This window comes from Hermetia illucens, chromosome 6 (genome assembly GCF_905115235.1).
Source record: "Hermetia illucens chromosome 6, iHerIll2.2.curated.20191125, whole genome shotgun sequence".
NCBI classification, from domain to species: Eukaryota; Metazoa; Arthropoda; class Insecta; order Diptera; family Stratiomyidae; genus Hermetia; species Hermetia illucens.
Genome location: NC_051854.1, coordinates 72153797 through 72294468, shown reverse-complemented (window position 1 = coordinate 72294468; position 140672 = coordinate 72153797). Strand labels below are relative to the sequence as shown.

General features: G+C 43.4%; 1 protein-coding gene across 1 annotated transcript; it reads left to right on the top strand.

The window, feature by feature from the left end:
- Positions 1-19203: 19203 nt before the first annotated feature.
- LOC119660046 lies at positions 19204-90014 on the top strand. Its single transcript, XM_038068424.1, has 11 exons — positions 19204-19819; positions 59250-59444; positions 59539-59691; positions 69048-69236; positions 69331-69487; positions 79288-79419; positions 79664-79831; positions 80299-80488; positions 87576-87724; positions 87795-87910; positions 88153-90014. Exons 1-11 carry the CDS (start codon positions 19204-19206, stop codon positions 90012-90014), a joined length of 3927 nt encoding a protein of 1308 aa, XP_037924352.1.
- The last annotated feature ends 50658 nt before the right edge of the window (positions 90015-140672 follow it).

Below are 140672 nucleotides of genomic sequence, written 5' to 3'. Positions count from 1 at the left end.
ATACTCCAGAATACCTATTGTGGATATTGAGGTACTATTTAAAGGATCGTGCCCTACTCCACGAGACACGAGCGAAAAAAGAAAGTCGCATGGGGGGCGATTCAGGGATTTATCCTTGGCCCCCTCTAGATGCCTGATGAATCGCATTTGGTTGGATACGTTTATTATATTGCGGAACTGGTTGCCGCACGCAGGGTTGTGCAGCCTCAGCCTACACCCCGAATAGTGATGCTCTGGAGAAAATCGGAGCTGTTGTCCTGACCAAGGAGAGAGTTCCCACATGGGGGAACCATGGTCTTGTTGAAGCCGGCGTTGGAATACCTTGTCATCATGATAGACGCGAAGATGTGCTCCTTCGAGCGGATTCGCAACATTGCAGACAAGCGGCTAGGGTGCAGCTAGAATGCTTATGGTTTTCCTGCTTATGTCCAATGGCGGAGGTCCGTTATCAAATAGGCATCGGTGGTTGATGAGTGTGGATCAATCCGTCCGTGTTTACGTTTCCGAATTATAGATTGACTTCATCACTAGGAAGATGTACCGCAAGCGAATTATGTCCTCCTATCTTACCGCCTCGGAGCTAGCAGGAATCGTGAAAGCAAGTGTTACTCCGATAGTTCTCAATGCTGTCGAGCGGAGGTGTATATACCTCAGAGAAGGCGAGGCAAATAAGGAGGCCGTCGCTTGTGAAGTGAGAGCCTGTACTCTCCGCACAATCTTGGGAAAAAAAATCGTGGGGTAGATCGATCGCTCATCTCATAGAAGACGTGCGGCCGTGGTTCAATCGAGAGCACGGTAAATTTAACTATTACATAACCCAACTGCTCCGCAGAGGTCTTTTCAATCTTACCTACACACAATCGGGAAATTATGGTCGCCCGTTTGCATTTATTATGATGAATGATATTTGCCACACCTTTAGGTAGGTAGAAGGGCGTCATGTCAAGTGTCCTCGGATAGTATAATTGAGGACAAGCGTCATAGCAAGCAGTCGAGTGGCACGTTACACTTAAGGCGGAAAAGAAGTAGATGGATAGGAGAGGTGCGAAGTTTGCTGAAGCTGCCTGAACCACGAGGCTATGCTCCTACAATAAATAGGTCTGGGTTGAAGTAATGGGTCAAAAAGCTCCGGGTTTGAAATCTACACCCACCAAAGGTTCGGCACTCCCTATCCAAAAACAAAAATGAAGAAGAAAAAGAAACCAAGATTGTCGAAAATAAAGCCCCAGGCTTTCACAGTATTCTGAATAAAGCCTTGGTAATGGCCGTCAAAGCAGTTCCAAAGTGATTCACTGAAACATTTACGATGGATTTTATGGGTCTGGAGGCAATAGAAGCTTGTATTTATGCCATAGCTAAAAAAACCTTTTGGGCGATTCTTCGTCTTATATGGCATACGGCATCGGCAAACTTTTCACCGATCACAGATAGGTTGATAAGGTAGGCAGTTCTGATCCCGAAAGGGAATATTTACTATTAATACGATAAGTACTGTTAAGAAAACAATTCCCACTTTCTTACCAATTGCATTTCTAAGGGCGTTTGAGTGTAATTACGTGATATTTCTAGCGATTAAATTATTTGAAATAATAAAAACTTGTTTTTCCTATTCACTGATGTTGATTTATTGGTCTTGAAAATACCTTCATCAGTGCTAACAGGTCCGCTTGACTTGTTAGCACTGTTGAAGGGAGCAAGTCGGTATTTTCAAGACCAATAAATCAACCTTCGTGAATAGAAAAAGCATCTTCAATAAGCGCAGATTTTCGTACACAGAAATATCAAAACATATCAAAACTAACCCCGATCGAAAAGGTTAAGGCAACAATGTCAGTTAATTCCGAAAGACACAGAAGTGCGACCTCATTTTTGAGCGGAAAAATTCCAGCCCGTGCAAAACTGAGACTTTCACACACAAGTTAAGAACTTGGGGAGAATGTGCAGTAGCCGCCCGAAAACATGAAATCTACATACAATGCAAAGATTTCGACTAAGTGATAGTGTCCGGATAGCTGAGTGGTTAGAGCACAAGGCTGTCGTACGCAAGGTCGCGGTTCAAATCGTGCTGGTGACAGTGGCATTTGTATCGTGATTTGACGTTGGATGCCAGTCGACTCAACTGTGAATGAGTATCTGAGTCTAACCATCATTCATTGGCTCCTACAGTGTACTATAGTGTACCGTTACGGTCATGAATGAAGTGCTCTAACACAGTTCAAGACCATGGTAAAGCATATAGGCTCGGACGATCCTACCTACTTAAAAACTAAATGGTCGCTGGTGGTGGTGCCCGGTGATAGGTCAATGGAAGGATCCGTCGTACGTATCCAGAAGGGTGTACTTCTGCATGGTATGAACCAGAGTGTGAGAAAGTCTCGGGGCATCAAGAGGAGCCGCGAAGGATTTAGATACAATACCTGTATCTAATAATATTATGGGAACTACAAAAAGCCGCTCGAGACGGAAAATTTCTTTGATGCCAGCGAACCACACATTCTACATTGATTGCTTTCCACCCGTTTTTCCATGATAAGCCCGGGTGGCGAACACGCCGTCCATCTGTTCGACAAATGCAAATCTACAAATGATTGCCAAAGATAATTCACGTGTTTACCGTGCATTGCCTTCGACTTCCATAAATAGCGAAATCTGATTTCCGACAGAATGGGCATATTAGAGCGATGGTTGAGTGTTTTGATGAACTGCTCAACAACCGAAATATCGGCGAGTTGGAGCTCTGGCCAACCGAAGACGACGGACAAATGCTGCCACCACCAAGCATGGAAGAGATATTCCGTGCAATTCATCGGTTTAGAGCCCATAAGTAGCCAGGAGCCGATGGAATTATAGCCGAATTAGTTAAGTATGGAGGCGACCAATTACACTAAGCCGTTCATCAGCTAATGCTCAAGTTGTGGGATAGCGAATCAATGCCTGGCGATTGGCAATGAGGTATTATCTGTCCATACATAAAAAGGGGATATCACGCAGTGCAGCAATTATAGAGGCTTCACATTGCTAAATACCATCTATAAGATATTCTCTGCTATCTTCCTAGGTCGGATAGCCTCATACGCCCAGAACATCATTGGCCCATACCAAAGAGATTTGATTCCACGCAAATTAGGAATACATTAGATTTTGTCTCCGCGGCAACGATGGAAAACCCGTTGGAATGTGGACATCACTTGCATCGTCTATTCATCGACTTTAAAGCCGCCTATGACAACAAAGCCTGGGTATCAATGTACACGGCCATGAGAGAATTCGGTATCCCAACGAAATTAATAAGACTTACTAGGCTGACCCTGACCAATGTGTGAGGCCGGATAAAAGCAACAGGGCCAGGTCACTCTCGAAACCATTGAACATCAACAACGGTCTTTAAACTGGCCTTGGAGAAAGTGATTCGCGAAGTCAACGTAAATGCAAGAGGCACCATCCTCTTCAAGTCCACCCAACTACTGGCCTATGCTGACGGTTTTGACATTATGGGAGGCACAACCCGATGAACAGTCTACCTTCATCCAGATCGACCAGGCAGCGCGAGATCTTGGCAAGACGAAGTACGCGTTGAATCACATTGGTCAAACGAAAACAATAGGGATAGGAGACTACAACTTTGAGACCGTTGAAAATTTCTCCTATCAAGGGTGCAAAATTACAACCAATAACAGCTATAACGATGGAATCCGCGCATGGTTGTTGGCTTCCAACAGAGCCTATTTCAGCTTACAAGAACTTGTCCGCTCGAATCGTCTCACCATAGGGTCAAATGTCTTACTGTACAAGACTGTGATTTTGTCAGTCCTTATGACGAAATTTATGAGCGATACCATGACCGTCTGGCTGTGCTCAACAGGCTGCGGTGGGCAGATCACCTAACGGATGAGGAAGATCCAGGCCGGAAAATTTATAAGGACAATATCTATAGCAGAAAAATAAGACGAGGTAGACCCTGCCTGAGATGGAGCGATAGGGTAGGTCAGGACGCCAGACAGCTTGTAGGGATATCGAATTGGTGGACCTCGGGCCTAAACCGGGGTGTCTGGAATTCCTAGTTAAGGCAGGCCTAGACTGGATACCGTTTGTTGCGCCGTTGATGATGATGATAATAAGGACTGATGGCTTGTTCGATGAGTCGTTTCTAGTTTCGAAAGATGATGTGCCAAATATTGACAGAAATTTACTTGCAGTCACCCATGAAGTTAGTGAAAGGGTGGCATATTATGAGGAATGGTTGCATGTACGTAATATCCAATTTATTAATTTATTAAGTTAGACTGCAAGAGCTATGGATTGAGAAGATTAATGTATCGAAGACCAATTTCCTGAATATAATGACTAAAATTTAGCTGACGTTACTGCATTAGTGCTGCAGAACCGTATAAGGGGAATTGTTATCGCCCTTAATCGCTTAAAGGATGACTTATAAGATATGTTACATCAAAATCTTTCAGAACTGGCAAAAAATTTCTAACATATTCTTCCGGGGGTTATAAATGTCCATATGAAGATATACTCGTAGTCCCTCATATCTCTTTGCAGTGTACATTACCATTCACGAAATTCGTCAAAAGACGAGAAGAAAAGAAATCAGTATGACGGAAATGATTGAAATGTCGCCCCTTTCGCATTCTAATTGATAACATCGGCAGTACCAACTACTCCATCGCCATCGTGAAAACTTTTCTGATACTGTTGTGATTCACTGAACCCCCGATGACACACGTCTGCCAGATACAGCTCAAGAATAACTCGAACATGCTGGATGAGAATGCGATAAGTATGTTTCAGAACGAAAGTTATTTTTAGAATCAATTTCCTCTGGAATTCTGCGTTTGGCTGTAAATGGATACGACACTTCTGACATCATAGGTAAGCGAAGGGTCGTCGTTATTTTTAAAATTGCTCAAAAGAATTTAAAATGCTTTGTTGTTTGGATGCCTATTCAGATGCCTTTGCCAGTACAGACAATGATGCAACCATTGGAGACTGAAAAAAATATAGAGATGGAAACGACACTGGCTTTATGAACAGAAGCTACGAATGGCATACAGTTTGGAAAGATAATGGACAAGTATGTATGAGTGTTTGGGACTATTGGAAGCTTGTTTCGCCATATGAAACGATACTGCCGAACAATGTTATCATCGGAATTTTATCTGAGTGAACTATTTAAGTGAGCCAGTGTTCATGCCAATACGGTTACTCAGTATTACATGAGCTGGGCGACGTTCATCTTTAATAAAACAACCTCTGGTAACAGTAACCTTCCAGCCTTTCCCTTGTCGGCAGAACATTCCAACTTAGCAATTGTTTTACTATGATCCTCAATAAGAGTAGTTACGATCAGAACTCAGAAGTACTGTGTACTTTCACAAGTTTCACGACTGGAATGCACTGTCCTCGGGACGATAATAACTCTATCAATCTGAAATTCTACAAAGTAAATTCCATGTATATAAGGGGCTCATTGGAAGGAGGATGCTGGGAATTTAATTTACTTTTCAAAACTATGTACGAGGAAACTATGTGCGATGTCACGAAAAGTTACACATTCTAGTGCCAGCACATTCCAAAACGGCAAATTGAATTATAAGTCTATCTTTTCTCAGTGCACTTTTAAGATATCTTTGGTAAGGATACTGAAGGATAATGTCAATATTGGATATGAAAACCATATGCGACGAGAGTGGGATTCAAGAACTTTCGATGAACTTCAAAAAGGAGGGCGAGGCAATAAATTCAGGTTCACCCAGATCAGGTGTGTGGCAGTGACTTTCTTTTTGAATGATATGTACATATGTTGATATCCAGAGGTACATGTAGGGTTAACTTGCAGCGATTTAGACATTTAAAACAGTACTCTTAAAAATACAAAGGTTGACACGAACCTAAGAGCAGGACGAGGTAGTTAAGCAAGGAGTATAGTATAACACAAATTCTTGAGCCAAATGAGAAATTCCTTCGGACACGAAAGTGAACACAAGGCTAACAGGCCTGATATCACTATAGTTTGCAAGTACAAGGATTAACGCACTACGAAGGATAAGATTCGCGATGCTTTGAAAAAGGAGCTTATTGGACTTCAAGCGTAGTAAGGACGTTATGAAAAGACAACTCTGTGACACAGACCCTCATCATCAGCTTAGCGGAGGAGGCAGCGCTAAAACTGTTGGTAGCATGGATAGTAAGAATAGGCTGGGTTATTTGTCGGCTTAGGGAATAGTTAGCACTGAAACGGTATTTTAAAGACTTTCGCTTCACTAACATTTCGAAAACATGTGCCACTGCGGAGGACAGGTCGAAGCAATACAGATATGCAAAACAAAGACGCAAAGTGCATACTCTAGTACAAAATGAAGGGGGGAGCCCGGAGTACAAGACAGCCTTCGATATAAAGCGTAATTGCGAAGCGGCGCAAGATCTACTATCACAAACTATTAGTCAGAGGGATGTCGATGTGGCTATGATAGTGAGCCATATTGAAATTATGAACTAAATATCAAACCCGTAAAACAACGCTTTTGGCTTATGGAGTACAACAAATGCAGCGTTATACTTACTAAGTATGAGGAAATGCTGAGCCTCTACTTTTAGAATACGTGGCCTAAAATCAAAGTATTGGCTCTTGAATGAGGCAGCCGACCAAAGAGTGAGAAAGGATACACAATGAAACCTTTGTTTACAGGAGACCACCGGTGCATGCATTTTCCTCCGTTATTCAGAGGAGTCCGCAAAATCAGGTTCCACATATATAATATAACAAAAGGGGAGACGAAGAGGGAAACATATTCCCTACCTAGGTTTTCCTCTTCGCTTCACCAAGCCATAATAAAGTGCTATTTAAAAATTTATTTAAATTAAATATCTATTTATGATGAACAACTGAAAAGGTGGAAAGAACATTTCAGCATGGTTCTTAATCGTATAACATCCAGCGAGGTTATTCCTATTGTGAATGAAATGAATAGAACAGGGGGAAACGGACTGTTCATCCAACAGAAGAGAAACCACTTCGTGCACCCAATACACTCAAACGGAGTGAAGCCACTGGGCTTCATGGTCTCCCCGCAGGGTTATTTATCATTGCACTTGCAGTTATTGCAGATTTTCTGCTTACTCTCGTACGGAAATCTTAGGAATCCGAGACCCTTCCAAAAGAGTAGAAGAAGGTAATGATCGTGAAGATTTTAAAAAAGGGCACCAGTTTTGGAATCGCTGCTGCATTGACCACATCAACACTTTACGGATAATTTTGGAATAGTGCGCGGAATTTAGGTCTTCGTTGCCCCTGCTCTTCATCGATTTCGAAAAAACTTTCGATAACGTTAACGAGGAGTCTATCTGGAGTGCGCAGGACAAGAATTCGGAGAAAATAATAGCTATCATCAGAGCGACAAATGATGGCGCAAAATGTCACATGCTACACCGAGCAAAATCTCGGAGGATTTTGAGGTCCAAAGCAGAGTTCTCCAGGGTTGCATCCAATTACCGATATTATTTCTTCTTGTTATCGGTGACGTTCTTCATACTGCCTTGCCTGGAGGACGTTCAATGGATGATGACATTTTGCCTCAAACACCTCGATTATGCTAATGACATCTGTTTGTTCTCCGACCGGATCATGGACGTTGGCGAAATGGGTTAGAGTTTGGAAGGAGAAGCAAGTAAAGCTGAACAGAAGATAAACACCAACAAAACCAAGAGTCTCAGTCGGACGGGTCACCCCACTTTCCGATGGTCAAAGCATCGAAAGCGCCAATCAATTTTTATATCTAGGAATCGTGGTTTCTGACAATCAGGTGAGAGTGAATACTGAAGTCATTCACAACACAGCCCTCCGCAACACCTATAAGGGCGAAATGGATTCCGCAATAACCGCACTCAACAGAGATCCTGGAGATGAAGCACCAACAAATGGTCTTCACAACCACCTGAATAACGTTATTATAAATACGATCACAAACATACTCGGCCCTAGCTTCAAGAAAAGTCGGAACGGCTGGTTTGACGATGATTCTATACTAGCAACAGAACGGAAGAATCCCGCATACCAAGTAATGTTGCATTCTCAAAGAACACGAGCACGCTCAGAGGCTTATCACGCACTCTGTTGAACGGAGAAATGACTTCATAGATGGAAAGAAGGAAGCCTGGGATAACCAACAGGTCTGTGAACTAGAAAAGTACAGGGAGCAACCGCACCAGGCGCGCAAGTTTTAGCAACCAGTCAAAAGGGTGACGCCTTATACACCTTGATGCTCATCCTGTCGAGACAAAGAGGTAAATCTGATTTCCGATAGAATGGGCACATTTGAGCGATGGGTTGAGTATTTTAATGAACTGCTTAGCATCCAAAATATCGTCGAGTTGGAGGTGCTGCCAACTAAAGACGACGGACAAACGCTGCCATCACCAAGCATAGAAGAAACAGTCCATGCAATTCATCGGCTTTAAAACCATAAGTCGTCAGTAGCCGGTGCAATTACAGCCGAATTGGTTAAATATGGAGGCAACCAATTACACCAAGCGGATCATCAACTGATGCTCAAGGTGTGGGACAGCGAATCAATGCCTGACGACTGGCAAAGAGGCATTATCTGTCTCATACATAAAAAGGGGGATATCAGGCAGTGCAGCAATTATAAAGGTATTACGTTGCTGAGTACCATTTTTAAGACATTCTCCGCTATCCTGCAAGTCGTTAGCCCTATGCGCTCAGAGAATTATTGGTCCATCACAAACAGGCTTCACTCCAGCAAATCAGCAACAGATTAGACTTTCTCTCTGCGGTAAGCGATGGAAAAACTGTTGGAATATGGACGCCAGTTGCATCATCTTTTCATCGACTTTAAAGTCGATTATGACAGCATATCCAGCGTGAAACTGTACACGACCATGACAGAATTCGGTATCCCCACGAGATTGATAAGTCCGACTAGGCTGAAACTGACCAATGTGCAAGGCCAGATAAAGCAGCAGGATCACTCGGGACACCATTCAGCATAAACAACGGTCTAAGACAAGGGGATGCCCTATCATGCGTCCTCTTTAACCTGGCCCTGGAGAAAGTGATTCGTTATGCCAATATAAATTCGAGAGGCACCATCCTCTTCAAGTCCACCCAACTATTGGCCTATGCTGACGATATCGACACCATGGGAAGACTGATCCGAGACTTACAAACTGCCTTCATCCAGATCGAGCAGACGGTAGTCGGCGCGATATCTTGGGCTGCACATTAATGAAAGTAAGACGAAGTACGTGGTGGTAACGTCAGCGCCAAAACCGAAAGAACGAACAACATCGACTCGCACTGGTCAAACGAAAACAATAGGGAATAGGAGACTACAAGTTTGAGACCACAGAAAATGTCTATATCTAGGGTCGAAAATCGCAATCGATAACAGCTATGACGTTGAAATTCACACACGGTTGTTGCCAGCCAATAGAGTCTATTTCAGCTGACAAAAACTGTTCCGCTCGAAACGTTTCACCACAAGGTCAAAGCTCTTACTGTATAAGACTATGATTTTGCCAGTCCTTATGTATGCTTTGGAGACTTGGGTTCTTAGCAAGAAAAGCTCTTGGCCGCGTTCGAGAGAAGAATCCTTCGAAGAATTTTTGGCCCCTTACATGAGAATGGACGATTCCGTAGCCTACATAATGACGAACTCTATGAGCGATACCATGACCGTCCGGTTGTGGATAAAATCCGGCTCTATAGGTTACGCTGAACGGGTCACTTAATCCGTATGGATGAGGATGATGCCGCCCGTAAAGTCTATAAGGGCAATATCTATGGTAGAAAAAGAATACGACGCAGACCCTGCCTAAGATGGAGCGACGGCGTAGGTCAGAACGCCAAAATGCTTTTAGGGATTTCGAATTGGTGGACCCCGGCGCAAAACCGGGATGTCTGGAGTTCTTTATTAAGACAGGCCTAGACCGGATACCGGTTGTTGCGCGGTTGGTGATGATGAAAACCCTACGAAAGAAGTGTTAATACAAAATATTCGCTATGACTGGGCCAACCACTTATCTCTTAATGCATCGATTTTCGGGTTCACAGTATGCCACGCAGAATTGAAAGTATCATTGGAAACAAAGTTGGATATAAAAATCGATGGCACTGCACTGGTCCAACAAATTGCGCACTCTTCTTTTACGTGTATTGCCCGCAACCGCTTTTAAGTGAAATCGGAATCGGAAAGCGGAATCGAATTTTTTTTTTGGCTTAAATTATATCTAGATATATTCTAGAATATATTGAGTCTTTTAGAAATTATAATGTTAAACACGTGATGAGTAACATGCCAGTGAAGCCCATGGTGTTTTACGTAGGCACCTGTCGCGAGACTTAATCCTACGGTCCTCTTAAGACACGGATTGATTTTGTGACCACAATCAGAGCCCCGCTGAGACAAGCAACAACGGTACCAGTCTATACCAAGTGTATGGCTTAGCATTCATACTGGTGGATGCAAGAATTACCTAAATCTCTACCGAACTATGGAGTACAGCACCCGTGTTGATACGCAACACCACGTCCAGGCCCGAAGGTCTCTTCTCGCTTGAGCATAACCACAACCACCATGAAACTCCCACTGGCCTCACATACAACAGGAGTTCACCCGAAGTATGTGAGTCCAGGGGCTTTCCCGGTTCCCATGGTACCAGTATACCCCTGGTAAGGTTTCGTGACCAATGTGCCACTTCAGATGAGTCCCCGTGCAGACTCGGGTCTGATCGCCCTGATTAGGCCTTTGGAGCATTCGCCTACTGAATCACGGCCGGCAAACCAAAGTGATTACAGTGTCTCCCGGTGCCACCACTATGGAGGTTCTCCTCGGCCACTTGGTTTCGGTTTTGCCGATAGGGTTGCCGCCCCATCTCCCTCGCCGCCACCTCTGAGCACCAAGTAACATGCCAGATTTATGTCAATCGCCGCAATAAAGCTCGTATTTATCGATCCGAATGACGTTCGAATGACTTCGCTAAAAGGACAAAAATTGAAGCCAAGGCTGTTTATGTGTTTCTTCAAGAAACCAAAGGTTTATGGATTAGGTATAGCGGATTAAGGGTCAATTACGGTTTTATGGCTAAAAATCGCATTCTACTTTTTAAATGCGTTTTTCTCGAAACTGCATCTTGAAAATTGGCTGACACCATAGCCCAAAATCTATCCAACGAAATTCTTTGAAATTTTCACGGCTTATTCAGAACATATTTCTACGGTCCGCAAAGATAATTGCGATTCGTTCAGTAGTTTTTTTTTATTCATTGAAGAAGCCGTGAAAAAACACCAAAATTCACAAAAAAAAAATTTAACACGATATCAAAAATTTAGCTTTCAATATTTTTTAATAATTCTAGTTTGCGGACTGTAGTTAAGTCTGTATGTTAAAATGCCGTTCACTTTTTTCTTTAAGATGATCACAGCGTCCTCTAGCGTGGCAGCAGAAAAACACCTTTTTTTGGAGATGGGTGTATAAATTGCCTTGCATTTCAGTAACCAACTATGCGATCGGGGTGGAAATTACTATGCACACTCAAGGTATTAATAAATCTATGGTGAAAAATTCGTATTTGTATCTTCATCCAATTCTTCACAAAAAAAATCTAAAAAAAGTCCAAAAAAACGACCTTCACACGGGATGACCCCCTTAACTATCTTCCAATTTTAGTGTCAGCTGGCAAACGTTCATGGGACAGAAAGGCAGACAGACAGTCAACCGATTTTAATGAGGTTTTGTTTTCAACAAAACACGCGCACTGTTACATATGCTTCCATGTGCGAAATAGTTTTCTAACCGAGTTTACCCCAAACTCTTCAATGACAGAGTTTTGTTGAGACTTCATCATCATTGCATCAACATTCATTAGCCCGAAATTGTATGTCATAATCTGCTGAAAAGTAGAAAACAAAATAAATCTATGACATCTTTCATCTTTCCCAGTTTACTGAGAGATTCTTGAAAGGAAATAACATTTACTTTCTTAATTATGTTCCTAGTTCGCTCGTTCTGTTCTATTTTCCTGTCTTCCAAAGTATCGTTGCGGTCATTAATAAACCATCTTAAAATCAAAAAACTTTGGAAAACTTTAAAAACCCACTCAACTTTTGTTTTCTATTTCAAGAGGAACGGGGATGTCTTTAAAATGTGACGCGTTTCCCACCACTTTCGAAATTTCCCGGTCAGAGTAATGAATGTTTTTGAAAAAGATTTACGACCGAAAATTGATTTCCTCTTGTTAGTGAACAAAAGATTTATGAGCTTTCCGTGGATAAAATAGTGTTTAAAATCCGTACACTAATGCATTCCTACATTGATGCTGGCATATCCGTTTATGTGTTTCCTTTGAAAATCCAGTGCAACGAATTTTAATTTGGACCATTTGCAATTCGTATCTGAACATGAACTTAGCGCTCAGCAATTGCATGTGGTTTCCAGACCATGAGACTCATTGTATATTTCGCCCCCGTTCCAATGTTTAGAGGAAAGTCAATTAGTTCGAATACATTCTATTGATATCGAGGGATAGATTTAATTTGATAGAAGTAGCTACATCCTCGAAAACCTGTTCGTTTACACGAATTTAGTCCACTTGACGTGATTAATGTACTATATCCCTTAACAATGTAAAGATGATCCTTGTCCCCTCCTCTTGAAGTGGAAAGGTAAGCGGTCCCATATTTTTAGAGAATCTGTTCTACCTGCAGAAGCAAACTGATCTAAAAAAGCTGGCTTCCCCTAGGAGTATTTAATCTTCGTGGGTGCTCAAAAATTAAAAAAATTTCCAAGCTCTGAACTCGAAAGAACTCATTTTTACGAAGAATTCATTTCGTGCCAATCCGAACATGTGATACAATCTTTTTCTTGTAAAACTGACACTATGGAATCCAAAACACATTTTTGCATAGTAGAATTGCACCATGTGACTTTTGTCTTTTTTTCCGAATGGGATCCTCTGTTAATTTTTTCAATTATATTGTTAATGGCGCATTAAAACTGATGTCAGCTACGGTTAGATCTTAGAATTTACAGATTAGTAAAACTCTGTGAACTAGATGCCAAGTACCAGTGGCGCCAGTTCGGAGATATCTTTCGTCTAAATTTAGACAAGCAGAAGTGTCCCAATATGTTCTTTCCTACACCTACGACTAGATAGAGTTGACATTTTTCATTCATTAGTATTTTTCATCGAATTACGAGTCAAAAAGTGCTAGGGGAGGAACGGGGCCTTAAGATATAATGAGTTGATGGAGATATACTCATCAGGAAATTCCTCGATCAGATTATGAATTCGTGGTATTCTCGGAAGCGTATTATATATGTGGGTAAAGTAAATTTGCCTAGGATAAATTTGCTTCCAACGATGAATTTCTACTTATAAATTCCCGTTCTCCCAGTCGTCGAACATTTTCAGACAAATTAGACGGAAGCTAAACAAGTCGGAAACCGGAAGCTCGGCGCTTCGGGTATGAAAGGTTTTGTGGATTTTTTATGCAAGAATTTTTGGGTGTTCAATGATTCCTTTTGTATTAAGCTCGTCGTACATAGACTATTTATTTAATGTGCAACAGACATTCCATGTTTTAGGTTGTTGCATATGAAATGGCCGATTGGGCAATCAAGTGAAGTTATTTGCGACTTTGCAGTATCAAACCAGCACCAGTTGGTGCTGTTGGTGTCGGATAATAAAGTATAAATACTGGCACATTTAATCAAGGAGTCATTTCAGTTTTGACCATCGTTGTGATAACAGTGAATAAACAGGAAAAAAGGATGGAAAAGAGCCAAGAACATATGCGTCTAGCAGGCAACATCCCCTAATGAGTTCAACGCAGTCTGTCCTGCTCTACGCCGCAGAGCTATGGGCAAGTACAGACGCGGGAAGCTTTGCGGGTGACGTCTGCGTACCGCACTGTCTCTGAATCGGCCGTAATGGTGATTGCGGGGGTGATAACCGTTGCCCTTCTTTCTAAGGAGCGTCAAGCCATATCAATATCAGTTGTTGCTGATGAAGAACGCCAACGCACTCTAGACGAGTGGCAGCTCTCGTGGCCAAATGAAGCTCGGCTCATCGGCAATTTAGGTGCGTGGCTGAATCGGAAGCATGGTGAGACCGACTATTTCCTTACCCAATTTTTGGAAAAGTGCGATCTCCGGATTGCATGTTTTGCAATGGAGTTGTGGACGACGCCCACCACCCTTTCTTTTCTTGTGGAAGTGGGGCCGTGTTGTTCATTACGTTCTGGTCTTTCCCATTGCTAAGAAAATAGAGCTCGACCGGTGGAGGAGCCGGATGGCAGGGGGTTCCTTGAACTGACAGTTCTCTTCCTCCTATCCCCTCCCGCTGGTGAGAGGAATTCCCCGATTTGAAGGCTCCGCAAGGGGGGAGAGTTCGGGGACTAGCCCGAAATAATGTAACAAACGGTTCCAGGCTACCTCTCTGACGATGGGGAAGTGTTTAGTTGGTAGTCCGATGACGCACCGAACCGGGAGTCCAACGCCGTGTGCGCAATTCCATTCACCTACCTTACGCCAAAAAAAACCATTGCTATATCCCTTACACTTTGCCATTACATTAAAAGAGTCAAAGGGTAGTAGTCCCAGGGCGAAACGTGGATTGATATCCACGATGGAGCATAAATCCTGCGAAACGTGTGCCGAACCAACACCAACAGCTCTCCTGTTAAACCCTATCTCCACCTCCACGTGGTGACCGTTAGGAGCCCTTTTTTAACGAAAAGCTGCAGACAGAGAAGGATGAAGGCGAGTCTCCTGCTCCTAAAAACGGGACAAATTCTACCAACTGGTCCTCCAGGTTGCGGATTGGGTATGGCTGATAACCCTACACGGAAAACAACTTGTTACGAAGCCACAACAGGAGCGTCGGACGGATAATACAACGACGAACCCGGCAACGACAAGGAGTAACGATTAACGCATTTACTCATGTACCTGTACAGAGATGGAGCTGCCAAGCAGCTAGCCGATACCCTGTCGCAATATAAGGCTTATATAACAGCGTTACAAGAGATGCGATGGACAGGGACCGGTTTCCTGGAGAAGAGTCGCTACACCATATATTATAGTGCCCATCCAATAAACCATGTGCTCGGAGTAGGTTTGTTAGTCAGCCAAAAAATGAAACCTGCTATTATCGGTTTTCACAACATAAGCGAATGGCTATGCACTCTGCGCTTGCGCGGCAAATTTCGAAATTTAAGCCTCATTAACGTTCACGCCCTACAGAGGAGACTGCCGAGTCGGAGAAGAATACCTTCTACGAGGCAGTTGAGTGGACTCTAGAAGCCTGTCCCAAGTATAATATCAAAATCATACTTCGGGATTTTAACAGCCAAGTGAGGGAGGAGCCCCTATTCAGGCGATACGTTGGCTCCCACAGGTTACACCAAAACACAAATGATAACGGACTGCGGATCACTCAATTAGCAGTGTCACACGAAATGATTGTTAGAAGTACCTAGTTTGCGCTAAAAGCGTTCCACAAACATATGTGGGCTTCTCCAGACGGACCACTTTCAACCAAATTGACCAGGTGTTGATCGAACCCTGCCACCTCTCAGCCTTGATTAATGTTAGAAAATATAGCGGGGCCAATATAGACTCGGATCACTATCTCGTTGGCATGGTGCTCCGAGTGCGAATAACAACACCACCCAGAATTCCCTCTGACAATCAGGTGAGAGTTAACACTGAAGCTATTCACAACACAGCCCTCCGCATCACCTATAACAGGGAAATGGATGTCGCAATAACCGTAGTCTACAGAGGACCTGGAAGCATCAACAAATGATCTTCACAACCACCTGACGAACGTTATCATTGATACGGCCACAAACATACTTGGCCTCAGCCGCAAAAGGAGTCGAAACGGCTTGTTTGACGATGAATGTAAGTTAGCAACGGAACCGAAGAATGCTGCATACCGCTGCATTCTCAGAGGACGCAAGCATGCGCGGAGACTTATCATGAACTCCGGCGAGCGGAAAAGTGACTTCACAGACGGAAAAAGGAAGCCTGGGAGAACCAACAAATCTGTGAATTCGAAAAGCACAAGGAGCAACCGCACCAGACGCGGAAGTTTTACCAACAAGTCAGCTGGATGAAGTCTTACATACCTCGATGTTCATACTGCCGAGACAAAGAAGGAAGTCTGATTTGCAACAGAATTGGCATATTGGATCGATGGATTGAATGCTTTGGTGAACTACTAAACAATTAGAACATCGGTGAGTTTGAGGTCCCGCCAACTGAAGATGACGAATAAATACTGCTACCACCAAGTAGAGGAGAAACAGTCCGTGCAGTTCTTCGGCTAAAAAATCATAAGTCGCCAGGAGCCGATGGAATTACAGATGTATGGGTTAAATATGGAGGCGACCAATTACACCAAGTGGTTCATCAACTTGTGCTCAAGGTATGAGACAGTGAATGAATGCCTGACGACTGGCGAACAGGCATTATCTGTCTCATACATAAAAAGGGAGATATCAGACAGTACAGCAGTGCAGATAGCCCCATACGCTCAGAACATCATTGGCCCATACCAAAGAGGCTTTACTCCAGGCAAATCAGCAACAAATCAGAGTTTTCTGTGCGGCAAGCGATGGAAAAACTGTTGGAATATGGCCATCAGTTTCACCATCTTTTCATCGACTTTAAGGCCGCCTATGATAACATAACCAGGGTAAAATTGTACACGGCCATGAGAAAATTTGGTATCCCAACGAAGTTAATAAGACTAACTAAGCTGACCCTAACAAATGTGCGAGACCAGATAAAAGCAGCATGATCACTCTCGAGGCCATTCAACATCAACAACTGTCTAAGACGAGGGGATGCCCTGTCATGCATCCTCTTTAACCTGGCCCTCGAGAAAGTGATCCGTGATGTTGAGGTTAAATGCGTGGGGTACCATCCTCTGTAAGTCCACCCAACTACTGGCCTATGCTGACGATATCGACATCATGGGAGGAACCACTCGAGACGTACAAACTGCCTTCATCTAGATCGAGCATGCGGCGCGAGATTTTGGGCTGCACATCTATGAAGGCAAGACAAAATATATGGTGGTAACGTCAGCGCCAAAAACCGACCAACCAACAACATCAAACCGCACTGGTCAAATGAGAAGAATAAAGATAGGAGACTATAACTTTCAGACCGTTGAAAATTTCTCCTATCTGGGTTCGAAAATCACAACCGTGATCCCCTCGAAACGTCTCACCATAGGGTAAAAGCTTTTTCTGTACAAGATAATGATATGTGCCAGTCCTCATGTATTCCTCGGAGACTTGGGTTCTTAACAAGAAAAATTGGGAACTCTTGGCCGCGCTCGAGAGAAGAATCCTCTGAAGAATTTTTGGCCTCCTTCATGAGGGTGGACGATTCTGTGTAGGCTACAGAATCGCAGAATATAGCGTCCAAATATATGAGCGATACCATGACTGTTCGGTTGTGGATAAAATGCGGCGGGATAGGTTGCGGTGGGCGGGTCACTTAATCCGTATCGATGAGGATGATCCAACCCGGAAAGTTTATAAGGGCAGTATCTATGGTAGAAAAGGAAGACGAAGTAGACCCTGCCTAAGATGGAGTGATGGCGTAGGTCAGGACGCCACACAGCTTTTAGGGATATCGAATTGGTGGACCTCGGCGGGATGTCTGGAGTTCCTTATTAAGGCAGGCCTAGATCGGATACCAGTTGTTGCGTCATTGATGATGGTGATGATTACATTTAAATCCGAAATAAACTTTGAGAAGGGAGAATGGTTAACAGTGTAGTTTATTGCAAGGCTAGAATATCGAAGTTTTTGTTATTAGCATAATATTCTATGTTTGATTTATTTGCCTTTAGACTTGAAGTATTTTCTCCATTTCTACCAATGCAAGGGAAGGCACAAAGTTTATCTATAAGGTAGTCAAAACGGCGGTCATAAAAAACCCCCTAGACCTTCGAAAAAGAATTTACACGAAGTTGACACGTACTGGGAAGCTAGAGTACTTTAAAGTTGATGATATGTCATGCGTTGATATTTAAAATGTCTACCTCATATCTTCTCTGATTTTCAAAATTGATTTCACATCAATTCCTATAAGCTGGAGCAGAAACTGATACGATATCCTTCAATACAGTTACTACGTTTATCCTCTATTTCCAGATACTCAATTAACTTTGATGCCAACCTTATTTGTGGTGCAATTTGCCCTTCACATTAGCAGGGAAAGCAAGGTTCCCACATATTAACCACGAAATTCAATTCTGCCCACAACACATATACTGTCCATCATTATATCTAGTAATGGACTTGCTATTTGATTTCTGTGTATCTTTAAGTGAATGTGAACATACTATATGTATTGGAAATTTGCTGCAAAGTGTATGGAATGCATGGTATGTTGCAATTTGATTGCCAGGTTATAGAGTATTGCATGTGTCATTCCATGTCATGCATTTAGTACTCGGTTACCAGGTGAGGTATTCAACAAATTAAGCACGAAGTAGCCAATACGTGATTATCAAAAGTGCAATAATTATTTCAAAAAACAATTTCCCTATACACTCTGCGTTGTGGTGCTCTTCCATTAAGTCAAATGCTTATTGCTCAATTTGTAGCACCGTTTCTAAAATGGGGACCTTTTAAGTGTTTCTTTAGTTGACGAAACTTTATGAGTACATCTTGGCTCGACTCCTGAGATCCGTATCTTAGATTGAATAGCCCAAATGGATGCTTTCTCTGATCTCAGAAAAGACGTGTGCTGAGTGTCGCTATTTTTACATCAGTTTAACGGTATAATCTGCGGGGATAAGACAGCAGGTCTGGGATCCAAAGATTTTCGAAGCAAACTGCTTTTTTTCGGAAATTTGTGAAAGGTGATCGTGAGGTGATTTTTTCTAATAGAAGAAAGTCAAAATTTTAATAAAATGTGATCAATGCCATGAGATATTCTGCGTTTGTTGCAATGAAGTGAATTCCAATTATAATATATTGAGTTCAATAACCCCCTCTTGGCAGTGTAAGTGTTGAAAAAGTGAAAAGTAAATATTTATCTTCAATTCTTTTTCTGGGCAAACGGATAGAAGTTGTGCTAGTGCTGCAGTGCTTGTTCGGTGCTAAAAGACCAAAAAGTCAATCTTTGGTTCGGTTTGCCATAGTTCAGAATGAAAGTACACATTTATGTATTCTTCCTTATTTGTTTGCTGATTGCAACGAATGGATTATTTGCAGCGGCCATTCTCTACCAAGATGAAATTCCCACGAACTATTTCAAGAAAGATGTTTCCTCTGAAAGTGACTTGAACCCTAAGCATTCCAAGCAAGATCACCGAAATGCTTTTAGCGAAATTCTTGAGCCAGATGTTGGGAATGGCTTTTCATTTAACAAACTTGAGACATTTAGTACAGAAGACTTAAACTATCACAATGACGACCCGAGGTATCTCCACGAGGATGCAGATTCGACAGGGTTTGATTCGGATGGGGATGCTAATTATGTTGTGGACCAACCGGATCTTTCTCATTACGATCATGACGATGGAGAAAGAAATTATTATAATGACCCGCCAGCTGAGCATAATCACGATCAGTTTCTTGCTTACAACAGGCGGCAAATTCCCGATAAATTGATGGAGACAGAAGAGATCATTACGAGGCAGGGACGAATCAGAGGAATAGTTCGAAAGATGCATCCTCAGTCCGGATTAGATGACGTCGATCAGTTTTTGGGAATACCATATGCTGAAGCACCAGTGGGGAGTAATCGGTTCATGCCACCAGGTAAATGCGTAAAATATGTAGGAACAAAGGAAGGAAAGTAACATTTAATCACATTTAAACATTTAAACATTTAATATTGAGGAAATGGGGTTTTTATAGCTATCATCTTTTGATATGGGTCTAAGTAAGATGATATTATCAATCAAATTTAAAAGCAGTTTTATTGAGTCGGTACATACTACTTACTTACTTACTTACTTTTGCTACTTTTGTCATTTGCAAGAGGGGCAGGTACGTATTCGAAAGATCATTTTGTAGATGATATTAGATACATACCAAGAAATTACCTTTATTATTATTTTGTTAAGGGAAAGTCGCACCGCGTCCTTGGAAAACTATTGTGCCCCTTTTACTGGTTATAGTGTACCTGTTGATCATAGTATCTCAAGCAGGCCTGTAACCGTTAGGAACTTTAGTATGTTCCCCACTTCCTGATGTTTCAGCTTTGCATCTGGTATTAAGTGTTTTCCCAGATGTCTCCACCTACTTTGCACAAGTGCCGGACACTGTCCGAGGACGTGTATAGAGGTTTCTTCCTCCTCCTCACAAAACCTGCAGGCAGTGTCCGTAGATATCCCTAGCTTCCCTAGGTGATAGTTCAGCCGACAATCACCAGTGAGAATTCCCACTATGATTTGGAGGTTCTTTTTGGTGAGGTTTAAGCAATCCTTTGGGATGGGTTCGTATCCCCCAATAAGCACCCTGGACTGCTCCATCCCTGGTAAGCCCGCCCAATATAGTTCCCTCAACCGTTTCTCTTCGTTTCTTAGATTCATAGCCATGAAACCGTTTCCGATTCCACAGAAGGGCCCCGTGTAAAGGCGTCCCTGCTCCCGTCTTGGCTGGTTCGTCCGCTGCCTCGTTGCCTTCCAACCCAGCATTGCCTGGAACCCAAAGTATCCAGACCTTGTTGGACGAGCCGAGTGTATTCAGTCTCTCAAGGCATTCCCATACCAATTTAGAGTTCACCTGGTTGGACCTAAGTGTCTTGATCGCTGATTGGCTATCGGTGAGAATGTTCTGCCCCCTGTACCTGCCCATTGGCTCAAAGTACATTTTCCTTGGACCAATGACACCGGCACCCGCTCCCTCTGCTGTGAGGGATCCGTCAGTATACCAAGAAATTACCTTACCGGAAATGCTTTTTCAAAAACATGTACGCGTAAAGGGGGAATGTAAACATTTTTTTCTTCAAATTTGGTCATGTAGGATATCAAATAAAAGCCTTCAATTAGTGCTTTTCGACTCCGATACTATTATTATTCTGTTAAGGGAAAGTCGCACCGCGTCCTTGAAGAACTATTGTGTCCGTTTTACTGGTTATAGTGTACCTGTTGATCATAGTATCTCAAGCAGGCCTGTAACCGTTAGGAACTTTAGTATGTTCCCCACTTCCAGAAGTTTCAGCTTTGCATCTGGTATTAAGTGTTCTCCCAGATGTATCGACCTACATTGCACAAGTGCCGGACACTGTCCCAGGACGTGCATAGACTCCGATATTAGTTTTGCCGTGAATTGCAAAGTACCTGAGTAAGAAGTCAAAATGAACACACTTGAAGTGAGACATTCCTGTAGAATATATTTCTCCCCAGCTCTTTTTTTATAAAAATTGGTTTACTGTCTGTCTGCCTGTCTGTCTGCCCGTCACACGCATTTTTCTCGGAGACGGTTATAGCGATTAACACAAAATTTGGTAGAAAGGTCGGAACTGTGAACGCTCACGCATATAGTGAGTTACATCCTTTTACGACGAATTCAAAGGGGGTTCCCCAGACATGCAAAAGGGGGGTGTAAGTTTTCTTTTCATCAAATATAGTCATGTATCAAATTAAAGGTCTCGGTTAGTATTTTTCGAAACCGGTCTTAATTTTGACTTTTGTTGAAAAGGTGGGGAGTGCGGGGGGTTAAAAGTGGTCATTTTTTTTAACGAACCCATTCTCAGAAACTACCAAACCGAAAAATCTGAAAAAATCAGAGGGCTACCACTATCTGGTGCCTAGGCTCCAAAATACCCTCCACACCGATACCTGTTCAAATAAAGTTAATAATAGTACATTACTATAATTTTTAGTAATTGACAGGAAAACCCCCCTTAAGTTCACCGTAGAATCACCAAATTTTTGCAGCAATGTAGGCTATAGTATGGAGTATGATCCTACCAAATTTGGTACTAACGCACTATTACTAACAAAGTTATACTAGGTCAAAACTGCCGCTCCTCTGCAAATTCAAGACTATGCATGGCAATATTACTTGAAAGTGAATATTTTCACATAATAACATATATGCATATTTTACGTGCTAAATACTAATGGGACAAATGCACACTCAAATCTTTTTATAAAAGAAATACACAAAACCTTTCATATCTGAAGCGTCTAGCTTCCGGTTTCCCCACTTGTTTGATTTTGTTGTAGGGTAAATTCTTCGCATTTTCCAATAATATTAAACTCCGAGTGTAAAGCGTATAAGGATGTCTATTATCAATATAAGGCCATCCATCAAATGATTTATTAGAATCGCTTTCTAAAAAATTGAGGGCAAAGGAATTTTTAACTGTATGACAGGCAACTGTCATGCGCTCGTCGCTCTTCACATCTTTCTTCTACCTTTGTCCCATTCACAAGCGGGGTAGGCTCGTGATCGGTTCCACCATTTTATTTAATCAAATGCATGATCTGGATGTAATCACGAGGCTTTCAAATCCCAAGCAACGTATCAAGCCATCGTTGTTTCGGGCGGCCTTTTGGTCGTTTACCATCGACTTCGATGTTCAGATCAATCTTGGCAAGTGAATTCTCGACAGCGCGAAGTACGTGATAACACCATTGAAGACGCCTCTCTCGCAATTTTTCCTCGATCGGTGCAATTCCAGATCGATCACGGATATCCTTATTTCTGATGTGAAAACGTGTCACACCACTAGTCCAACGCAACATCTTCGTCCCCATTATCGCAAGATGCCGTTCATTGTCTTCTATAGCTGGCCAACACTCAGGACCATAGAGAGCGACAGGACGGACGAGATTGCGTAAACTTTAGATTTCAGAAGTTCGCCGATACATCGATCACAAAAACACCAGTTGTGGAACGCCACTTCATCCAGGTTGCGTTAATGCGTGGAGCAATTTCATTGCGCAGTTCTCCATTGGCTGATTTTGGACAGGTCACTGCCGTTAACAGAACCGATCGATTTAAATATTTTGAGTCAGTGCCACCACCCAATGGAGAACTGCGTTGTGCTCCTCAAATAGGGAAGCAAAAATCTTCTATACCTGAAGTGTCGACCTTCCTGTTTCCCAACTTTTCTTTACTTTGTTACTTCAGTAAGACTCTGATTGCTAGATTTGTTTTGTGTAGCGTCTCGGGACCCAGAGGCGTCACGTAGGGCTCCTCTGAGCACTCGGCACAAGTTTGGTTTGGATGCCCCGATAGGTTGGCTGCTCGCTCAGTTCGTCGCTTCGCTTTTTCTAACGTCTGCTTCAGCTTTGGCTTTCGAAATTTTTGCACGATCCTCTGTTTGACTTTTCGGTTCGCCGTGCTCTCTCCGAGCAGATGCAGCATGCGCCTCTCTAGCCGTTGCCGTACCTTTCGAACTCTCCTGAGTCACCACACCTTCTTTTAATTCACTAGTGTATTTTGCCCAAGCATGGAATGCCGGGCCCGGTACTGAGCTAAAGTTGTAGCTGTTCTTGGACGAGCTCCGGCCGTCCGTTGTCAGAACAACTTAGTTACAGTGTCTGTTTCCCGTTTGGGGACCACCCTAGATGGCTACCTGACAAGAGTTTTCTCTGCTGGGGTACCTGGTACTGTTCATCATCATCATCATCAATGGCGCAACAGCCGGTATCCGGTCTGGGCTTGCCTTAATTAGGAACTTCATCCCGGTTTTGCGCCAATGCCCACCAATTCGATATACCTTAAAGCTGTTTGGCGTCTTGACTTACACCATCGCTCGATCTCAGGCAGGGTCTGCCTCGTTTTCTTTTTCTACCATAGATATTGCACTTATAGACTTTCCGAGCGGGATCATCCTCATCCATACGGATTAAGTGACCCGCCCACCGCCGGATTCTATCCATAACCTGACGGTCATGATATCGCTCATAGATTTCGCCGTTATGTAGGCTACGGAATCGTCCATCCTCATATAGGGGGCCGAAAATTCTTCGCAGGATTCATCTCTCGAACGCGGCTAAGAGTTCGAAATTCTTCTTGCTAAGAACCCAAATCTCCGAGGAATACATAAGGACTGGCAAGATCAATGTCTTATACAGTAAGAGCTTTGACCCTATGGTGAAACGTTTCGAGCGGAACAGTTTTCGTAAGCTGAAATAGGCTCTCTTGACTGCTAACAGCGGAGCGTGGATTTCATCATCATAGCTGTTATTGGTTTGACACCAGATAGGAGAAATTATCAACGGTCTCAAAAATGTAGTTTCATATCTTTATTCTTCCCGTTTGGCCAGTGCGGTTTGATGTTGTTGGTTGGTTGGTTTTTGGTGCTGACATTGCCACCATATACTTTGTCTTGCCTTCATTGATGTGCATCCCAAGATCTCGCGCTAATGGCCGCCTGCTTGATCAGGATGAAGGCAGTTTGTACGTCTCGGGTCGTTCTTCCCATGATGTCGATATCGTCAGGATAGGCCAGTAATTGGGTGGACTTAAAGAGGATCGTAACCTTGCATTTACGTCAGCATCACGAATCGCTTTCTCCAGGGCCAGGTTAAAGAGGACGCATGATAGGGCATCCCCTTGTTGTAGACCGTTGTTGACGTCGAATGGTCTTGAGAGTGATACTGCTGCTTTATCTGGCCTCGGACATTGGTCAGTTTCAGCCTAGTCAGACTTATTAATTTCGTCAAGATACCGCATTCTCTCATGGCCTCTCATGGCTTTAAAGTCGATGAAAAAATGGTGAAACTGAGGTCCATATTCCAACAGTTTTTCCATCGCTTGCCGCAGAGAGAAAATCTGATCTGTTGCTGATTTGCCTGGAGTGAACTCTCTTTGGTATGGGCTAATGATGTTTTGAGCATATGGGGCTATTCGACCTAGCAAGAGAGAGGAGAATAGCTTATAGATGGTACTCACTGCACTGTGTGATATATCCCTTTTTATGTATGAGACGAATAATGCCTCTTGGCCATTCGTCAGGCATTGATTCGCTCTCTCATAACTTGAGCATAAGTTGATGAACCACTTGGTGTAATCGGCTCCTGGCGACTTATGATTTTTAACCCGATGAATTGCACGGACTGTGACTTCTATACTTGGTAGTGGCATTATTTTTCCGTCGTCTTCAGTTGGCGGGACCTCCAACTCGCCAATGTTCTGATCGGCAGCATTGTGATCATGATGGGTGACCTGAAAGCCAAGAAAGCACATTGCTCGGACATGTGATAGGAAAGCACGATATTGACGATCGTAACGATAGTGATGAGAGATTTCCGGAGTTCTTCATCTTTCACCACCTCGGCACATTGATAGCACATTTTTCGAGCACAGAACCTGCCATTACGTCAATTGTGTTTCAACTGGCCGAGAGTATACGGGCAATCAGATTGACCACTTTGCCATCAACAGTGATTTACGAGCTGCCTCCTGGGTGTGCGTAAGAAGAGAGGCCCTGACATCGGTCAAATCATTCTCAATATCGAACACTTGCATGATCCTGCTCTCGCTTGATAGTGAGAGAGTCATCTTGCTGATAGGATGGCAGATACATGAGTAATTTAAATGAGAATATCGCTAAACGCTGAGCCGCCGTATGAACGCAATGATTTCGGTAGTGTATACCGCATCACGAAAAATATGGAATGTGGTCGCAAATGTTTCGATGGTTCTGTGAAGAACGTCAACGGTCGACTTGTCATCCACGATGATGAACAATTGAAGAGGTGCAAAGAACACTTCACCACGGTTCTTAACTGTATTACATCCGGTGAAGATTCTCCTCGTGTGGATCAAATGGTTAGTCACCTTAACAGGCGGATACGGACTATTCTTCCATGCAGAACATAAATAATTTCGGCTATCAATGCACTCAAACGGAGTAAAGTAGCTGGGCTTGACGTTCTGCTCGCATAGGTATTTATCGCTGCCTGTGCAGCTACCGCTCATAGTTTAGATGAATCTGTACAAAAGTGACGGCTTTGACCTATTATAACTCTGATAATAATATTATGATTTCCACCAAACTTGCTAGTATGATTGCTCTTTAGTATAGCCTTTATTACTGAAAAACGTGATGACATCAATTTCAAAAAAATGTACTTCAAATGATTATGGATATCGAATTGGCGGACCTTGTCGCAAAGCCGGGAAGTCTAGAGTTCCTTATTAAGGCAGGCCTAGATCGGATACCCGTTGTTGCGCCGTTGATGATGATGATGATGGTAACACACTATTGTTAGTTTTATTTAAACAAGTATGGTTATGGAGAGTATTTTGGGGCCTTGATACCTACCATATGCGTGGGCCATGATATTTTTTCATATAATATATTTGGGTTGAATAGTTTCTGAAAACGAGTCCTTGATGTAACTGACCCTTTTCTTGCAGCCCAGTTATCCCATTGCAATCAATGTCAAGAGTAATGTAGGTTTCTGATATAATAAATGTGATAGATAGACAAACGGATAATAAACCGTTATTTTGTTTAACACAAAACCTTAACTGTAACTTCTCATTTGCCGTGTGAAGTTTATGGGGAACATGCTCCATCGCAACAAACGTGCGTGTGGGATAGTATGTTTTCCACTCCCTTGCGAATTTGGGCATCTCGTAATTCTGTTTGCGATATGTGGTCGAACGCTCCGTCGATGTCCCAAAATCGTTTACAGTGCTATTTCTTTAATTTCTATGATATCCAGTACACTCGCCAGCTGATAAAAAGTAATTGACCTTCTTGCCGAGGAAGCGTATTAACATGGATATAAGGAATTACATATTAGAACGTTAGTTTTGATTTAGGTGTCTATGACCTTGTCCATGGATTGGAGTGCAAACGATATCAGACAACTTAATCTAAAAGATTTGGCGTTAAAGAGATCCTTTTTTGACCGCTTTCTGAAAAAAGACCGCGTCTGTATGTCTCGATCCCCTTGGTTATGATGCTTGTTACTAATCTCAGGAAAGATGCTACAATGGTTTCCAAATCTCTCTGAGTATTGTATACTGTAAAAATACCATTTACTTCTGATTTTAGTGGTTCCTATCCTGCTCCTGCTTCCGAGCATAATTCTTTTGATAGTTTGCAATTATCCTTTTTTAAGATTTTGTGTGAAACAAAACCGTATTAAAATCGATTCAGGGGGGCTCCCTGTACATGGAAAGGGGGGACTTAAAATTTTTTCACCAGATACAGTCATTTAGGGTATCAAATGAAAGGTACCGATTAGTACTTTCTGAAACTGACATTCGTTTCGGCGTGAATTGCAAAGTGGGCGGGTAGGAGTCAAAATATACGCACTTAAAGTGAGACAGCACTCATTTTCGGAAACTCGGTCTTTAACGGACCCATTCTCAGAAACTACACAACCGAAAAACCTGAAAAAATCAATACAACGGCACTGTATGGTGCGAAGTACCCTTCATACCAATACCTGTTCAAATAAAATTAATAATAGTACATTACTATAATTTTTCGTAATTGGCAGGGAGATCCCCTTTAAGTTCACCCAAGAATCACTAAATTTTTCAGGAATATAGGCTACATCATAGAGCATAATTTTACCCAATTTGGTGAAAATCGCACCATTACTACCAAAGTTATAATAGGTCAAAGCTGTCGCTTCTGTGTAAATTCAAGACTTTGAACGTCAATATCACTAGAAAATGGGTATTTTTACATAATATATGCATATGTTACGTGCTACATACTGATGGGACAAATCCACACTCAAATTTCTTTATAAAAGAAATACACAAAACCTTTCATACCTGAAGCGTATAGCTTCCGGTTTCCCGACTTTTTTTATCTGGTGTGGATTAAATTCTTCGCATTTGCTAATAATATTAGACTCAGATTGTCGAGCGTATGAGATTGACCATTATCAATACAGAGCTTTCCACCAAATGATTTATTTAAATCCCTTTCTTCAAAATAAAGGGCAATGGAATTTTTAACTATATGACCCGGAACTGTCATGCACTTGTCGCTCCTCACATCTTCTTCTTTTCTTTAGCGTTTGTCCCGTTCACAAGCGGGGTTGGCCAGTCGTGATCGGTTTCACCATTTCATTTTATCAAACCCCCGATCTGGATGTAATCACGAGGCTTTGAAATCGCCATCCAGCTTATCAAGCCACCGTTATTTCGGCCGACCTTTTGGGTACTTGCTATTGACTTCGATGTTCAGACCAATCTTACTAAGTGATTTCTTTTTATCGCGAATCACGTGACCATACCATCGAAGACGCCTCTCTCGCAATTTTTCCCACGATCGGTGCAACCCCATATCAATCGCGGTTATCCTCACTTCGAATGTAATCAAAACGTGTCACGACACCAGTCCAACGCAATATTTTCGTCTCCATTACCGAAAGACGCCGTGGAACTAAAGACAGCGACAGGACGAACGACATTTCGGTAAATTTTAGATTGGAGACGTTCGTTGATACGTCGATCATAAAGAACACCAGTTGTGGAATTAAATATTAAATATCTCATTAATATGACCTGGATGAAGTTACAATCCGGGTCGCATTAATGAGATATTTAAGTCTCTCAATTCTGGCCAGGTTACTGAAGCTGAGCAATTTAAATATCCCGAGTTAATGCTATCAGCCAATGGAGAACTTCGTTATGCTCCTCAGATACGGAAACACAAAACCTTTTCTACCTGGTTCCCCGGCTTGTTTTTCTTTTTCTGCCCTCCTTACTTTCTGCAAATGTCCCATTCTCCTTGCTTTGATAGTTGGCCTCATATGCATCAATGACGACTTTGTTGAGATCCTTTAACGCTATTTTCAGATATATTTCGCTCATAATGACACTGTATAGGAGTGACAATCTGTTCTCTTGTGATTCCTTACATCTTTTTCTACTTCCAAGTTGCCCTCAATGCCGACCCTGATTATTTAGTGATTCGACATCGAGGACGAAACTCTTCAATTCTTAATCAGCCTTTTGATCAGAGTATTTGCTGGAGTGTCTAGTGTCTCCTGCCCGGTGTTGGACGCGAATGTTGGCAGGTTGTCTGAATTATATATCCTCAGATTGTGCTCACTTCTTCGAGTAGTAGCGCATTATTCTTGCAGAGCTTGGTCAGTCTAACGACTGATGATTCCGTTGGGATATGGATATCGTCTCCTAGGAAGTATCCTGATGTGCACGACTGCCTCTTGAGTTCTCCCCCAAGCTTCCAGTGAGAATTGGACGGCCACGAGCTCTGCAGTTAGAAACTCTGAAAGACATGTATGGAAGTATATTCAACTGGATTTAAGGATGATGCAAACTTTTGGTTTTTCGCAAGAGGAATCCTAAATTGTTATGCTTCCTCCTTGCAAGTCGATTCCGGTACACCCAGTCTAAGTTGTTCTGCTGTTGGCTACAGTTCCACTTCCCTGCCGTTGGGAATCTCGGTAGGGTCTCTACCCGATGTTTTCTCCGGAGTATCTTTGCTTGGTTTCTCCCTGTGCACATGCACAGGCATGCCGCCAAATACGTAATGGATGAGGCAGTTACGACGTTTAGTTATTTCCGAAGATTAGTTGTCTACCTCAATTGTGAGAAGTTTGCATTTGCCTTCATCCTTGATTAGGAGGGACAGAAGCTTCTTTGTCTCAATCGCTGCGGCTTTGGGAAGGTAGACTGTCACCTTGTGCACCTCTGGTAATAGCCTTCCAACCTGGTAATTTAGGGGTTATCATCCTAAGCCAGTTTGCCTAAGACTTGGTTAAAAGTGTATGCCGGTGAACACGAGCTTATTAATCCATCCCTTCAATATCTGGATGACGATGAGGTCTTCGATTTCTTCCCCCTTAGGGAAATTACAAGCATTTTCTTCACCGTTTGTCCTGTTCACAATCTGGGTCGGCTCGTCGTGATGGGTTTCGCCATCTGGCTCTATCAAATGAAATTTCAAGGCTTTTAAATCCCTATCCAGCGTATCAAGCCACCGTTGTTTCGGCAGGTCTCTTGGTCGTTTACCATCGACTTCGATGCTCAAACCATTTCACCGCTGTATTTGCAACAATATTTAGTTACATATGGCGATGGCACAATGGCGTCTGATGTCATTATTATTAGGAACGACTAATTTGATTTAAAATGATTTTTTTTAGGACGAAACTGTTTCCCATGGAAAATCTTTCTTGAAAGTAAATTCCTCAAAATACTAAAGTTTTTTGAAAAAAAAATTATCCTGGCTTTACGCTCCACGGAAAAAACGTCATCATATCATAGTAAAATATTTATAGAAAATGAAGAAAAAATCATGAGATAAAATTACTTTCAGGAAAATTTATGCGAACAGTTGAAACTACTTCCTCCTTTGCAAGAAAAAAATTCAAAATTGGCATTGAATCAACTCGTCACATGTACATATATTTTCAAATTAGCTGCTTGGGACATTGCGTCGCTTTCATATTCTTTGCAGCACACTCGCGGTTAGTTAAAAATAAATTCTAAAATAAAATAAATCGGACGTTAAGGAATTCTTGTAAATGTTTCTACTACGTCATTTACGTTGTAGGATTAGCTTGCGAGGAGGAAGCGCACGCGATAAAAATATTAGCTTCGGGTCATTTATTTTCGTAACGCAGGTTTGATTTTTTCCTCTTTTATTTATTTTCGCAATCAAAATAAGTGAATGCAACTTTCACTACACGAAAAGCTGCCAAAAGATTTTATTTGCTATTTGGATGAGTTTTATGTTGTGCAACTATTTGGCAGCTTATCAACAAGATCCCGGCGTGAAACCGAATCGAATTAATGCCCATACGAGTAGGTCAGATAAGAATAGATAATTTGAGTGCATTTACGCTAATTCGAAGTGGACATAAACATTGAGCAAATGCTGGTATCCTTTTAAAAATAAGTATACGCACCAGCGGCTTTATCTACATGTATTATTAGGTTTAAGTTAATTTCCGCGTTTTTTATGTTTTTTAACGACATAAAACTAGATAAATTTCAACAAGAATAATTTTCATCGTTAATAACATCCCAGAGACTACGCAATATTTGAATTCCATTGATCGATCCGTTTTCCTACGTCTTGGTATCGCTGTCAGTCAGCGCGTGGGCCATTGACCGGAAGAGATAGTAATCCGGCGGAGCGATGCCTGGAGAGTAGGTGATGTGATGTGATGTCATATTATATTATATATAATATTGCAATATTACAAAGTAATACCACTGACATGACTTTTCATTATTCTAGTCACATACAATATTTTCACACTTTGTTTAGAAGTTATCTTTGCTTTTTCACCACGAAGCTAGTTGAGAGAGTAGATTCTCAATCGACAGTCGGCATCAGCACTCGACTTTGGCCACTGAAGCTAGGAAATATTATGTAGATCAACGTAATATATCGACCAGCAGCCGAAATTCATTTCAGCCCATAACATTGCAAATCTATTATTTAAAGCCAAAAATCTGCATCTGCAAATTTATATGCATCCGACATCATTTCACCACCACCACCACCACCGATACCAGTTCAAAGTTAGACCGAAAGCAGGCCAAAGCCAGCCAAAGGAATAGGCAATCATAACAACAGCCGATAACCCACGTCGGCATCGGCTCGACACTTATCAACTTATCTATCACAGCAGTAATATCACCACTTTTGTCATGCAGTAATGTTAGGTTATGCGGTAACATTTGGTAATGCGATGATATCAGGTAAAACGTTGGTGTTGTAATGTTTGGTAATATTTAGAGCTCGTTCGGTGACGCCAACGTGATATTACGCTGTAAGGTGAGATGCCTTTTGTGATATTGTGGAAGAGCTGCAGTATCATCATCATCATCAACGGCGCAACGGTATCCGGTCTAGGCCTGCCTTAATAAGGAACACCAGGCATCCTGGTTTTGCGCCGAGGTCCACCAATTCGATATTCCTAAAAGCTGTCTGGCGTCCTGACCTATGCCATCGCTCCATCTTAGGCAGGGTCTGCCTCGTCTTCTTTTTCTACTATGGATATTGCCCTTATAGACTTTCCGGGCTGGATCATCCTCATCCATACGAATTAAGTTACTCGCCCACCGTAACCTATAGAGCCAGATTTTATCCACATACCGCTCATGGATTTCGTCGTTATGTAGGCTACGGAGTCATCCATCTTCATGTAGGGAGGCCAAAAACTCTCGAACGCGGCCAAGAGTTCGCAATTCTTCTTGCTAAGAACCCAAGTCTCCGAGGAATACATGAGGACTGGCAAGATCATTGTCTTGTATAGTAAGAGCTTTCACCCTATGGTGAGACGTTTCGAGCGGAACAGTCTTTGTAAGCTGAAATAGGCTCTGTTGGCTGACAACAACCGTGCGTGGATTTCCTCATCGTAGCTGTTATTGATTGTGACTTTCTACCCTAGATAGGAGAAATTATCAACAGTCTCAAAGTTGTAGTCTCCTATCCTTATTCTTCTTCGTGTTTGACCAGTGCGGTTTGATGTTGTTGGTTGGTTGGTTTTCGGTGCTCACGTTGCCACCATATATTTTGTCTTGCCTTCATTGATGCACAGACGAAGATCTCGCGCCCATTGCCGCCTGCTCGATCTGGATGAAGTCAGTTTGTACGTCTCGGGTGGTTCTTCACATTATGTCGATATCGCCAGCATAGGCCAGTAGTTGGGTAGACTTAAAGAGGATCGTACCTCTTGCATTTACCTCAGCATCACGCATCACTTTCTCGAGGGCCAGGTTAAAGAGGACGCATGACAGGGCATCCCCTTGTCGTAGGCCGTTGTTGATGACGAATGGTCTTCAGAGTGATCCTGCTGCTTTTATCTGACCTCACGCATTGGTCCGGGTCAGTCTAGTCAGTGTTATCAATTTCGTCGGGATACCGAATTCTCTCATGGCCGTGTACAGTTTTACCCTGGCTATACTATCATAAGCGCCTTTAAAGTCGATGAAGAGATGTTGCAACTGATGTCCATATTCTAACAGTTTTTCCATCGCTTGCCGCGCAGAGAAAATCTGATCTGTTGCTGACTTGCCTGGAGTAGAACCTCTTTGGCATGGGCTGGGCGTATGGGGCTATCCAGCCTTGCAAGATAGTGGAAAATGTCTTATTGATGGTACCCAGCAACGTGATACCTCTATAATTGCTGCACTGTGTGATATCCCCCTTTTTATGTACGAGACAGATAGTGCCGCTTTGCCAATCGTCAGGCATTGATTCACTGTCCCATACCTTGAGCACAAGTTGATGAACCACTTGGTGTAACTGGCCGCCTTAATATTTAACCAATTCGGCTGTAATTCCATCGGCTCCAGGCGACTTATGATTTCTAAGCCGATGACTGTATCTCCTATACGTGGTGGTAGCAGTATTTGTTCGTCGTCTTCAGTTGGCGGTGCCTCCGACTCGCCGATGTTCTGGTTGTTCAGTAGTTCATCGAAGTACACAATCCATCTCTCCAAAATGCCCATTCTGTTGGAAATCAGATTTCTCTCTTTGCCTTGGGAGGATGAGCATCGAGGGGCTTCATCTTGCTGACTTCTTGGAAAAACTTCAGCGTCTGGGGCGGTTGCTCCCTGTACTTTTCTAGTTCACAGACCTGTTGGTTTTCCCGGGCTTCCTTTTTCCGTCTATGAAGTCACTTCTCCGCTCGCCGGAGTTCGTGATAAGTTTGCGCGCGAACCCGCGTTCTTTGAGAATGCACCATTACTCGGCATGCAGCATCCTTCCAATCCGTTGCTAGCTTACATTCATCGTCAAACCAGCCGTTCCGGCTTTTTTCGCGGCTGGGCCCAAGTATGTTTGTGGCCGTATTTATGATAACGTTCTTGAGGTGATTGTGAAGATCATTTGTTGATGCTTCATCTCCAGAAATTCTGTTGACTGCGGTTATTGCGGTATCCATTTCCCTCTTATAGGTGTTGGGGAGGGCTGTGTTGTGGATGGCTTCAGTGTTAACTCTCACCTGATTGTTAGAGGGGATTCTGAGTGGTGTTGTTATTCGAGCGCGGAGCATCATGCCAGCGAGATAGTGATCCGAGTCTATATTGGCCCCCCTATATGTTCTAACATTAATCAAAGGTGAGAGGTGGCGGCGTTCGATGAACATGTGGTCAATTTGGTTGAAAGTGGTGCCGTCTGGAGAGGCCCACGCATGTTTGTGAACCGCTTTCCGCGCAAACCAGGTACTTTCAACAACCATTTCGTGTGGCACTGTTAATTGGATAATCCGTCCGGTATCATCTGTATTTCGATGTAAGCTATGGGAGCCCGAATAAGGGCTCCTTCCCTACTTGGCTTTTAAAATCCCCAAGTAGGATTTTAATATCATATCTGGGAGAGGTTTCGGGGGTTCGTTCTACTGCCTCGTAGAAGGTATCCTTCTCCGGTTCTGCAGTCTCCTCTGTATGGGCGTGAACGTTAATGAAGTTTATATTTCTAAACTTCCCTGGCAAGTGCAGAATGCACAGCTGTTCGCCTATGTTTTCATAGCCGATGACAGTAGGTTTCATATTTTGGCTGACTGAGAAACCTACTCCGAGTGCATGGTTTACTGGACGGCCACCATAATATATGGTGTAGCGACTCTTCTTCAGGAAAGCCGTCCCTGTCCATCGCATCTCCTGGAACGCTGTTACATCAGTCTTATATTGGGACAGGGTATCGGCTAGCTGTTCAGCAGCTTCACCTTTGTACAGGGAGTGCACATTCCATGAAAAAATGCGCAAATCGTTATTCCTATGTCGTTGCCGGGCTCATCGTTGTATTATCCCTCCAGTCCGCGGCTCATGTTGTGGCTTCTTAACAAGTTGTTTTCCGTGTAGGACTGTCAGCCCTACCCAACCACCAACCTGGAGGACCAGTTGGTACAATTTCTCCCGTTTTTAGGTACGGGAGACTCGCCTTCATCCTTCTCCATTTGCAGTTTTTCATGAAGGAAGAACTCCCAGCGATCACCACGTGGAGATAGGGTTTGGTAGTAGAGCGGTTGGTGTTTGTTAATGGTCTTTGAAAAATGGAGAACATGCTAAAGCGTCCATCTTCTAGTTTCCCGACTTTATAAATTCTAAGGTATTGTCAAGTGCATATTTTATAGAAAGCAAAACTAACTTATAACTAAGATGTGACTGTTGGTGATGTAGATAATTTGTTGATCTTCCTGTCTAGGCCTGCCATAATAAGGAACTCTACACATCCCGGTTTTGCGCCGAGGTCAACGAATTCGGGATCCCTAAAAACTGTCTGCCATCCTGACCTACACCATCGCTCTATCTCAAGCAGGGTCTGCCTCATGTTCTTTTTCTACCATAGATATCACTATGGCCCGTTTTATTTCTGCGACATTGTCTTTTGCCCCTCATCTCATCATCATATAAATGCAGAAATTGCTTCCAAAAAATAGCTTTTCTTTTGCAGTGAGTACAGTATTAGTTTTTTTCCTATATCCACAATAGTGCCTTTTCCATTTGGAATCAAGGAAATATCCATTCAAAGTCATTGCTTTAGACCCACAAACGTTACCTTGGTTAATTATTGATGACCGACATGACTCTATGATATACTTATTGCCTCAATGGAGATTATGTAATGACCAATCACTTCAACTATGTGGAATAAACGACCAAAAGGTACAGAAGCACACAGATTTGTCAACATTGTTGCTAGGGTTTAGTAACGCTAACTCTCCCGCTTACTTCAAGCCCGAACTAGATATTGTCATTCCGCGTATAAATACGAATATCCCATTACGATTCAAATTGCTGAAGGGAGAACACATTGCATAAATTTCATTGAACTCGTAATGAAAAGTCAGGATATGCTTTGATGATGTTATTGGTGCCCCTTAACCATTGATTGAAGTTTACTCCGCAGGATTACATTTTATCAGTTTCCAAAAGCCTGTGATGTAGGAGTCTTCATTCAAGCTGGATCAAACGAACATGGCTGGTAATCTGGTCGAGGACGATATGCATATTTCGAAAGCAAACGTCATCAATCAGTCGAAGTGAGCTGGAAACCATCTTTAGTAGATATGAATAGCAAGCGATAAGTAACGCATTCATAAAGGAGACAAAGGTTGTATGAAAATTACGCCTCAGGTAGAAGGGATTCAAAGCTCTCAAATTAAGCCATGGTGAACTGAAGTCGTATTAATGACGTATAACGCAGCGCAGAAAATCCGTTACCTCGATCCAGGAATTTGAGTGGCAGTCCGTATGCTCCTAATGACGGAAATGCGGTATTACCTGTGAAATCTTTTGGTCCACATGGATTTGCTATACGTAAAAATTCCATTCGTCTTACCTTCTATTTCGAAAATTGTGTATGCTCAATACGCATTTCTCTTCTTAGAAAAAAATTAGAAAATTGTGGCTTTAATTATACATTTAATTGGAATATAATAAATAAAGTAGGTTTTTTACTCTGGAACCTTACTTAATTTGTCTTCTAACATTTGCATCCTTGGAAACCAAAAAAGTCACCGCTTACGAATGGTTATATTGATAAAATGGATAAAAAGTAAATTATGGTTTCGTCCAAGGCAGAGGCAACTCACCAGATGCTGCCTCACCTCTGCCCTGGGAGCAGCGTGACAGAAGTGGTTACATTTTTTTTAACACTTAACCTATTGCTTAATTCTATGTTTAATTTAACGTGATACTAACTTATCTAGAGGTGAAACTCTCTAACTGTAGAGGTGAAAGTCTCAGGAAAAACCTCTCCTGACTTTAAAAACAAAAAAACAAATGATAACGGACTGCGGACTATTCAATTAGCAGGGTCACACGAAATGGTTGTTGGAAGTACCTGGTTTGCGCGGAAAGCGGTCCACAAACATACGTGGGCCTCTCCAGACGGGACCACTTTCAACCAAATTGTCTACGTGTTCATCGAAAGCCGCCACCTCTCAGCCTTGATGAATGTCAGAACATATAGGGGGCCAATATGGACTCGGATCACTATCTCGTTGGCATGGTGCTCCGAGCTCGAATAACAATACGGTTGTCCTCTGTCGTCTGTCACTTGTCATCTGTCGTCTGTCACTTGTCATCTGTCACTTGTCATCTGTCGTCTGTCGTCTGTCGTCTTTCGTCTTTCGTCTTTCGTCTTTCGTCTTTCGTCTTTCGTCTTTCGTCTTTCGTCTTTCGTCTTTCGTCTTTCGTCTGTCGCCTGTCGTCTGTCGTCTGTCGTCTGTCGTCTGTCGTCTGTCGTCTGTCGTCTGTCGTCTGTCGTCTGTCGTCTGTCGTCTGTCGTCTGTCGTCTGTCGTCTGTCGTCTGTCGTCTGTCGTCTGTCGTCTGTCGTCTGTCGTCTGTCGTCTGTCGTCTGTCGTCTGTCGTCTGTCGTCTGTCGTCTGTCGTCTGTCGTCTGTCGTCTGTCGTCTGTCGTCTGTCGTCTGTCGTCTGTCGTCTGTCGTCTGTCGTCTGTCGTCTGTCGTCTGTCGTCTGTCGTCTGTCGTCTGTCGTCTGTCGTCTGTCGTCTGTCGTCTGTCGTCTGTCGTCTGTCGTCTGTCGTCTGTCGTCTGTCGTCTGTCGTCTGTCGTCTGTCGTCTGTCGTCTGTCGTCTGTCGTCTGTCGTCTGTCGTCTGTCGTCTGTCGTCTGTCGTCTGTGGTCTGTCGTCTGTCGTCTGTCGTCTGTCGTCTGTCGTCTGTCGTCTGTCGTCTGTCGTCTGTCGTCTGTCGTCTGTCGTCTGTCGTCTGTCGTCTGTCGTCTGTCGTCTGTCGTCTGTCGTCTGTCGTCTGTCGTCTGTCGTCTGTCATCTGTCGTCTGTCGTCTGTCGTCTGTCATCTGTCGTCTGTCGTCTGTCGTCTGTCGTCTGTCGTCTGTCGTCTGTCGTCTGTCGTCTGTCGTCTGTCGTCTGTCGTCTGTCGTCTGTCGTCTGTCGTCTGTCGTCTGTCGTCTGTCGTCTGTCGTCTGTCGTCTGTCGTCTGTCGTCTGTCGTCTGTCGTCTGTCGTCTGTCGTCTGTCGTCTGTCGTCTGTCGTCTGTCGTCTGTCGTCTGTCGTCTGTCGTCTGTCGTCTGTCGTCTGTCGTCTGTCGTCTGTCGTCTGTCGTCTGTCGTCTGTCGTCTGTCGTCTGTCGTCTGTCGTCTGTCATCTGTCGTCTGTCGTTTGTCGTCTGTCGTCTGTCGTCTGTCGTCTGTCGTCTGTCGTCTGTCGAACTTATCACGAACTCCGGCGAGCGGAGAAGTGACTTCATAGATGGAAAAAGGAAGCCCGGGAAAACCAACAGGTCTGTGAACTAGAAAAGTACAGGGAGCAACCGCCCCAGACGCGGAAGTTTTAACAACAAGTCAGCAGGATGAAGCCTTATACACCTCGATGCTCATCCTGCCGAAACAAAGAGCGGGCATATTCGAGCGATGGATTGAGAACTTTGATGACCTACTGAACAACCAGAACATCGGCTAGTTGGAGGTCCCGCCAACTGAAGACGAAATACAAATACAGACAAATACTGCCACCACCAAGTTTAGGAGAAACAGTCCGTGCAATTCATCGGCTAAAAAATCATAAGTCGCCAGGAGCCGATGGAATTACAGCTGAAATGGTTAAATATGGAGGCGACCAGTTACACCAAGTGGTTCATCAACTTGTGCTCAAGGTATGGGACAGCGAATCAATGCCTGAAGATTGGCAACGGAGCATTATCTGTCTCAGACATAAAAAAGGAGACATCACACAGTGCAGCAATTATAGAGGTATCACGTTGCTGAATACCATCTATAAGATATTCTCCACTATCTTGTTAGGCCGGATAGCCCCATACGCCCAGAACGTTATTGGCCAAGAGGCTTCACTCTAGGCAAATCAGCAACAGATCAGAGTTTCTCTCTGCGGCAAGCGATGGAAAAACTGTTGGTATATGGACAACAGTTGCACCATCTGTTCATCGACTTTAAAGCCGCCTATGATAGCATAGCCAGGGTAAAACTGTACACGGCCATGAGAAAATTCGGTATCTCGACGAAATTAATAAGACTGACTAGGCTGACCCTGACCAATGTGCGAGGCCAGATAAAAGCAGAAGGATCACTCTCAAGACCATTCGAGATCAACAACGGTCTACGACAAGCGGATGCGCTATCATGCATCCTCTTTAACCTGGCCCTCGAGAAAGTGATGCGTGATGCTGAGGTAAATGCAAGAGGTACGATCCTCTTCAAGTCCACCCAACTACTGGCCTATGCTGACGATATCGACATCATGGGAAGAACCACCCGAGACCTACAAACTGCCTTCATCCAGATCGATCAGGCGGCGCGAGATCTTGGGCTGCAATCAATGAAGGCAAGAAAAAATATATGGTGGTAATGTCAGCACCGAAGACGAATCAACCAACAACATCAAGCCGCACTGGTCAAACACGAAGAAGTATAAGGATAGGAAAATACAACTTTGAGACCGTTGATAATTTCTCCTATCTAGGGTAGAAAATCACAACCGATAACAACTACGATGATGAAATCCGCGCACGGTTGTTGTCAGCCAACAGAGCCTATTTCAGCTTACAAAGACTGTTCCGCTCGAAACGTCTCACCATAGGGTCAAAGCTTTTACTGTACAATACTATGATCTTGCCAGTCCTCATGTATTCCTCGGAAACTTGGGTTCTTAGTAAGAAAAATTGCGGACTCTTGGCCGCGTTCGAGAGAAGAATCCTCTGAAGAATTTTTGGCCCCCTACATGAGGATGGACGATTCCGAAGCCTACACAATGACGAAATCTATGAGCGATACCATGACCGTCCGGTTGTGGATAAAATCCGGCTCAATAGGTTACGGTGGGCGGGTCACTTAATCCGTATGGATGAGGATGATCCCACCCGGAAAGTCTATAAGGACAATGGATCATAGAGCGATTAAACCAGTACGGGTGTTGGAGATTTTGGAGTTGAGTGGGGAATTGGTTGGTTATAAGCGGGGATTTAGGTGTACCGCAAGGAACTTGCTGGAATGGACAGAGGGGATTGATATTCACGGTCTACTGTTATCTTCCGGGTAAAGTGGGCTTTACCTCTAAAGACGATAGCTTCGCATGTGGTTGGGTTAAAATGGAGTTTCCAAGACTGAATGAATTTATAGAGTGATTCAGCTGGAATATTACGAGATGCGGTGTATAGGACCATGTGCTTTGCGGCCACAACCAGCGTTATATCGTCAGCGTAGGCTACCATCGTAGGTTCCTCTGGAAGGGGAAGATTAAGTACATCGGCGCACATGATATTCCACAGCAGTGGGCCCATTACGTAGCTCTGTGGGACACCCGCAGAGACAACGTAAACCTGGCGTTTGTCATCAATGTCATACCAAAGTCTCCGTTCTTGTAAATAGCTATTGACAATAGCTGCAAGACAACCAGGAATACCAAGCTTCGCAACAGATTCCCGTATTAGGTTCCAATTGGCCGAATTGAATGTATTTCTCACATGCAGGGTTACCACCACGCAATATTTGCTAGTGCTGCCCGTTCCGTGGATTGCATCTTCAGTCAAGCCAGTAACCAATTTCGTGACATCAATGGTTGATCTGGCTTCACGAAACCCATACTCTTGATCTGAGAGACCTCCCTCGGACATGCATGCTTCGAACAACTCAGCGGTCTGGATTTCACGGCAACCTTAAGGGCTCTATTTGGCATCCCATACAGATCTGGAGTTTTGTTATCTCCTGTCCTAGCGCAGATCTCCAGTAGGTCGTCACTGGTGACTGGCAGTATTGCCGTCACATTCAGAAGTAGCTGGAAGCTGCCTATGTCCTCCCCTTCCTGGGGGAATAATTTTTAACAACAGTGACGGGCACGTGATTTGCGGAGATGATCGGCCTCTGAATCGCGCCATTACGACTCTATAGGCTCCTCCACGGATTTACGTCTGCTTCCGAACAGAGCTCCTTAAGGTATTCCTACCTTTTGCTACGTTGAATGGCGGGCTTGAGGGTTTTGAAGACTTCTTTGTAGACGCGCTCTTTCTGGTTGATTCTGCCTATCACCCTCTGAGCCGCTCTTCTGGCTCGGTGACAGCCTGATCGAAAACTGGCCAGTTTGGTCTTCTACTGGGGAATAGGCATCTCCCAGGCATGGACGCGTCACACGGTTTGGCGATGCATTGGGCCACGTGGAAAAGTCTTTCCGTAGATGCGCCTGCTTTATTAGGTGGGTCTAATCATATCTCTGCTCATCCAGAGCTTTAGCAGACCAGCCTAACATCTCTCTTAGTTTCGGGAATGATGGTCTTCTGCCCGGTGACTCCACCCATATATAATAATCGTTGGCGCAACAATCCATATTGGATCAGGGCCTTGAAGTGTGTTAGAGCACTTCATTCAAGACCGTAACGGTACACTACAGAACACTGTAGGAGGCAATGTGGGCAGCATTGCGCTCGCCCGAGATTTTTACCCTGATTTGACTCAGGTACTCATTCACAGCTGAGTCGACTGGTATCCGACGTCAAGTCACGATGCAAATCCTACTGCCACCAGCGAGATTTGAACGGCGGCCTTCCGTATGACAACCCAGTGCTCTAACCACTGAGCTATCCGGACACTCCACCCATAGCCCAAAGAAAATTGCCTGGTGATCGCTGTGGGTGTAGTCCATGCTGACGCACCAGGACATACCACTTGCCAATGCAGGGCTGACAAAAATTAGGTCTACGATTGAGGCGGCCTCCCCTTGCTGAAAGGTGTTTACATAACCTTGTTGGCCAGAATAATATCGAACTGTGCAAAAGCGTCTAATAGACTGCGTCCCTTTGTATTTGTCTCTATGCCACCCCCCAAGCATTGAAGTCACCAGCAATCACTGTTTGTCCATCTGTCTGTCTTTTTTTTAAGGAGATGGAAATCTTCAAAAGATTCTGGCCTGGGCACGCCAGAGTGTGGGATTTGTACCCACTGAAACCACCCCGACCAGGTATTGACGGTATCCGCCATGGCCGGGGAGAAACTGGGTGAGATTATAATTAATCTCCCCATACTTTCTCTCCAGCCACTCCCCGATGGAAGGGATCAACCTGTAAGTCCAACGACCCTTTTCTAACTGGTCCCATCGTTGTTACCATCTGCTTATCGATCTGTCCCTTTTGTTTTTTCCCCCTGCGATAAAGGAGAAATGAACATGGTTTTATAAATGTTCATCATTTCGGTTGTCAGGATGTCAATCGGCATCATTCCCGAGATGACGAACGCTGCATCATCTGAGACGGTCCTGAAGGCAGAACACACCCTTAAGGCTGTTCTTCTGTTAACCGTACTCAGTTTATGTGCATTGCCTAAAACATGCAACGCTTTTCCCCAAACTGGGACTATATACATCATGATAGAACTCACCGCCCTGGCTATGAGCACCTTGCAAGTATGCCGAGGTCCTCCTACGTTCGGCGTCATTCTTGTCAGAGCCATACTCGTGGTGGATCCTTTTTCGCAGGTATGCTCTATGTGCTGTTTAAAATTGAGTTTTCCGTCTATCATCACCCCTAAATATTTTATGAGCGGCTTGGAAGTGATGATACGATTCCCGATTCTAATGCAGGCGTTATGTGTCTTGCGGCGCTTAATGATGAGGACCGCTTCCGTCTTTTCCTCCGCGAGTGCCAGTCCAGCACTCTCTAACCAAGCCTTAACCACACTGATTGCTTCACTTGAGTACAACTCAGCGTCGGCGCAACCCACGACCGTGGCCTCCTCCGGAACCGGAAAACTTCATGTATAAGGTTCTAATTAGCAGAGTTGAATGCATTCCTGACTCGGGGGTTATCGCCACACAATATTTACTGGTACAACCCCTTTCGTGAATTGAATTTTCGGTCAAGCCAGTGACTATTTTGATAGTATCAACGGTTGATCTGGCTTTACGGAACTCTCTGTCTGTCTGTCTGTCTGTCACATGCATTTTTCTCGGTGAGAGTAGGAGCGATTGATAGCAAATTTGGTGGAAAATGGGGAACTGTGAACGTTCACGCATACAGTTAATTACATCCTTTTTCGTCGACTTTAAGAGGTTTCCATATATGCAAAAGAGATGTGTACGTTTCTTTTTTACCAAATATAGTCATGTGGGGTATTAAATAAAAGGTCTCGATTATTATTTTTCTATGCCGGTCTTAGTTTTGACATTTGTTGGACAAGCGGGGAGTGAAAGGGTTCGAAAGTGATGATTTCTTTAACAGATCCATTCTCAGAAACCACTCAACCGAAAAATCTGAAAAAAATCAGGAGGTTGGCATTATATGGTACCTAGGCTTCGAAGTACCCTCCATACCAACATATGTTCAAATAAAGCCAATAACATCATATTACTATAATTTTTAATAATTGGTTGCAAAACCCCCCTTAAGTTCATCTTGGCACCACTACGCAGTACTATAGGCTACAACATAAAGCACGATCCCACCAAGTTTAGTGAAAATCGTACTATCACTAACACAGTTATAATAGGTAAAAGTGTTCGCTCCTTTCCAAATTCAAGACTATACTCTCACATAATATATGCATAAATTACGTGCTACGTACTAATGAGGCAAATGCACACTCAAATCTCTTTATATAAGAAACACACAAAACCTTTCATGCCTGAAGTGTCCAGCTTCCGGTTTCCCGACTTGTTTAAGAATGGGAATGATGTGATCATTTTTCCAAGTTGTGGAGCATTGGGCTGTAGGGATGCATGAATTAAAAAGATGGGATGAGAAGTGACTAAGAGTCTTTCTTGAAAAGGATGATAGAGATCTGGTCAGATCCGGTGGATTTCTTGTTGTTGTGGGACATTATGATAGATGCTACTGTATTGGGGTGGCGGCTAGAATGGGAGAACAGACTCGACCTGTATGGTCCGCCAGAGGGATTGGGAAGTGTTGTGAGGAATGATGGAAGGGTGTAAGGTTTTGGATGTAGTGGAGTACGGTTGCTGGTTCAGCGAGATGCAAGCATGTTGAACATTGAATTGCTTAGTATATAAGGATTGGATTTCGGATCGGAGGTATATACGGGATTTAAGATGGGTACAGCGCGGGGAGTATTTCTGGCGGTGAAGGTGGCGACGGAGAGTGGCTTTCTCTTGATAAGGTTAAAGGTTTGGGCAGAGAGGGTGATCGTTTACAGGTCTAGAAAGTATAACACGGCGGCAAACATCTTGCAGTCCACGCATGGTTGCTGGAAGCCAACAGAGCCTATATAAGGTTGCTAAAACTGCTTTACTAGAGACGCCTCACTATAGAGTCGAAGATTTCACTGTATAAGCCGATGATCTTGCCTTGTATTCTTCGGAGATTTGCGTTTTTAGCAAAAACAAATTCTAACTCCTGGCAGCGTTCGAGAAAAGAATCCCCCGAAGAATTTTTGACCCCCTATATAAGGATGGACGAATCGGTTCCGGCTGAATACGTTCCGGTGGGCAAATCTATAAGGATAATATCTATAGTACAAAAAGAAGACATGGCAGACGTTGCCTCGGATGAAGCGATGGCGTAGACATGGACGCCAAATACTTTTTAAGGGTATCGAGTTGGTGGACCTCAAAACAAAGATGCCTGGAGTTCGCCACCGGTTGGTGCCCCTTTGATTCTAATAATAACAAAGTTATAGTACGTAAAAGTTGCCCCTTTCACGTCAAATTACTGCTTTCTAGGAGATGAAATGCCAATACTGCATCGAATTGAATATCACACATATTCAGCGAACACTATTGGAAAGAATTTGGTGGACTTTAGTTACAAGAGAAAACATACGGTTCCCTATAAACACTCGAGGGGAAATTTTAATTTTGTGACTAATCTAAATGACATTTTGTGAAGTAAATGCTTGAATTTAAAAGGAGTCCTTCGTTCACTATACAGTTGGCACACAAAACGGAAGTCCAAACCGGGGATTGTGAAGGGTCATGTTTTCTCCGTCCATTAATACCTATAACAGAAATATAAACACACGACAACCACCCACTTCATACCTCCGAAACATTTTTAAGCCAGCACAAAATAACTTGAATGAATGCATTACTCGAGTTGGAGTAAATGTTAAACTGCCTCCTAGGGAAACGTCCTGAAGGGGTACTTAAAAACATTGTTCCGGTTCTAAATATTTGGTGAAAGTACATCAACAAGGAGTTTGAAAATAAAAATCTGAAAAGTGATATAACATATGATCAGTGTGGGTATGTACCTACAAATGTGAATACTATTTGAAAATTTTAGGAAGGATACTCTGCAATACCAAATGCAATACCCAGCAGAAATCACTGGATTTTATTTAGAGGATATTCCCAGGACGAAGTACCATACATAATGTATACAAGCATAAAAACTTGTACACATGAGCACATGGTATCCTTTTTATTTTCATGCACTTACCGAATGTTTACGTTAGTGCATGGTATAAATCCCTTTCTTCCGGCAACGTATATCGATGTCCGGATTTCCTAAACCTATCTTTCCCATATGTGTGATTCCAAATAATATCGAAATGACTGGACCATGTCAATTTCACTGTGGAAACTCCAATTTTCTGTCTCTATGTTTTACTATTCAGTCGGATAAACTTGAAACCCGTCTTACCGTAAGGGCAAAAAATAAATACAAATATCTGAATTCATGAAAGGATCGCGTTTAAATTAGCCATGAAGCGGAAAAAAGGACACATCGTGTTGTCCGTCCATTTGGAATCGATGGGATTCTGTGAACAGAATATAATTTCTCTTATTGACCTTCTGGTGACAACATAATAGATGAAATGTTTTTCAAAGGTAAACTGTTAAATGGGGTTAAGGGTGAAGCATTTTGGAACTGCATTAATTCCCATTGTGACAGCTATGCACGTCAATAAAATCGTATCAAAGAAAGTTAATCGAATATGCTCAATGCACAATATCTGCTTGAAGCAAACATCAAATGTAAATTCAAAATGTATCATATACGATTATAGGTCTTTTTCCCTTGTTGTCTATTACGTTTTGCGGGATACATGCCCGCTAAATATTTCATATATGTTCATGTTTAAACAGTTGATGATTCTCAATTTATTAGTTATATACAGTGTTCTTGAAATAATATAATATAGTATTGAAATACATTGATTTGAATTGATAAAATTAACATCAGTCAGATGGTTTTTCCTTTGAATAGGTTAATAAATGGGTTCATTACTGGAAACCATTTGTAGCCATTCAACATAAGGAAAAATAAGGAAAGCAAAGCAAGGGAAAGCGATTTAGAGGAAAATGTAATTCACCCCCCGCCCCTCCCTTGGCAGCGAAAAAGAGACTCCTAGTTTTAATTACCATCGTTCTGACATCCAGGTTAGGAAGGACGTTCCATTCGTAATCTTCGCGTATAAATCGCTAATGTCGTCAATAGAGAAGTGCCGAGTCCTAAAAGTCTTCTTAAAGCAGTTTTAATTTATCCTGTTCAAAATTATTCACGATATCGCTCCCTGCACATCGGGGATACTGAATGGAGTGGTCTTGTGGCGGCACATCGGAGGCGCGAACCTGAATATCATTGTGAATTCGCCCCTGCCGCCATTGAATGACCGTGAATACCGCTGACGGCCCGACAGGAGACTGGGAAGACAAATGTCAAGAATGACATTTTACCACGAAAACTCTAATCTTGTCTGCCGACCAGCAAAGAGCCATTCTTTCAAAATGTCCAAAAAGTGAACAAATTGTAATGAATTTAACACTTTGGTAATCTTAGAGATATCTGGGATAGTTACAGAGAATTGTGCAATAAAATGTATGGTCTACGAAGAAAAAGGACTTTTTAATATATTGGGGAAAACGGTTCTTGAGAGTATTGTAAATTAAGCTTATCAAGGTAAGACCGACATTTCAATTGGCTCTGATATCTGTGATCATATCGTTTTTAAATTAATCTTTGAGAACACATGCTCTGTCTTATTCACTGAAAGAGAAGAATTGAGAACGGATATGACAGACTTAATAACCTTCACCGCCGGGTTAGTCTTGGGAGACAGATGAGGCTGAGGGGTGTCCTTGAAAAACTAAAGTACGGAACTTTTCCAACCACTTGCAAAAATAGCGACTATATTCCAGGTGGGATATGAGCCACTCTAGTATTAGCAAAAGAATGTTTGCGAGAAAAAAAATTGCATGATCACACCATTCGAATCTGTTTCGACAGACGGGCAGCGATAAAAGTAAAGTTTCCTCCAAAGTGGGGTCTACGTACTCTCTGTTTCTGGAAGATGTTCTCGGATTCGCAAAAACCTGTGAAAGCGTAGGCGGCCAGGATGGCTCATCGTGCGCCATGCCTTCAGTATTTCAAGCGTGGTATGCGGTTGTCCGGGGGCGTTTAAATTCAACGAGCTTCAAGGAGCTCCCAGAAGAGGGTGGATTCGAATTGCATTCCTTGGTCTGTGATAATTACGGTGGGAAAACCAAAGCGCGGAATCCACTCTCGACAGAGGACCTCAGCACATGACTGGGTTATAATGCCCTTGAGAGGTATTGTTGACTTAGGGAATACACCTAATTTTTTCTTAGCATATAAAGGCACGTGACACCTTTGGCATTTCGTGGTACAAAGTGAATTAATCTCTGGAGGGTTTATGCCGCACTACCCAGAGCAAAAGAGTCCAAAGAGTCCCAAATGTGCTCAAATTGTTGTCATCGGAATATTTTCTGAAGCCAGAGGGATCTGATGGTAGGCTTTGACAAGGTTGAAAAAACACGACGATTTGCTAAATAACGTGCAAAGTGTTGGATGAATGCAATGGGGTAGCGGTCCGGAATTGTTCGAACATGCAGATAGAGTGGAGATAACCAACTGCTGCCGAAAGGTCTGCTTATACCCTACTTAAATAGCTATTCAAACTCTTTCCACGGAACCGCCAGCTCCTGGGGTGGTAAAGGACGCACATTCTAGAAGATCATACGTAACTGCCTCAAAGAGACTACACTCGGTAGTGATTTTAGGGTATTTTCTAACCTGTGCACGAATATGTAGGTTGGCAATGGCTTCAAAAACGATAAAAAAATTGCTGGCGGAGCAGATTAAAAATTGTGTTGTGCCTCGGGTAGACGTCACCGCGTCTCCCAGCACACTCAGTTTTTTCTAGCTCGTGAAAAAAGCATAAAAAGCATGGGTTGGTACATTGGGTGGCCTGCTCCGTAAACCTACAAGGGTACCAGCACCTGCCTAAGTTCCGCCGCGGCGCGCGGCTATCCGAACGCCCATTTCTTGAGGTGTACGACGAACGTGTTCGCGATTACTCCTTCGAATGCGAAGCATTGGACGCCACGTCGGTGGCCTCCCACGACACTTGTTGGATTTGATACAGACCATCTCAATGTCTGAACTAACAACTTAACAAAAATACTTAGAATAATACAACATCGTTTGTTGAGTGTTGGCCCACCAATGTCGATGCTTTTCGCCACCTATTCTTCTTTGAGTAGTCCCTTCTTTAACGGTTGCCTATTCTTCGGCCTTAGTGGCCCTTGTGCAGGTAGCTTGCGAATGATGTTCGATGATTTGCTTTATTAAAAACTTCTCTCGGAGTTCTTAAAGTACCAACGCGACGACAACGTGCAGGACACAAACTTCAATTGAAACAATTTTTCCCTACTCTTCAGACTCTGTTTCATGCGCACACTTCCATTTACACTTTGAGTCAACCATTGTTAATAAAAATGCGTTCTTTAAATCAGTTTTGCTTTTTTAATTAAATTTAAAATTCTTATAATAATTAATTTCTTAATTCAGTAAGAGCTTAAGAGACGACACTGATTTTTTTTCTTAACGCCGATGTCATGGCCAACGCCTATTGCAAAACACAGAGCGTCATTCTGCCACAGGGTAAAGTGCGTCAACCACACGTACACGCCATTCCTCGCAGTTCGCTGAAACGTGCTTCAGCTCCCCCCACGGATTTCCTAGATGCCGACACTCAGCTATTCTGTCCCAGTCTGTCTGTCTTTTAGGGCGACTCACATGTCGGCCACATTATAAGAACGGCTTCGACTGCCTGGGGTAGCCATCAATGCACTTGTCGCTCCTCCCTTATGTGCGAGTTATCCTCTCCCACTTCCGCCTTCCAAACAGATCACCTAAAAGTGACAAAACTATGCGCCTATCACCTTGTTCGTTTCAAATAGTAGCAGGACAGCGTACTCCAAAGATTAAACGCAAGCAGGTTTTGATGAGGACTTTGAGCTTGCGACTGGCAGTGGTGGTCCCTGTCCATGTGCTACTCCCATATAGCAATATAATAATACCACAGAACAATCTTAACCGCCTTTCCAGCTTTTAAAGAAGGCAGCGAAATCGCATCTAGCGCTGTTAATGTTTTGTGCCACCGTCGTCAGAAACAACGCTTTCTAGACAAACAAATATTTCAAAAAATCTTGCCACAGAGTATTTAGATCAATCACGATCATGTCACCTTCAGGATCGTTTTTGGATCGCGTCAGTGAGTTCCTTAAATTACCAAAAGAAGAATCCATGAGTTTTTTACCAGAACGCTCTAGAGATCTTGAGAAAGCCAAGCCGAAGAAGGAAATGGCAGCTGAATCTCTTTGTTGAGGAGGGACCCTATTGGACTCATTTTATATTCTGTTCATTGACCTCTACCACTTTCACGCTGTAGTAACTAATATCTAGAATGTTTAACAAAACTTAACCGGCTGTTGCCGGAAGTAGTAAATGCTCGGAATTTAGAAAGGCGCTCATTGCAGTGAAAAAATTAGGTTTATTCAAATAAACCTCAATCATTGCAAGATCGCTCAGTATTTACTTGTGTAGACCATGTTCGAATCTGAGATGGGAATTACCATCATAAGTGAACCGTATAGACACGGTCATGGTGGCATATGGGTCACAGATTCGACTGATACAGCAGCGATATGGGCTTACAGTCAACAAGCCATACAATGTACTGCAAGTCAGGCAGCCAGTGGCTGGTCAGGTTCGGTTGTAGGTCTGACCTTTGTCAGCCCCGCGCTGACGCATGGTTTGTCCTGGTGCTTCAGCGAACGCTGCATCCACAGCGATTACCAGGCAATCTTTTTTGAGCTATGTGTCGAATCAGAGAACAAAGGCCCATCATGCCGGAAACCAAGAAAGATTTCAGGCTGGTCTGCAAAAGCTTTCATAGAGTGTGGTTTGATCAACCTGATAAAGCAGCCGCCTCTACGAAAAGACTCGCCCATGTGGCTCAGTGCATCGCCAAAGCATGTGACGAAATGCCTAGGAGGTGCTGATTCCACAGTAGAAGACCAAACTACTGGTGGAGTGGTGAACTGCTTTCGATTGGCTTGCGACTGAGCCAGAAGAGCGGCTGAGAGGGCGGTTGGAAGAGTCGATCAGGAGCAAAAAGAGTGCACCCAGAAAGTCGCTCGCAAAATCCTCAAGCTCACCATCCAGCAAAGCAAGAGGAAATGCTCTAAGGAGCTCTGCTCAGAAGCGGACATAAACCCGTGGGGGACTGCTTGCAGGATCGCGATGAGACGATTCAGAGGCCGTTCATCTCCGCAGATCACGTACCCTACCCTCTTGCTGAAAATCATCCAGGGGTTATTCCTCCAGCAAGAGGAGGAAACCGACACATTCCAGCCACCTTTAAATGTGACGGTAAATCCTCCAGTCACCAGAAACAAGCTGCTGCATGTCTTTTGGACACAGTGGGGAAAATGTTGGAGCGCGTAATCTATAATAGATTACTCCCTGTTGTTGAGAGCCAAGCCGGCCTTTTAGATCAGCAGTATGGGTTCCGTAAAGCCAACCATTGGTTACTGCTTGGCCGAAGATGTAATTCACGGAAAGGGTTATACCAGCAAATATTGCGTGGTAGTAACTCTGGACAAGAAAAATGCATTCAGTTCGGTCAATTTGAATCTAATCCGCAAATATCTAGCGAAGGCTGTTATTCCCGCCCCTCTCGCTGCTATTATTGATAGTTATTTAGCTGAAAGGAGGCTGTGCTATGACATTGATGACAGACCCCAGGAAAACGTTATTTACGCAGGTGTCCCGCAGGGCTCCTTATTGCACCTACTAGTGTGGAACATCATGTACAACGAAGTACTTAATCATCCTCTTCTGGGGGAAATCACGGTAGTGGGTTACCCTGACGGCATAGCACTGGTTGTTGACGCAAAGCATCTTGAAGATACTGAGTTATATTCTGGCGAGGCAATCAGTGCTGTTAATAGTTGGCTAGAGAGCTCTCGTCTGACACTTGCGGAGGCGAAAACGGAAGCGGTCCTCATCATTAGCCGCAGGAAGTGAAATTACGCTTGTATTAGAATCGGAAATCAGATCATCACTTCCAAGTCGAAAATCAAATACTTGGGGGTGGTGATAGACTGGAAGCTCAGTTATAGGCAACACGTGCAGTATGTTTGCGATAAACCATTCACTGCTAGTATGGCCCTGGCGAGGATGATGTCGAACGTGGGAGAACTACGGCGTACCTCTAGGTTGCTTATAACCAGGATGGTAACCTCAATCATTCTCTATGTAACCCCAGTATGGAGGGAGGCATTGCGGATGTTAGGTAACCATAACAAACTGAGGACAGCCTGAGGGTATGGTCTGCCTTCAGGACTGTCTCAGATTACGCAGCATTCGTCATCTCTGGAATGATGCCCATTGACATCTAGGCAGATGAAATGGCGAACATATACAATGCGAAGCCAAATTCTCCCTTATCGCAGACGAAAAACGCTGAGAGGAAGAGCCATAAATAGATGTCAAGAGCGGTGGGAACACTCGGAAAGGATCGGTGGACTCACAAGCTCATTCCTGTCATCAAGGAGTGGTTGGAGAGACGACACGTTGAGATCAATTATAATCTTACCCTCTTTCTCACGGGGTATGGAGGATAGATATATTATACCAATACCTGCACAGATATAAATTGGAGACCTCACCAGACTATCCAAATTGCCATGGAGCCCCAGACGACGCAGAGCATGTATTATTCCACTGCCCGAGATTTTTAGACGAATGGAGGAATCTAGAGAAGACTCTAGGAGAGGTGCTGGTACCAAAAAATCTAGTGCCGAAAATGGTAGCACATTAAGAGAATTGGAATGCGATCAACTCCACGATTGTAGGAGAAAAGCGCCGTCACGTGCGCCGCGTATAGAAGAAAGGTGAGTGAGCTAGAGTGAGCTGACTCCGCCTCGTGATGTAATACCTTATGATGGTTTAGCGGGGCAGGGAGGGAATCGGGGGGTGGTTTTAGTGGGTAAAAATCCCACACGTTGGTGTATCCAGATCAGTGTCTTTGGAAGATTTCCACCTTCTCAAAAAAAAGGGAGACAGTAAACCGACTTTATTAAGGTTTTGTTTTACACAAAACCTTAAGAATACATTCTGTAAGCAAGGTTGAGTGGCTTTCACTTTATAATAATAATTAAAAGACAAATATTGTATATTTGGTGCCTTCTCTAATGAATGTGTCCCTGGTATAATTAAATAGTTTTTTTACGTCGTTATCGAAATATTTCAAAACGATTAAATACTTTTGTATCTCATAAATAAAATTAATTGGTGAAAATGTGTATTTATTTATAGAGTTCGTCCCCGAATAAATACCCAGCACAGAATATTCTTTCAATTTTTTTTTGGGTTTTTTTCTCGTTATTGTGTTGCATATTGCTAGAATTCGTGGTAAAATTAATTAATATGGTGTCAGAAAATGCAGCCCACTCACAAAAAGGTAGAGAATTCGATTATTGTCAAAAATTCAAGATGGTGACGACATATTGCTTTCTGTTGAATGATGAGCGTGGTTGACTTGCCTTGATGTAATTTGAACTTTTCTGGTAAAATTTAAATTGGTTTTTTTTTGCGAAACATACGAGTTTCCGTGTTTCTGGTGTCAGTACAGAGTTAATTAATAGTTTTTGATTGCAAAGTCAACACGAAACGTTATTTGCTTTCATGTTATGTACTTTCATTGGAGTATTTGTTGCGCTCGAATTTCATTTTCGAAATATGTAAAGCCATAGTTTTATTGCAAGTTTAATTGCAAATAATTCAGAGAAGGTGCTTGGACGAGAGGCGTCATCGCAATAGCGTATTCCCTTGGATATATGTTATTATATAAATTTTCCCGTATTGCACTCCTAGAGCGTTAACAAATTTTTGAAGACCCTTTTCAGTCTTCGATTTTACAAACGATAGTTCCAACCTACTCGTTTTATCAAAAAATTTCTCAAAGATAAAAATATTCATCTTTATTACCAACGTCACAGTCACCCCTATTTCGTGTAGGCCTGCAATAATAAGGACCTCTAGACCTACCGATTTTGCCCCGAAGTTCGCCAATTGGATATCCCTGGAAGCTGTCTAGCGTCCCGGCTTACACCGTCACTCTATTTGAGTCAGGGTCTGATATGTCTTCCTTTTCTGCCTTAGATATTGCCCTTATAGACTTCCCGGGCTGGATCATCCTTAGTGACCCAGTCATTGCAACTTATTAAGCCGGATTTTACCCGCAACCAGACGAACATGGTAAATTTCGTCGCTATATAGGCAAGGGAATCCTCCATTCCTTTGAAGAGGACCAAAAATTATTCGAAGATTTTTCTCAAGAACGCGACTAAGGGATCGCAATTTTTCTTGCTAAGAATCCTAGTCTGCTAGGAATATTGGAGGATTGTCTTAAACAGTAAGACGTTTCGCGCGAAAAAGTTTTTTTAAGTTGAAGTAAGCTATGCTGGCTGTCAACGGCCATCAACTGTCAGTTGTGTATTTCGACTCCCCCCTGTACATGGAATAAGGCAGATTGTACATCTCAGGCTGTTCTTCCCGTAACCTCTAATCGTCGAATAGTTAGGTAGACTTTAAGAGGATGGCCCCTCTCGAATTTACACTTGCATCACGGATCACTTTTTTCCTTTTAGACCCTTGTTATGAAGGGTCTACAATGGCTAAAGTTAATGATCTATTGGTTATTGTCATTGTTGTCCTTTGAGAGGCTATATTGACCATTTGCATTTCGATGGGTCGTTTATATCCTTATTGATTAACTTCCACTCATTTATAGGCATAGAATCTAAACTTACAAGGCCAAGCTAAAAATTATCTTTAGCTGCTTCCCTTCGCTTGCAATAGATTTATGTTATTTTGAGTTTTCTTTAATCTTGTCCTTCAGCTGATTAAAGGTTTGGGAATAGATTACTTCGTCACTGTGGGGAAAGCTATTTAAGCTGTTCCTCTTATCTTTTAGAACTGAAACCATTTCTTTTAGGTAAGATACAAAGACCAGAAAATCGTTATTGAAGTTTCGCTAGTTTGTTATGAAACAAATGTGAATATTCGGTTTCCTTATCGAGGGGGAACCCTTTCATTCCTCCCCTTTATGCGGGTAAAAGGTTTCAACGAGTTCCAGGAGAGCACAAATGAAGTAAAGGAACTGAGATTCGCCTACTTCAAACTGATTGCACTCTAGACCACCGTCTGCCGCACTTTACTGGCTCCTTCCAATTCTTGGAACTTTTCTTGTATTTCGATTATTGTTGTGTTTATCGTTTATCATTCGCTAGGAATCATTTCCGCGATGCCACATAATACCTTACCAGATACTATCCCATATGCGGTGCACACCCTCAGCACTATTGGTCGGTATGCCTAACTCGCGCTTTTCCAGTTCATCGTGTTGTCCAGTTCTCTCGCTCATACAGGCGGATGAATTTCCCCGCCCCAGCAATAAGCAGCCAGTGACTATATTTTGGCACTGAACTAGCCTTTGCTAGCTTTCCTCGCGAATAATCTATTTGTCTCTTGAAGCTCAACTTGACATCGATCATTACCCCCCAGGTATCTAATGATCGCTTTTGAAACGACCTCATGATTACCGACCAGAACTTTGCCTCTATCTTTTCGTCCACCATATCCACCTTAATTATTGAAAACTATGCTTCGATGACATGAATTCTTTCACTTCCATAGAGTTTCACGTTCTCGGGGTACTTTGCAACTGCCACCACTGCCAACGGTGCCTCCTTGGCACGTGAAGGCCCAGCAATCTGCCCCAAATTATGCTGCACAAAAGGGACCCCAATGCGAAGTCTTGCTCAATTGATTTATATTTACCTCAAAGCACAGCTGCCTATCTCTGTGTCCCTTGTTTCCTGTATGGCTTCTTAAGGCTTATTTGAAGATAACTGTATTCATTCATACAACATACATAGCTGAATCACTTTTTCCAGCTCTATTCTTTTCGGATCGGAAGCTCCACTTAACCAGCTGGCTATCCGGGTATTCCCACCTCTGTTGCTCATTTGACTGTCGCCTTCTTCGTTTCTAATATCGAGCAAGACGTTGGGTCACATATCTTTGTTTTGTAGGGTTCAGATGTGATGTCGTCAGGTTCTGTTCCTTCCTCCGATTTCATTTGTTTTATTATTTCGTCGCCTTCAGTAGCGCTGGCAGGTGAAATTTCTCCAAATGTCGGCAATTCTTATGCTCGAAATATTCTCGTCGTAAGGAAAGTATCCTTTTTGGTCATAAACGTAACAGAAGTGTTCGAGGTCCGGTGTGCATTGGTTTTCGCGTTTGACAAGTTAATAGAGGCCTCTCGCCAACCCTAGTATGCAACTCATCGTAAAGATATTTGTAATGGATTGTTCGGATGGCAGCAATCGCCTTTTTTGCCTCCCGGTTCGGTAACTTGTGTTAGAGGCGTTTCTTTTCATGGATCATCATTTCAGCATCGTCATTCCAAACCCAAGTAACTCGGTTGACGAACCGCTTATTAGGCTTGGTAACCTGGAGGGTTGACTAGGCCACTTCAACTAAGCTCCACCAATATATATATCAAGGGCATGGGGGCAGACAAAAGTGGTCTTTATTCCGAAAGGGGGTAAAAAGGATCCCTTTCACCCTAAATCTTTCAGACCAATTTTCCTAAGATCGTTCGGACTCAAAACGGTGGAGAAGGTCATAGACAACTATATTAAAACTAACGTTCTAAAGGGTAATCCCTTACATCAGCGTCAACACGCTTACCGGGCAGGACGGTCAACTGAAACTGCTTGACAAACTACTTGAACTGATGAATATACTACGGGTGTCATAGAGACAAAAGAATTAGCATTGCGTGCGTTTTTGGATATTGATGGAACATTCGACAATACATTGCGTACAGAGGTAAAATATGCCCTGAGCCACAAGGGAGTGGGAAACATCCTGGCTTTTTAAATGGGCAAAACGCTAGAGAGTAGGCAAATAGAAGTACCGGCAGGCAATATGAGGATACCCTATGTGATAGAATCCAAACTGTATTAAGGGCTACTAATGCCTGGTGCAAGAAAGTGGGACCGCGGGTCAATTCAGCCATAACCACCATAATACCATTCACAAGGAAACGTAAACTTGATCACCTGAGAACCATAAGGTTACACGACATCGAGGTGAAACAAGAAACAGAGTTCAAATATTTGGAAATTACGCCATATCTCGGAAAACTACGAGGGCTCTGATAATCTGTAAGTCTATAGCAGGAAAAGAATGGCGTTCCACCCTGAAGATACTACTTTGGGTGTACCTTGCAATAGTAAGGCCAATGATTACCTATGCGATGGTAATCTTGGCAGAAAGAACGGAACTCAGCACACAAGCCAGAGAGTTACACAAACTCCAAAGACTGACTTGTGATATACAATCAGTGGGTCCTCCCTGGATTAACACTTCTCCATATCCGCATATAGATGCATCCAAGGAGGCCAATATATTAAATGGAAAAAAGATTGATATTGTTTCCAGGCGGTATCTCGAATTATTGATACCAACATCACAACGAGGTTTCATTTCGATAAAAAGTTTAAAACACGTTGGAGTAACGAGGCAAACTGGGAGAGCATGGCTGTGATATACCGCTTCAACCAGCAACTGATTAGTTGGTCCATTGGCCCAAAGAAAATATACTTGGAGCCAATGAGCAAGCAAGCTAGTATATTCCAAGCGGAAATACAGGGTGCGGCAGCATAACTTCCTTTTTTCAAAATTAAAAAAAACTATTGTATGCATCGCAAAATATTTATTTATTTTTTATAATGTAGGTACATGTCTAAAGTTTTTATCTCCATTGTTTTGAAGATCAAATCTGTTAGGTGACGTCCCCCATTCTCCATACATTGCGTAAACCGATTTCTGGCGTTTGTCATGACTCTTGTTAGCATAGCAGGTGCTATGTTGGCAACTTCTTCTTGGATGTTGGTCTTCAAATCTTGTAAGGTTCTTGGACGGTTCACATAAACACGGGATTTCAAAAAACCCCATAGAAAAAAATCACAAGGGGACAGATCGGGAGAGCGTGCCGGCCATTCCAAATCACCTCTAATTGAGATAAGGCGCTCTGGAAAGTGTTCCCTCAAAACAGCCATTGATGCTCTTGAAGTGTGTGCTGTTGCACCGTCTTGTTGGAACCAAGTGTCCCCCAAATCCAAATTTTCTAGCCATGGAAAAAAAAAAATTCTGTAGCATGTTTACATACCGGTCCGAATTCACTGTCACTGTAACCTCATTTTCCTCAAAAAACCAGGGACCAATAATTCCAGCTGAGGAAATTGCACACCACACTGTGACTTTGTGACATCAAGAAGAAGCTCACACGCGTTCATCCGAGAATTGAAGTCACGTTCTGAAAGTTCCTGCACTATCGCCATTTTATAGGGATGAAAATGAAGATCATCACGAAGAATTCTTCTCACAGAACGATCGGATAGTCCAAGAGCAGATGCGTGTTTGCGCGTAGAACGCCGTGGCGATCGCAACATTGACGCTCTCACTGCTTCAATGTTCTCAGGTGATCTAACGGGCCGACGGACTCCAGTTCTTCCTTTTGTTGTCTTGCAGTTTGTCTGAATGTAGTGACCCATGTAACAATTGATTTGCGGTCTGGGATGGGAGCCAACGGGGCTAAATTAACGCGATTCCGAAATGCACGCTGTGTTGCAATAACCGAACATCCGCTTGAAAAGTAAACCTCAATGGCAAAGGCACGCTCCTCACTATTCCAACGCATGATGACGACTGAACCATGTCGGGACAAAACTTTACAGTATCCCCTCTTGAACGAGACTACTAGCGCTCCGCTATGACATCAACTAACTGAGTGGCGCGCATTTTAAAAAAGGAAGTTATGCTGCCGCACTCTGTATAAGTCATAGACAAATATGCCTCCTTTAATCTCCAAAGGAAATACAGGCGGCAGAACATTGCTATTCTGACTGACAGCCAAGCAGCGATCCAGGCACTTAGGTTCAATCAGGTGAACTCTAAACTGATATGGGAATGCCTTGAGAGACTGAATACCCTCGGCTCGTTCAACAAGGTCTGCATACTCTGAGTTCCAGGCAATGTTCGGTTGAAAGGCAATGAGGCAGCAGATGGATTGGCCAAGAAGGGAGCAGGGACGCCTTTACACGGGCCAGAACCCTTCTGTGGAATAGGAAACGGGTTCATGGTTATGACATTAAAAAATGAAAAGGAATGGTTGAGGAAGCTATACCGGGGACCTACCAGGAATGGAGCAGTAAAGAGTGCTTTTTGGGGGATACGAACTCAAGCGCACAAAGGATTGCTTGAATCTCACCAAAAACTATCACCTAGGGACGCTAGGGATTCGGATATCTACGAACATTGCCTTCAAGTTCTGTACAAAGTGTGCTGAAACCTTTATACACGTTCCGGGAGAGTATCCGGCACTTGTATAAAGTAAGTTGAGGCATCTAGGAAAACACTTAATACCTGACGCAAAGTTGAAAGATTTAGAAGTAGGGAATACACTAAAAATCCTAACGGTTATAGGCTTGCTTGAGAGGTTATGATTAATAGGTACATTATAACCCGTAAAAGGGGCTCAATAGTTCTTTAAGAATGCGGTGTGACTTCCCCTCAACAGAATAATAATAGGTACATTCATCTCTTTTGCAATCTAAATATCGTAGGGGAACTCCTTATTTCATTAACCAATTATCCTTTTGTCAAAGGGAGAAGAGATCATGCTGCTCCCTGGTTAAGTCCTTTTGATGAGTCTCTGTGATATACTATATTTTGAATATCTTAAAAATTATGATGCTACGGAATATTTGCTGCGAAATAGTCCACTTAAAGTTTTAAATCTGTCTTTGATATATTCGACTTGACCGACTTCTATAATGACCCACATCCTTGTCCATGCTGTGAATTAAACAGGCAAGCAAATTTAGTAATTCGCCCATCCATAAAGCTACTAAACTTTCACATCTTCAAGCTACTAAATTATTTAAAGTACCAAAATTACATTTTAACATCCCGTTATTTATATCTGCCTTAAAGGAGCTCCACCGCCATGGCATGGAATCAAGCATGCATCCCACTTGCCACCAGTATGTCCACAAAATTTACCGGACCTAAACAAACAACACCACAATTTATCAAAAGGCCGCTACGACCAGTTGGTGAGACTCATGCCGTATCTAAAGAGCGAAAGTGAAGATTGTCTTTATCTCAATCTCTACGTTCCCAAATGGGGTGAGTATTTAATCGGAACTTCTCAAAAGTCATTAAAGTTCCAGCCACAAGGAAAATGATACTTATATGTATAAGACACTTTTACTATTTGTAGGTGGAAGCGGGCCAACATCTAAGTATCCGGTGATAGTCTACATCCATGGAGAGTCTTACGAATGGAACAGTGGAAATCCTTACGATGGTTCGGTCTTGGCTAGCTACGGCAAAGTCATTGTCGTTACGCTAAATTACCGATTGGGCATTTTAGGTAAGTTGTTGACAGCTTTGGTCGATGCAGGCAGATTTACAGTCAGTGAAATTCACGGCAACACATTTTGGTTGAATTAAACTTCTTGGTCACTTCCGTCTTCTTCAAGATAAACCACATACGTATGTTAAACTGACCATTCGAATTGAAAAGGGTTCTGTGCTTCTAAGCTGAGAATAAATGAATCTGGTTTGGGAACAATTTTATCCTATGAAAATTATATTTGTATGGTCAGTTCCTGCTTACAGGACAGGACTTTGAGAGCCTAACTATTCCACGCTTTTTTATGAAAATCAGGTTGAAGGTATTTTCGACTTAATCCGCTTTGTAGTTAAATTCTTCTGGCAGGAGCTGTATAAAATAAGAACCCGAGGAGCTATTTTTTTAATTGAGCATATGAACGAATTACTATGTTCACCGAATTGGGACTAAGTTATTAGATGATAAATGGATTCCACACAGAGACATGACTAGCACACATATCTGAAGGACGATACATTAAATGCAACTGTTATATCTCTCAGCACTTCCGGAAACCGGAAACATATAGATCCTAGTGCAGCTGACACGAAAGATAAACCACAGTAGAAACAAAGGTATGTCCATCTGGCTCAACAGTTCCCAGACCGGGTCTTGCTATATGAGGCCGTCAACCTAGCGAAGACAATTAGCCTTCCTCGTCTGAAGTCAGCATTGCTAATTAGCGCGAGAAAATTCCGTACTTGACAGTCGTCAGAGCTATATTCAGAAAAACTATGATATATCACAGCTATCTCAGGCTTTTAGTGTCACAAGTACCTCCGCTGGGAATACACTAACAACACTATGAGTCAAATACACTTTTCATATCCGAGAAAACTCCCCCACCGACTCCATAAACCATCTTTGATCGTCAGTGATAGAAAGTTAGAAAGTTAGAAAGCAAAATTCCTCTTGAAACTCGGTTCAGTTGTGGCGTAATTTTTGGAAAAGCCCAGAGTTTATGAGGTACTAGGATCTAGGATGCTAAGGCTGAACTCGATTCTATTTTATTTTATACTTAGCGCCGGCAACGACACAATGGAATCGTCATTAGAATGGGACATCCACGGCTGAAGACTAACTTTCTTCACAAAAGGGACGTTAAAGCTATTCATTTCTTCTTCTTCTTCCCTGAATTTTATGTATATTTTCCAATTTAACTCAGATGCTTTACATTTGCGGGAAGTGCTAAACTTCGTCCATTTAGTCACGAAAGGTGGAATTCGAGTACCCTTGCCTGTAGTAAATAACATCACCTCCCTTTTTTGGTTGGATTTATCAATGTGCAAGGTTCTGACTCACAGTTTCCATCACTAGTGGGGAAGTGTTAACGGAGTAGCAGCTCCAAGGTCTCACCAGGAGATTTCATCCAGGAGGCTTCCGACTTTTAAAGAAAAAAATTCAATAAGATTCTGGCCAGGCATCATAGGAGTTCAGATTCTTGGCCAGAATTTTATTGAACCTCGCAGATCCGCTGGTGTTTTCAATTAACTGTAAACCGCTTCCAGACAGTTTGGTGGCCGAGTGGTGTGTGTGTGTGTGTGTATGGTGGGGAGAAGCTACAGCTTCTGAGTACTCAGGCCGTGTTGGTCCATTGTACTCGCGTCCCCCGTCTAACGGAATATTCCGGATTCGTTCACGTATCGCAGGATTTCCGTTAGTGGATGTGATGCTACCCGTCGCAATTGGAGAACATCGGCACCAAAGATCTGATGCCTGATGCGTCCATAGGCGGGGCATTCACATAGGAAATGCTCGGTGGATTCCGCTTCCTCATTACAGGAGGGACACGTATCATCTTCGGTAATTCCTATTCTGAACATATGCCCAGCTAGTCAATTATGGCCTGTCAGAATGCCCACAATACAAATGCAAGTCCTCCTGCTTTTCGACAGGATAAACTTTGCGGTACGTATGTTGGGTTCTGGCAGAAAAAGTTTGGTGTGTCGAGCAGCATTTAGGTTCTGCCGCCTGTCATTATGGGAAACTTGTTCCCAGTTTTTGAAAACAGATTTAGCCAATGCCACTGATACTCCAATTGCTGGCTCCGGTCCCGGCATAGGGGAGATTGACCCCTCTTTCGCTAAAGCGTCCGAGATTTCATTTCCCTCTATGCCGCAGTGACTAGGTACCCAGAGTAGTTCCACCGTATTGAATCTAGACATAGAGTTCAAACGGTTTCTGCATTCCTGAACGATTCTCGAGGTGATCAAAGGACTGCTCAATGCCCTCAGTGCAGCTTGACTGTCACTGCAGATTGCGATGCGCCTGCCCTTCAACCGCTCGCCAATCACCCAGTTTGCCACCCTTAGGATCGCATAAACTTCGGCTTGAAAAACCGTTGCATATTGTCCCAAAGGAAAAACCCACTTCTCGTTTTTATTCGAGATGTAAACTCCGGCTCCAGAACCCTCTTCTGTTTTTGAGCCATCGGTGTAGAAGACTTCCGTATATCCCTCCACGCATTCCTCTGGGTCTTCCCAGTCCTCTCTACGCTTCAGGGTAACTACATATTTTCTACCAAACAGATGTATGGGGACACGAGAATCGGAAGGCATTGTAAGAACTGGATTCAGTCCTCCCAGTAACTCTTCCAATGCTCTGTGCCCCCACATCCGTTGTTTTCCCATAGATCTAATCGAATTAGCCTATGAGCTGCTCTCATTGCAGTGCTTTCAATAAATATATCCAGGGGCTGCAAATTGTGTAGTGCATTCAGAGCTGCGCCGGATGCCGTGCTTATGGCACCAGTGATACCCAGACAAACAGTTCTTTGCAGTGCAGCTAGTTTACGGTGAAAACCTTTTTGTCTCACCTTAACCCACCACACTACGGATGCATATAGGAACATCGGCCTAATGATGGCAACGTATATCCACATTACCACATGAGGCCTGAGTCCCCATGTCGAGGCAAAGGTCCGTCTGCACAGCCCATAAGTTGTGAGAGCTCGTTTCATCTTTACCTCTACATGTTTGTTCCAAAGAAGTTTTTTATCTAGAGTGACCTCCAGATATTTCACTTCTTCGGAGAGTTGAAGGGTAGTACTCCTCATCTCAGGGAGGCAAAGTCCATCCAGTTTTCTCCTTTTTGTGAATAAAACCATTGTGGTTTTATTTGGATTAACTGACAAACCATGTCTATGGCACCAGCTGTCTATCAAATCAACGGCACGCTGTATATTCCTACACACCGTTCTAAGATCCCGATGAACAGCAAGTACAGCCACGTCATCAGCATAAGCTTGAGCGTGGATTGGCAAATTTTGCAGTTCGCATAGCAGTGAGTCGATCAGCATACTCCACAGAAGCGGCGAAAGCACACCTCCTTGGGGGCAGCCCTTCGTTGCTTCCGTAGTCAGGTAGTGATCGACCCCTACCTCAGCGCACAGCAATCTTTGCGTTAGCGTAGCATGGATCCACTTAATTAAAGCATCATCAACACCATGCGCTCTGGCGGCATCACAAAGTTTTTGAAAAGGCGCACAGTCAATAGCCCCTTCAATGTCCACGAACACCCCCATCGCGTACTCACCATTCACAGTTGCATCCTCTATTTTTGTGACCAAAGAATGAAGAGCAGACTCACAGGACTTTCCACGTTGGTAAGCATGTTGGTTTTCACTAAATGGGTGTGACCTAAGTGCTTTTCCACGAATGTGACGCTCCACCAGTCTCTTCAAACCTTTCAGCAAGAATGAAGATCCTAGCCCCCTTTACTGATCCAATGCCACAGATTCTGTTAAATCGAACCCACGGTTCTTGCACCAAAAAGATATAGGGGAAATCCTGTAGCTTTGTCATTCTCGCTGCCAACAGGTAGGAGGGAGCTTTGGCATGTTGCAGGTTGATTTGACCAATCTTTATGTTTTTCGACATAAACTTAGTCTATTGTCTTATGGAAAACAGTTAGAAACGTATGTGGCAGTCCGCGTATGACGGGATTTCCCCCACACCGTACCGCCAGAGACTTGATCCCCTCGTGATTGATTTCTCTGAGAAAAGCCGTACTTGGGAGTACCGCAATTCCCATGTTCTCATCCACGAAAGATCTCATCTCATCCCGCAGAGCATTCGTCTGTTTTCTACTTAGCACCTTACTTGGTTTGCGGTGTCCGGGTTGCATAGATTCGATCACTCGAACTGGCATCAAGTCAGTTTCGTTCACGTCTCTGGCTTCCCTTCCTTCCGCCTGTTCCTTGTAAGGTGTAGGAGAAGTTACTAGCAGGTAGGATTCACTCTGTAGTCCCTTCCCCAGTGCGAGCCCCCAAACGGGGGTTCCGCCCCTGTATGCACTATCCTCCGCGCACGTCTCCATTGTGGGAGAGCGCACCGAAGATGCTGCAATTTGCTCTATGTTGTGTGAGTCGAAGACCATCTTCGCTCTTCGCTCTCAAAATGGAGATGCTGCCCTACAGTTTCCTGATATGACTGAATTTCAGTCTATATAGGAAAAAGTGGAGCACCATATGGTGACTTCCCCTGAGCACATTCAGACTCTGTTGATCCAGTTCGAATACCAAGTTGAAGCCCTCCACGTTTGTAGATTGGTCCTTCCTGGCATTCATGAACTTCACCCTCCAGTGCCCAAAGTCCATGCCCGGGTTCTGTTCACCCAGCAAGCGGATGATGTCCTCTGCCTTCCTTCGAGGGCCCGGTAGCCAACATCCAACATGTTCCGTCCTGCGTAGCTCAGTGTTCACGATAGTGAACTTGGGCCGACCGCCGGAACTCAAAGTTGGGATTACCTGCTGGAGCCACTTTAAGGCAGCCTCGTCAGCGCACTCCAAATGGAGAAGCCCATCACGAAAACCTTGATCGTTAAATCGTGGCTTCGTTCCAGGCTCCATCATTTTCTTCCACAGGCATTCCTGGAGGTTGGTAAATTGTCCCTCTGACATTTTGCCATCCTTGGAGGAAACTCCCACGGCAGCAGTCAGAACAGAGGCCGCAGCTTGCGCATACGTCCTCTTCCTTCCCGCCTTCGTGTTCGTATTCCTGTGGGAGGGATCAGCTTCATTAAGATCTCTCTCGCTGATTTGATCACCTCCCGGCACACCGGTCCTAATCCCCGCGAGACGCGTGGATGTAAGCCCTGGTGCGGAGCACAGTAAAGCGTCGGCCACAGCAGATGTGTTGGTCTTACGTTTCTTGCGCGCATTACCGCTGACTGAAGAGTCTGGTGCGTCCAGCGTGGATCTTACCGGGGTTTCCCCACCTTCCGCCGGAGATTCCGCTTCCTTGCGTCCGATTTCTCTGGGCGTTACCGCGCCTAGTGGTACAGCCACGCCCATGTCCTCATTCCCAAGGTGCTTCATCTTCCTTTGCAGTGCTCTCTTCTGCCGTTGGCTTAGGGCCTTTCCAGGTTCACGGTGTTCGGACCGCTTGGATCCATTTCCACATACTGGCGTTGAGCCAGTAGCGTCCACATCACCAGCTTCCCGTTCTTCCGCTCTTCCCAGTAAGGATGGCGGAGAAGGTTCTGACAGGCAGGATTCAGCCTGTAGTCCCCCCTCCTCAGTGGCCGAAGTTCCCTTCTGCCGGGCCTTCCTCTTCCGCTTGCGGCTAGATTTGGGTTGTAGTACCGCGGACGGGCCGGCCGTAGTCGGATTTCCAGTTTCTCCCAATTTGTGAGTTTCCGTATTTTCCTTTCTGGCTAACTTCGCCGTATACACTAAATGCAAACTTTCCACTGAGTCGGAAAGCATGCTTTCTACAGATTGCTCTATAGGCAAATATGAATGTGGTGAGGCCTCAAAAATCCGCGCCTCGGCCGCGACATGATTGCTCATGGTCGCGGGTGGATTCGAAGTCTGTGACTTCTTACCACTTGGAGAGTTTATATCCATCGTTTCCATATTCATATTTTTGGACACCCTTAGTGTAGTAGTAAACTACTACAGGCTCCCCCACCACGACAAGGTGGTGTCCGAGTGGGAGTGGCCGAGTGGTACTTATTTAGGCAGTTTTGGTGTAGGCGCCAGTACTTGTGTCTTTAGTATATGTTGAATATCTCCCTGGAAAGCTTCCCAAGGCTGGACGGATCTTTGCACGCAATGCAGTCTTTTTACCACCTTTTACGAGAAACGAGATTTTCAAAGTGGTACTGAATTCCTTTTCCATAGCCCTGACCTTTACCGCCAGTTCGTCTGTCATGAATTTGCTCTTGACAACTTCACTAAGCTTCTTCTAATCAATCCTCTGTGGGGGTAGGCGACCTACACAACGAGATTTAGACTGAAAGCTATCCAATTGTGATCTAAGAAGGAAGAAGGTCAGAAACTTTTCTATTCTCCAACCTGAAAGTCCCATTGTTAGATAGTAACGTTGGTAACATAAAGTTTACAATTCTCCAAAATGGGGAAATTTAAGGTTGGTATACTGCTAGTTTACAAACCGATGGGTTTATGTTAACAATCAAATCAAAGGGAGACATTTCTTTTCTTGATTTCCAAGCTATCCTATAGCGTGTGCCTTCGTCAGCGTTGTGATGATATACGTTAGAAGGTAAATAACCTGAAAAATTGGACTCCTGTAGAGACTATTCCAGATTCTAGCTATTTCTAAATAATATCTACTACTAGGACATCTGTCTTTTCGTTTTACATAAAAGTAAAAGCTGATATATTCAAAACATGCTCATTCGCACTCATTTTTGCTCTCGATACTATCTCTTGAGAAAGAATCTTTATTGGAGACGGTACACCCTTGGATGTTCCCTTGCCCAACTTCCTCGCGCGGCAACGTCGGAGAAAACAAGTGATAGTCTGTTTGGGGTCCATTGAGTGTAGCAGATAGAGCAACAGCTCTTACCCAAAGGCAAGAATCGTGCTTTTTACCAAAGTCGTTATGTCGGCTTGGCGTTGTGCTTCTGAAAAAAGACTTTGCCATATTTCCGTGCTCTTTTTTCAATGACCGTATGCTTTAAATTGACGAGTTGCTACCGGTAACACCAAGGGGTGACCGACTGTCTTAGAAGGATATGAATTTCTAGGCAAGTAACCTTGAAATTTCATATCAATTCTGCTACTGAAACGTCAATCACATCTCGGATAAGGATTGGTTTAACGGCTACGACCTTCAGCTAGTGGTAAGCATTTGGTTTGTGGCTATTCCACATGCTTCCCGATAATGGTATAGGTGGCCTTTAGAATGGTTCCTTTCTCTCATTGACAATACTGGTTGGATCCTTTCGGGCTAAGCAAACTCAATAGCGGAATTGTGGAAAGTTCCTCTTTCATAGTGTCCTTTTAATATTGTTACCCGCGCGGTAGGAAACGCAGATCTGGCATTCGGGTGGTTCTGAAAACTAGAGGAAGGCATGCTCTCCTGATATTGTAGCAGCCTTCTGAGAGAACTCCACCCAAGCTAAGCAGAATCTAAATTATGCAGTGGTATATATTAACCAGAAAATGAAAAGAAGAAGCTCTCTATGAACAACTATACGCAGGGAAAAGCCTCTGAACACTTGGACCGTAGTGGTCTATTTTACCCCTCTCCCTTCTAGCGGAATGTCCCAGATTCATTTATGTATCGGTTCTGTTAGTGGATGTGATGCTACCCTTTACAGATGGAGCGCATCCGTACCAAAAAACTGAAGTCTGTTGAATCCATCTAACATAGGGAGGGACAAGAAGGGCAAATATCATATCGGAAAATCCCTATTTTCAACGTATGTGCAGCTAGTCGCCAGTCAGAATGCCCCTGCTTTTTGACAGGATTAACTTTGCCGCATGCTTGCATGATTCTGACCAGAAAAAATTGGGTGTTTTGCAGCATTAAGACTCCTCCACCTGCCATTATGTGAAACTTGTTGCCAGGTTTTGATAGCAGCATTAGCCAATGTTACTGACACTTCAATTGCTGGTAGAATGGAAACCTCTTTTACTAAGTTATCCGAAATTCCATTTTCCGCAACATCACAATGGCTGTAGTGGAAGATTTTACGGGTCGCACAGTATCGTTGTATCGTGCGTTGTAAAAAGTAACGGCAGAGTAAATCACAAGATAGTTAGCTAAGGAGCCACAGAATTTAATGGACGGAGTTACGAATGTGGAACCTGAAAGGTTTGAAGTTTGCATGCTTCAACGTTTCAACACTGGTCAAATATTCATTTCTGGACTTAGGTATTAAGGATTTGACCGAGGAACGCACGGTTTGGAAAAAAAACTAAGTTAGCATAGGTTCTAGAGGTTCAACGCCCTAGATTGGTGTAGCAGAGAATCAAATGCCAGGGTGCGCAGTTCAATAGAAGTTTTTACGCAGATGGACATGGTTTTGGCTAACGAAGGTAATGTAAACACTTTTTAGAGAGGGGGGGATCAGGTTCGGTTGCAGATCTGACCTGTGTCGGGCCTGCACAGGCGCGTAGTCTGTCCTGGTGCATCAGCGAAGACTACATCCACAGCGATCATCAGGCAATCTACTTTGAGGTATGTGTCGAGCTACAGGGCAAAGGCCGATTGTGCCCGAAACCGAGAAAGATTTCAGGCTGGTCTCCAAAAGCAAACTTTCATAGAGGCGTGGTTAAATCAAACTGATAAAGCAGGCGCCTCTACGGAAAGTGCCGCTCATGTGGCCTAATGCATCGCCAAGGCATGTGACGCGTCCCCAGGTGTAGTATGTTTGCGAAAAATCATCCACTGTAAGTGTGGACCTGGCCCTCTAGGAGAGGTGCTGGTACCAGAAAATCTGGTGCCGAAAATGGGCAGCACATCAGGAAAATTGGGATGCGGTCAACTCCATGATCGCATCTATCCAAAACAAACTGCAAAAAACAGAGGAGAGGAGAAAAGCGCGGTCATGTGCGCCGTGTATAGAAGAAAGATGACTAAGCTAGACTGAGCTGACTCCGCCTCGTGATGTAATACCTTATGGTGGTTCCGCGGGGCAGGGAAGGAGTCGGGGGTGATTTTAGTGGGTAAAAATCCCACACGCTGGTGTGTCCAGACCAATGTCTCTTGAATATTTCCACCTCCTCAACAAAAAAAAGACGGACAGACAGACATCGAATCGATTCTAATAAGATTTTATTTCACACAACCAAATAAGGGTATAAAAGTCCGACACCAAATTGTTTCACCTGGAACGAATCTTCCCTCTAGTAATAGAAATGGTTGTTATACGGACCACCAAATCTTCAGTATTGTTGGCACCATGTACTCATATGCATACATTCAAATAATTTCAATAATTTAATTTGCCATAAGTTTATCAGATAATGTCTGTTTTTGACTGAATGTTGCTGGCTGTGCATTCTCTTTCCAGTTTAAAAGCAACAATGAGCCCCAAAACACTTTACCTTTAAGTTAACATCTTTCTATAATCTTCCCAAGGTTTCATGAAACCCGGCATCAGTGAGCACACCGTAAGCAATTTTGGATTGCTGGACCAGATAGCAGCTCTTCAATGGGTTAAAGATAATATCGAGTTGTTCGGTGGTGATAATCAGCTCGTGACCCTAATGGGACACGGCACAGGAGCAGCATGTGTCAATTTGTTGATGGTATCGCCTGTTGCCAAAGGTTTGTAGTTCAAATAGTAGAAATGCCATTGTAGTGTCCTCGAATCTCAAACCAATAATGTACTCGGAACTAATAGATTCCCTTCTATTTTCAGGTCTATTTCATCGTGCGATTCTCATGTCGGGTTCAGCAATGTCGGACTGGGCCACGACAAATCATTCACTTCAATTGACAATGCAAATAGCCCACGGACTCAATTGTCCTCTGAATGATGCAAATGACGAAATGCTGAACTGTTTGAGGAAAAAGCGGTAATTGAATTTCACAGTGATTTTATTGTTTTCCCGGTGCAGTTTTACCTTTTTAAGGCTTTGTCTAAAACGATCTACTTGCTGTCTGATTGTCTGCCTTTCGTACGTCTTCTCGGAAACCACTACAATTATTGAGAAGAAATGCCGAAAATGATATTTTATATTTTATCTTGATATTAGCGAGGCTTTCACTCTATTCAACGAGGAGGTATCCATGTTATAAATAAAACAAGAAAGAAAGGTGCAAACCGCACAATGGTCGCGTATTGCGGTACCAGCATACTTTTAGTAGCTTTACGGGGGAAAAAAGTGGGGAAAGTGAGAATAAGTAGTAAGTAGAAGTGCACGTCCAACTTAGTTGGGATAACTCCACCGCATCCTATCTGCTCACACCCGTTCGTCAAGGAGATCTAGATCTAGGAGATCAAACTGGTCCTCCAGTTTGGAGATTCTCAGTGATGGGTTTACAACCCGTCACCCACTAAAAACCCAAACATCTTGTGCAGAGACAGGATGAGCAACCTTGGACAGGATTGATACCATAGAAACTACCACCAAAACTGAATCGTTCAATGTTAGATTATTGAAAAATCCGGGTGCTGTCAAAGACCTGCTGGCTATACACGAAGAATTGTGCGCTTCACATCAAAGCAAATTTTTTTAATGTGTGAAACAAAACCTTATTAAAATCGATTCCTTCTTTAAGAGGGTGGAAATTTTCATACGACCCTTGGCCTGGACGTGGCAGAGTATCGGATTTTTACCCACTAAAACCACCCGCGGCTTTCCACTTCCCTGTGGAACAAGCTTTAGGTATTATATCACAGGGCAAAGTTAGTTTACTTTAGCTAGGTCTCCTTTCGTCTACCCACACTTCTTCTGCTTTTCGCAATTTATCCTGGATTGCTGCAATCATAGAGTTGATCGCACCCCAATCCTTCTGACAGGCTACTATTCTCCGAACAAAATTTTCTGGTGATAGCATTTCACCTAAAGTTCCCTCCAGGTTCCTCCTTTCTCCCACGAACATGGAACATTGGAAAAATACGTGCGCTGGATCCTCTGGACTCGTTACAGTTTGGACAATCAGGTGAGGTGTCCAATTTAAACCTATACAGATATTGGCGATATCCTCCTTGGCCTTAGTACTTGGAAGAAATAAACACGACGCCGGGAGGCAGAGGTTCAGTCGGCGATTACGGAAAGAAGAAATTCCGTTCGGCCCGGGGCTCCTGGCTCAGCAGCCAGATGTGCTGGCTTCGGTTTAGTTTGGGGGTGCGTCCAGTATGCAGCTCACGAATCCGATGTGATTTGATGTACCTACTGTGGGAAGTGTGTCACCACATTTTTCGAGAGGAACAGACAGCGTCACTCCATAAGAAGTCTCCTGGTAGATTTAGGGCCCCAATATTCGCCATTAGCCGGCCCATGCTGAGACTCCAGCTGACCGCTGCTGCTTTGATTTGCACGGAAAACTTATCCTCGAGTCGAGCATTAAACCGAGTTGGTTTTGACTCTATAGTCAACTCGACTATCAACTACTTCAGGTCAAGAGGATTACCACAGTTTTTTTCAATGCAAGACTAAAATCATGGGTAACGAATGGATGCACTTACATGTCGCATCAATATGCCAAATCTGCTGCAGCAAGCGCCATAACGTCGTCTGCTTAACTGACCAAACGCGACTTTTCTAACATGTCGAGTCTTAGCAAACTATAGTGAGAAGAGTTCCAGAAGTCCGGCCTTAGGATGGATCCCCGTGCTACTCTCAACGTGGCCCTCTAGCATTTCAAGCTCGCCATTCATAGAGAAGTGAGCAGTGAGATAACCTCCCAATATCTGCAAGAGATAGCTTGACACGTGGCATGAGTTTTCTAATGGGTCTAAGTATATCTACCCATTTTAGGGAGTCGGAGGCATTTTTGAATTTATGCGTTACGAGGAACACTATTCGATAAGCCGCATCGACGACCTCCATAAGAGCAACAACCAAGGATTCCCTTGCTCTGAATCAGAACTGCTTTGAGGATAAGTCCCCAAAAGCACGGATCGCTTCAGCAAGTCTACTTCTGATGAGCACTTTCCTACCCATGCCAAACATACTTTTTGAGCACCTTGACGGTAGCTCAGGGTCTCCTTTTCCTTTGGTAATTAGGACGAGCCTCGCCACTTTCAAGCAAAAAGGAAAACTACCCTCGTTCATGTATACGATCAACGCCTCGATCAGCAAATCTGGGAGTTGGCGGGGCACCAGTTTGCAAACTTCCGCCATGATAACCTTCAGGACATGATGCCTTCTTATTTTTCATGGTAAGAATTGCCTCTTCGAGCTTTTTCAAAGTGAAAAAGGAGCACTCCTTGATATCTTGTGCGCTCTTGACATCAAGATCTGGGGGTTATCCACATCCGCCATCATTCGTTTTCTGCATACTGTAATACATACCTATCCGATTTCGATTTTGCTGCTGCTAGAAAGTTTTCCCGCGTGATGCTCGATGATTTCTATCACGGCGAGTTTTTGACCGCGCTTTATGAATTCTTCCACTTTGACCTTTTCTGTGATGCAGCCAAAGTCTCAGATTTCTAAAAAGCACATCGGCTCTAGATTAAAAACGAGAGCCTTTTCCTCCAATAGTCCCTTGATCGCTTCACAAACTGTACTCTTGCTAGTTGTCTTCAGGCCTAATTCAACGAGGACTACGCCGCCATTTGTTTTCCGTGTGGAAACTTCTGCTCAACTGTCTTCGGCTCTTGTAGCGGATATCACTGAGGACTTACGCAAATGTTTTGCCGTCGGCAGGGCCGACGATCTAGTACTTCTTCGTTTTCGCATCATTTCTTTTAGCGATTTTCTTTTCATTTCCTCTTTGTCTTTGGACAAACGGCGACGTGTTTCTTTTGTCTTTCTTGGCCTTCTTCTTTGGGTCCTGGAAACTTCTTGAATCAAGCCTTCTTCAGATGCGTCTTACTCTTTCCGCTTTGTCCTTTCTCAGCAGAAAGTGCGGGGGCTTTTCGTGCCTTCCGTTGGCATAGAACAAAGTGCGGTTCATTAGTTCCTCCAGTTTCAACAGTCCATTTTTGACTGCTTCGCTGATGTTCTTTAGTACGCTTTTAGGCTATATATGTATATCACCTACGCATAGGCGTATATTCAATGTATTTAGATATTGTGATAAAAGTGATATACGAAACCTTTCACAACTGAAAAGACGAGCTCTCAGTTTCCGATTTGTTTACCACTATCATTCCCTGCGTAGAGAGTCACTCGGGAGGTCGGCTTTCGAGAATAATGAAGTGCAATTCTTTTTTGTTTCATCAATTACGTGAAACTATTGTTATCCTTTGTTCCTATATCGCGAAGTATATGCATATGCAAACACACCCACATACCCGCTTCGAATAGGCAATGGAAAACATTTCACTTTGTATGACCAATTCGCATCAAGTGGTAGAACATACATATCCGGAGCTCCGGGAAGACCAGGAAAGCAGAAATAAATCCCTGCCCGAAGCAGGTGAAATCATTTAGTTTTGTATGCATTTATGCATCAAATATATAAAGTCCATTATTTGTTTTTGCTACCCACATCAATACTATTTGGATTAAAGCCTAACTTTGAGGTTGTGGTTCCTCTGTGAGCTGGAGAGCTTCGAATTTTTTCAAGGAATTCCCTGATTGTCGTGAAAGGTTAGTAAAAAGGATAGAGATTTGCGGGCTAGCAACCCGCGATATCCGAAATTCGGCTACGACCCTTTGCTTTCGTCAACTGCTTATGATCGAAATCAGGAATATGTGAATGTTTCTTGACGACGGTATCTAGTTTACCGTTCAGCGGGAATTTCAGCGCTATAAGCTCGATATTCTGAGGATAAACTTGATAAGATGGTGGGACTTTGAAGAGCACTTCTTTCTCTCTTGCGGTAATGCACTGTCGTATTCTTATCGATATGGGGTAAAGAAACCTGAATCCGGGGTGAAATTAATGCTTACCGGAACTTCAGGTGCCCTTACACCCTGAGAACCGGAATCAGAGAGAATACAAACTGTGAGATTCCGGCTCGGGATGAGGAACATATCAATTGCTCAGTGTTAGAATCGTAAAGGTTCTGAATACCAAGGTGACGTCTGATAATACCCTGAACATGCGACAGGGAAACACAGGGACCATAACGATAATAGTAAGGCTTTAGGGCGTTCTGCAGCGTCTGCTTCCTAGCTATTGGTCTCACATTATTCGAGCCCAGAGCCTGAAAGATATGTTTCACCTAATCGACAACGTACCCCTAATCAGATGGATCGCATCGGGATCATCTGTAGAAGTTAGAGTTGCCTTTTAGATGTGCGAAGCAAGAGAGGCGTCGACATCGAGCGAGATCGACAATCTATTTTTGCTTCGGAAGCTTAACATGGTTCGCTTACGACAACCGTTGTTCGTTGATATACGGACGATAGACATCTTGTCCATCTTGACGAGCACTGGCCCACCATCAAAAATGCTCTCCTCTCCGGCGCATATAGACTGGCTGGCTATGTCCGGAAGAGACGCCACGAAATCTGCCATATTGCCGAAGCTTGGAGAAGGATTTAGGAACGTAGGGAACTGAATCCTTTCATTGCCGATGCGAGCGAGAGCAAATGTGATGCGCTTTACCTACGGTACCATGGTCAATTTCTGGAAGTGCAGTCTAGCGTGTTTCACGACAAAAAACATTCTGTTACTGCTCTAGCCAGGGAAGCAGAAGCTGCCCCAAATAATAATAACTTCACTGTAGTATTCCACATCACGGAAGAACGTGCTGGTGGTCGCACTCGACCAGCTTCAGAGGTGGAGAGACCATATCACTACGGTTTTTAACAGTGTCACATCTGCTAAAGTTTCACCTCTTATTGATGAACGGGCTAGTCACAATAACATCCAAAAACAGATTGCTCCTCCAAGTGGAAGTGAAATCAACTCAGCCATCAGTGAGCTCAAACATGGCAAGAACACTAGATTTAACGGTCTCCCCGCGGATGACCGTTAAGGTTCTTGCTCCTTGGATCCAACTTAGGGGCTATACGGATACCAAACAAAACGAAATGAAAGATCTACGACCAAAGCAGATGCGGATAGCAGACTTCACCGTTCTGTGCTACCGTTTCACCATCATCCCATGAGACTGCGAATAGTGTGCAGTTGTCCGCTAACATTTAATAACGAAAAGTTCTCCGAGCTCCGAGAAGTGGGCTGGTGTGACATCAAAGTACTTGGATATACGAGATACATCTACTTCCTCCTTAACATACCTGGTCATCTTACATTTCTGGCCCAAGAATTAATGTCCTTGTTCATTGGCGGCAATATTTGATAGCGACTAATTGGCTCTTTTTCCGAATGGCAGGTGCACAAGATCATTTTTTGAGCGAAATACTTCCAGTCGGAAAGTGGCCCAAATTTATGGCCTAGGTCCATTTTCGGAGATTTTTCAACAAATAGGTGAGCCGAAAATGGGAAACTCCTCCTCCTCCGTATATTTGGAGTCTGACTGGAGACTCGGAAGAACTACTTCAGCCTTCTGGGCCAGGGCGAGAAAAAGACTGCTGCTAGAATGTTGTTCTATAACGTCTACCAGCTGTTGCTTGGTGATTTGAAACGCTTAGACGGCTTCTGGAGAAAAAGCAGCTTCGCACGATTTTCATGCCTTCTTCCAGACAGGAACACGTTAAGGAGGGACTGGTGGTGGGACGGCTCTGGACGGTATTAATTTATGATGTCGAAGAGTTTTTGAGGTCTTTTACCGTTTTAGGTAATGGGAAGTTTGCGATCGCTTATACCTTATCTGGGTGGTATTGAACCCTGTCAGGGGTGATGGAATGGGCCAGAAATTTCACTGACACTGGGATAAATTCACATTTTTAGACGTTGTAAATTAGGGCATGGAGACTTAGTGACCAGATAGAGTGCTGATGAAGGTCTACATTATATCCTGCTTATAGTTATTGAGACTTTTTCCTTGTAACAGCAAGCTTCTGGGGTAGTAAAGGACGCGTCTTTCGGGAGATTGAGGAACTAGTAGTATTGATGTGGTACTGAACATCATACTTGCCTGGGTGAGAGGTACTACAGTCGGTAGTACTGTTGTGCAGCGACTACGTCCAGAAAAATAAACGAAAGAATATTATTCAATAGATTAAAATTTGACTTCACGATCTGAGAGAGGTTGTGGGCTCTATAAGGAATCTATGCTGCATGTGCACCAGTAGCCCTTATTGGCACAAAATTCGGAAACAAATTGTTGGATCTGGTGACGGGACTGACCAAGATCTCCGCCCACTATTCTCTAGAAAATTACACCTCCAGGGAGTTATTTTCTGTACAAGTCAATATGCCCTGCGTTTTTTCCGTTAGCTTTTGAAGCCAGAAAGACTTTAAGAACTCCAGGTCTGCTTTGTCCTTACCCAACTGCCTCATTCTTTACAACAATTTGGGTGGGTTAGTAGTTAGTTAGTACAATGATTTGCTCGCGAATGTCGGTACTTTTCACCTGCAGTTCTTCTTTTTTGGAAATGCTTCCTAAGGTTTTGTGCAAAGCAAAACCTTATTAAAATCGGTTCAAAGTCTGTCTTTCTGTCAATTTGTTAATCCTCGGACTGCTCTCCTCCATTACCCCATGGAACCACCTCTAGATATTACATCATCGAACGGAGTTACCTTACTTTAGTTAGATCTCCTTTCTTCTATGCGCTGTGCCTTTCTGACCTCTACCGCTTTTCGCAGTTTGGAGTTCAACGCACCCGAATGTTCCTGGCAACCGACTATTCTCTGAACAAAATTTTCCGGTGACAGCATTTCACTTAGAGTTTTCCCTAAGTTCCTTCTCTCCTCCATGAACCTAGGGCATTGGAAGAATGCATGTGAAAGGTCCTCCTTGACTCCATCGTATTTTGGTCAATCAGATGAAGCGTCCAATTGAATCCTATGCAGGTATTAACGGTATCCACAATAGCCGGGGAGAGACTGAGGGAGATTGTAATTGATTTTCCCATGGTTTCTCTCCAACCACTCCCTGATGGTAATGATAAAAATGTGAGTGCAATGACCCTTTTTGAAGGGTCCCGTCGCTGTTGCAATCAGTCATAGATCTCTTCTTTTTGGCTTTTTCACTTCTGATAAAGGTGAGTTGGATTTTATGTTATATGTGTTCGCCACCTCGTTTGCAAAGATATCAATCGGTAACATCCCCGATATGATGGCAACCATCATCATCTGAGACGACCCAGTAGACTGTTACTTTGTAGACAACACTATGTGCGTCACATAAAACATGAAGCGTTCCTATCCAAGCTGGGATATATACAACAAGATGGAACCCTCCATCCTGGCTGGAAACAGCCCGGAAATTAACCGCGGACCTTCTACATTCTGCATCATTCTTTTCAGAGCCATACTGGCTGGATGCTTTTTCGCGAATATACTCTATGAGCTGCTTAAAATTGAGCTTTACATCCATCGTCACTTCCAAGTATTTCATGAGCGGTTTGCAAGTGATGATACGACTCCCACTTCTAATGCGAGCGTAATGCCTTTTCCGGCAACTGGTGATGAGGACCTGTTCCCCCTGTTAAGCAAGAATACCGACTCCTGCCGATACATGTCACTGATAATAACCCTCGAGCATGCTCGCTTCGAACAACTCAGCGAACATGTCTCGTCTGGATTTCACAGCGTACTTAAGGTATGACTGTCACATAATCTCTGAAAGGTGTCAGTGCCCCTCTCTTGCTACGGATATTTTAGCCGATGATGGACGTATGGGGCTATCTAGCCAAGCAAGGTACCAGAGAATACTATATAGATGCTTATCAGCGACGTGATAACTCTATATTTCCAACATTGCGTGATATCTCCCTTTTTATATATGGTACAGATAAAGCCTCGCTATGCTCCACCTAGAGCATCACTTGATGAACCGTTTTGTGTAGTTGGTCGCCTCCATATTTCACTAGTTTGGCTGTAAGTCCGACGGCTCCTGGCGGCTTATGATCTTTAAGCCGATGGATTGCACGTTTCTTCCATGCTTGTGGTGGGAGCATTTGTCTGTCGCCTTCAGTTGTTTTGGTTGTTGAGCATTTCATTAAAATGCTAAATGTTTGGCTCCAATATGCCCATTCTGTCGGAAATCAGGTTTCTCTCCTTGCCTTGGCAGGATGTGCATCGAGGTGGATAAGGAAGGTTTCATCTTGTTGACTTGTTGGTAAAACCTCCGCACCTGGTGTAATGCTTCATTGTTCTTCATTCTTCCATTCCGTTGCCAACTTGCATTCATCGTCGGATCAGCCGATACGGCTTTTTTCCAACTCAGCTCAAGTATATTTATGGCGTTTCGATGATAAAGTTTCTCAGGTGATTTTGGAAATCATTTATAAATGTTTCATCTCCAGAATCTCTGTTGGTTGCGATTATTGCGTTATCTGTTCTCGGGTTATAGGTTGGCTGGGCTGTGTTGTGGATGACTTCAGTTACCTAACTATCAGAAGGAATTCTAGGAAGTGTTGCTATTCGAGCCCGGAGCACCATGCCAACGAGATAGTGATCCGAGTCTATATGTTCTGACATTCATCAAGGCTGAGAAGTGGCAGCAGTCAATCAACACATGGTCAATTTGGTTGGAAGTGATCCCATCAAGATAGGCCGACATTTGTTTGTGGACCACTTTCTGCGCAAACCAAGCACTTCCAATGATCATTTCGTGCGACACTGCTAATTGAATAATCCGCAGTCCCAACTTAGCTGTTAAAATCTGCATCAAGACTTATATTGGGACAGGCTAGCTAGCTAGGCAGCATTCCATCTGTACAGAGAGCGCACCTTTCTTGAGAAAATGCCCAAATCGTTATTCTGTTTTCGCTGCCGGGTTCTAAAATCGGTTCAGTTTGAGGCTCCTTTCGTGGCTTCGTAACTACTAACTTTTCGTGAAGGATTGTTAGCCCTACCCAGGCCCCAACCCGGCGAACCATTTGGTACGATTTGTCCCATTTTGAGGAGAGGGAGAATCGTCTCCATCTTTCTCCGTCTGTAGCTTTTCGTTAAGAAAGAACTCTCAGCGAGCATCACGTGGGGGTGGAGATAGGGTTTGGTAGTAGTGCTATTGGTGTTGGTTTAGTAGGTGTTTCCCAGGTTTTACCCTCGATTGTGGGTATCAATCCATGTTTCACCCTTAAATTTACTATATACTACTCTTTAGCCACCAAGGAAACAGGGAAGAAATGTTACGTAGGTACACAAGCCAGACAGGTAAATATGTTGATCAGTGGGGGGATGTAACAGGTCGTACTTTAAGAAAGGACGAGGAATGCATCGCTGTCTATGGTATGGAATCTCGCAGAGTGGTCCTAGATGTCGTATAGAGGAACCACTATGTTTTTTTTCAAATTATTCGGTTGGGTGGTTTCTGAGATTGGTCCTTGAAAATAAGTGATCACTTTCTAATCCATGCACTCTCCACTTTAAAAGTGGCGCAACTTTGCAACTTTGGAAAAAAAACTTTGCATGTATGCTGGCCATCGCGTACACTCAATGTTGAAAGATGTTATGTATTACATGAGGTTCATTCTGTCAACTTTTTCACCAAATTCCGCGTCGACAGATACGATCGTTGGGTGCGTATGACAGACAGATAATGAACCGATTTCAATAAACTTGACTTCCATAAAACCTTTAAGAAGTATTTTTGCGCACATAAAATTGGTCTCAGACTTGAACTAAAAAATGTAAGAAAGACATTGATTGATGTTTCTATCTTTTTGTTTCTTTTCAGATATCAAGAAATACTAAAAATCCCAACGTCGTCGCCTCAATTTTCCACATCATTTGGGCCAATTGTCGACGGATTAGTGATTCCAAACCAACCTTATAAGGTGATGGGACAATATACGGATCTTTTCAGCAGGTTTGTTCCATGCACTTTTTATCTTTTCTCTTACCGAAAATTCAGATTTCAGCACAGTCGTAAGATAGCGCCACTCATAAATTGTAATCGCGGTTAGTCCTTATTCGCTTGTAAAACCGTTCTTACTCCTTTTGCACCCTTCAACCGCCAGACATCCTATTATCTATGAAGTACTATGATAAACGTGTTACCAGAGGAAAAACTTTTTCAGCACCTAATAATTCATTTTTTCTTCCCCGTGCAGATATGATTTATTGTTTGGTGTTACCGAAGTGGAATCGTATCATACATTAAATGCATTAGCACTCGAGGAGGGCTTGCGTGAAAATGAGCGCGACAATTTATTGCGATTTTATATGCAGAACCGCTTCGAGATTCGTCCAGATTTGGCACTCGCTGCAACACTACAGAAGTAAGTATGCGAAGGAGCTCCGATAAGCTCCGTGGGGAAATATTATAGAAATTGTACATTTTGGCAGGTAGTCCATGCCAAGAAATGGTTGTTTCGCTCGAATCAGATAGAGCAATTTTATGTCAGGACAATGCTTTGTTGAGTGACTGATTTTGTGATTTCTCATAACATAACATATGGCGATATCTTTATCGAGATTTAGTTGGTGGCTTTACTTCAGTCATTAGCAAAAACAAAGATTTATTTTATGTACACTGGGGCGTAAAATCTAGAAATAGATTGCTTTCAAAACCTGCAACTCTGAGTAGAACTTTTCAAAACGTCAGTACGCCTTCAGGTAAGGACTACCTCCAAAATATAAATTTCCATAAAACAGCCAAACTTTCTAACTAGGGAGCGATCTAGGTCTTCCCTGCTTTCATCACATAATGAAACGTTTATTCTCCCATTTGTTTGTTTGCACACAGGTACACGGACATTTACAACAATCCGGTGAAAGCATCTAGTCATGAACACCGCGATGTTGTCCTGGACATCCTTTCAGATGCTCGAGTGGTAGCACCTGTAATTCAAACTGGCATTTTTCATGCAAAAGTGAATCCTCGTACCTACATGTACGTTTTTGGACATAATAGTGAAGCTGGAGCTTATTCCACGGTAAGCACTCGTCGTAGGTATGAACGTCATGTAGGTGTAGACACAAATGTTCAGGACAACATATAAACGATATGTTTGCAGCACATGAAAAATAGTATAAATCATTTTAGTTTTATGTAACCTAAACACAAAGATAAGGATGTTATTAACGTATGGGTTGTAGCTAAGATTTATTCCAAAGCATAGGAGTTTCTCTCTTGTGCGGGTATTCTATTGACAAAAGTGTTGCATCCTGTATTATACAGTGAAATCCACTTTTGCACCTAGCTTTACTGGGAATCTCTGATAATTAACTATGGTGTTATGTTTGTTCTGTCATACTACATGTGTTACACATTTGAATGAAAGGGCTCTTGTATAACATCCTGTTTGTAATATGAACCATTTGGAGAAAAGTAGGTTCTTCCTGTTTTCATATGTTCACCTCTATAAATAATCATTTCACTATTATGAAGTTCGTTCGTTATGTGTACGCAGTAGTTACTTTGAAACTATAAAAGGAGTCAGGGAAAATTTGCAGTCCAATATGGAATAACAAAGGGCGAATTTATTTTATGCGGTTTGGAACTTATTCCAAATTTTCAGTACGGTTGTCGGAAGCTGGGCGCTTCAGGTACAAAAGTTTTGTGTTCACCTTGTGTGAGGAATACCATATTCACGTTTTCCCATTCCAAATCAAAATATTCCTTGATATACATATGTATTTCCAAACTCCAACTGCGCCGTTCATATGAGCTCACTTTATATTGTTGATGACGTCATACACGTCTTAGAATGCGATAAATTCACGTCTAATACACAACTTTGACATTACGTTACTTTGTCAATAATAGTTAGATTTATGTCAAATTTTCCATTATAAGGGGGGAGGTTATCGGGTAAATTTCTAAAACATGGTAATATGCTATTATTATCTTTATTTAAGCAGGTATCGAAATGATGTGTATTTAGAGGTCTAGATTTCGTACGGATGCACTATTGTGAGGTTTTACAGATTTTTCTTTTGGCTAGGTTCTGAAAACGAAACCTATTACATTTCTGGGGCACACGTTTTGAGTCCCCACTACCCTATTTTTCAGCGGGTATCAAAAATATCATCAGTTTAGAAAAGTGCTTACTAATTGAGCCCTTTTATTGGATACCACACACGACCATATTCTGTGAAAAAAAAATACACCCCCCTTACACATGTATGGGGAACTTCCCCCTTCTTAAACTCAACAGAAAATCGCGCTAATTGCTGTACGTAAAGGAATTCACAGACAACGTGTTCTCAACAAATTTTATGACAATTAATAATAATCGTTGGCACAACAATCCATATTAGATAAGGGTCTTGAAGTGTGTTAGAGCACTTCATTCAAGACTGTAACGGTACACTATAATACACCGTAGGTGGCAATGTGGTTAGCATCGCGCTCACCCGAGGATATTACGCTGATTTGACTGAGGCACTCATTCACAGCTGAGTCGACTTGTATCCGACGTCAAATTACTATACAAATTCCACTGTCACCAGTGAGATTTAAACCGCGACCTTCAGTACGACAGCCTTGTGCTTTAACCAACTGATTTAGCCATTTCCGAGTAAATCGGGTGTGACAGGCAGACGGACAGAGGGACGGACAGACATCGAATTGGATTTTGCTTCAAACAAAACCTTAAAAATAGCGTGTCAGCGAATTGAACATCATATAGTCATAAAGCCAGTTTATGAACTCTGTTGGAAAGATTGAAGCAGTATGCCGCAGTTTGGGTTTTAACGGGTGGGGTTTTCTTAGCACATGGATTGATTTTGTGACCACGAGCAAAGCGTCGTTGTGGCCAATAACAAGGATGGCGGTCTATACTAAGTGCATGGCATACACAAATCTTTTCCAAACTAAGGAGGAAGGCCTCTCCTTTAAACACTACCTTGCCGTAGTTTGGGAGCCTGCGGTAGTTTACTACTACACTAGGGGTATCCAAAAACATGTAAAAATGGAAGCAAATGATTCTAACTCCCCAAGTGATAAGAAATTACAGACTTCGAACCAACCCGCGACTGATAAATCAGATCATGGTCGAGGCATGGATGTTTGAGGCTTCACCAGATTCAGATTCCCCCACGGAGAAATCTATTTTAGACAGGCTCTCCATTTCAGCGAAAAACCGGAAAGGATAGTAAAGTAACTCCCTTAATGAAAGGAACTGGAAACCTGACTACGGAGAAGGAGCTAGAGGCTTTTCTGTCAAAACTTTCTCCTCCTCCTTTATCAGGAAAAGTGGAAGAAAGGGAAGCTGGTGCTGTCGACGCAACTGGACAAATTCCGGTTTTTGAAAACAGTTCCATGCACCTTAGACACCGTGAACTTGGGACGGCTTCCAGCAAACGACAAGGAAAATCACTGCGAAAGAAAGTGAACTTCCTTGAGAATGAGGTGCTGTTATACTGCCATACCTAGAGCTGTTAACCATGGTGAAATCCACCTTGAACGCAGCAAACTTTTCAGTTAACCGCTGTTTTCATATGAGAATACATTTATTTCTACGGATATAAAGGTAAGTCAGATCAAGAAATGCAATGTAAAGAAGGCGAGGTTTCTTGCAGTATTTCTCCATGAATAACTGTGTAGCCTGTATTGCATCAGTAGTTCCATAATTCTTGACAAATCCGGCTTTATACACTGTTATTTGATTTATCGAATACGGTTGCAAGAAATTTGTTCAGAAATCACCATGGCATGGGACAGCAACCGGATCGGACGGAAATTTGAACATTCTGCTGAACTATCTTTCTTCTTCCATATTGGTATTTTCTTGCCAGTTAGATGGGGTTCTACCTTCCTTAATAACTTGATTGAAGGGCTCACTGAGCCGCAGTGTTAGATCACAGCTCTTCGCTTTCCATAGCTCAGATGTGATATCGTCAGGTCCTGGGGCTTTCCCCGATTTCATTCGTTCATTTTAATATCGCAATATGCTCGAACTATTCCCTCCGTTTATCTGCGGCGGCCAGCCGCCATTTCGAGTGTTCAGTTTATCGTAAAGACCTTTATAATGGTCTGGTAAATTTTCCAATTAGACAACTAGTCAATCGGTTTGTAACAGAAATATACGGAAATATACAACAGTTCAATCGCATTTGCTTCCGAATTTAAAGAAATGGTATAGTTGAATTTTCCGAATAATACCACAAAAAATTAAGGATTAACTGTCAAAACTATTATTTCTTTGGGGTCATAGTCAACCAACTCTTTCCAGAGGATTCACAATTGAGTGAATTCGTCGCGCGCTCGCTACAGTACAGTACTGTACGCATTAGCTTTCGCACTGCATCCTTTAGCAGGCGCAACTATTCGGTGATATTAAGGTTTCACCTAATGTTGAGTACAGAGTCGCTGGGGTGTCTCAGCTTTTCCCCATATATCGGCTCCACGAACCATGCAGCAAATTACCCGCAATTCCGCAGGCCGTGTTGGACGAGTGGCATTTTTTGCGACCAAGAAGGGTCGTTTTGGGTGTAGGGGCTTGCATTTTCCTATGTCATCTCCTGGACATTTTATTGGACTGCGGATGTTGGGCGTTTGTCCGGTGGCGTTTGGAGTCCAGAAGTGCGCCCAATTGTGTGAAAAGGGAGGGATCGGGCTACATACCCCGGTAGGTGATTATAACTATCGGCAGCCTCAATCCAGGACCATGTGAATCTAACCTCTGCGGCTGCCAGAAAATCGATAATGTCGTTTCTCAAGACACGTGTTGAATGTCGGAAGTGTACTGGCTAATAAAGCTCCAGTGCCGAAGTTCTCGAGAGGCACAGCACAGGTAAGTGCCGTAGTTCCGTTGAGTGGGGTTCGGTTGCACCTTCTGATGAAGGGCAGCACCTACGGCGATGTATGAGGCATCAACGTATAACAAACGAAATGTCAGAAGTGGGGTAGTGTCCACAAAGAAGCTGCTTCATGGTCTTACCAGAAAATTCCGTCTTAAATTATTTCGACTCTTTTAGAAAGGATGGGCTTCTATGTTCCTTGGGCAGAATATTACTCAGTCTCACAGACTTACTGGTGCTTTTAATGTTCGGTCAGGTCTGCTTCTTGGCAATCGTGATAGTCGACTTGCCTTTGTTAGCCTGTTAGTATTTATGCTTATACTAAATTTTTTAGGACCTGTCTGATTAACTTCCTGATGTTAGACTGATCTTCACTTAGCCAACGTAGCCATGTTTTGAATGCTTTCACCAAACCATGGCTGTTTTTAATGCTTTTACCAAAGCTCCGAGCTTTGACTCTTGCTAATGCCAATTTTACCATTTTAATCACCGAAGAGTTTGTTTTTAATAACTTGACTAAAATTTCCCGAGTTGATACTCCTCCTTTCATTTGCATTGCATGCTATCAACAGGTTTACGCAGTCAGATATTGATCAAAGAGATAAAAAATTCGCAAAAATGGACTTTTATAAAAACTAATATATTTTTCAGTTATTTCAAAGTAATGCCAATTATAAGACATCTGTCATAGGGACAAGAAAAATATATTTAAAATTCTAAACTGTGCGATTTATAGGTCATTGAAACGTTCCAGTTCTACTTGGCAAAATGAACATTTGGTGCACACCGACAGATTATGTGAATAATAAAGTCAAAGAGAGAGTTACCTCTTTTGTCCCAAAGCCTTCTTCGCTGCAATAATGGACGTCATAGATTGAGGCGAAATAAGCGGACAAGCTATACATTCTCCTCGCACCTGTCGTTGTTTTATTAAGCTACAGTCCATATCTTGGTCTACGAGTAATCCAGGGAAAATATCCACCCTTACAATCAAGAAACAAATGGTAGAGATGACTCAGAGCCGTTCATAGTACAAAACCCATACTTATCTGGCTATGAAAAATGTCAACCAGCGTGGGACGACGAATACTTCGTTGGTTGCACTTTGATGCTTATGATTTATTTGAGAGGTCTGCAGTTATGTTTAACAATAGCCAGCATGGATGTTTAATCATCATCATCAACGGCGCAATAACCGGTATTCGGTCTAAGCCTGCCTTAATAAGGAACTCTACATATCCCGCTTTTGTGACGAGGTCCACCAACTCGATATCCCTAACAAGCTGCTGAGGCAAGATCATTTTCTTGTACAGCTTGTGCAAGCTGAAATAGGCTCTGTTTTCGTTAGGCATTGATTCGCTGACGCACACCTTGACCATAAGTTGGTGAACCACTTGGTGTAATTGGTCGCCTCTATATTTACCCAATTCGAATGTATTTCCATCGGTTCCTGGTGACTTATGATTTTTATGGCAATTAATTGCACAGGCTGTTTCTTCTATGTATACTCGGTGATGGCAGTGTTTGTTCATCGTCTTCAGTTGGCGAGAACTTCAACTTGCTCATCTTCTGGTTGTTGAGCAGATCATCAAACACTTACATCACTCCCATATGCCCATTCTGTCGGAAATAAAATTTTCCTTTCTGTCTGCGCAGGATGAACATCGAGGTGTATAAGGCTCCATCCAGCTGACTTGTTGGTAAAACTTGCGCGCCTGGGTATTTTTTTAGTTCGCAGACTTCTTGGTTCTCCCAGGCTTTTTCCGTCTGTGAAGTCCCTTCACCGCTCGACGGAGTTCATGATAAGTCTTTGCCCGTGCCCGCTTTCTTTTTTAGTACAACATTACTCGGTATGCAGCATTCTAGCCTTCCACTGCCAGCTTATGTTGATTATCGAACCAGTCATTCAGACTATTTTTGCGACTGCGACCAATTGGCCGTATAAATGATAACGTTCTTTAAGTAATTATGAAGTTCATTTGTCGATACTTTGTCTCCAGGACCTCTTATGACGGCTGTTATTGCGAAATCCATTTCCCTCTTATAGGTATGGATGGCTTCAGTGTTAACTCTCACCTGATTGTCAGAGGGGATTCTAGGTGATGTTGTTATTCGAGCCGGAACACCATGCCAACAAGGTACTGATCCGAGTCGATGCTGGTTCCCCTGATATTCATCAAAGCTGAAAGTTGATGGCGTTCAATCAACACGTGGTCAATTTGGTTAAAAGCGGTCCCGTCTACAGAGGCCAGCATGAAATGGTTGTTGGAAGTACCTAGATTGCGCGGAAAGCGGTCCACAAACGCGCAATCCAGTTACTTCCAACAACCATTTCTTGTGACACTGCTAATTGAATAATCCGCAGTCCTTTATCATTGGTATCCTTATATTAGCTATGGTAGCCAACGTATTGCCTGAATACGAAATCCGTCGCTATTTAACTGTTAAAATCCCCACGTATAGGTTTGATACCATACCTGGGAGAAGCTTCGAGGGTTCGTTCTACTGCCTCGTAGAAGGTATCCTTTTCCGACTCTGCAGTCTCCCCTGTAGAGGCGTAAACGTTAATGACTTACTCCGAGCACATGATTTACTGGATGACCACTGTAATATATGATATAGTGTCCTTCTCCAACGCACCTCTTATAAAGCTGTTACATCAGCCTCATATTGGGACAGGGTCTTGACTAGCTGCTGGGGAGCGTTCGATCTGTACAGGGAGTGCACTTTCCATGAGAAAATGCGCAAATTGTTAGCCCGTTTTCGTTGTTGGGTTCGTCATTTTAATACCCGTCCAGTCCGAGGCTCCTTTCGTGGCTTCGTTACAAGTTGTTTTCCGTATAGGGTTGTCAGCCCTACCCAACCCCCAACCTGGAGGACCAGTGGGTACAATTTGTCCCGTTTTTAGACACCGCAAACTCGCCTTCATTATTCTTCGTCTGCAGCTTTTCATTAAGAAAGAGCTGCCAGCGGTCACCACGTGGAGTTGTTAGTGTTGGTTCAGCAGGCATTTCCCGGGTTTTATGCTCCGTTATGGGTACCAATCCACGTTCCGCCCTGGGATTTATATTACGTTTTCACCCTATACTATCCTTTTGTTATAGTCCTTGTAATTAGCTGGGCAGACCTCAAAACTATGGCGGCTATAGTCAAATTATTCCTAACGCTCTTTGTAATATTATTAAATATTGCATTATTTATGTGTTATGGTCGTTCCTTTTGTTTTTCAAAATAAGATATTTATCTCAGCTAAATATTATGAATCTTTATTCAAAGGTCCCTCACAGTATTGTTGGCGAGGAATTGGCTTTTGTTTTCGGAGCACCACTGGCTCCAGCTGGCCCGTTTCACTTACGCTATAGCACATCAGAAAGATTACTCTCGGAAGCAGTCATGCTATATTGGAGTAATTTTGCCAAAACTGGGTAAGTTTCTTATTAGAAACGACGAATTGGCAATTATTAAACCATTCTAATCATCCACATCTTCGACTAGAAACCCCAAAGCACCTTGGAAAGACACCTTCATCAACCTCCACCCGCTAGAATGGGAGCGATATGACATCGACTGGTCTGAATTCAATACAAGAAATCAATGCTACGTCAACATAGGTAAGTAATACCTATCAATCACGTCAATTATGATGAAAAAATATGGAAATAATTTGACGGAGATTGAGTGACCAACCTGTGGCGCGGCAGGATTCGAATGCTGCGAATCCTGCCGCGCCACCAACCTTCTCAGTCGAAAGGATTAAATCAACATTAATTTCATTTCCTGTCAATAACATGCAATTAATTGGTAATTGGAGAGCTTGTTGTGCTGACAGTAACGATTCAATTTTCATTTCCAGGGATACCTCCGTCAATAGGATACAAATATCGTGATATATACATGAGTTTTTGGAACAAGCAACTACCTGATGAGCTGAGGCAAATTTCAGCTATTCAGCCACCACCATTCGTTCATTACTATCCACCAAATCCGGCACAAAACCCCCGACAAGGTACTTCAGTGGATCATATCATAACCGGACATATGAATAAGTATCCGGCTAAAAGCGTGCAATCTACCGAAGATCCTTTGCGCACTTTGAAATTCCTCCTGAAGGATCCCCTAGATACAGCCGGCATGTATAATGCTCAGCCTACCAACGGTGGTTCTACCGACGAACCGAAAATCAATTTGTTCGAAAAGCATGAACAGGAAGAAGATGAAATCATGAAATCTGAAAGTACAGTTCATATCCTCGTTGGATTAGTTATAGTGTTCCTGGCTATCAATGCGATTATCGTTTCAATATATTTGATTAAGAAACGGAAGAAAGGAAATCGAATCACCCGAAAATTGGGCATTTTAACCTATGACGGCACGAATGACGATGACCTGAAGCGAACTAAACGTAATGATGGGGACGACAGCTACATCCTGGATATTGTTAGAAAATCGAATACATATGAGCCAGTGAAAACTTCCTCCTGCTCGCCTATAAACGGATACAAAATTACTCGACAGCTCAGTTCAAGTACAGTAGATACGCACGTTAAGGTTAATGACTGGATATCCCAGGAAATTGCAAAATATAGTCCGAAAAGTGGAAAACGCTCATCACCGTCATTTTCAGTTCGAGCTAGAAGTTTTCTCATAAAGCCTAGAAAAATAAGTGTTGCCATAGATGCAACGCCTCAAGCGAGAAGTCGGAGCATTTTGAGGCAGGAACCTATTGAAGTGACGAAACTGAAGGCTCCAGATAGTCCTGTGCGGAATATTATAGTTTGTCAAGAAGTCGAAGTTGACGCCGATCTTATCAACCCCAATGAAGCGGATGATTCCATAGTGGGGTTGAATAGAAGAACATCCACTTATTCAATACCAGAATATCCAAGGGTACATAAAATTGATCATAAGCATTCGCAATCTGATCCGGTGGAAATGTATTACACAGTTCATAGAAACGACGAAGAAATCACCAGCTTTGTAGAGGAGACAGAGGACAAAGATGTGAACGTTACAAGCTGTGATTCTGCAATTGAAAAAGACCCATTGACACCCGAAGAGCAGCTCCAGAATATTAAAAGAAGAAATTTCCCAAAAGTTCTGCCTGACTATCCTGACTCGGAGGAGGAGTATGCGATGGCTATGTCTGTGAAAAGAAGATCTCTACCACCACAACACTTCAGTTTTCTAGGACAACTAAACAAAGTTCCACCAACTCCACCGCCGCGCACCATATCCACACTAGGAAGGTACCCATCAAAGCGGCGCGATAGCAATAGCATTACAACTTCACCTGTCATGCTGGCTGAAGACTGTCCTGAGGAGGAAGAACCTGAAATAACAGCGAACACATTAATTGTAGGACCCCTCGTTCCAAAAAGCTCGGAGAGTCTTTACTGCACTGTTCGGGGGAAGAAACAATTAAGTAACGAAAAATCTGAAGAAAAACCCGTGAAGGCATCCGGGATAAAGCCACCAGCAAACACTTCGTCTTTTGCCCCGCAGCGATCTTCTAGCAAAACAAATATACCTCGAACTCATCACGATAGTCATTCGCGAATACCACAGTTGAAAACCTTTCCCACATCTGGCTCTGCACCTGGGGAGAGTGAGAGAGAGAAATCAACACCAGAATCCATATCATCTGCATCAGATACCAATTCCAGCACCGGCACAGTCAAAACAGAGTTAAAAGCTAGTGACATGAAAAAGATATAAGTTTGCATTTTCGAAATAGAGTTTAGCTGTAATATATTATACATAAGTTATTTTTTATAGATCCGACAAACAGACTTTATTTGTCTACTAGGACTACCACTGCATAAGATTTCGTAAAAAGGAAACCTTGTTTATTTGTTTTGGAAGTTAATATTCTTATTTACCTTAAATTCGATACGAAATCTTTCTATGATGAAAAAGGATGTAGCTATAGAAACTAGGGACTGTAATTCATACTTTTGCGAGGTTTCAAGCTCAAGGGTAATTGAAATGTTTTCATGTTTTATTGGATATACAAATATTCTGAATATCGCCTTGGGATGTACTCCAAAGGCATCAACATATACAATTATGTCTTCATGACCAGAGCCTTAAATTTCAACTGAATCCCGCACATCTTTTCTTTTCTCATGAAAACAGCATTGTTCATGTCTCGGTTCTGACCTGAATTTCTGGAAAATCAAAATCCCTTAGTAGCCATTTTCCTTACAATTTCTCAACACCTCATGTGAGTACATAAAAAATTCATTACCATTAAATGACGTGCGAAATTATTTTCTTAGACTTGATTTCCTGGGGGAACTACGCATTGCTTTCCAGAACCACCTGAAGCAAAACTTACGGCCATTGTCCTTTCTACAGTGAAAAGCAATTACACAGTCTCAAGAAATATACATGTTGACAATAGTATTCTTTCAACAGGACTCCCAGTTAACAATATGAAAGATGACTTGCATAACGAGCCAGCCTCCACTAACTAAAGGAATGTCTTCTGATGGTCTACTAGCCATTATGTTAGTTTGCTTTGAAAACGGCACGTGGATGCTCCATTTTCTACGGTATATAATAATGAACGCACAAAAGACGATGCACACTTTTATTATTGCTCCTCTTTACACGCCTTCCGTCATCTGGAAGTTCTCAAAAGAAACTCTAAAGAAAATTATGCTGTGCAAGATGAAGCGTAAAGTATATACCCCGTGTGCGCCCCATGAGGCACAAAGCCTTCCTTGACTATGCTTGAGAGTCAGGCTATTGTTATTCATTTTCAATTTATTATGCCAGGACTTTGTACTTACTGAAACCTTTAATGGCTTTAACAAATTTAGTTTAAAAATACAACTCAGTCTATAGCAAAGAACAAATACTTTCAACTTAATTTCTTTCTAAAGATATTTGCTGAAGAAGAGAAGTGGAATGGCACTGCAAATAAAACTACCGGCCAAAAAACACCCCCAATTCAATTCAAGCACACTAACCTTGACGTAATTAATATGTTGAAACAAATTAACAAGTAATCTTTTCGTTACAACTGACCCACTAACCCACTACTATGTTACTCCTACTGCCAAACGTTGGGATGCATGCAGCAGGTCTAACTTTAATTCTTCGGATCTGGTCACTTACAAACTATTTTCTATCTGAATCCTATCGGGGCACCTTTACGGAATTTGATGCATCTTGAATGCTTTGTATTTTCGCACTATTCGACGATTTCTGCTGGAACTTCTTTCACCTGGCCAAGGCGAGGCAAGGTGAGGCACTGCCTATCATCGTCTTGACTGGAGCCGAAAGCAGTCCTTCTTCGCCTTCAACAACGTCATTTTTTAACGCTTATCTAAATCTCGTATCACACCACTAACATCGAATGCGTCTTTAATTTCTCTAGTTATGGCCAGAGGAGAAAATTGACGCGTTTCTGATAAACTCTCGAACTTCGCCCAATAAAGAGATTCAAAGTGGCTTCCAACCCTCCACTCGCTGACCAGATTTGTTCATTAATTGATATCATCCTAACTCAAAGGCTAAGTTATTCCCTTGATATTCTTTCAACATTACACGTGGCAGTTTTCTATTCCTTTTCTATGCGACAGTGGCAACAAAACGCTGGAAATTGACCAGAACATCGTCACATCAACATCAGGGCGACGTTTGACTACCACCTTCCGGAAGACAAGCTTTAGACTTTCTGAAGGTGAGACCAGCTTATAATGTGTATCAACTCCGCTCGGATGAACATATTTATGGCTTAATCGGCTCCGGTCTCGACCCCGGTATCGTCCAGGGAATGGCATTCTGTCCAAACTGTCCCCAGTCGAGAGATATGTTCATCTGACACCCAACAAACCCAGCTGGCAGATCATCATAAAAACTCCTTGCTGAATTGAAAATTTCCGATAAGGAGCCCTCGCAGCTCCTCAGGTTGATGCGTGCTCACAGGAACCATCATCACTAACACGATACTGTTACCAAAAGATGCTAATGACCTCCAACTTTTATTAGCAGGCAATTCCTGAATAAAAGCTCATTTCCATGAATCCTTCCGTTCACATCATTAGTAGCGACAACCAGATCTTATAACCGCTGCCTCATCACACGTCGGCTCACTAGCGAAAGAGTTAACAGCAATACGATCCTACATGGCCCATGATTTTAGTAAATAACCAGTTGATTCACATCGAATTTCTAGCTACAGTCAGCTGCGAAGACAGTCATCAGTAGGAGATGACTTCTGTTCCAGAATCCCATTCACCGTTCAGTCAATGCCTTGCTGTCACGTTCGGCCTGCAGAAAATGACACCTTTCTTGGGGCTGCGGCGTCCGTACACGTGACCATTCATCGCTGCAGCTGCGCAACCAGTTCTCGCAGCTCAGTCCCTGTAGCACATCATGACCATCTCCTGCGGGCTTATGTTCTTCGGACCACATTTTCGTAACTCCACAATCCACATCCCCAAAATTGGTGGCAAACGGCAATTTTTTTTTCTTTTCTAATGCAAGTGAAGTTACACATCAACACAAGAAACTACTCCTTCAGTAGCAGCCAGGCAGTATACCTCGACCACAGCACCTCACAGAAACCATAATGCTTCCATTGCGCAAGATCCAAGCCATTGAAAATTTTCCGAAGCAAAAAAAGGCGGATCGATTTTGATTGAATTCCAGGAGTGTTCAACTTTGACACCCACTGCATTGTAAAGGTCACAGACATATATGAGCCCCATGAATGCATAGCATAGACCCACGACGCAGAAGTCGCATTCTAAAGCTTAACGTTTCGTTTTTCGAGAAGAAGCTATTAAACTAGGGGAAATACTTCAGTGCCTAAGACCAAATGAAAATGATCACATAAGGCCCCATTTAGAGAGGCTGTTCAATCGGACTACGCCTTCCAACAACAAATTAATTTCAACTACATGCAGGGATAGACAACAAGTTGTCATCGGCAAATGATCACTAACTACACCACCTTATTGGAGACCCCAAAGTATCCCGATGTCCACCGTCTCCATCAGTTTTGTTGAGATTCAGGCAGTAAACCGCCACACAAAACCGAGAGTCGCGAGCTTTAATCCCTCTGGACCCTCAGCTCAGCTCAGTTTTGTTTAAAACAATGTATTACGTGCCACGTACTAATGTGACAAACGCACATTCAAATGCCTTTTTCAAAGAAATATACAAAATCTTTCATTCCAAGAAGCTGAAGCTTGACAGCTTGAATCCCCAGCAATGAGAACAAAAAGAAGTTCGCTGGAGCCCCGGAATCGTTACCACCACTATTTTGGCCAGCAACTCTGAAACAATGAGCGCGGGGTGGTGTCATGGTGCAACATCGAATTGTTCCAATTTTTTCTTCGTGCAAGTCGAACATGTTGTGTAATCGTTTTGATTGTTTATCCTTATGGTACAAATTCACAACACCTTTTCGGCCAAAGAACACAATGATCATCGTCTCCACTCGCTGCTCTGACGCTTTGATTTAGAATGATACAAAAATCTACATCTCGTTCCCTGTCATCACTCTGCCAAAAAAAATTGAATCCCTTCATGAAATTTGTACCACTTCAATAACCGATGCTTCATCATCTCTCTCGTTAGGACTTTCGAAGATTTTCAGTTGAAATACGATTAACGATTTTGGATATCCTGCACTCCTCTTCATTCATCCGAACCCTCCATTTGCGGTAGTTGACGGACTCCCGACCTTCCAGAAATCTCTTGTGCCACATAAAAGTTTTCCACTGTTGCCGTAGGTTTTCCGAAGCATTTCGAAAGTCTACAACCTTTTTTTCCTAGTTTCCCACATAATTTGATTGCACAATGTTGCTCCAAAATCTGGTTCATTCTCGGCGAAGGTACAATAGGAACCTCGGCCCGGAGCATTACTCTGCCTCAGCAACTGCCTGCAGTCAGCTGACACCAGTTTCGTTTTAAAGCTGGGATCCCCCACAAACTTTTCCGCCCGAAGCTCAACGCCACCAACCAGCGTTGCCAACTACAGAAAGTCATTCCAGGTACTCTTCGGCAGACTCTGTATATATCTAATATCTCTTTTCACAGTTGCTACATTATCAATGCCATCTTCTGTCCAATTTTTTCCAAGGATTTTAGAGATACATTGTCATATTAAATAGATTTGTGCCCTGTATTCGGGTGTTCGTCAATTGTCGATATTGTACATTGTCTAACGACGTAATGTTCGAAATGAACCGCACACTCGCAATTAGACATTCCAGTTCAATCGGAAAACGCATGTCGCAGGATGTAGTGGACCACTACAGGCATCAACAACATCGGTTCCTCCATATTAAGTAGGGTCCCCACTAAAGAAAAGGTAGTTCTCCTTGCATTTCACGGGAAGATCGCAAAGTAAATCGGGTTCCATAGTATAATAGAAGGAGGGGCAACTCTTGTAGGAACAATGTATCTCTTCGCTCCACCATCAATCTCATGCGATCAGATTCCCTGAAAGAGGCAATTCTTGATTAGCCGTGGTAATTAGAGAGGGACACCCAGTTCTGCCAAAGTTCCCTTGATTGAGACCCAAACTCCCGAATTAAGCAAGTTCTCACTTGATAAATTTCCTAGATCGTCCTTTGCTCTCTGATAGGGTTCAACGCAGATCTGACATAGAAACTCCCTTCGGACCATTGGAATGCTAGGTGGCATCACACTAATTTGCATCACTGCTCACATCGACCTTTCGTACCGAATTTTTACTCGTGTTACTTAGCAGTATTTCCGGATGGTCCTTTATGCTTTCTTCTCTTGTTTTCACCGCCGCACTATAGAGACGAAAAGTTCTTAATACAATAATCAAGAAGAATGTATACAGGAAGTGCAAATCCAGAGGCAAAGGAGCACGGAATGTCACTATGTATCTATGGGTTAGGGACGAGATAGCTAACTAGTACCTGACCCTTGTGGTTAATATATTGATGTATCGGTCTGGGGATGGCGCTTAGATAGTCTTGTTGTGTGTGTTTCCCCATCCCATATATGACAAGCCGCAGTCATGTGCTCGCAACTACGTGAGCATACATCAATGGCCTGTACAACAGACATACCAGATCTTATATGCCGAATTTTTCTCCCGCAGTTACCGTCGCGATCAAAGATGCGCAATGATTTTTCTCAACTATAAAATTTCAAAGAATTCGTTGGGAGCTGAAGCTTCGGGATGCAGTCTTCTTGATAACAGTAAGCAGGAAATAGTTTCCAAACAACGAGATAAGTGAAGCGACCATGCATACTGACGATGTTTAAGATATTTAAGATATTTTTGACTTAGTATTTATCTCAGGACATATACCTCAGTATAGTCAAGTTCAGTCATTTCTAATTCGAAAATACGATCGGTTGAAGCCAGCTAGGAAGCGCTATTTTTGCACAATATCTTAGTTCAGTTTATATTTTCTGAATCATGTTCAGAGAAATGCTTACTATAATACTTCGACTAGCTTGCGGTAAAAGTAAATGTTCCCAGCTAATCCCCCAGCTTATACCCATCGATATATGTTCGTAAATTCACTATCTTTCGGGCACCGATCGTAGAGGTGATAAAATATCGAACTACTCCGCTTTGATAGTACTGATATAGAAATATAGAAAAAAACAAGTCAATCTTTTTTTAAAACAAATACACTTATCCATTTAAATAAATATAACGAACTACCTTCGTATTGTAACCTTGCGTCATTTTGGAATTTAGAAAGTGACAATTCTGCAAATCAAACAGATAAACGACGGCTTTAGTCTTAGTTGTGGCTTTGGTTTTAAGATCGAACTGGTAGCGTCCATTAAACCCTTCCGTTTCCTTTGAATGCCCCGACCTCCATTTTATAGGTCTACTATTTCACTCACTCCGCAAGGCTCACGCTTCATTATAAATAATGATACCAACTCTCGTTCTATGTCACTCAAGCTATTGCTATACTACCTTCCAAAAAGAGGATAGTAAGTGGGAAGTTTTGTCCCCCCGTGATAACTATGGAGGCCTCCCTTCTGAGTAGTGATGGAGTTTCTGTGAAGATACTCACGTGGTCCGCACTTGTTTACATCCGTTATGTTTTATCTCAAAAACGTGCATAAATCAATTCTACATAAGTCCCAAAGAGATCAGTTTTTTTTGTACATTTATTTAAGCTTAAAGACAGTAAATTCTTATAAAATCAAATAAAAACCCTTGGATCATAACTTTCGTAAACAGAACAGTGCGCAATTGCAACTTTGAGAAAAACAGTACTGTACATTCCAAAAAATAAAACAATTTAATATTCATATCTGCTCACAATGATACAAATTCAAATCTTCACAAACTAAAAGCGTTTCGGTTGTTTGAATAAAAAGCATTATTTGTACCTACTTAAAATAAGATCAATTAATTGATTAAAGTTATTTAGAATCTAGTCTTATTAGAGTAATGAAATCTTAACTTTAAGATATTGTGTGTATCTCAGATTAAAGTTTGCAATTGTATTGCCTAAAGGTAACCAAAAAATAAATCTTCAATGTGTCACTAAAAATTTGTCAAACTTTCTTTAATTTCAAGGCATGAAGACGGAAACGTAGGGCAGCAGTTCTATAAGAGAGGAAATCTGAACCAACAATGGACTTTTTCAACTCTGACTCAGTAACAAACTCTGGATCCAAATTTTAATGAAATCCGTCCCCAATATACATTGTAGGTAGATGTTGGTTCATTACTGGGAAAGAAAGGCGCATCCCGGCGGTTTTCCCCAAATTAAGTACAAAATATTTACGAGGAGAGAGATTTCCCAAAAGATATGTGTATCTTTGGTAGTATAATTACCCAGTTTGCCAGCGTATAATAATAATTAGTCTGGTTAAAACCATGAAGTACACTATTCTGCATACGTGCTCGATGTTGCGGGGAGTTCTCGACGGATTCTCCCATTAACCTACCAGCGGCCACCACCAACAGCGCCCCTTTAGTTTCTAAGTAGGTAGGATCGTCCAAGCCTAAATGCTTGGCACTTAGTGCTAATATTAGGTAAGATCCGGCATCTGCCGAGATTTTGATAACTCGGAAATAATAATTATAAAATTATTAAATTATAAAACTTCCCCGTAGCCGGTCCCAAGCCCCGTTGTGAAAGGAAATAGGAATGGATAGTTTCAGTCTGAATGGGAGTACGCCACCGCAGCGTCAGCGGGGTCTCAGGGGGCAGCTGAGGAAAGTGCAGGAACTTTGAAGTCTTGGAGATTACTCACTAAGGAAGCTATCTCCTCAGCTGGCATTTAGGTATAAAATGCAAATCCATCTAATGAGAAGAAGGAGAAACTTGAAGTCCGGTACGGATAACCGGCGGGAGTCGTCTGACTTGGTGACTGGTTCGGCTCTCGTAATGGACAGCATGGTGTCGAAACCACTAGTCGTGGAGCGGTTCGACTTCTAGGCGCCACGACGACCGGTCCGGATTGGTCCACCTGCTGTAGCTGTTTCGTCACAATCTGTGGCGAGTCGCTTACCAGTACTGCTTTATTACTGGCAGCGACACAATCCCGGCCATCATCAGTGAGCGAGTTCCACTTGAGGTCATTGCTCTTCAACCGATTATGGTGACAATGGATTGTCAGCCACTTCAAACTGATATAGCTGATAAGGTCTACCCCACACTTCCGTCAAGTATCGCGGAAATAAGATCCTTGCCTTCAGCAGTGCAAACCAGTTTAACGCAGCTAGCCCAGCCATTATCAAGCTACTTGCACATCCAAAATCTAACACACCTTAGCCATTTTTTGCAATGCATCTGACTTCGCGATTGGAGCAGTCCTCCAACAACCGATTAATTGTTGATGGCTTCCTTTTCACGAAAGCTCTGTTCAACGTAAATACGGAGCGTGTGACCGGAAACTACTACTACTACTACCTAGCGATAAAACATTTTCGTCATACTGTTAAAGCAAGAAAGTTTACCATCTTTATGGATTACAAGCCGCTAACCTTTGTCTTCCACAAAAGAGCGATTGCTTATCACGTCAATTTCGCTATTCCAAAAAGACCCAACTGTTGGTGGAATTATGAATTGGCCAGCCTTTGATCAGCCTATCACCAAGCCAGATTAATTGTCCAGAGGGCAGTAGGCAGGATTGACCAGTGGCGAAAAAGCACGCCTATAACAAAGCCCATAAAACCCTCAAGCTGGCCATTTAGCGGACCAAGAGGGAATGCTTTAGAGAGCTCTGCTCGGAGACCGACGTAAACCCGTGGGGTGGCGCCTAAAGAATTGTGATGGGACGGTTAGAAGGCGCAAATCACGTGCCCTACTCTTTCGTTGAAAATCGTCAAAGGGTTGTTACCTCAGCAAGAGAGGGGCACCGACAGCTACAGCTTCTGGTAATTTGCCGTACAATAGGTGACCGTAAATCGCCCGCCTAGATGGAGTACCAAATCAGGCCCTTCAGCTTGTCGTGAAATCTAGACCGGATATGTTCGTTGAGTTGTTTGAAGCGTGCTTGTCCGGGGGGATATTACTTGCCGCATGGAAGCTGTTGTACGTTAGTACTGCTGCCTAAGGCTGCTAGAACTTCAGGTGAACCATCCTCCTACAAACCCATATGTCTTCTGGACACTGTGGGGAAAATGCTGGAACTATTTATATACAATAGATTGCTACTGATTATTGAGAGCCAAGGGGGATTTCAGATGGACGGTATGGGTTCCGTAGAAGCAGGTCAAAAATTGGTACCATCAAATTGGACGGGGATACAATTCATGAAAAGAACAGTGCCAGCAAATATTGTGTGGTGGCAACCCTGGCCGAGAGAAATGTGCTCAATTCGGCTAATATAGAAATGACTTGCATAGCCTAGGGCTCTTGTATGACATCGATGATGGTCCTCAGGAGTACATTGTCTACGCGGGTATGCCACAGGGCCCACATTGGGAACATCATGTACAACAATGTGCTTAATCTTCCGGTCCGGAGGAAGTCACGGTGATGGGTTATGCCAACGACATAGCACTGGTTGTAGTCGCAAAGCATCTCCAAAATGCTAAGCTATACTCATGCGAAGCAATCAGTGCTGTTAAGGGTGGACTAGAAAGTTCAGGTCTGACACTTGCGGAGGAAAAAACGAAAGCGGTCCTCCTCATTACCAAGCGACGTAAAATAAATTATGTACATATTCAAATTGGGGATTACATTATCATTTCCAAATCGACCAACGAACACTTGGGAGTGATAGGTGGGGATCTGCGAAGAATCAAGCTAAACAAATATAGAATGAAATAAAAGATAAATTTCACCTGTTTTTCGTGAAAAGCAAGTAAAAGAACAAATACTTGTCGACTAGCAATCTGCCATCAGTTCTATTTTCCAATCCAAACTGAAATCTCACCATTCAAAGTTGAAAGCCAGTGTCAGATTTATTATCGACCACATCGTAAGGACCTCTCCTGCCCAGGATGTATTGCTTCTGGGATGATCTTGGTTCCGGGATTTCCTTAGAATGTTGTATATTCATATAATATATACAGTTGCTATTCACGCCTTGTTGGGGTATATCTCGTCAACCACGCTTCGAACCATCGTATTCGAGACAATCACACTCCCCCCATTGATGTTAGTCGCATTGGATGCTCCTAGGAAAGAGCTAAATAATTCCAAGGACATAACCGCCAATAAAGTTTTGAGCCAAAGTAGAAAGTGTTAAGGCAGAAAGCGGATATAGGGTCTAACAACGTAGATTTGTGTAACCCGCAAGGAAACGGATGGTTGCGCAATTCGGCCTTACCGGACTACAAGAGTCAACGATGAAAACGGCAAGGAAAGCTTATGACTGATAGTTTGACTGCTGTACAACTATTGGTAGCAGAGAGAGTAGGGATGGGTTGGGTTGTGTATCGAATTAGGGATCGGGTTACACTTCAACGGTGCTTTAGATACCTTGGCTTCATGTTGGGAAGACGTTAACCAATTCAACTGATAGGTCGAAGCATTACAGAAGATTTGGAGCTGACCTAAACTACCTACTGTGCAAAAGAAAGGAGGGTGCGGACCATCGCCAGTTTGCAAGAAACAGCAGGGGTCCGGAGAACGCAAATCCGTAGCTTGCAGATAGCAATCCGTAGCAAATAATGGAGTATATGGAGCTGTTCTACTTCTCCCTGCGATGTAGTTGTCGAGTACGAACAGATGCTATGCGCTTTGATTCAGGACGCGAATGCATTTCAGCCGAGAATTATAGCAAAGGGGGGCACACCCGTAGACTCCTGAATGGGCCAGCTGGATAACGAATATGAGAGGGCGGGTTCTGCTCATATAGATTTATGATACAAATCCCACACTACCTTCATTCCATAGTCATTACATGTCTAAGCTAAATATTACCAGAGCATAGCTCGAAACTCCGATCACCCTTCACAGCCACAACGTCACTCCTAAGAAGCTTCTTCTTTATAATAGAAAGGGTCATACTGTTCTCATTCAGAAGTCTCAATGGGTGTTGTATTATTGATGTACTCAAAATTCCCAATTAAAATCTAGGGAATGCAATTTTTGACAGTACTATTTGAAATATAAAGTTTCTATCAATCTTTATAGTTTAAAGTTAAAGTTTTTATCTATCCGATAGCCGAACATTCTCGCGAAGCCGTGGATACATTTTTTTAATTATTTTAAAATGTACATGTTGCAGTCCTTTTAAGCGCCCTTTTTAACAAGCCGAGAATATATTCAATGAACTATCAATCCGGAACTCACTTGGGAGTCTCAAGGGAATTCCCTGGAATTAATCCAGGTTACTATCGACAATGCATGAAATCCGGCCACCTACTCTCAAGATGCGTAGGCATTTCTTGGGCAATGACTCAATTCTCCACCTTTTCAAACGGATTTGAGTCCGTCTTTTTATAGCTTCTGCCAAATCTGGCTAACAATCCATTCACTGCTCAATGAAGGATTAAGGACTTAAGTTCGATATATGTCAAACAAATTATCTTATCTGCATATCAGAAACAGCCGCTTGTCTTTCATCCAGTTACAGTCTTATTGCGTATATGGAATAAGTAACAAGAACCGCAAACTGCCTATCGGATGACACAAAAATCTGCCAGTAAACAAAGACATTAAAGAGCCAGACGAAAATCGTTGATACCATTTTGAATGAGGACGGAAACAAATCGACCGAACTCAATTTCCATGTCTCAGACGACGTGCTGTACGTAAAATGCTGATATCAATATTCTAATAGGATAAGGATACGACTTTCAAGAGTGACAGTTGTCCTGTTTTCTGGAGGAAGATATACTTAACGAATGCAGCATGTTCTGGTGAATACAAATTACTCAAAGCCTTGTTTGAAATTTAAGTATTTAAGGAAGGGATCGATTTCGATACGCCTTACATTGTAGTAGGATGGGATTCATTTAAAGGAGTTTGACTATTATGTTTAAGCGGACGACTGATAAACAATGTATTGATTAGCAGCAACCTATAATTTTCATCGAGTTTAAGCGAGTTGGTTTTAATCCAACCATCTACACAGCAAATAAATTGCAACCAGAATCATCAACAGATTCTAATCTGAGACACGATTTAGCCACAAAAAATCGAAACTCCTTCTAGGAAGTCTTTAAAATCTAAAAATTCGAAACAGAGATTGAAGATCTTTCAATTGAGGTGTTTACCATTTAACTCCAATGAGGAAAGGACGCAGGATTGAGCAAGGTTACGTTTGGACCGAAATTGCTTTTCCAATGAAGTATCCTCGGCATGTGTAACATTTTGTGCCAAGCTGACAATTCATCGGCTAACATGCAGCATTTTTTTCACAATTTGGTACCCCTTAACTTTTCTATTACACTCCTTCCAACTCCTGGTCCCCATTCTGATATTAACTTATTTTCCAATCTTCATTTAAAAATAATCCTATCCGGTGAAAACAGCTTATTAGTTAACGCTTCGTCTCGGATCTACGAGATCCTAGCCGCAGTCAATTTTTCGACTATCGCTGTGGCCCAGAAGGATGACGTACGGCTACAAGTATTGTCTCACGATAATTGATCGGTTTATGCGGTAGCTTGAAGCAACCTTCTGAAGGATATCACAGCATAGCCATATGCTGAGAGCGGGAGTCGATTCCGCGCTTTGGTGTCCACATCGTAATTAACACAGGCGAGGGAGTGCAATTTGAAACCACTCTTTTCTCAGAGCTCGGCGTCCTGGTTACAAGTTTTATCTTTCGTTCTGCTTGGCCTCCGTATAGCCGTCCGCGAAGTGCTTACTGCCAGCTGATGTGGTATTTGGGGAGAACCGATGACTGCCCGGTGATTTGGTCCTTGACAAGGGAAACGAGCTTGGAGAGACCGGATTGTTGCGCGTGCCTGCTACGGAAGTGGTCTCATATTGAACCCACCTCCGCCATCTCGTCATGTGCAGCCAGCGGTCCATACCTCTAGAGAGCTTGTACGTCTACGTTCTGGTGAGGACTAATGCCACTCGGAGGCTGCTGCAGCCACCATTCCTAAAATGCCTTCGAGCGTACCGAGCACGCATTCACTATGGACATCGAAGGCAGACCCAAGACAGTCGCATTAGACAGGCTAAATACTTTTTTCTAGAAGACGTTTTGACTTCTACCAATCGACCGCCGCAGAATAGTCCGCTGGGGTGCTCTTACAATTCAGACACTAGTTTCTCCTTCTTCAGAAAAAATCCGGCTGGTTCATTCTCCCAATAATACGGGTTGCTCATTCTTCGGCTTTTTTGGCCCTTATGTAGATAACTTGTGAATGATGTTCGCCAACTTGCTGGAATAAACCGTTCTCCCGAAGTTCTTGAGGTGCCGGCTACGCCAACGATCCTCGGATCTTCAGACATTATGAAACGACCAATGGCTGGCGTAAAGTTAACCGGCTCCGAAAGCACCGAGTTACCGGTATTATTTTTTAAATAGCGGAGTCATTAATTGTTAGTAAAGTGTATGTCTCAACTAAATATTTTTTATTTCCGCTGTTATCATCCCTCGACTTTTTTCCACATTCACTTCGAAAAATACCTTACGCTGTCAAAAATTGTTTTTCGAAATCATCGCCAACGCGACGTGCAATTGTATACGTTCGCTCCGTCTTCGTCAAGTCTTTTTAAGGTTTTGTTTGTAAATGTCTACAATGTCAATATATTATTATATTCTAAAGAAATTGGCAAAATTTGCAGCGTATATATATATATATATATATATATCAAATATGAATCCTTAAGTTTCATCAAAATCTTACTATTACTGATAAAGTTACAGTAGCTCGAAGTTGTCTTTTCCCCAAAATAGTAAATATCAATATCACACAACGCAAGCGGTCTGAAATGATAAATGTGTATACGCAAATATCCTTACATGAGAAATATACAAAACTTTTCATACCTGAAGCGTGAAACTTCCGATTTTCGACTTGTTATTTTTAATGAAAACCCTAAAACTCACTTTAATTTTAATATGCAAACTCTCTGGCATTTCAAAATTATTGTTAATTTTTTTCTGTTCTTACCTTCAACGTGCATTGCATAGAAATCTGGCAATTCATGCCAAAGTTATAGAAGTTCAAACTTATCAATTTCGTGCGAATTTACCGCATCCGAAACCATACAAATGGGATGCTGACGTCATAATTAACGAGAATAACTGACATTCGAGTGAAATATTAAAATTCCATTCATGAAGGATCCAGTTCTCCCCAGTCCTTTTTAATGTTTTGTGTAAAACAAAAACAGCCTTCTTCGTCTGCGATAAGGGCAAGATTGCCTTCGCATTGTACATGTTCGTCATCTCATCTGCCAAGATGTCAATTGGCATCATTCCAGGAATGACGAATGCTGCATCATCTGAGACAGTCCTGAAGGCAGAACATACCCTCAGGGCTGTCTTCCTGTAGACTGCACTCAGTATGTTAGCGTTACCTGACATGCGCAACGTCTCCCTCCAAATTGGGGTCGCATAGAGCATGATTGAGGTTACCATCCTGACTATAAGCAACCTAGAGTGCTGCACGTGATGCCTATAACTGAGCTTCCTGTCTATCATCACCCCGAAGTATTTGATGGTCGGCTTGGAAGTGATGATATGATTTCCGATTCTAATACAGGCGTAATTTCTCTTTCGGCGCTTACTAATGAGGACCGCTTCCGTCTTTTCCTCCGAAAGTATCGGACTAGCCAACTTTTAACAGCACTGATTGCCTCGCCTGAGTATAACTCAGTATCTTCGAGATGCTTTGCGATAACAACCAGCGCGTCCGCGTAACGTATTGCTGGGATCCGTCTTCGGTGTCATACCAGAGCCCCCTTTCAGTTAAATAACAATCTTGGATAGCAGTGAGATAGTTAAGTCCTTGGGGTTTAACGTAGGTACTTGTCGTGTGGACTAAATCCTACGGTCTTCTTAAGACACGGATTGATTTTGGGACCACAATCAGAGCTCCGCTGTGACAAGCAACATCGGTACCAGTCTATGCAAGTGCATGGCTAGCATTCATACTGGTGGATGCAAGACCTACCTAAATCTCTACCAAACTAAGGAGCACGGCACCCGTGTTGAAACGCAACACCACGCCGAGGCCAGAAGGTCTCTTCCCGCTTGAGCATCACCAACAACCACCATGAAGCTCCCACAATGGGGCCAACCGCAAACAACCAAGCTGTACTCATATACGACAGGAATTCTGCAGAAGTATATGAGTCCAGGGGTTACCCCGGTTCCCATGGTACCAGTATACCCCTGGTAAGGTTTCGTGGCCGAAGCCACTTCAGATGAGTCCCCGTGCAGACTCGGATCTGATCGCCCTAATTAAGCCTTGGAGCATTCGCCCACTGCATCAAGGCCGGCAAGCCAAAGTGAGTACAGCGTTTCCCGGTGCCACCACGTGGAGGTTCTCCTCGGCCACTTGGTTTTGGTTCAGCCGACAGGGTTGCCGCCCCGCCTTCCTCCCCGCCACTTCAGAGCACCAGCAATGAGATAGGCGGGAATAGCAACCTCCGTTTTGGGTATTAGATTTCAATTGGCCGAATTGAATGCATTTTTTCAAGTCCAGGGTTACTGCTACGCAGTGAGGAGGAGGACGAAACCTCTATACGCGTCCTGGGATAGTGTCCGGCACTTGTGCAAAGTAGGTCGAGACATCTGGGACAACACTTAATACCAGATGCAAAGCTGAAACATCTGGAAGTGGGGAACATACTAAAGTTCCTAACGGTTACAGGCCTGCTCTAGATACTATGATCAATAGGTACACTATAACCAGTAAAAAGGGCACAATAGTTCCTCAAGGATGCGGTGCGACTTCTCCTTTACATAATAATAATAATGCTGCCACGCAATATTTGCTAGTACTACTCTTTCCGTGAATTGCATCTTAGGCCAAGCCAACAACCAATTTGATAGCATCAATGGTTGATCTGGCTTTACGCAACCCATACTGTCGATCTGAAAGACCGCCTTGGCTCTCAACAACAGGGAGTAATCTATTATAGATTACCCGCTCTAACATTTTTCCCACAGTGTTCAAGAGACACATGGGTCTGTATGGGGAAGGTCAATGCGTACCTCGAGACTAATGACATTCTGTCCGAGGAGCAGAAGAATGGCCGAGATGGGTCGAGGGGTTGCAAAGAGTAACTGATTATTGACTCTGTACTTCTAAGACAAGCAGCTAGAGGCCAAAGAAACCTCTTTAGTTGCTGTATCGATTATTCCAAGGCTTTCGATAGCGTCCCGCATACCTGGCTAATCGATGTCCTACGTCCGTATCGCATTGATCCGAAGCTAATATAGTTTTTGGCGACAGTCATGGAAGGGTGGTATACCACCTTATCAATGCGTACATCTGAGGGTGCTAATATCTCAGAGCCCATCCGTACACAGAGGGGCACTTCTACGGCTACTGAATGATGCTAGAGGCCATGGTTTAGCAATAAAGTATGGCCTACGCATTAAGTGCGAACTGACACACTTGTACTTACGAGAGCGGATCGATGAATGGAAATCGAAGCCAATGAACGGTAAACACGTGAATTGCCTTTGGCAGCCATCGATTTGAATTTGTCGAACAGATGGCTGTGCGGTGGGAAGCTCTTAGCTAAAATGAAGGTATGTGTGCCATTCAGGACGGCATGGACGCCACCTGAGCTTATAAAAAGCTCATCATGAAAGAACGGGTGGAGAACCACCAGTGCAGAATGTGTGTTTCGGCATTAGAGACGGTGGACCATCTTACTTTTGGCTGTACTGTTATGGCACCGGTGCAATACATCACCAGGCATAATACTGTATGTAAGGTTATCCGTCAAAACCTTGCATACAAGCATGGGCTGATCACGGGAACATATCCGGTTTACCGATATGAGCCGGAAGCAATACTTGATAGTTCCGCTTGCAGGATGTATTGGGACCGGCCAGTTCTGACTGATGACCACAGACCGCACAATAACCCTGACGTACTGTTAGTTGGTAAATGTATCGCCCCGCGTATATTGTTGGTATTGCTATCCCCCATAATGGGAACATTGAACGGAAATGCGTGGAGAAGAAGGTGAACTATGAGCCACTGCCTCGAATAATCGAAGAAATATGGCGTGGTGACGGAGTGGTTGTAGTTCGCATAATATTATTAAGATGTAACACGTGACAATGGACTCATTACTTAATGACATTTTTGAGTCGTTTCCGAATGCGTTCCTTCCTGTTCTCTGGCCGCATTCAACTAACATGTCGGGAAACCGGACGCTGGACGCTTCAGGTATGAACGGTTTTGTGTATTTCTTTTATAAAGACATTTTAGTGTGAATTTGTCCCATTAGTACGTAGCACGTAATATATGCATATATCATATTATGTGAGAATATCCCCATTCAGCCTTGAATTTGCAAAGAAGCGACAACTGTGACCTATTATAACTTTGTAAGTAATTGTACGATTTCCACCAAACTTACACAATTTCGTAGTGCTGGAATGAATTTAAGGGGTGTTTTGCAGCCAATTACTAAAAATTACATTAATATAGTATTATGAACTTTATTTGAATCGATATCGGTATGAAGGGTATTTCGGAGCCTAGGCACCATATAGTAGAAGTCTTTTGATTTTTTTCTGATTTTTCGGGTGGCTAATTTTTGAGAATGGGTCCGTCCCCCATGTTCCCCACCTTTTCAACAAATGTCAAAACTAAGACCGCGTTCGGAAAGTACTAACCGAGTTCTTTCATTTGATATCCCACATGACTATATTTGGTGAAAGAAAATTTACACCCCCCTTTTGCATGTATGTGACCTCCCCTCAAATTCAATGTAGAATTATTTTACTCATTGTATGCACTTTAAAATGAGTGCTACCGTCTGCCACGCTCTCGCATGTTGCTGCCTCGTGTTCCTAATTTCTTGTCGCAATGAAACTGCATTGTTATGCTATCCCTTGGCATCAGTAATTTGAAATATCGCCTAGAAGGAGTGTGGGTCTTCTTCTGAGGTAGGCAGTTCTCCCCCTCGCTGATGGTTCCGGGCCTATTGAAGATTGAAGATTATGTAAAGGTAAAGAAGAATAACTTCAAGAAGGAGTTCCTGGGATGTGGTTGGACGCGGCCTACCAGTATACTAAAAGTAAGCTCTACCACTTGTGCACGATGCTTTTAAAAATTCGTAACCAGAACAGATTTGCTTATTTTTTATACACATAATACTAGGCTTTCCCCAAATATAAAGCACACAATTCCACTCTTTTTCTAAATATTGCCATGAATATCGTAAAGCACCAAATGAATCTACAAAGATAAAGTTTCGAGTTTCTAGGCTTTGTTCACTTTCACAAAGGACAAGTGTATATCTGTTATCTCCATCAGCTTTAACAAATTTCAAGCAAGCTTCTTTCTGCATAGATATACAGAGAATGGTTGCTACTCATACATACAAACGGCGCTTCAAATTCGCCTACTCAATTTTCAATTTATGTCCAAGATTAATTTGATGATTATGCAAATCGGGATTGATCTTCCCATGCTATCAGCATAAACCGTTTGCATATTTACACATCTAAACCAAATAGGAATTACTCGCTCTGCACATTCCAAATGGAACGATAAAGTACGCCGATATCAGGTATCATAATTAAAAGGTTTATCCATTATAGTTTGGTTGGTGCGAAACATAGGAGTAGATAAACGTTTTTGCATTACAATTTGTTCGCATCAGTGATAATTCGCGAAGTCCTGTATAACTGAGTTATAACTGAAAAGCAATAAATTTGGATTGAAATACTCTCGGCAATCATATCATCTAAACCTGTTAATTAATAGCAGATTGTAAATAAATAAAACAACTCAACAACTCTGCCAGGAGTCAATTCAAATCATTTTTTCCCGCACCAATCATAGCGCGATGACAGCATCCTGTTGCTGAATGATTTACCTAGTGTTCGTAGCCTGGCTCTAGCTAGAGCTGGGCAATTACAAAGAAAGGAGGTTATTCCCTCCTCTCCCCATCTTCGGCAATGCGGATTGTAAGGTATGTTAAGTCTGTATGGTCTCCTGTAAGCCAATGCTCTGTACCGGCCACCGTAGCTTTCTACGGATTCGCACACGTCTGACCCAAAAGCTTTAAGGATCGGTTCTGGAAGTAGGCGGGCCATATTGTTCGTGACTTGTCACTGGTGGTGCGCCTTCCCCTTCTAAAGTCAGCAACTGCAAGTACATACCGTGTGTGCCATCTAGACTGTTTAGCGCATCCCTGCGCTGTTCCACCAACTGGGAGCATGTCGCCACTGAGTACAAAGTCTTCATGGCTGCCTAACTACCGGTCAGAATGCCTGTACTATGTTTGGGACTCGGATCCTTCCAATATCGTCAGCACTTCCTCTTGGAATACACTAAGGAATCCTGGGGGTCGTACAACTCAACTACACTGTGTATGTCTGAGAAAACCGCCGCATCCCCTAGACAGACCATCTTTGATCCGTCGGTGAAGAATACTGTGTCATAACCTTGCAACATGTTGCCGATCATCGACTCTACCCTGGTTGGAAAACCCATAGCAAAATTCCTCTTTAAGTTTGATTTGCATGTGGGGTAGTCCAAAGCTCCGGTAGTACTGCGTCTAGGATGTAACTGGGGTCGTATCGTTTCATTCTCCAACACCCGAACTCACTTAGTCTGACAGCATTGCACGCTACAGATTATTTAATGTGGAGGTAAAAGGCGAGTACGTGCTGGAGTGCATTGAGAACATCTTCCGAGAAGGAATTCAGGGAAGAGAAGCTACAGGTTCTGAGCACTCAGGCCGTGTTGGTCCATTGTACTAGATGCCCTCATCTAATAGAATATCTCAGATTCGTTAACGTATCACAGGATGCAATGTTAGTGGATGCAGTGCTACCCGTCGCAATTGGAGAACATCGGCACCAAAGATCTGATGCCTGATGCGTCTATAGGCGGGGCATTCACATAGGAAATGCTCCGTGGATTCCTCATTGCAGGAGGGCTACACATCATCTTGAATAATTCCTATTCTGAACATATGTCCAGCTAGTGAATTATGGCCTGTCAGAATGCCAACAATACTCTTGCAAGTCCTCCTGCTTTTCGACAGGATAAATTTTGCGGTACGCATGTTCGGTTCTGACAGCAAAAGTTTTGTGTCGGTCACGAGCCAGATAAGCTGAGGTGATGTACACATTCTCCGGTCACGCCGTGCCAAATCGGCCATAATTACGTTGTTGGAAAGGGCAGGATACAGAAAAGTGGGAAGACTGCTCCTGGCGAGTGTACAGGTTCTAGATCTATTTCGATCAACATCCTTTATACGGTAGACCAGGTGGTTATATGTATTTGCTTTGGTGTCCTTTGAAGGTTCGGCCACTGGCGGTCCAGAGCTTCTGCATTAATGTGGCATCGATCTCTTCCTCTAGGAAAAGGACCAATGGATTAGTTCAGGCGCACTCCGAGTGTTGCAGATTTATCTGCTCTACCATTAGCCTGGTCTTCCTACATAATGGGATAATCGGTCCCAGCCAGACTGTCGACGTTTATCTCATTCGACGATTCGATCTCCATGTTTCACCACTTGACTGCGAACCACATTTTATAGTCCGATTTCTCCATTACCTCCCGATACTCACCGCTTATGCTGTTGACCGGCCGCCCGTTCTCCTTGTCTCAGTCGCCCATAGCAATCCTGTTGTTTTTTAAGACGCAAGAATTGGAAGAGCTTGTCCTCCTCCATGCGAACCTTAGGCAACCAGATGCACGCAACCGATCTCCTGGGAATTTCGTTGTATGGGATGACCTTGACCTTTACGCCTTCCGAGGTGACGTTGATTCTAGGGACCCACGACGGAATTCCCTAGAGAATTGCTTTGATGTGGGGTGCACCCCACCTATTCAATCTTTCCTTCCAGGAAATATTCCATCATGACCATTCCACTTCACTAAAGGGGCGATTAATGCCGTTTCACTGTTTACAGAGGTTGCTATGTGCCAGAGTCGTTGCATACTCTGCTCGTTTTCCCAGTTGTTTATTGCCGCATCCTCTACAATTGTCTGGCATATAGCGAAGTGTTTTTATCTTGTTTGGCAATAGTACTGGCATCCTTTTTCTTGGCAACCTTGCTCAAAATATTTATAGCCTTCTGGTACTGGCTTCGGCAGCTGGTATTATTATCGGCCTTGGTTCCTTGGTGGCCCCCGACGTGGGCATTTTCTGGGTAGGGGTACAGTGGTTTTTACGCGCTCCAGTGGTGAGTAATAATTGTCAGCTCTAATTAATTCGCGTATGCGCTTTAACAATGATAAGAATTTGACAAATAACAGATTCAATGTTAACAGAATTCATTCCTAAAAGAGACTACATTCGACGACTTTGTGAATGACAATCAGCAAAAATATGTGCAACCATACTAAACCACACGTAGATGGCGCTTGCAACTTCGAAAAGGTTCATTTGAAAACTGAACTGTATGGTGTTGCAAAACATTCAAGGTTTCTGCATTTCATTAAATGCCCTCCTGGTAGTGGAGGACTTATGCTATTGTCCATCGCAACTCCGAGACAAATGGTAGCCATATATAGACAAACGACGTAAAACAACCGCCACCATCACAGTCGCCGGCATCAAGAGCATCATCACCGCTCAACAAGCCCAGTCCGTTCAACATCACCACCTTGTTCAGCACTTCTCACAGCTCCAGTGTCCGTTCCATCGTCGAAATTGAACCAGCTCAAGTTCCAAAGATAAATGAGGAGGAGGTCCTAAAAGTCGCGAAGAAAAGTTCCGAAAATAGCGTCCTAGCCTAGATACCATCCCCAAAAGACTTTTACGGCTGCAATCAAAATAGTGCAGAATGTGTTTGCCGAGGCATTTACCACAGGTTATTGAGAAGGAGCATTTCCCACACAATGGATTTCCCAAGCCAAACAAACCCCTGATTGAACCTAAGTCCTACAAGGAGATATGTCTTTTAAATAGTACTGAGAGATTATTGGAACGAATAGCCATAATAGATTATTTTGGTTCGGTTTTCCATTGCTGGGGAGAATGCTACTAAATGTAAGCGGTCCAAGGCCGAATCAACGACTCCTGATTGAGCTCGATCCCAATATATATAGTCGCAATGTGGGCAGATAGCCTAGAAAAAATAGAACGTAAAACAAAATTCGTATCGCATAAGTATTATATATTCAGAACTTGTTACGTTTCCGCGTGATAGCAGGAACGACCCTCGATTGATATTCTGGCGTGAGGAGTTTAGTAGAAAGAAGTCTGTGGAAAGATGGAACGAGCGACAACAAACAGGAGTAGAGGACAAATTATGATCCAGCTCCGTGACGTAATACCATATATGAGTCCCGTGGGGGTAGTTGAAGGAGAAAGAGGTGATTGACTGCGCGATTGTTGACGGGGTAGAGCGTGAGCCTCCCAATTTCGCTGTTCTCAGTCGCTATGGTTATCTGTGCTCATTTTGTGCTTGTTTTGCTGCTGTGAGTTTATCACTAACACGGAGGGCGGCCATGGAACTCTTGTTTCGGTTCATACCCGTGCGCTTGCACATAAAGCATGACTAGGAGACAAGCAGGCCTTCGCCAGTTGAATTAATTTATTCCGATCCCAACCTTGCACACTTTTGGCCTGTCCGAAGACAATTTCCTGCGACTAGTGAGGGGAAGTCGTGTGATAACCAGACCAAGCCTATGGTGGAATTATTTGTTCTTTTATTTTCTATATGCACTTATAAGCAATAAATAATTCCAGTATCAAATAAATATCTCAGATGGTGTACTTCCAAGAGAGTTTGTATTGGCTCAATGGAGTTCATGACAGTTCTTAAAGTTTTCTAACAGAGTCCAACCTGGCCGATTCATCCCCTTGCAGGACACAGCCTTGAAGTCTCTCTTTTGCCTTCCAATTACTAACAGCACGCTCTAAGAGAGCTCTGCTTTGAAGTTCTTGTTTCTACTAGGGAACCGTTTGACTGTTTTTGCATGGCAATAGGACAGGCTCCTTCAAAAAGCTTTAAGAGTGTGCAATAAAGAGTTTTCAGTTGATTTCCTATCACCAAAGGGGGAGTCTTTAGTCTTCTAGGGAGCTATACCTTGTTGCCAAGAAGATCATTGACTTTTCCCCAATCTATTTTTGTAAGATACACCTTCAATAATCAGGCTGATTTGAAAGTAGTGGTAGTTTGACACTAAGACTTCATTTGCATCCCCCGACCTCTAATCGACTCTATCAACTTTCAAGTAAAGGTTGTTCGGTCACTCGGTCATTCACTTATCTGCGAGACAGTCTAGAGCATTCTAGGCACGAAGGCAATGGTTTCCAGCCAAGAACCCATGCGCAAGAGATCTGGATTATCTCACTAATACGAAAGATGTGCAGGAGGCGATATAAACGGATTAAACAGATGTGGGCAACCTCAAGTTGGGAGTTACGTCTGTCAACTCTAGAGGACAAAAATTGGCTATTGCCACTATCTTTAAGAAGACAGTGAGCCGTGTCCTTTGCAAGGACCGCGGAACTCCGCCAAGAAATCAACAGGTAATAAGCACGCTGTTGGCAGGAACTAACCAAAGACGAAAATAGAGAGCCATGGGATATCGAGTATAAGCTGGTTTCCAAAAACTTCGCGTGCCCACTGGTCTCCCTGTTCTACAGACTAACGCAATATGTGCTGTGGGAGACTACTGAACAACACAACATGGTGTTAGAGCGGGATGATCCACAATTTATGTCATCGAGGAAGTGGTCCAAGCTGTAAAACTGGCAGAGGCTTTACGACCCTCGACGTAAGAAATACCTTTAAGCTTGGAAGGTGGTGCGACATCCTTGAGGCACTAGAAAATTGTTTCCATTCTCCAAGCTACCTATTGCGGATGTTGAGAGAGCATTGAAAGGACCGCACCCTACTCTACGAGACCCGGGGCAGTGCAGAATGAAAGTAACATCGGTGGCAGCTCAGGGATCTACCCTTGGTCCTTTGGAACGCCTTATATGATAGGCTTGTATGAGGCGAGGTGCCTGATGAATCGCATCTAGTCGGATGCACGAACGATGATACGGCACTGGTTACCGCCCGCAAGGTTGAACAGACTCAGCACACACTGGGAATGGTGATGCGACGAATAAGCAGATGGATGGCTGAGCATGGATTCTTCCTAGCTCTGGAAAAAACGAAAGTTGTTGTGTTGACCAAGGAGAAGGTTTCCACGGTCCTCCCTATTCAGGTTGGTGAAATCATAGTTTTGTCGAAGCTGGTGGTGAAATACCTAGGCATCATAATAGACACGAAAATGAACTTCTTCGAGCAGATTCGCATCACCGCAGACAAGCCTACGGCTAGAATGTTTGCGCTTTGCCGGCTGGTGTCCAACGTCGGAGGTCCTATATCCAGCAAGTGTCGCTTGCTGATGGGCGTGGTTCAGTCGGTCCTCCTTTACGGTTCGGAAATATGGGGTGACTCCCATGGTGATAACGGGAGTTATTCCTATTGCTCTCCAAGTTGCCGAGCGGGGGCTTATATGCCTCAAGAAAGACGAGGGAAAAAAGGAAGCTGTCGCTTGTGGAGAGAGCTCCCCGAGGCAGAATCGAACCCTGGTTCAATCGGAAACACGGTGAGGTTGACTATTACCTAACCCAGCTACTCAGCGGACACGGTTATTTTCACTCTTACCTGACCAACGGAAATCACGGTCGTCGGACTGTATGTATTTATTGCAAACACGTGATGGACGATGCCTGCCACACCTTTTCTTTCTGCAGAAGATGGGAGCGCCATCGCCATCACCTTTCAATAGAAGAGTGTCAAATGTTCCTGGACACCATAATTGGGGCCACGCTGCAGAGTGGGAACACGTGGAGCCGAGTGAAACGCTACATTCTAGGCACCCTTAAGATGAAAAAGAGAGAGATGGATAGGAGTGATGCAAGGGTAGCTGGGGTTTTTTGAATCCACGAGGTTTTGCTCCAATACTGAATAGGCCTGGCGTGAGATAATCTGTCAAACGATCCCGGTTCGGAGTCCTGGACGCTCCAGGGGGTGTTTTAACTGATAGCTCTCTGAGATAAATGTCCGGCACTTTGTGCGTAAATGAACCCCTCTACCTGAAAAAAAGATATATCACAGCAATAAGTAAAAATATTGCTTGTATTCCTCTTTTCGCCGGTTATAAATATCCACAGTGTTAATTTGAAATGCAGTGCATAAAATTTTTGCGGACAACTGGCATCCAAGGCATACTTTCAACAAGCGGGCGACGGATACCATCGAGTTGTTCATGCAATAGCGTAGACAACCAATTAGGAATATTAACTTTTCCCTATTCAACCCTGGTCAATACAATGCAGTCCGCGTAAATGAAAATCTAACCACTTACGGAGTAATGTTGCATTCATCATATTCAAATCCAAATGCGTGTTGAAGTATATCCTGGAACCGCATAAACGGAAATAAATGCATAAATGATTGCCTTCTGCGGTTTTGTTATTTAAGCTATTGTAGCTTAGACCGTACGCCGCTACCGGGGATGATATTGTATAATTTTGCATGAAAGAATGCGGTTGCATTTTGGCGAATTGCAAAAATAGGTCGTAGATGTTATGTTGAGGATGTAAATGAGGATTTTCAAATGGTAAATTTTTGCATTCCCACCAGAATATATTACAGTCATTTAATCAAAATGTGCCAATAAAAACTACTAAATTATTGTATATTGTGCCTGCCATAGACATCAACTGGAAAATGAATTAGGTTGGCTTCTCGGGTCATTGCGGTTAGAATTTGGTGTTATGGTAATGATTTGGTGACGTAATGTGGCATCAGTTTCCAATTTAATGCCTCAGGCGGAAATAGACAAATTATTCCTGGAAAATTCATTCATTTTATTAACCTTTTAAAGTGCCGTCCAGGCCTATCCTAAAACTTGATTCTCCTTTATGAATTTTGGTGCTTTGTCACCATTTCGCGCAAAATTTCGCCTACCGTTTTCCATCCCGTCTCCGAGCCTAAGACAGTGGAAAAACTTGTGTTTCTAGTGCTAGAATCGATATTACCATGGACATATTTATATATATTAACATCTCCCCTTTTCATCGTTCTTTATCCGCGATAAAGCAAAGATGGAGTTCACGTTATGTACAATATTCGCCACCACCAAATTGTCAATCGCCATCATTCCCAACAGGCAATCCTGAAGGTTGAACACACTCTTAGTACTTAGTACTACTTAGTACGCGTATTCTACACGTTCAGATTATCGTTGCGAAAACACGGAAAGATGATTTGTCACAGTGTCCGTGTTATTTAAACTAGCAACCACATCTACGGGTCATGGTATATGGTATCCTTCCAGGACTTCTCTAGACGTCTGCATACCTACTCCACTGTTCTGGGCCAGAGAATCCTAGGGCGACCTACCCCTCAGTCAACTTGCGAGAGTGGGTTCCACTGCTTCTCGTAGTCAGCAATGGAATTGTCGCCCCTTCTTAATGTGTCACCTATCCATTGACACTTCCGCCTTCAGATCACATTGTCCACAGGTCTCTGCGCCGACCAAATTCTTTGTTGGAAAGTTGGTCAAGTGCTGACGAAGGCTTGGAGCTTTTGAGTAACAGTTTTGGTGACATTTCATGTGTTGCTCCTATATAGCAACACAGACAGAAGTTTAGCATAGAACAGTCTCTACTTGATGTTAATGTCTAGATAACGTTACTTTAGGTAACGAAGGCGGTGATGAAATTCAGGGTGAAAACGTCAGCACCGAAAACCAAAGAACCAATAACATCACACGGGTCAAACGATATCAACAAATTTTTGAGACCGTTGATAATTCCTCCTATCTAGGGTCGAAAATCACAACCGATAACAGCTATGATTGTGAAATCCGTCCATGGTTGTTGACTGCCAACAGAGCCTATTTCAGTTAACAAAACTGTCTCGCTCGAAAAGTCTCACCGCAAGCTCAAAGCTCTTATTGAACACGGCGTCCGCAGGCAAGGTTTGGGTGAAACAAAACCTTATTCAAATCGACTCACTGTCTGTCTGTCTGCCTGTCTGTCACACACATTTTTCTCAAAAAACAGCCAAACCGATCCGAACGAAATTTTGTGGATAGATGGGAAATATGAAATCCAAAGCATACAGTGAATGGCATAAATTTATCATCATCATCAACGGCGCAACAACCGGAATCCGGTCTAGGCCTGCCTTAATAGGGAACTCCAGACATCCCGGTTTTGCGCCGAGGTCCACCAATTCGATATCCCTAAAAGCTGTCTGACGTCCTGACCTACGCCATCGCTCCATCTTAGGCAGGGTCTGCCTCGTCTTCTTTTTCTACCATAGATATTGCCCTTATAGACTTTCCGGGTGGGATCATCCTCATCCATACGGATTAAGTGACCCGCCCACACGGTGGGCCTACCTATTGAGTGGGCAACCTATTGAGCCGGATTTTATCCGCAACCGGACGGTCATGGTATCGCTCACAGATTTCGTTATTGTGTAGGCTACGGAATCGTCCATCCTCATGTAGGGGGCCAAAAATTCTTCGGAGGATTCATCTCTCGAACGCGGCCAAGAGTTCGCAATTTTTCTTGCTAAGAACCCAAGTTTCCGAGGAATACATGAGGACTGGCAAGATCATAGTCTTGTACAGTAAGAACTTTGACCCCATGGTGAGACGTTTCGAGCGGAACAGTCTTTGTAAGCTGAAATAGGCTCTGTTGGCTGACAACAACCGTGCGCGGATTTCATCATCGTAGTTGTTATCGGTTGTGATTTTCGACCCTAGATAGGAAAAATTATCAACGGTCTCAAAGTTGTATTCTCCTATCCTTATTCTTCTTCGTGTTTGTGTTTGACCAGTGCGGTTTGATGTTGTTGGTTGATTCGTCTTCGGTGCTGACGTTGCCACCATATATTTTGTCTTGCCTTCATTGATGTGCAGCCCAAGATCTCGCGCCGCCTGCTCGATCTGGATGAAGGCAGTTGGTACGTCTCGGGTGGTTCTTCCCATGATGTCGATATCGTCAGCATAGGCCAGTAGTTGGGTGGACTTGAAGAGGATCGTACCTCTTGCATTTACCTCGGCATCACGAATCACTTTCTCGAGGGCCAGGTTAAAGAGGACGCATGATAGCGCATCCCTTGTCGTAGACCGTTGTTGATGTCGAATGGTCTTGAGAGTGATCCTGCTGCTTTTATCTGGCCTCGCACATTGGTCAGGATCAGCCTAGTCAGTCTTATTAATTTCGTCGGGATACCGAATTCTCCCATGGCCGTGTACAGTTTTACCCTGGCCATACTATCATAGGCGGCTTTAAAGTCGATGAACAGATGGTGCAACTGTTGTCCATATTCCAACAGTTTTTCCATCGCTTGCCGCAGAGAGAAAATCTGATCTGTTCCTGATTTGCCGGGAGTGAAACCTCTTTGGTATGGGCCAATGATGTTCTGGGCGTATGGGGCTATCCGGCCTAGCAAGATAGTGGAGAATATCTTATAGATGGTACTCAGCAACGTGATACCTCTATAATTGCTGCACTGTGTGATATCTCCCTTTTTATGTATGAGACAGATAATGCCTCGTTGCCAATCGTCAGGCATTGATTCGCTGTCCCATACCTTGAGCACAAGTTGATGAACCACTTGGTGCAACTGATCGCCTCCATATTTAACCAATTCGGCTGTAATTCCATCGGCTCCTGGCGACTTATGATTTTTTAGCCGATGAAATGCACAGACTGTTTCTCCTAAACTTGGTGGTGGCAGTATTTGTCCGTCGTCTTCAGTTGGCGGGACCTCCAATGCCGCCGATGTTCTGGTTTTTCAGTAGCTCATCAAAGTACTCAACCCATCGTTCTAATATGCCCATTCTGTCGGAAATCAGATTTCCCTCTTTGTCTCGGCAGGGTGAGCATCGAGGTGTATAAGCAGGATGAACCTGCTGACTTGTTGGTAAAACTTCCGCGCCTGGTGCGGTTGCTCCCTGTACTTTTCTAGTTCACAGGCTTGTTGGTTCTCCCGGGCTTCCTTTTTCCGTCTGTGAAGTCGCTTCTCCGCTCGACGGAGTTCGTGATAAGTCTCTGCGCGTGCCCGCGTTCTTTGAGAATGCAACATTACTCGGTATGCGGCATTCTTCTGTTCCGTTGCTAGCTAACATTCATCGTCAAACCAGCCGTTCCGACTCCTTTTGTGGCTGGGGCCAAGTATGTTTGTGGCCGTATCCATGATAACGTTCTTCAGGTGATTGTGAAGATCATTTGTTGATGCTTCATCTCCAGGTCCTCTGTTGACTGCGGTTATTGCGGCATCCAGTTTCCTCTTATAGGTGTCGCGGAGGGTTGTGTTGTGGATGGCTTCAGTGTTCACTCTCACCTGATTGTCAGAGGGGATTCTAGGTGGTATTGTTATTCGGGCTCGGAGTACCATGCCAACGAGATAGTGATCCGAGTCTATATTGGTCCCCCTATATGTTCTGACATTCATCAAGGCTCAGAGGTGGCGGCGTTCGATGAACACGTGGTCAATTAGGCTGAAAGTGGTCCCGTCTGGAGAGGCCCACGTATGTTTGTGGACCGCTTTCCGCGCAAACCAGGTACTTCCAACAACCATAAATTTAGGTGGAGTTTAAAGGGGGCTCCCCATACATAGAAAGGGGGGATCACCGGATATAGTCGCGTAGGGTATCAAATGAAAGGTCTCAATTAGTACTTTCCGAAACTGACATTAGTTTTAGCGTGAAATGCAAAGTGCACCAGTGAGGAGTCCAAATGTATGCACTTAAAGTGAGACAGGACTCATTTTCGGAAACTACCCACCCAACCCAAAATCCGAAAAAAATCAGGTTGGAGTATGTAGCTGAAATCTAGGCCTCAAAATATGTCCCATTCCGATAATTGCTCAAATAAACTGGTATGGTATATGGTATGGTATATTACCAACTTTTAGAAAGGGACTGAAAAACCCCCTTTAAATTCATCCTAGGAATACAAAATTTTGCACCCACATAAAAGACAGTCTCCTGCATACACATCCCACATCTAATGGAAATTCGACTATTAGTGTCAAGGTTATAACAGTTCAAACATATCAATTTCGTGCGAATTTACCGCATCATAAGATGATGACGTCATAATTAACGAGAATAATTGATAGCTTCAGCCTTTGTCCCGTTCACAACGGGGTCGGTTCATCGTGATTGGTTTCGCCATTTTATTTTATCAAACGCCTGATCTGGATGCAATTTCAAGGCTTCCAAATACGCATCCAGCGTATCAAGCCACCGTTGTTTCGGCCGGCCTTTTTGTCGCTTACCATTGACTTCGATGTTCAGAGCAATATTGGTAAGTTAATTATCGCTAGCGCGAATAACGTGACCATAGCATCGAAAACGCCTTCCTCAGAGTTTCTTCGCAATCGGTGCAACCCCATATCGATCACGGATATCCTCAAATCAAAACGTGTCACGTCATCACTCCAATCCATCATTGTCTTTTATAGTCGCCCAACACTTAAAACTATAAAGAGCGACAGACGGACGACATTGCGGTAAATTTTAGATTTGAGACGTTCGCTGATACGTCGATCACAAAGAACACCAGTTGTGGAATGCCACTTCATCCAGGTTGCATTAATGCGTGAAACCATTTCATTACGCAGTTCTCCATTAGCTGATACCATTGACCCGAGATATTTAATTCGCTCAGTTCTGGGAAGGTTACTGCAGCTGACAGCGCTGAGCGATTTAAATATCTCGAGTCAATGCTATCAGCCAATGGAGAACTGCAGTATGCTCCTCACAAAGGGAAACACAAAACCTTTCATACCTGAAGCGTCTTACTTCCGGTTTCCTGACTTGTTTTGAAAACTTTTTGTGTGGGTAAAGATACATATACGATTTTTTCACCATATATTTGCTAATATCTTAAGCATGCGTAAACATTTTTCTAACCTGATAGCATAGTTCATTATTGAAGTACAGAGCATCTCTACACTCCATCTCTGCTTTTCTGCTGCCACGCTAGAGGGCGCTGTAACCGCCTTAAAAGAAAAAATAAACGGCATTTTAACGCGCGGACTCCACTGCAATTTCCGAACGACTTCGGATATCAAACAATCGCCATGCCGATATATTCTGCACTGAATCCAGATACAATTGATGGCAAAAAAAATTGATTTCTCAGATCCGACAGAGACAGACAGGGGTCAGAAAGTCAAAGGCATTCCTCTTAGGGACTGCCTAATTTAATTGAATTCCATGTTAAAAGATGTTAGATGCTATTATTAGAAGCTATAAACTAGAAAATGTAGTCTTCAAACATCCCCGGTTTGCGCCGAGGTCCACCAATTCGATACCCCTAAGAGCTGTCCTGGCATCTTAACCATCACTCCATCTGAGGCATGGTATGTCAGGTCTTCTTCTCTACCATAGACTTTCTGATCTGGATCATCCTTCGCCGTATGGACTAGGTGACCTGGTTGTATTGCCCATACATTTCATCATTATATAGTTTGCGGAATGGTCCATCCCTAATTAATTTACACCTTTCCACTTGATACTCTAATTTCGTTTTTCCTACACGGCAGCTTAAAAACCAATGAAACAATTTAAAGTTAATATTCAACTGATTTCCATTCACCAGTTTCCTATGAAACTTCCATAGTAAATATTCATTCCACGCCTAAACAAATACCAAGAGCAACAATTTATTTTCAAGGATAACCAACGGAAATATACCACCATGATAACAAATATTCGGAAAGTTATCATTGTGATGTGGATAAAATACTCCGGACAGATTTAGTTTTTTATTTGGATGACCGCAATATTTGTAGATTATGTGTGTATGCCCAGAACAGAACTCCCCTCCTTACCATCCGGGCTGTATCTCGACCACCCTCAATCTACCTATCAAACCGACCCGATGATTAGCAGCTTAAATATTGTACTACAAACACAATTCACTCGGAAAATAGTTGTAAGCTGCTTGTTCTTGAGCTTCACATCGAAAGTTCCACCCCTGAAATACTCCTCCTTAAAAACGAAACGAAAGGATGAAATCACTGATGCTATCACCGCGAAAAAGAGATAGAATGTTGAGATAGAAAGGTAATCACAGTAGAGCTTCCTGAAGGGATGCAAAGTGAACTTGCGCCAGCTTTGCATCCCCTAACAAGTTGGCTGAGTAGTGAGACTTCAGTTTGCATTTGGTGTTCAGAATAAGGAGCTTTGCGTTCCGCCGTTCAATAACGTCCAAACAACTTTATACATACGCACGTAGCTGCGTTCGCTGCTTTGCATAAATGAGCATTACTGGAAACAGTTGGGGGTTCTGCTAATTTCGGCCACCATTACCAATGACCAGCTCCTCGTGTCTGTGCAATTAGCTACAAATGAGGTAGCCCTGGCAGACCTATATTTACTAAGTTGCAATTGTTCCGATTCACTCGGGATTGTTCAAATCCCTTTGCATATATAATGTATCTAATTGAACCGCAGCTTTTCGATTCTCTAAAATTCGAACGTTTTTGGCTGAAAATTGCAAGCAACCACGCATATTAGATAGACTTCCTCCAAATTAAATCACGCACTCAGCAAATGTTTGTCATTTGATTATCCTGATAATGTGGCTGTAACAAACCATCTGGGCATAATGTAATTACAATTAAATACAGAATATGATTGTGCAACTGAATAAGGTTAGCCCGTGCCATTAGTTTATCATTGTTTGCGAATTTACTTGTCGGTAATGCGAACAATATGTTTGCTGGCGACATCATTTAACCATTACGCTAACAGTTATGGTTTTGTGGCTGTTGCAGGCTGATGGTCGTTACATATGCAGTGCAAACTGCATGCCCATGTTAATAGGTGTATGTACTGAATTTACTCTACCAACCTGTATACCCTTCCATCTACAAAGCTACAACAAGCAGGATCTTAGTCCGGAAGAAGGAAGCTACTTTGTTATTTTCCTGAAAATGGATTTGCATTTCTCGAGGAGAGAAGTTCAAAACGATTCCAAATTTTTCCAGACCACGTAACGGAGGGAACTTACTTGCTTTGGCTCACTTTAATAGCTGGTTTTCCACTTGCTCTTATAACAAACGAAAATACCTCTCTAAGGGATGGACGGTAGTTGAATAGTCTTGAGAGTCCTATTAAAAACGGTCAAATGAATCTCTCTCTTTGTTTGCCTGTTGAATTCCAATTACTCTGAAACGGGATGAATCAAAATTGTAAAATCGAACTATGTCACTATGGTTCCATTTCTAAACAAATAAGTTTATTCAGTTTTTTAAATACTTTTTTAGAAGGAGTCTAATGAATCAATGTCGTAGATTACAACATTAGCTAAGCAGCCATCAGGCTGGAGGAGAGTTATGTGTACACATCGAGGAATTTTCGGGCTAGTCCAAAATTTTTATCATAACTTTTCTTTCATTTTCCAATCTTCTTCTTTTTCTTCCCGTTCACAAGCGGGGTCAGCTCATCGTGATCGGTTTCCCCATTTAGTTCTATCAAATGTCTGATCAGGATGCAATCGTGAAGCTTTCAAATCCCTATCCAGCGTATCAAGCCACCGTTGTTTCGACCGGCCTTTTGGCCACTTGCCATCGACTTCGGTGTTCATACCAATTTCAGCGAATAAACACTTTTCAGCGCAAATTATGTGACCATACCATCGAAGACGCCTCTCTCGGAGTTTTTACACGATCGGTGCAACCCCATATCGATCACGGATATCCTGATTTCGGATGTGATCAAAATGTGTGACGCCATTAGTACAACGCAACATCTTCGTCTGCTTTATTGCAAGACGCCATTTATTGTCTTTTATTGTCGGCCAACACTCAGAATCATAGCGAGCGACTGAACGGACGTCGTTGCGGTAAATTTTAGATTCGAGATGTTCGTTGATACTTTAATCACAAAGAATACCAGCTGTGAAACGCCACTTCGTGCAGGTTGCGTTAATGCGTAAAGCAATTTCATAACGCAGTTCTCGATTGACTGATACCATTGACCAAAGATATTTAAATGACTCAGCTCTGGGTAAGTCATTGCCGCTGACAATTATTGTGCCTGTTTCATGGGAATCGGTCGTCAAAAATTCTGTTTTATTTAGATTCAATCTGAGACTGTTTTTCCTGAGACGATCGTTCAATTTTTTAAGAAGTTGCTCGAGATCATTTTTGCTATTAGACGCTAGGAAAACATCTGTATAAAGTTGTGTAAAGGGTCCTGGATATCCCGTGTGACGGTGTCCATAACAAGAGCGCAGGGTAATGGTGAGAGGGCGCTTCCTTTAAGAACACCAACAGAGACAGTGGTTTTGATACACCCGCCACAATTGAACCCAGCGCACGAGTTCTTCTGGCACTAAGCGTTGTCGTAGAGCATACCAGATGAGTTGGTGTGGCACACGGTCAAAAGCTTTCTCCAGATCCAGAAATGCAATGTAAAGAGGGCTATGCTTCTCACGGTGTTACTCAATGAGTAACCGCGCAGCATGTATTGCGTCAGTAGTTCCCCAGTTCTTGATAAATCCGACTTGATTGGACTGGATGGTAATTTGAATATTCTGCTGGATTACCTTTCTCTTTCCATATTGGAACTGTGGTACTTCTTTGCCAGCCAGATGGTGTTCTACCTTCCTTAATAAACCGATTAAAAATTCACTGAGCCACAGTGTTTGGTCCTAGCTCATCGGTTTCCAGAGCTCAGATTCGATGTCGTCAGGTCCTGTTACTTTTTCTGATTTCATTCGTTTAATTTATTCCTCAACTTCAATTGCGCTGACAAGTACGTCTCTATTGTTTCATCTGGGAGACTTAATCCTATAGTCTTCTTAAGACACTGATCGATTTTGTGATCACATTCAGAGCCCCGCTGTGGCAACGGCACCGTTCTATACCGAGTAAATAGCTCAGCATTCATACTGGTGGATGCAGGACCTGCCTAAATCTCTACCGAACTAAGGAGTATGGTTCCCGTATTGAAACGCAACACCACGTCGAGGCCCGAAGGTGTTTTTTCGCCTGAACGTAACAACAACTCCCATGTAGCTCCCACTAGGAGGACAACCACAAACAACCGAGATGAACGCACATACAACAGGAATTCTCCTGAAGTATATGAATTCAAGGGCTATCCCGGTTCTCATGGTACCAGTATACCCCTGGTAAGGTTTCGTGGCTATTGCCCTAATTAGGCCTTTGGAGCATTCACCTACTGCATTACGGTCGGCAATCTAATGTGATACAAAGTCTCCCGGTGCCACGACTATGGAGGTTCTCCTCGACCACTTAGTTTTGGTTCGGCCGACAGGATTGCCGCCCCATCTTCCTCCCCACCACCTCTGAGCACCAGTTACGCTGACAGGTAAAACTGCTCGAAATGTCGGCAATTATTGTGGAAGTGGAGGATGATCAAATTTTTCAGTTGAAATCTGCTCGAAATATTTTTCCCATCTATCCGTCGCCGCTGGACGGTGGGTAAGCAAAGTACTATTCTTGCCATTTACCCAATAGAAGTGTTCGATATCCTGTATGCGTTCGTATCGACGTTCGATATTTGGCAAGTCGGTACAGATCTCTCTCGCCATCCCGAATGGCCAGTTTTAGGTATCTCTTACCTGGTTTGGTAAACCCGAGGGTTGCAGAGGCCGCTTTGTGGGTCGTGTCTTTAATCTGGTTCCACGATTCTTCCACATTTATAATGGTTGATCATTTATTCTTGCTTCTCATGAATCGTCACCATTTAATGCGACGCAGGCCAGTGTGTTCCTCACGCTCTGTTATCGGTGACTTACTTCGCAGGACGGCAATCAACGGCCGATGTTGAGGTTCAATGGTCTCATAGGGAACGACTTCGCAATCAGTGACAGTGGTAAAATGTCAGCGTCTTATGGGAATATAGTCAATTAGTCGTTTTACTATTCTCACTATAAAATTTAGGAAAATGAGACAACCAATGAACCATGTATTTACAAGTAGAAGGTCACAGGTGTCCACAAAATTGACTATACGCTCGACACCCTCCTTGCGCGCTCCACACCCCTTTTCACCATGGCGGGTGATATCGTCTGCCTTTTCACCCGCATTACCATTAAGGTCACCGGCAATGATGACATAGTCATCAGCAGGCACGTTGCAGGTCTTTGTATCAAGAAATTGCCAGAAGGCATTCCTTTCTTAAGTCCTGACACTATAGGAAAGCTTTGTGTCTGTTCATTTTGGGTTTCACCTGGCCCTCGTTGGTAATGGCTGTGGCTTTCACTAATCGGACTAGCTTCGGTGGGGATTTTAGCTTGACCATTATTCTGTGCAGAGCATTACGGTTTACAATATTGTACGCCTGATAGAAGTCAACGAACAGTTAGCGCGCATTGATGTCATATTCTCAGCACTTTTCAAGCACCTGCTTAACACGGGACATCTGGTCCGTTGTCGATTGTCCGTTCTGAAGCCACCTTGGTATTCAGCGATGATGTTGTCTGAATAGCCTCTCAGTCGTCGTTTGAATATATTCGCCAGCATTTTGTAGCAAGTGTTCAGCAATGAAATCCCTCGCAACGCAGACGTTCGCCTTTTTTATACAATGGACGAAATACACTGCTCACCCAGTCGTCAGGTATTTGTTCGATTGTTCAGATTCTGTTAATTAGTTTATGAAGTCGACTGGTGAGCTCAGTTTCCCCTTCTTTTAAGAACATGGCTGGGATGCCATCCATTCCGGGAGCTACTGTACGCTTTGTTTTTCTTATTAATCGCATCATTCGATACGGTTCTTCCGTTCTACATGCCCAAAGATGTTTTTAACTGCGCTGGATACCCTCCCTAATTTTTTGCCACATTTCATCACTACTTTCGTCAGGACCAGAATGAAGTAGTGCTTCGAAATGACCGTGTTTTCTTTCAACTTCTCCACATTCATTTCAAGAATCAGCCCCTGTGGCTTTATTTGGCTACTCGACAATGGTATTTCCTCTAACCACGGAACGATCCGAGTCACAGTTACCACCTCACGTCTAATATGTTCGAGGCAGCTCTTTTTCGACAAGAACGTGATCGATTTGATTGGATGTCTGCCTGTCTGTTGATGCCCCATTTTATGTATATTATGGGGGAAGCAAATAAAGCTTCCAACTAAATTTTCGGTCAAAGGATAGTATAGGTCCCAGGGCGAAGCATGCATTGGTCCCCACGATGGAGCATAAAACCTGGGAAACGCCTGCTGAACCAACACCAACAGCTCTGCTACCAAACCCTATCTCCACCTCCACGTGGTGATCGCTGAGAGTTCTTTCCTTATGAAAAACTGCAGACGGCGAAGGATGAAGGTGAGTCTCCCGCGCCTAAAATCGGGACAAAATGTACCAACTGGTCCTCCAGGTTGGAGGGTGGGTAGGGCTGATAACCCGACACGGAAAACCGATGTTACGAAGCCACGAAAGGAGCCTCGGACAAGATGGATCTTACAAAGACGACCCCGGTAACGACAACGGATTAACGATTTACGCATTTTCTTATGGAACGTACGCTCCCTGTTCCGATACCCTCTCCCAATATAAGGCTGGTGTAACAGCGTCACAAGAGATGCGATGAACAGGGACCGGTTTCCTGGAGAAGAGCCACTACACCATATATTATAGCGGCCATCCAATAAACCATGTGCTCAGAGTAGGTTTCTTAGTCAGCCAAAAAAAGAAACCTGCTGTTATTGGCTTTGAAAATATAAGCCAAAGGCTATGCACTCTGCGTTTACGAGGCAAGTTTAGAAATATAAACCTCATAAACGTTCACGCCCCTACAGAGGAGGCTGCAAATTCGGAGAATGATTCCTTCTACGAGGCAGTTGAACGGACCCTGGAAGCCTGTCCCAAGTATGATATCAAAATCATACTTGGAGATTTCAACAGTCAAGTAGGGAAGGAGCCCGTATTCAGGAGATAGTCGGCTCCCACAGCTTACATAGGGATACCAATGATAATGGATCGCGCATTATCCAGTGATTGTTGGAAGTATCTGGTTTGCGCGGAAAGCGGTCCGCAAACATTCAAGAGTGTCTCCAAACAGGACCACTTTCAACCAAATTGACCACGTGCTAATTAAGCGCCGCCACCTCTCAGCCTTGATAAATGTCAGAAAATATGAGGGGGCCTACATAGACTCGGACCACTATCTCGTTGGCAAGGCGCTCCGAGCTCGAATTATGACACCGCCTACAATCCCCTCTGACAATCAGGTGAGAGTGAAGAAGGAAATGGATGCCGCAATAACTGCAGTCAACAAAGATTCTGGAGATGAAGCATGAAAAAATCATCTTCACAACCACCTGAAGAACGTTATCATTGATTCGGCCACAAAAATACTTGGCCCCAGGCGCAAAAAGAGTCGGAACGGCTGATTTGGCGATGAATGTAAACTAGTAACGGAACGGAAGAATGCTGCATACCGAGTAATGTTCCATTCTCAAAGAACGCAAGCACGCGCAGAGACTTATTACGAACTCCATCGAGCGGAGAAGCAACTTCGCAGACGGCAAAAGGAAGCCTGGGAGAACAAACAAGTCTGAAAACTAGAAAAGTACAGGGAGCAACCTCACCAGGCGCGGAAGTTTTACCAACAAGTCAGCAGGATGAAGCCTTATTCACCTCGATGCTCCTCCTGCCGAGACAAAGAGGGAATTTGCGACAGAATGGGCATATTGGAGCGATGGGTTGAGTACTCTGATAAACTACTGATCAACCAGAACATCGGCGAGTTGGAGGTCCCGCCAACTGAAGACGACGGACAAATATTGCCACCACCAAGTATAGGAGAAACAGTGCGTGCAATTCATCGGCTCAAAAATCATAAGCCGCCAGGATCCCATGAAGGCGACCAGTTACACCAAGTGGTTCATCAACTTGTACTCAAGGTATGGGACAGCGAATCAATGCCTGACGATTGGCAACGAGCCATTATCTGTCTCATACATAAAAAGGGAGACACCACACAGTGCAGCAATTATAGAGATATCACGTTCCTAAGTACCATCTATAAGATATTCTCCGCTATCCTGCTAGGCCCGATAGCCCAGAATATCATTGGTCCATCCCAAACAGGCTTCACTCCAGCAAATCAGCAACAGATTAGATTTTCTCTCTGCGTTGGAATATGGACAGCAGTTGCATCATCTTTTCATCGACTTTAAAGCCACCTATGATAACATAGCCAAGGTAAAACTATACACCGCCATGAGAGAATTTTGTATCCCGACAAAATTAATAAGACTAACTAGGCTAACCCTGACCAATGTACGAGGCCAAATAAAAGCAGCAGTATCACCCCCAAGGCCATTCGACATCAAAAACGGTCTACGACAAGAGGATGCCCTATCATGCGTGCTCTTTAACCTGGCCCTCGAGAAAGTGATGCGTGATGCTGAGGTTAATGCAAGAGGTACGATCCTCTTTAAGTTTACCCAACTACTGGCCTATGCTGACGATACCGACATCATGGGGAGAACCACCCGAGACGTGTGTGTGTGTATGGTGGGGGAGAAGCTACAGCTTCTGAGCACTCAGGCCGTGTTGGCCCATTGCATTCGCACCCGAGACGTACAAACTGCCTTCATCCAGATCGCAGGCAAGACAAAATATATGGTGGACGTCAGTACCAAAAACCAACCAACCAACAACATCAAACAGCTCTGGTCAAACGAGAATAATAAAGATAGGAGATTAGAACTTTGAGACCGTTGATAATTTTTCCTATCTAGGGTCGAAAATCACAACCGATAATAGCTACGATGATGAAATCCGCGCACAGTTGTTGTCAGCCAACAGAGCCCTCTTTCAGCTTGCAAAAACTGTTCCGCTCGAAACGTCTCACCATAGGGTCAAAGTTCTTACTGTACAAGACAATGATCTTGCCAGTCTCCTTCGGAGACTTGGGTTCTTAGCAAGAAGAATTGCGAACTATTAGGTGCGAGGGAAAAATCTTTTCAAGAATTTTTGGCCCCCTATATGAGGATGGACGATTCCGTAGCCTACACAATAACGAAATCTATGAGCGATGCCATGGTTGTGGATAAAATCCAGCTGGAAAGGTTACGGTGGGCGTGTCACTTAATCCGTATGGATGAGGATGATCCCAGCCGGGAAGTCTATAAGGGTAATATCCATGGTAGAAGAAGAAGACGAGGCAGACGCTGCCTGAGATGAGGCCATGGCGTAGGTCAGGTTGTCAGACAGCTTTTAGGGATATCGAATTGGTGGACCTTTTTGGAAAACCGGGATGTCTGGAGTTTCTTATTAAGGCAGGCCTACGGTGACTTAATACATTGAATGATGACTTGAAGCTCTTTTGGCTACATCTTGATCCGGTCTTTGATAGAGCAAAATGGAACGATCGGTCAAGACGGGCCAACCCCGGTTTTGAATGGGCGAAAAGCTGAAAAATAGAAAAAGAAGTATCCTTTGTTGGTGCAACCCGACCACTAATGCTTAATAACCCACATCGACCCTTCGCCACCAATCAAACATCATGTGCGTATAACACCCTGTTGGCTCTTCGCCTAACGAGTTTGGCAGCTTGTTAGCGATTTCAGTGACTTAAAGACTGAGGGGACAAACTGGCAATTTACTGTGGATGACTTAAAGTTATTTGCTCCTTCGACTGGTAGTCAATGACACGCCCTTCAGATTATCTGAATTCTTTCCCTTAAAATCTTTTATTACTCTAGATGTCTTAGCAGTCCTTACCAAGATGTTTTGTTTTGAATTGGCTTTAAGTTTTATTATAAAACTTGAATATCCCGAAGAATCTTTGCCCTTTTATCTTAGGGTATACAATTCCCAAAATAGAATTCATCAAATTGAGAATTTCCGAAAAATTCACCGAATTTCGAAGTACAATTAATTTGATTTTAATTGAATAGCAGTATCCTGACGAGAAAGTATGCTTCTAAAAGGAAGCAAAATCCTTCTAAGGTTATCTAAATTTAACATTTGACTGAGTGACTTCTAGACGACCTATCGGTTCGGCTTCGGTAGAACATAGGTGCTCTACTTTTCATCTCATTGAAATAGGAGCTCTACGCATTACTCAGAAAATTATCCAAATATACAGAAATGAAATTTGTTTTACTTTGCTGAATAATTTTCTGGAGGTTCGAGAGTATTTGTTTATCAAAGCTGAGGGTTTTATGATCCTTTGGAGAAAAGCGACTTTCAAAAGATTTGCTGGTGTAACATTTCCCCCAGAATATTTTCCTCGCAATTAGGACAGGTGAATTCTTCTGCACCAGGTAACCATTTGAGTTCGCATTGATATTTGAGACGACTTTGCAACAGATATCAGAAATTAAAGTTATTCCAAAGAGCGTAAACCGTGAGCAGATATTCATCCCTTATAAAGTTTTATACATACTATATATGCATATCACATCTCATCATGAACTTCATGGAAGTGTTTATATTCTTAAATCTTCAATGACGAATTCAGTTAGAGTAAATGAAATCCGTAGAATTCAATTAATAATGGCGTTTTTGTAGAGCAGATATAAAGAAAGATACGGAGGACTTTGAATAAGTTAATATGCAATTTCAACCCCCACTCCACCAGGACTGCTGGGTTGAGTTTTAAAACATAGTCCCTTATTCAACTCAAACCTAAGCTTCTTTAAATAGAGCGATTTTTCATAGCAACAGGGATAATGTGTCTGACAAGATTTCGCTTAAGAGGTCACATTACAATAAACTCTATCTGGCTCTGCATTCCAATTATTTAAAGTAGACTTGAAATTCATCAGGAAAATTACCAATATTCCATCGGCTTTTTGGCATTATTCCGCAACATAGAACATTGTATGGTTTGGAATACCGCCTGAAATGCGAGATTGAAACCAATCCAGAGCGAACATGTTAGCTTGTTTGATTGACTCCAGCTGGGCCCATAATATAATTTAATTCATTGATGGGGTGAAAGGGGACCTATAGAACCACAGGCTATTATTAAGCTGTTTCAATTAAAATTGTTAACACTGAAGCCATTGCAAATTGAGTGTTTGTGTTCCGTCGAATAGTTACTATCTAGAGGTCATATAGATGGGTAACCACTGCTGACAGGGACATTGTTAGCCAATTGGTTATTTTAAATATACATTCAGATATTTTCAAAATAAACGTTTCGGAATTAAAGTCATCATTGATTAACAGTAACGGATTTCCAACAAAAGATCATGACAGGTTGCTAATTGGTTTATTGATTTTAAACAATTAATAATATGCTTGAACATCGAAGATAATTGAACTGAAGCTAACTCTTTTTCACGACACGCGGTGGCTTAGTGCAATAAATATTGCAATACAAACAATAAGTCCGGAACGCGTATTTAGCTAAAAATCCGTTCGTGTACTTACAAATTTAGACACATACTGAAGATATACATAGCAAAGGCATATTTACTATATTACATTCACTCATATGAATCTAAATTGAACATCCTGACCTGGTGTGCACGTAGATCTAAGTTTATAAAACCTTCTTCATTTACCCCCAAGCAGTGACCCACAGAATAGAGTGATGCAGATATACCTTTTTTTTTGAGCAGGTGGAAATCTTTAAAAGACACTAGTCTGGACACACCAGCGTGTGGGATTTTTACCCACTAAAACCACCCCCGACTCCTTCCCTGCCCCGCGGAACCACCATAAGGTATTACATCACGGGGCGGAGTCAGCTAGCTTAATCCCATTTCTTCTATACGCGGCGCACGTGACCGCGCCTTTCTCCTTTCCTCTGCCTTTCGCAATTTATCTTGAATAGATGCGATCATGGAGTTGATCGCATCCCAATTCTCTTGATGTGCTAGCATTTTCGGCACCAGATTTTCTGGTACCAGCACCTCTCCTAAAGTCTCCTCTAGATTCCTCCTTTCTTCCACAAATCTCGGGCAGTGGAAGAATACATGCTCTGGGTCCTCTAGGACTCCATCGCAACTTGGACAGTTGGGTGAGGTCTCCAATTTGAACCTGTGAAGGTATTGGAGTTATCCTCCATGTCCCGTGAGAAACTGGGTGAGATTATAATTAATCTCGCCGTGTCGTCTCTCCAACCACTCCTTCATGGCAGGAATGAGCCTGTGAGTCCACCCACCCTTTCCCGAGCGTTCAAACCGCTCTTGACATCTATTTATAGATCTCTCCCTCTCTCGTCTGCAATAAGGGAGAGGTTAGCTTCGCATTGTATATCTTCGCCATCTCATCTACCAAGATGTCAATCGGCATCATTCCAGAGATGACGAATGCTGCATCATTTGAGACAGTCCTGAAGGCATAGCATACCCTCAGAGCTGTCCTCCTGTATACTGCAGTCAGTTTGTTAGTGTTAACTGACATCTGCAGTGCCTCCCTCCAAACTGGGGTCGCATAGAGCATGATTGAGGTCACCACCCTGGCTATAGGCAACCTAGAGGTATGCCGTGGCCCTTCCACATTCGGCATCATCCTCGCCAGGGCCATACTAGCAGTGGACGATCTATCGCAAACATACTGTACGTGTTGCTTATAACTGAGCTTCCTGTCTATCACCACCCCCAAGTATTTGATGGTCGGCTTGGAAGTAATGATATGATTCCCGATTCTTATACAGGCATAGTTTCTCTTCCGGCGCTTCGTGATGAGAACCGCTTCTGTTTTTTCCTCCGCCAGTGTCAGACCTGAGCTCTTTAGCCAACTTTTAACAACAACCAGTGCAATGTCGTCAGCGTAAGATTAAATACATCGTTGTACATGATGTTCCACAGTAGTGGGCCCAATACGGAGCCTTGCGGGACACCCGCGGAAACGACGTACTCCTGCGGTCCGTCATCAGTGTCGTACCAGAGCCTCCTTTCAGTTAAATAACTATCGACAATTGCGGCGAGATAGGCGGGAATACCAACCTTCGCTAGGGATTTCCGTATTAGCTTCCAATTGGCCGAATTGAATGCATTTTTCACGTCCAGGGTTACTACCACGCAATATTTGCTGGTACTACCCTTTCCGTGGATTGCATCTTCGGCCAAGCCAGTAATCAATTTGATGGCATCAATGGTTGATCTGGCTTTACGGAACCCATACTGCCGATCTGAAAGGCCGCCTTGGCTCTCAACTACCAGGAGTAATCTATTATAGATTACGCTCTAACATTTTCCCCACCGTGTCCAAAAGACATATGGGTCCGGACATGCACGCTTCGAACAACTCAGCGAACATGTCTGGCCTGGATTTCACGGCAAGCTTAAGGGCCTTATTCGGTACTCCGTCCAGGCCCGCGGCTTTATTGTCTCCTATTCTGCCGCAGATCTCCAGCAGTTCGTCTCTGGTGACTGGAGGAATTGCCGTCATATTCAGAGGTGGTTGGAATACGTCGGTGCTCTCCTCTTGCTGGGGGAATAACCCCTGGATGATTTTCAGCAAGAGGGTGGGGCACGTGATCTGCGGAGGTGAACGGCCAATGAATCGTCCCATCACTATTCTATAAGCACTCCCCCACGGGTTTATGCCCGCTTCTGAGCAGAGCTCCTTAAAGCATTTCCTCTTGCTTCGCTGGATGGCGAGCTTGAGGGTTTTGCGGGCTGCTTTATAAGCGCCCTCTTTTTGCCCCTGATCGACTCTACCTACCGCTCTCCGAGCCGCTCTTCTGGCTTGGTGGCAGGCTGATCGAAGGCCGATCAGTTCATCATTCCACCAGTAGTTTGGTCTTCTACTGGCGAATGAGCACCTCTTAGGCATGGACGCGTCACATGCTTTGGCGATGCATTGAGCTAGATGGACGGCTCTTTCCGTAGAGGCGCCCGCTATATCAGGTTGATCTAACCACACCTCTATGAAGGTCTGCTCATCCAAAGATTTTGCAGACCAGCCTGAAATCTTTTTCGGTTTCGGGCATGATAGCTCTTTGCCCTATGGCTCGACACATGTCTCAAAGAAGATTGCCTGGTGATCGCTGTGGGTGTAGCGTTCGCTGACGCACCAGGACATACCACGTGCCAGCGAAGGGCTGACAACGGTCAGGTCTACAACCGAGCCTGACCCCCCTTTCTGAAAGGTATTACAGTACCTTCGTTAGCCAAGACCATGTCCATCTGCGCAAAAGCTTCTAATAAACTGCGCCCCCTAGCATTTGATTCTCTGCTACCCAACTCTAGGGCCCAAGCATTGAAATCACCAGCAATCACCTTTGGACTTCGTCCCCTTGCGTCGAGAACAAGATTATCAAGCATTTGCTCGAATTCAGGCAGTGTCAAACTTGGTGGGTCGTAGCAGCTGTATACATATACACTACTTATTTTCGCCCACACAAAGCCACTGGCTGCCTGACTTGCAGTACATTGTATGGCCTGTCGACCGCAAGCCCATATCGCCGCTCCACCAGTCGAATCTGTGACCCATATGCCACCGTGACGGTTTCTATACGGTTCACTTATGATGGCAACTTCCATCTCAGATTCGAACGTGGTCTGATCAAGTAAATCCTGAGCAACCCTGGAATGATTAAGGTTTATTTGAATAAACCTCATTTTCTCATTGCAGTGAGCGCCTTCCTAAATTCCGGACATTTGCCACTTCCGGCAATGTGCCGGTTATCCTGTCCCTCTTTTGCTTCGCATAATAGGCATTTGGGGTCCCTATTGCACTCTCTGGCAATATGGCCTTTCTCCCCACACCTTCTGCATCGATCGGACCGATCAATGCTGTTGGTGCATGCCTTCGCGAAGTGCCCAAACATGAGGCATTTAAAGCACCTCTTCAGTGAAGTTTGCTCTCTTAAACGGCAGACAACCCATCCAATCCGAACCGTTCCGGCAGCTAACAACATCTGCGCTGCCTCCGCTGGTACTCGTATTGTGGCCGTTTGAATGCCACCATAGGCTTTTCGTAGGCCCACAACAGACTCCTCTGTAAGGTCTTGCAACTTGAATTGCTCCTTCAGAGCAGTACAAATTTCGCCTTTCGATGTCACTTCATCGAGATCCTTACATTGTATATAGATCTCATGTTTTTGGGCCTAACCATATTTTTTTTGGCTTGGTGCACGTTGTGCTTGTCCTTGATAAACTCGGACAGCTCGACTATTTTTGCCCCAAGCTGGGTGAAGGGTAATTCCTCCGGATCGGGACTCTGCTCCCTATAAGCCCCGACAGGGTTGCTCCTTTTATACGCTCCTTCACTTTTGGTGTTTATTGACCTTGCCTGTACTTTATCCTTTATCGTCTTTGTCGTTGGGGGAGATCTCAAAGTTGACGAGCTTCTTCTGAATGGATCTCTTCCTTGTTCTTGGAGCACCTCTTGCTGTCGCGCATCTTGAACATATGCGGTGGGTGTTGTCACAGCTTTCGTCGTCCAGCGGTCCGCCTTTAGTTCATCCTTGGTTGTTCTTGCTACTGGTGTTCCCGGTAAGGTCGTACTTCGCTTGAACACTTCCTTCTCCAGATCCAAATCACTTGTAACATTATATGCCAAGGTGGCCAAGTTGTCCACCACCGAGGCACTGCGGTCGAGGGATATCGACGGCCGGGAGCCCGCTTGCTCACTCCCAAAAGCCACCGGTACTGGGGTTCCGAGCCCCTGCACCGTAAGTTCCCTCCTTTTCTCGTCTTCCATGGTGGTTTTATGTTCTGGGTATCCTTCCCATAGCCATTTTGGTCCGCGCACCAGAGATGAGCAAACAGTAGCCCATACACAGTCAGAAAAGAAAAGTGCATGAACACATATTTACACATCAATAGGTATGGGGTCGCGCCTGATGGGAGATCTGGCCACTCCTCAGAGGGTTGCAGATATACCTCTCTGGGCGGCAATCTATCTCTCTCCCAGGGGTTGATATGTGATGAATGATATGATCAAAGACTCCGCCAACCCCGTTAGCACATGGTAATAGCCGCATCTATTAAAGGCGATCCTACAATTAACAAAACACTAAGGGTCTAGACTGAGGAGTCGAAAAGCACTTCTCACAATTTAAGTATAGGACTATCCCATTTGCCTCCCCATTTGTCTCCCCATTGGACACCGCCTCGTCGCGGTGAGGGAGCCTGTAGTAGTCTACAACTATATTAAGGGTATCTAAAACATGAATATGGAAACGAAGAAGTTAAAATCTTCAAGTGGTAAGAAGTCATAGACTTCGAATCCACCCGCGACCATGAGCAATCATGTCGCGGCCTGGGAGCGGATTTTGGAGGCCTCACCACATTTATACCCCCCTACAGATGAATTTGTAGAAGGCATCCTTTCCGACGCAGTGGAAAGCTTAAATTTAGGGCCTACAGCAAAGCTAGTCAGAGAGGAAAGTACGGGAACTCTCAACTTGGGAGAAACTGAAAATCTGGCCCGTGCGCGGTACTACAGCCCAAATCTACTCGCAAACTGAAGAGGAAGAATCTGTAGAAGGGAACTTCAGCCACTAAGGCTACAGGCTGAATCCTGCCTGTTCTCCTTCACCCTTACCGGGAGGAGTGGAAGAAAGGGAAGCTGGCGACGTGGACGCTACTGGTTTAACGCCGGTATGTGAAAATGGATCCAAGCGGCCCGGACACCGTGAGCCTGCAAAGGCTTGGTCGGGGGCAGAAGAAGGCACTGGAAAGAAAGATGAAGCACGTTGGGAATGAGTACATGGACGTGGCTGCACTGCTACTGTACTAATCGGACATAAGGAAGCATAATCTTCGGCGGAAAGTGGGGATAAACTGATAACCACGGTGAAATCCACACTGGATGCACTAGATTCTTCTATTAGTAGTAATGCGCGTAAGACCAACACATCTGTGGTGGCTAATGGTGGCCAGGACTTAAATCCACGCGTCCCGCGGAGATTAGGGCCGGTATGTCGGGAGGTGGTCAAATCAGCAACAGAGATATCAACGAAGCTGGTCCTTCCCATAGGAATACGGATTTAAAGACGGGAAAGAAGGGGGCGAATGCGCAATCAGCAGCCTCAGTTCTGACCGCCGCCATAGGAGTTTTTTGCAAGGATGACAAAATATCAGAGGAACAATTTACCATCCTACGTAAATGCCTGTGGAAAAAAATGCTGGAAACTAGAACGAAGCCAAGATTTAATAATCAAGGTTTTCGCGATGGGCTTCACCATTTGAAGTGTATTGATGAGGCTGCCTTAAAGTTGCTCCAGCAGGTAATCCCGGCTTTGGGTTCTGGCGGTCGGCCCAAGTTCACTGTTGTGAACACCTAACTGCGCAGGACAGAACTTATCGGATATTAGTTGCCGGACCCTTGTAGGAAGGCATAGAACATCATCCGCATGTTGGGTGAACATAACCCGGGCATGAACTTTGGTCATTGGAGAGTAAAGTTCATGGATGCCAGGAAGGACAAATCTATAAACGTGGAGGGTTTCAGCTTGGCATTGGAACTGAACGAAAAGAATCTAAATGTACTCAGGGGAAGTCCCCATATGGTGCTATACTTTTTGTTAGATAGATTGAAATTCAATGATATCAGGAAACAGTAGAGCATCATCTCCATTTTCACTACGAAGAACAATCATGGTCTTCAACTCACACAACATAGAGCAAATTGCAGCATCTTCGGTGCGCTCTCTCACAATAGAGCTGCGCGCGGAGAATAGTGTATACAGTGGCCGAAACTCCGTATGGAGGCTCGCACTGGCGAAGCGACTACAGAGTGAATCCTACCTGCTATTATCTTTTCCTACACCTTTCAAGGAACAGGCGGAAGAAGGGGAAGCCAGAGACATGAACGGAACTGACTTGACAGTTCTAGTGATCGAATCTATGCAAACCGGACACCGCAAACCAGCCAAGGCGATAAGCGGAAAACAAGCGAATGCTCTGCGGGATGAGATTTTTCGTGGACGATGACATGGGAACTGCTGTACCTCCAAGTCCGGCTTTTTTCAGAGAAATCAAACACGAGGGGATCGAGTCTCGGCGGTATGGCGTGGGGAACCCCGTCACACGCGGAGTTCTAGACAGACGCTCCTAACTTACAGATTAGATTAAGTTTAGAGCCAAAAACATAAAGATTGGTCAAATTAACCGCAGTATACCAAAGCCTCCTCCTATCTCTTGGTAGTGACGCTGACAGAGCTACATGACTGCTCCTATACTTTTCTGATGCAAGGGCCGTGGGTTCGATTTAATAGAGTTTGTGGCATTGGATCAGTAAAGGGGGCTAGGATCTTTTACGATTAAAAATCCACTAGACCGACAGCTTCTGTCCTGATGTGAAGACGCCTGGAAGCAACCATGCTGAGACAATTCTGTTCCCAGGACAGTTACGGTCATCGTACAATATCAGATTAATGACGAAAGGAAAAACGCTTATTTATCCTATGATTCTTTGTATCCTCCACCGACGCAAGAACTGAAGGATCTGGTAGAGTATGCAGAATCAAATGGTCTCGAACTCGTAACAGGTTGCAATGTGAATGCTCAACATATTTTTTGGGGCAATAGCAAATGCAGTGCAAGAGGAGAGAAGCTATTTAATTTCATCACTTCAGCTGGTCTCATGACTTTACCTCAAGAGTGGTAGCGTTGATTACACACTGGCTGGTGCTAGACTAGGTCTCACTGTCAGATCACCGATACCTGCAATTGAATCTGATGGCGTGAATATATGAAGATCGTTAGATGTTCTAAACGGGACTCCTTTAGAGCGGACTGTGGGGAACTGGAAGGCAAAAATAGACTTCAAATCCGTACAAAGTCCTTAAAAAGGATGAGTCGGCCAAGTTGGATTCTCTTAGAAAACCCGATGACACTTTCACGTGCTCCAGATTGGACTGATTCCAGATCCTCCTGGAAGTATACCACCCAGGAGAATGGATGAGAGAATTGGTAAGGGGAGAGATGACGGTTCTTGCAACCCCTTCAACACGCAAGTGCTGCAAGGGCAACTGGAACAGTTGATAACAATGTTAAAGGAGGGTATGGAGCACTTAGAGCGATTGGTAAGAAATATTTTTTAAGCAAGTCTTGCTCTGTGCTATGTGCCTACCTCTTGGCAGAAGGTCAAGGTAGTCTTCATACCAAAGCCTGGTAAAGATGACTGACTATTCTAATCCAAAGAAATTCAGACAGATCAAATTGACTTCATTCTTGTTGAAAGGTTTGGAGAGACTAGTTGTTCATCATATTCGTGGGAACGCACTTAATTCGCAACAAAGTGCTTACCAACCAAGAAAGTCCTGTGTATCTGCTCTTTATTCATGGGTTACAAAGATAGAGGATGCAACTCTGAGGGGTAAGTACGCGATGGGGGTGTTCGTCGACACTGAAGGGGAGTTTGACTGTGTGCCTTTTCAAAAAACTTTGTGGTGCCGCCAGAGTGCATGGAGTTCATGATGCTTTAATTAAGTGGACCCATGCACTGCTAATGCAGGGATTGCTGTGTGCTGAAGTGGGTGTCGATCGCTACCTAACAGCAGCAGCAACGAAAGGCTTCTCTGTGGAGTATCGACTCACTACCATGCGAATTGCAAAAATTGCCAATACACTTTCAAGCTTATGCTGATGACTTGGCTGTGTTTGCCGTTGATCGAGATCTTTGAACGTTGTGAAGAAATACACAACGTGCCGTTGATCTGATAGACAGCTGGTGCCTCAGGTGTGCTCTTTCAGTTAATTCAAATAAAACCACAATGGTGTTATTCACAAAAAACAGAAAACTGGATGTCCTTTGCCTCCCTGAGATTAAGCGTACTACCCTTCAACTCTCCGAAGAAATTAAATACCTTGGATAAGCTGCTTTGGAACAAACATGTAGAGGTAAATTTGAAACGAGCTCTCACAGCTTATGGGCTCTGCAGACGGACCTTTGCCTCGACATGGGGATTCAGACCTCATGTGGTAATGAGCAGGCA

What these genes read in the sequence shown, in the direction of transcription:
- LOC119660046 (XM_038068424.1), top strand. Translation starts at nt 19,204, where the DNA reads ATGAAAGTACACATTTATGTATTCTTCCTTATTTGTTTGCTGATTGCA. An exon ending in TTACCGATTGGGCATTTTAG is followed by an intron (nt 59,692 to 69,047) that starts GTAAGTTGTTGA and finishes AATCTTCCCAAG; the next exon opens with GTTTCATGAAACCCGGCATC. An exon ending in GGTATCGCCTGTTGCCAAAG is followed by an intron (nt 69,237 to 69,330) that starts GTTTGTAGTTCA and finishes TTCTATTTTCAG; the next exon opens with GTCTATTTCATCGTGCGATT.